Source organism: Salarias fasciatus, chromosome 6, assembly GCF_902148845.1.
Source record: "Salarias fasciatus chromosome 6, fSalaFa1.1, whole genome shotgun sequence".
Lineage (NCBI taxonomy): Eukaryota > Metazoa > Chordata > Actinopteri > Blenniiformes > Blenniidae > Salarias > Salarias fasciatus.
In genome coordinates this window covers 9,322,461-9,444,094 of record NC_043750.1, presented here as the reverse complement: position 1 = coordinate 9,444,094, position 121,634 = coordinate 9,322,461, and the positions used below count along the sequence as shown (strand labels likewise).

General features: G+C 52.0%; 9 protein-coding genes across 9 annotated transcripts in view; 2 read left to right on the top strand and 7 right to left on the bottom strand.

Moving 5' to 3' along the window:
- Window positions 1–3,173: 3,173 nt before the first annotated feature.
- lgsn (lengsin, lens protein with glutamine synthetase domain) lies at window positions 3,174–7,256 on the bottom strand. Its single transcript, XM_030092903.1, is given in 7 exon segments — window positions 3,174–3,659; window positions 3,662–4,369; window positions 4,920–5,089; window positions 6,400–6,744; window positions 6,747–6,908; window positions 6,959–7,112; window positions 7,233–7,256. Coding segments are annotated over 7 exon segments (2,049 nt in total).
- A 3,490-nt stretch (window positions 7,257–10,746) lies between these two features.
- Window positions 10,747–17,930, top strand: ptp4a1 (protein tyrosine phosphatase 4A1). The gene is given in 7 exon segments (XM_030094589.1): window positions 10,747–10,900; window positions 13,630–14,218; window positions 14,299–14,394; window positions 14,499–14,629; window positions 15,978–16,032; window positions 16,034–16,053; window positions 17,083–17,930. Coding segments are annotated over 6 exon segments (525 nt in total). The 5' UTR covers window positions 10,747–10,900; window positions 13,630–14,113; the 3' UTR covers window positions 17,201–17,930.
- A 6,973-nt stretch (window positions 17,931–24,903) lies between these two features.
- Window positions 24,904–43,034, bottom strand: LOC115390976 (collagen alpha-1(IX) chain). The gene is given in 33 exon segments (XM_075410421.1): window positions 24,904–25,112; window positions 25,340–25,417; window positions 25,506–25,694; window positions 28,285–28,339; window positions 28,412–28,444; window positions 28,446–28,558; window positions 29,135–29,171; window positions 29,630–29,674; window positions 29,752–29,802; window positions 30,075–30,149; window positions 31,250–31,303; window positions 31,397–31,450; window positions 31,582–31,635; window positions 31,708–31,752; window positions 31,826–31,879; window positions 31,961–32,014; window positions 32,958–33,011; window positions 33,103–33,156; window positions 33,222–33,275; window positions 35,360–35,413; window positions 35,501–35,554; window positions 35,638–35,691; window positions 35,764–35,820; window positions 35,945–35,977; window positions 36,067–36,123; window positions 36,195–36,248; window positions 37,077–37,100; window positions 37,199–37,234; window positions 37,334–37,387; window positions 41,833–41,895; window positions 41,969–42,007; window positions 42,408–42,482; window positions 42,876–43,034. Coding segments are annotated over 33 exon segments (2,091 nt in total). The 5' UTR covers window positions 42,951–43,034.
- A 1,367-nt stretch (window positions 43,035–44,401) lies between these two features.
- Window positions 44,402–52,665, top strand: hyls1 (HYLS1 centriolar and ciliogenesis associated). Its single transcript, XM_030095040.1, has 12 exons — window positions 44,402–44,566; window positions 45,526–45,646; window positions 45,965–46,063; window positions 46,145–46,197; window positions 46,289–46,488; window positions 46,944–46,999; window positions 49,684–49,829; window positions 49,930–49,975; window positions 50,055–50,106; window positions 50,199–50,280; window positions 50,396–50,422; window positions 52,451–52,665. Exons 2-12 carry the CDS (start codon window positions 45,547–45,549, stop codon window positions 52,583–52,585), a joined length of 996 nt encoding a protein of 331 aa, XP_029950900.1. The 5' UTR covers window positions 44,402–44,566; window positions 45,526–45,546; the 3' UTR covers window positions 52,586–52,665.
- On the bottom strand, window positions 52,607–55,697 carry mrpl4 (mitochondrial ribosomal protein L4). The gene is made up of 9 exons (XM_030095042.1): window positions 55,533–55,697; window positions 54,996–55,077; window positions 53,964–54,132; window positions 53,844–53,895; window positions 53,638–53,755; window positions 53,461–53,567; window positions 53,271–53,380; window positions 53,057–53,130; window positions 52,607–52,839 (listed from the first exon to the last, which is right to left on the bottom strand). Exons 1-9 carry the CDS (start codon window positions 55,578–55,580, stop codon window positions 52,694–52,696), a joined length of 906 nt encoding a protein of 301 aa, XP_029950902.1. The 5' UTR covers window positions 55,581–55,697; the 3' UTR covers window positions 52,607–52,693.
- Window positions 55,698–57,595: 1,898 nt separating this feature from the next.
- Window positions 57,596–69,066, bottom strand: LOC115390756 (neuroblast differentiation-associated protein AHNAK). The gene is made up of 4 exons (XM_030094755.1): window positions 68,989–69,066; window positions 63,888–64,005; window positions 63,405–63,574; window positions 57,596–63,167 (listed from the first exon to the last, which is right to left on the bottom strand). The coding sequence occupies exons 1-4, from the start codon at window positions 68,998–69,000 to the stop codon at window positions 58,005–58,007; spliced, it is 5,463 nt and encodes a 1,820-aa protein (XP_029950615.1). The 5' UTR covers window positions 69,001–69,066; the 3' UTR covers window positions 57,596–58,004.
- Window positions 69,067–75,263: 6,197 nt separating this feature from the next.
- On the bottom strand, window positions 75,264–87,492 carry abcc10 (ATP-binding cassette, sub-family C (CFTR/MRP), member 10). Its single transcript, XM_030092897.1, has 22 exons — window positions 87,287–87,492; window positions 86,783–87,000; window positions 85,677–86,702; window positions 84,692–84,919; window positions 84,426–84,582; window positions 84,226–84,341; window positions 83,814–83,893; window positions 82,428–82,599; window positions 82,159–82,257; window positions 81,685–81,874; window positions 81,524–81,601; window positions 80,673–80,918; window positions 80,444–80,585; window positions 79,509–79,701; window positions 79,016–79,359; window positions 78,773–78,942; window positions 78,141–78,301; window positions 77,797–78,050; window positions 77,572–77,717; window positions 77,364–77,461; window positions 76,332–76,444; window positions 75,264–76,215 (listed from the first exon to the last, which is right to left on the bottom strand). Exons 1-21 carry the CDS (start codon window positions 87,490–87,492, stop codon window positions 76,428–76,430), a joined length of 4,341 nt encoding a protein of 1,446 aa, XP_029948757.1. The 3' UTR covers window positions 75,264–76,215; window positions 76,332–76,427.
- A 4,704-nt stretch (window positions 87,493–92,196) lies between these two features.
- sp2 (sp2 transcription factor) lies at window positions 92,197–104,689 on the bottom strand. Its single transcript, XM_030093817.1, has 8 exons — window positions 104,616–104,689; window positions 98,671–98,747; window positions 96,058–96,810; window positions 95,705–95,923; window positions 95,257–95,554; window positions 94,945–95,125; window positions 94,651–94,844; window positions 92,197–93,202 (listed from the first exon to the last, which is right to left on the bottom strand). Exons 1-8 carry the CDS (start codon window positions 104,620–104,622, stop codon window positions 93,102–93,104), a joined length of 1,830 nt encoding a protein of 609 aa, XP_029949677.1. The 5' UTR covers window positions 104,623–104,689; the 3' UTR covers window positions 92,197–93,101.
- A 10,845-nt stretch (window positions 104,690–115,534) lies between these two features.
- socs7 (suppressor of cytokine signaling 7) overlaps window positions 115,535–121,634 on the bottom strand; it is an 18,283-nt gene continuing 12,183 nt past the window's right edge. The window contains exons 7-10 of the mRNA XM_030094766.1: window positions 117,357–117,485; window positions 116,632–116,767; window positions 115,731–115,874; window positions 115,535–115,545 (exon numbers count right to left, since the gene is read on the bottom strand). Of these exons, the coding sequence (XP_029950626.1) occupies window positions 115,754–115,874; window positions 116,632–116,767; window positions 117,357–117,485 (386 nt within the window). The 3' untranslated portion in view covers window positions 115,535–115,545; window positions 115,731–115,753. The remainder of the gene's footprint in view (window positions 115,546–115,730; window positions 115,875–116,631; window positions 116,768–117,356; window positions 117,486–121,634) is intronic.

Genomic DNA, 121,634 nt, shown 5'->3' with positions numbered 1-121,634 from the left:
CCCCCGCCAATGCGGAAGTGAACTAACCCCGCCCGCCACTGACGGTGTAGGCGAACAAAAAAAGCGCTTCCGTCGCCGCCCCTTGCCACCGGCCGCCACTGCATCACACCCCCGTTTGGAGTGTGCCTCGGGAGAATCTCTGTTTGGAGGGGTGACTGCCCCCCCCCCCCCCCCCCCCCCCCCCCCCCGTCATAATGACAATCGGGACACCCTACCCTCCAAGTGAACGCGCAAAACAGAGGGGTGGGGCCAGCGGGGGAGGGCTAAGGGGTGAAATGGGATTGGGCCTAACTCTATTCTGTCATGGGAGAGGTGCTTCCGTTATGGATGCTAAAAAACAGACTAAACGTGTGAGTTCTGTTTTGTACGTATACATGAATCTAATAAACCTTGGGCAGGACCTGCAGTGTGCCGTGTGCAAATCGCACCATGAAAGCATGAGACTACGGTGTGTGTGTGAGTGGATGAATGAACGCCAGCAACACGGGTGTGTGTGTGTGTGTGTGTGTGTGTGTGTGTGGGTGGGTGTGTGGGTGGATGTGTGTGTGTGTGTGTGTGTGTGTGTGAGAGAGAGATAAAGGAAACAGAAACTGCTCTTACTTCAGGCTACAGGTTATTATGGCTGCTGCTCCCTCTGCTGGCCAGAATCAAGAACAGCACGTCTGCTCCACGTCTGAAGAAGGAAATCATTCAGTTTGGGCAGAAATTTATTTGTGATATTTACATAACCGTGAAATTAATACAAAATGATATTTATTAAAAGACATGGATTAGATGGAAATGTGATGTAAATCCAATAAGTGTCTTCTTTAGTGCAACAGGTGGAAGCAGATTCAGCTTTAATGGAATTTGACTCTGGCGTTTTTCACTCTCTTCGTGAAGAAAAACAGAAACAAACAGCAACAGGATGGAAGAGAAGAGAGAGAAGTCCTGGAAATTCTATTAGCGAATGGAAATAAATATAAACATTCTGAAAAGCCAGTATGGACATTTAAAAAGAAATAAAAAGGAAAGAACAGAAGAGAAGAATCCAGTGGCGGACCGTGCATTTCACACTAAGGCCTTCAGAACAGATCCGCCTGAACCAATCCACCTCTCAATAACTATTTTGTCTACAAAATATTAGACAATATTATGCAGATATGCACATAAAGAGTTGTTGCACAGCAGATAGATACTTGTGCAGCGAGAATAAATGCCTTTGCTGAAGTGCACAAGTCTCCTACTACATCTGTGCACATACAATGAGCATCAACAACTTAATAAAACAGCAATATTATTTAGGAAAAGAGGAACATTTTACTCACCAAAATCCCGATTATTTGAAAACAAAATACATCCTCCTTTCCTTCCTCAAAAAGAGTTCAACTGCTCTGTCATATAGATTATCCGTGCGTTTCAGTTCCATAAAGCCAGGGCTGAAAGTCCAGCTTGCCCTGTGGTATTTCTGGCGTAAGTTTTATTTCTCTTCTTCTTCTTCTTCTTCTTCTTCTTCTTCTTCTTCTTCTTCTTCTTCTTCTTCTTCTTCTTCTTCTTCTTCTTCTTCTTCTTCTTCTTCTTCTTCTTCTTCTTCTTCTTCTTCTTCTTCTTCTTCTTCTCTTCTTCTTCTTCTTCTTCTTCTTCTTCTTCTTCTTCTTCTGTTCATCACTTCTTCTTCTTCTTCTTCTTCTTCTTCTTCTTCTTCTTCTTCTTCTTCTTCTTCTTCTTCTTCTTCTTCTTCTTCTTCTTCTTCTTCTTCTTCTTCTTCGGAATAATTGCGGTGGCGACCAACAACTTAGGTGCATACCGCCCCCTACTGTATCTCTTGGTGAATGTAAATCAGAGGGCCTGGATATGCGGTTGTTAGAAGCTAGAAGGCGCTGAGTCACCAACTCGAAATCTGATTGGTTGAAGCAACTGTTGATTGGTTGAAGCAACTGTCTGTTTGACGCTTCACTTTACTTCACTGCGCCATCGGGAACGGATAGGGAAGGCCTCGGGCAGATTTCTTTGACCCTAGCAACAGATGATGCCTGAAATCTGATTGGTTAAATTATTTAATATGAAAAAAACATGTCTGGAAGCAGCGCAACCATGGGAAAACTATGAAAGGAACTGGAGCATACCGTTTGGAATCATTTATTAATTATTTATGGACAAAATATAATTTACATCAGTCTGTAATTCAGATAATTTTTAGGCCAGCAGAGAAGGTTTTGCAGGCCCTGACGGCCCACCACTGGAAGAATCTATACAGAACATGTTGAACACAGCGGTGTCCAGACGGTTCCTGGGTTCTTCAGTGTTTGAAGTGTCGGTTCTCACGGTGGATCCTGAGACCCTGAGTTCATCAGCGAATGGAAGAAAACCCCGGATGTCTTAGTTCATATTTAATGAAATCCTCTGAAGAGAGCCTGTCCAAAACATGTCCCTTTGTCAAGCGCCAAAATCAACATGTTGAAGTGTAAGCTCAAGTTTTTATACTTGTGATGATCATCCTGTGGACCAGAATGAACTTCACTATGAGCCATGGAGCATGTTTCACGTTTCTGCACTAAAACCACCCAAATCATTCATTCAGTCAATATTTTACTCATGCATTTACACATTGATTAATAAATATTTTTTAAAGGTTTGATCTGTTTCAGAAATATCAGGATCAATTGATGTATTAAAATAAAAAGTGAAGATATCATTATTCTGAGCGCTGTTGGGTCTTTCCATTCAAACTATAAAATGGCTGAAAATAAAGAAATGTGTGTATCCAGGCTGATGCACTGATGACTGTCCAGCAGCACAAATCTGATCCCTGAACAGCCACATCTCGAAGCAGAACCTAACTTCACATTTAAACCTCAGATAGAGATGAAGTGGGTGAAATTCTGTCGTCAGGAGACAGAAGTTCTCCAGGGCTCCAGAATGTGAGCTGAATTTAAATCCTTCTTCAGAGTTCAGTGCACGTCAACGACACTCCGCTCTCTGTTAGCCTGGTTAGCCACACTGCTAAAGCGCTGACCGGGACCTGTGCTGTCAGGAAAGTGTGAACACAACAACAACAACAACAACAAGGTTCCACATTGGAGGGACTTGAGTCTTTATTTAAATGACTGAAAAACCAACAATCTGCATTCTAGTGAAGTATCAACAGTGTGTATAAAATAAAACCAGCGGTTCCCGTGTGTCTCCAGGCGGCTCTAGATGAAATACTCCAAGCACTTGTTCCGTTCGTCATCCAGTTCTTGGGTCTCGATCTCGAACTTCTTCATGGCGATGAAATACTGAACGAAGGGTTCTCCCAGGGCGCTGCGGATGACGTGGTCCTCCCCCAGCGCCTCCAGGGCGTCGTCCAGCTTGACGGGAATGGCGAAGTCCCTCTGCTGGCTGGGAGCGCGGTTCAGGCCGCTCTCCACGTTCAGGTTCCTGCGGATCCCGTCCAGCCCAGCGGCCACGGTGGCGGCCAGCACGACGTAGGGGTTGGCCATGGCGGAGCCCAGCTTGTTGTCGATGTGCGTCTCCCTGCCGCCGTGGCTCTTGATGTTGAAGGAGCTGCTGTTGTCGTTGCTGCCGCAGGTGGCGTACAGCAGCCGCTTGGGGTCTTTGACGGTCTTGGCGATGTGGCTGCGGCAGCCCAGACCGGGAGACATCAGGCAGCTGAGGGCGGCGGAGTGGAGTCAGGAGGCCGGGCCAGCCACTTCCTGCCGATCTCGGACATCTCGCCCGCCTTCTCGGCACTGTGGAAGAGGCTGCGGCGGCCGTTAGCGTCCCACAAGCTGTGAGACAGCACGCCGGCATTGTACAGGCCGTCGTCGGTGAAGAAGCTGGCGATGTAGCTGTGCTTCCGAGCCATTTCTTTAATGCCGGTGCGGAAAGTAAAGCGGTTGTCCGCAGCCGCTATCCCGAACTCCGGCCTCAGGTTGATCTCCATCTGGCCGGGCCCGCTGGCAGACGCCATGCTGTCTATGTCGGCGCCCATGCAGTACATGCTGTCCACCAGCTGCTGGAAGAACGGCAGGTCGTGGTTGCTGAGCAGGGTGGTGGCGGGGAACAGCAGGGTCTTGGGCCCGATGCGGTCCGGCGCCCCCAGGACGCAGCACTCGTAGGTGAAGGACGAGTGCAGGGAGAAGCCCAGGCTCTGCAGCTGCCCCAGCAGCTGCTTGGCGATGAGGCGCGGCGACGTGCGCAGAGGGCTGCCCGTCACCGTGCACGGGTCGCAGATCACCCGCGCCGTCTGCTCCGCCCACGGCAGCACCCGGAACGTGGACAGGTCGGGGATCAGCAGCACATCGCTGCTGAAGTTGGCGGCGTTGGCGTGGTCCACTTCATTGCTCTTCGGGCTCAAGGTCAACTCAAGGTAACTTCGTGGCATCGGAACTCCGTAGACGGCTTTCTCCTGGGAACACAGCGATCAGTGGTAATGAGTCTGATGGATGAAGGGAGGAGGCGTGGATGGATGATGGATGAATGGATGAATGGATGGATGAATGTATGGTGGATGAATGGATGGATGGATGATGGATGGATGGCTGGTGGATGGATGATGGATGGATGAACAATGTATGTATGGATGGATGGATGGTTAGTGGATGTATGGATGATGGATGGATGGATGATAGATGGACGGATGATGGATGTATTAATGGATGATGGATGGATGGATGGAAGATGGATGGATGGTGGGTGGATGATGGAGGATGGATGGATGGATGATGGATGGATGATGGATGAATGGATGGATGGATAGAGGATGGATGAGGATGGATGATGGATGGATGGATGGATGGATGGATGGATGGATGGATGGATGGATGATGGATGAATGATGGATGGATGATGGATGAATGGATGATGGATGAATGGATGATGGATGGATGGCAGGATGGATGGATGGATGGATGGATGATGGCTGGATGAGGGGCGGATGTCCGTGCGGGGTTCAGTACATGGAAGAAGCGGGACAGGGACAGGTCTTCGGCGCGCGGACACGCGTGCAGGTCGGTGGCTCGAAGCGGTACGAAGTTGATGTTCTCGCGGGCGATCTGCTGCTTGATCTGCTCCATGGCTGCGATGAACCGCTGGTTCCCTGAGATCTCCACCACTCCGTTCTCTCCTTCTGCCGAAACACAGAACAGCGACCGTGTAATTCAAAACTCAGCGGAGCTACGCTTCACTCAAAATGAGTTTGCCATCCATTCATCCATCCATCATCCATCCATCATCCATCCATCATCATCATTCAATCATTCATCCATTCATCCATCCACCATCCATCCATCCAACCATTCATCCATCCATCATCCATCCATCCAACCATTATTCCATTCATCCATCCATCCATCTATCTATCCATCATCCATCCATCCATCCATCATCATCATCATTCAATCATTCATCCATTCATCCTCCATCCATCCATCATCCATCCATCCAACATCTATCCATCATCCTTCCATCATCCATCCACTAGCCATCCATACATCCAAAAATCCATCCATCCATCCATCAATCATCCAGCCATCCATCCATCATTCATCCATCCATCCATCAGTCCATTCATCCATCCATCATCCATCCATCATCCATCCATCCATCATCATCCATCCATCATCTGTCTGGACTGCTTTCAGGTTGGTTGGTAGAGCGGTCGTTTCACAATCAGGGGGTTGTTGGTTCGATACTCCATCTTCCCCTGTCCACATGCCGACGTGTCCTTGAGCAAGACATACAACCTCTAACTGCTCCCAGTATATGGATTGAGCGGCTTGCGTGGCAGCCGCCTGCACCGGTGTGTGAATGGGTGAATGATGAATGTGAATGGATGAATGGGAGAATGGGTGAATGCGAGCTGCGGTGTGAGCAGCGCTGTGTTCACCGCTGCAGGGTCTGGAGCGAATCCCAGCTCCACCCTGGACCAGCGGAGTCAGCTGACCGTCCAAACTGACACACACACGTTCAGCTGGGTTCACCGCTGGGTATGGCCGTGTGTGTGTGTGTGTGTGTGTGTGTGTGTGTGTGTGTGTGTGTGTGTGTGTGTGTGTGTGTGTGTGTGTGTGGACTGCTGAGAGCCATGAAACAAACCATCATCGCCCCAGCAGAGTATCTCCTGTGGTCCGGCTGACTGAGGCTGTGCTGCGTTCCAGTATGAGGCACAGTTTCAATCAGAGTCGAATCCGTCAAACAGCCGTGAGGCGTTTCATCCGTTTCACTCAGCTGAATGCAAACACAACTAATCCAAAGAAAATATCCCTGTGGTGTGTGTTGGTGGCTGAATCCAGCCGAGTCATCCAAATCAAACGACTCCATCCAAAGCACTGCTAGCATCGCTTGACAAGCTGAATGCTAACTCACATTTGTTACAAACCCCGACACAAACAGCCAATCACATTTCTTCATGGACGGGAGGACGAGCAGCGGTGGACCCACCTGAATGAGAAGCTCCAGTCTGTCCCCAGGAGCCGGCGCTGGAATATGTGTGTGTCCTGCCTCCGGGTTGCCTATTTGTGTTAGCGCTAGCCCTGAAAGCGCTGGATGAATCCGCGGCGGGGGGCCCCTGAATGGACACGCTGGCTCTGGACTCAGGCCCCTGAATGGACGCAATGTCTCTGGACTCGGGCCCCTGAATGGACGCGCTGTCCCTGGACTCGGGGCCCCTTCTGGAAGCGTCCGCCTGAGGTTTGAAGGTGCTGAAGGCCCTGGGGGGGCTCCTGTCTGCTCTCCCGCCGCCGCCGTGGAGGTAGGAGTAGGGCCGTGCCGGCCCCCCGTCATCCCCCCCCGGACGCTCAGCAGGGGACTGTCCCTCAGGAGGCTCTTCAGCTCCTCCATGGTCTGCCTGGACACGCCGGCCTCGCCGCAGGACGGCCCGGCCGGGACGGGCCGCTCCGGGCCAGTCCCCCGACCCGGCCGGGTCCTCCGTCCGGAGGTCGTCCGCCGGCCTGGGGGGCAGGGGGCCGATGGAGATGACCGTGGGGGGGTCTTGGCACACCGGGGGCCCGGTTGGGGGGTGAAGGATGGCCGGCCCGCCGCTCCTGCTGCTCCAGTCCCCCGGGGGGGCCTGCTTCCCCGTCACCCGGACCCCCTTCCGGGCGGCCAGGCTCATGCCCGAGCCGTCGATCGGTCCGGCCTCCGGGAGTCCGGCCCTGGAAACACACCGCGGCGCCGTCACAGAAAACCACGAACGGCGGCGAGAAAGCAGAAAATACCCCAGAGACAAGTTTAACCACGTTTCCCCTGACAGGACTGAGAGAGGTGGGGCGTACCTGCAGGTCTCCGGAGTCCGCCATGTCTCAGTGTGGACTCGGGGCCGGGGACCTGGTCTGCTGGCCTCCTGTGAAGGCTCGGCCAAACTTGCACATTAATTCTTATAGACAGTTGGTACAATGGCGACGGATTAGAAAATTCTTTCTGCTCTCGACACCCGCCGGAGTCTGGCTGGAAACTGGCAGCGGCCGCCGCCGCCGGGCCCGGAGCGCCGCTGCCGTCAGCTCATTGGCTGCCGGTGGCGCCATTCAGCAAGGCCTTTGTGTCGCCGCTGACAGAAACCGCCGCGATCAGCAGCTTCCAGAAGAGAACCAGGCTGAAAGGCTGAGGGGACTGTGACAACAAATCTACTGCTGGTACTACTGCTAATACTACTACTGCTAATACTACTGCTGCTACTACTGCTACTGCTGCTACTGCTACCGCTGCTACTGCAGAATCAGACCTGGTACTGTCTGATCCAGGACAGTGGTACCCGTGTCTGATCCAGGACTGTGGTTCCAGGTCTCAGTGCGGCTCTTCCTGACCGGGCCGCTCTGCTCCGGTTCATGGATGCCATGATTTTCTCTGTTGTGATTCAGAGTCAACGTGATGAAAATGTTTGTTTTGGTCCAGATTGGTGCCTCTGGCAGGCCTGTTGTGGCACTCTGGCCTTATGTTGGACACCCCTGGTCTCGTGCATCATGGCTGCCCCCTTCAGGCCCTGTTTCTGCAGCATTTCCAGAGAAACTCTTCATTTCCACCTTTCTGTTGGTTTTGTTTTTACACTACAACTCTTTGAAAACGACGTCTGTTTCCATGGAAACAGCTGTTGAAAACCCTGTAGTGAGTTGGAAGTAATGGACGGGAGTCTGTATGAACTGAAAAGTATAATATATATATTATATATTTATAATAAATATAGCAGACACCGTGTTCCTGCCAGAGTGAAAACCCCTGAAACATCTGTGAAGATGTGTTGATGCAGCTGGGAGCCCGGATCATCACGGGTTGGAAAAGTCCCATTTGCCGGTTTCGCGTCCGGTTATGTGACAATAGTGAAGAAACAACATGGCCGCCTCCAGCAGAGCTGATTGGTTCAGAGAAGATTTGATGGAGGCTGTTGTGCTCAGCAGGGTTGCCGGCTAACAGGGCTTCTGCAGACAGACACCGAAACGGCAACGTTTTCTGATTTCAGCTGAAAACAGTCAGTCGAAAGAGGCCTGGGTCGCCAGACCCAACATGGAGACGGGGTCAGGGTCGGGTCGGGGTCGGGGTCAGGGTCACGGTCAGGGTCACGGTCAGGGTCGGGAGGATTGAATCTGCGGCGGGTTTCTCCCAGGAGAACGTCGTTCTTCTCGTGTTTCTCTTAAAGTTCTTATCGGTTGAAAAAAGGTCACTTCAGCTGTTCTCAATAAACTCATTTCTGGCTCACATTCAGGGCCGGGTCTAGCCAGGCATGAATGAGGGGGCAGCCACAAATGTTGAGGGGGGGACATTGTGCTCCAGCACCTTTTACCATGTCTAACTGACAAATTCACCCACTAGGATGTGGGTACACTGAGCAAGTACCTTGTAAGGTGTGTTGTCTCAAATGCTTGGCATTTGTTTTATTGTAGTTATTGTTGTAGACTAGGGCTGGGCGATATGGCTTCAAATCAATGTCACGATATACTGAGAACCTCACCTCGATAACGATAAATGGACGATAATTCCGATAATTCCCTATATTATTAGTACTATATTATTCATATTATTAGTTTTCAACTTGTGAAAAGTAGGAAATACCTGACATCTCTTTAAAAAAAAAACTTTGCATTGCAGTTTAAAAAAAACTGGCAAGTTCCATAAATTCCGAAATAAATAACTTACATCTAACCCTCTCCCATTCTTCATCAATACAGTGCAGTGTAAGGGTCCTTCATAATCAACGCAAAGGCATGCAAACACGAACGCACCACGTGTCAGCTTCCCCTGTTTTTTGTGCTATGCACTGTTCATATTCATAATTTAACAACATGTTAAATTATTATTTGCTTTAAAATGTAAATTACTTAGCAGAGGCGAGAAACATGACACGAGAAACAGCTTGATATATTTTATATTGAGGGGGCAAGCAAGACATTAAGACATTAAGAAGTGGAGCGGAGGAGAGAGGCAAAAGATAATAAAAATATATTAAATATAATATATTTTGGGGGAGTAGTTTGAGGGGGCACACATTTATTTGAGGGGGCCAGGCCCCCTCTTGCCCCTGCGTAGACCCGACCCTGCTCACATTTCTTCTTTTTGCATTTTTGAAGAGCAGCTTAGAACCTTCTGAAGATCCGACCGCTGGAGAACAAACGGCTGCAAGTGACATGAACGACAGTGAAAAGAGAGCAGCAGCCTGGAATCCTGCTCCTCGGTCTGGATTCGCCCCTCCTCCCAGATCCGTCCGGACCGGAGACCCTGAAGCAGACCGGAGCGCTCCGTCCACGTGACCTGCAGCCGGGAGATGTCTGGGCAGAACACCGCACAGCTTCAGGGTGGGGCTTCAGCGGCCCGGTCGAGGCGAAGGCAGAGACCCCCGCAGGAAGCGCTGAAGCTCCCAGACCGGACTTCAGAGTAGAAGAGCAGGAAGCCTCCGACGAGCAGCGCAAAAGAAATCAATCACACAACGGTCACTTACGATGAGTTTCACACTAAATCAAGGAATGTGATGTGAAAACATCCAGATTTAATCATCAGCCCTCACAGCGGTTTATTCCTGATAAAACTCACTTTTCTTCCACATGGACAGATTCTAAGTTGTTTTGTTGTTTATAACGTGACTCTGGTTTCAGTGCAGGTTTGTTCAAATTACCAGAAGTGAATTTCTATGATCGTTCAAGAAGATGATTCTGAACACCACTTAACAGGACCATGACGACAGGACAACCGTGTCACCATGGGACCGTGGTGATCCCTTTGGAGAAGGAAGGAAAGAATCAGGAAAAACCCACAGAATCGTAACGGGGACGGAAAGCAGCAACATGTCACAGCCGCAGTCTGAAAATGATCAGTGAAGAGGAACTGTGGCGACCTGGGTCAGACTGGCACAAGAATCACCAGATTAGCTCCAGATCGTTCTGCTCATTGCACTTTGTGAGTTCCTCCTCACACTGATGGGTTAAATAGGCACTACGCAAAACCAGCTGTTGATTTTCAGGTCTGAGCTAAATGTAGAGCAACTTGAAAGAAATCTGATGGAGGCTCACTAAAGGGATGTGGGAATTTCCTCAGTTGTTAATAAATGGTAGATTGAAAAAATTTCAGGACCATTAACAAGGTTGATTTCAAGAAAAGAAAGGAAGTTTTCTCTGGGGATGTAATATTAAATTAATTTAATTTAATTTAATTTAATTTAATTTAATTTAATTCAATTTAATTTAATTTAATTTAATTTAATTTAATTTAATTTAATTTAATTTAATTTAATTTAATTTAATGTTTCCAGTCGGTGTTTTAAACGCTGACAGGCAGAGCCGGATTGTGACGTCAGCCCGTCGCCTTCGCTCGGCTTCGGCCAGTTTCGTCGGGAGACTTCGGCTCCGCTCGGACAGACAGCGCCGGACTGTATGGTGCAGAACATTTCTTCTTCTCAGCTGTTTTTCTGGGGACCGGCTGTATGATTAAGCTACATCTTCAATGGAGTAAGCATATCCCAGTAAGTACCGGCTGCCGCCGTCCTCCCCGCGCTGCCATTTGTGTGCCGCTCAGTGCTTCGCCGCGTTAAATCAGTACGGCTGCTAGCCGCTGCTGTCCGGTCAAATCACGGCCTCCTCCGCCGCTCGGCGGCCGGAGCGGCTCCGTGATTCGCCTCCGGTCCATAAGGCGCTCCGGAGCACCGAGCAGGGTGGGTTTACCGCGGGTTTCTGGGGTTTCTGGGGTGTCCCGGGTCTCGGGGCCGGGTTTGGGGGAGGACGCGGCTGTCGGGACCGCTTCCAGCCGGTTCCTACAAGTTAGTCCCGGAAAGCGAGCCGCTAGCCGCATTAGCACGAGACGTCCGTCCGTAGGGGGGCTTTTTACCGAGAGGCCCAGGTACACGCCGCAGAAACGTCCCGGTGTGTGTGTGTTTGTGTGTGTGTGTGTGTGTGTGTGTGTGTGTGTGTTGCAGCCTGCAGGCCTCTAACGGGAGATGATGGCGGCCGGGCTGCTCTCCTCACACAAAGGACACTTCCAGCCTCTTAACGTGCTGCTGGAATCCTCCACCTCCTCCACCCTGCCGCCTCCTCCACCTCCTCCCGTTTCAACACATTTATTCCATCAATCACAGCCTGTCCTGCTATTTTGATGAATGCAGGTTTTTTTTTTCTTCCTTTTTTGCTCCAGTGAGAAAATAACGAAGCTCCACCACTTCCGGTCTAAACAAAACACTTTAATGACGTTAAAGCTGATTGTGTGTGTGGTGTGTGTGGTGTGGGGGGGGGGGGGGGGTGGGGGGGGGGGTGGGCTCAGCCCAGCCCCCTCAGATGTGACCTACATGTCAGTAATGAAACATCCTTTCTGTTGTCCATCGGCACTGTGGGGGGGCTGGAGGGGGGGTCTGGGGGTGAGGGGGGGTTAGGAGAGGACATCCTGCTTGCTGCAGAGGAGGAAACAGAAGGATCAGCTGCTGAGCGCCACCCACAGGTCTGGAGGAATCCTGAACCGGCCGGTTTGACGAGGGCCGATCGATTGTCGGTGTTTGTCGCAGAATGTTGACTGAACGCGACGCTCTGCTCAGGGGTGTCAAACATGGGGCCCGCGGGCCCAGCCCGACCGCCACCTGTGATAAAGTGGAGCTGCAGTACCTGGGTTTGGCCACCAGGGACTGAGCTGGAAGTGGTTTTCTGTGGATCTGTCCAGTTGTTCAGACTCTGGAGACGGAAGTGGTGGAACCAGAGCCGGTGGGATCTGCCGAGCTGGGACCGCATCTGTCTGAAACAGCAGGAAAGGTTGTGATTGGTTACTTATTCAGCTTCAGCACCGGACCATGTGAAAAAGTAGAACGATGATATCTACACACTGTTTCAGGAGAAAAAACACATCATGTCTGATTCTGGTTTCTTGACGGCACGTAAAGAAGCAGATAGTATAAAGATGTCCGTTTTCCTTCAGACCCATTCTTCTGCGGTTGTTGTTGGACGGGTTGGGAGACGTGGACTGTGTGTAGACACAGTCAGACTTCAGGGTGGAGGGTCGTGGTGATGGCTGTTCTCTGATTGGAGCTGCCGCTGGGCGCCCGTGTTCCACTGGCGTTCCTCTGGACTGGAGTCTGTCGTCAGTTCAAGCTTCAGTCCTGCTGGAGCTCCGATGACGTGGTGATCAGTGTGTGTGGAGCCCGATGACGTGGTGATCTTGTGTGTGTGTGTGTGTGTGTGTGTGTGTGTGTGTGTGTGTGTGGTGTGTGTGTGTGTGTGTGTGGTGTGTGTGTGTCCCTCGAACATCATGCTTGAGTCAGCAGGTTTTCTGTGATCAAACACGGATCTGACGTTGTACCATCAGTAGACCTTGAACACCCCCCACACACACACACACACACACACACATGCAGCTGCAAAATGAGCCTCTCACCTGAAGTGACTCTAAACTGGTGGAGGATTCAGGCCGGTCGCTTAGCTGTGTGTGTGTGTGTTGTAAAGCTAGGTTTGCACCTCGCACGACTTTTTTGCCACGATGTTGTCGTGGCAAGGCATGCCAAACTAGCAGGCTCCCGCACTGTTCACGAGTACTTCCACGAAATGCGCGGCCATCAATGTCACGAACTGGCACGATGCATTCACGCATAGTTCACGTGCTTCCCGCATTGGAACGGCGTGGTTGCGCAATTCTTCACGCAATATTCCCTTATTCAGACCCGCCCTCTTCTCTAGGGGCGGGACTTCCGCTTTGTGTTGGCACTTCCGCTTACCCGACAACTGCGGTGAAAACAAATGAGAAAATGAAAACAAAAACAAAAAACAAAAACCTCTCTTGAAAGCTCTAATGGAACAACTCTGCCTCATCCGAGCTTTTTAGCAGCGTGGGAGGACGACATGCGGAAGTGGTCTCCAGTCATGTCCGTCATATTTTTAATGACTTTGTGCTAGCGCTGGGTGTGGATGGTTCAGCCATGCAGCCAGCATCCTCCCGCATTGTCCCGATGAGTTCACGAGGCGTTCACGGACAGTGCATTGTTCCCGACGAGTTCACGAGGCGTTCATGGACAGTTGGCGCACAGTTCACGGCCCGGTCACGATATTTTGTCGTGACCAAAATTTTGAACATTTCAAAATTCATGGCACGCAGTCGCGACGGGTTTACGCACAGTTCACGCCACTTTACGAGTGGTTTGCGACTCCATTCGTGCCAATGCGTGCCACAGAATCATGCAAGTGTAAAACCTAGCTTAACCCTCTCTCTCTCTGTTCGCAGCAGTTTCTGTGGTGTTCTGGGTCACACATTTATGGAGTTTCTGAAGGGCAGTGGAGTACTATGCCAGGCTCAGCACGCCGCCGCCGCCGATGCCGACGAGTGAAGGGCCCGCCCCGCCGTCGACCCCGCGTACTCGAGCCTCAGGAGGGACCCCGGCACGTCGGCAGGACCGGGCCTGAGCGGGCCTGATGGGGTAACTCCGCCCGCTGCGCCCCCGCCCCGTCGGCCGCTGCCCGGCCCAGTCCAGGCGGAACCCCGCCTTGGTTTTTCTTCCCTCCCTGTTCTCGGCGGGGATCCTGAAGGCCCGGCCTCTCGGCGCCCTTCCTGACTGTCCGCCCCGTTTCTCCGCTACCAGCTCCCCAGATCCCTGTTTGGTTTTTCATTTCCTGGTATTTGCTGGAGGCTTTTTGTTTGTGGACATTTCGAGTTCGCTCGGATTCCCGTTAGCTTTCTGTAGTTCTCTATATTTTGTGGCGTCGTCACGATGGCTCGTATGAACAGACCGGCGCCGGTGGAGATCACCTACAAGAACATGCGCTTCCTCATCACCCACAATCCCACCAACGCCACGCTCAACAAGTTCATCGAGGTGAGCAGCGTCCGGGGGAGGAAGTGAAGCCGTGCCGTGACCGCTGACCCCTGACCCCTGACCCCGGTCTGTATTCACAGGAGCTGAAGAAGTATGGCGTCACCACCGTGGGTCCGAGTGTGGTGAGGCCACCTACGACGCCACCACTGGTGGTCAAAGAGGGAATCCAGGTCCTGGTGAGTACTTCCTGTTCCTGTTCCACACAGCCAGGCTCAGCAGGCAGCTTCATGACCGCCGCTCCATCTGCACCGCCCCCGCCCCCCTCCCCCCTCCCCCCCAGGATTGGCCCTTTGACGACGGGGCCCCTCCCTCCAACCAGATCGTGGACGATTGGCTGAATCTGCTGAAGCTGAAGTTCAGGGAGGAGCCGGGCTGCTGCATCGCTGTGCACTGTGTGGCGGGCCTGGGGAGGTGAGCGCAAACGCCACAACTACACCGAGACAACACATACGGCTACACCCCGACTACACCGTAACAACGCCATGGCGACACCCCAAATACACCGCGAATACACTGTGACAACACCACGGCTACACCTCGACTCCACCATGACAACACCACGGTTACACCTCGACTCCACCATGACAACACCACGGCTACACCCCGACTACACCGCAACAACACCACGGCTACACCCCGACTACACCGTAACAACACCACGGCTACACCCCGACTACACCGTAACAACACCACGGCTACACCCCGACTACACCGTAACAACACCACGGCTACACCCCGACTACACCGTAACAACGCCATGGCGACACCCGACTACACCGTGACAACACCACGGCTACAGCCCGACTACACTGTGACAACACCATGGCTACACCCAACTACACCGTGACTACACTGACAACACCGCGGCTACACCTCGAGTCCACCCCGACTACACCGTGACAACACCATGGCTACACCCCGACTACACCGTGACAACACCACGGCTACACCCCGACTACACTGACAACACCACGGCTACACCCCGACTACACTGACAACACCACGGCTACACCTCGACTCCACCCCGACTACACCGTGACAACACCACGGCTACACCCCGACTACACCGTGACAACACCACGGCTGCACCCCGACTACACCACGGCTGCACCCCGACTACACCACGGCTACACCCCGACCACACCGTGACTGCGCCCCGACCACACCGCGACTGCGCCCCGACCACACCGCGACTGCGCCCGACTACACCATGACCGCACCCCAACCACACTGCGACAAAGCCGCGACTAAACCCCAGCCGCGCCGCGACTACACCCTAACTACACCATAACTACCCTGCGATCGCGCCATGACTATACCCCAACTGTGCCCCTAATTCACCGCGACTACAGCCCGACTACACCCCAAGCGCACCGCGACTACACCACCCCAACTGCACTGTGACTACACTGAATTTTAATTGAATTTAAATAGAACGCTGCGTCTACACCCCGTACTACACCCACACGAACAGTCAGACCACACTGGTGTGTAGTCGGCCAGTTCTGTCTTGTTACTTTTGGTTCTGACCATTTCATGTCAGGCTCTGTGCGATTCTGTCTGTTCGGACTGGTTCTATCCGGTTCTGACCGGTTTCTATCCCATTCTAACCGGTTCTGTGTGGGTTTATGTGGTTGTTGACTGGTTCTGTGTGGCTCCATCCTATTCTGACCGGTTTTCTGACCGTTCTATCCGGTGAAATGCAGTCAGTGACCTCAGAAACACGCAGTGAGTTTTGACCCGTCCTCCTTGTCCACAGAGCTCCGGTTCTGGTGGCGCTGGCCCTGATCGAGTGTGGGATGAAATACGAAGACCGCTGTCCAGTTCATCCGACAGTAAGGTCCACCGCACCGCCAGTCCACTGCACCACAGCGCCGGCCCACCACTTCTCACGCTGTGGCTGAAAGACTCGGCGGAGCGATGAGTCAGGGCTGTAAATAGAAAGGAGGAGGAGGAGAGGGAGGGGTAGAGGACTAGCTAGCGTTAGCCATGGAGGCTGGATGGAAACACTGCTGGACTGAGGCTGAGTCCGGAAAAGCGAGTTTGTGACAGCAGATACCAGTTGCCATGGAAACACCCCAACAAGCTGGAGGGAGAGACACGGCTGCTAGCATCGATGCTACGCTAGCTAGCAACCTACCGCTAGCAGTTCACAAGTTAGCAATGAGGGATGTTAGATAATAGCAAGTCAAAGTAATGTGAAAAAAAACACAGAGTGAACTTCACTTATGAATGATACATTTATTTTGAGACAAGAAAAGTAACAAAGTAAATATATTAAGCAATACTTCATACCACATTCCATAAACAAAAACAAAATTTTACAGAAATGGTATATAAAAAATAAAAAAAGCCCAACAAATACAATTAGCTGAATATAGAATTTCATTTGTTGAATGTATCTTGAAAGGAGCAGGAAGAAGGCAACTTATTAACTCTCACCCTATAATGAATGAATGAAGTACATTAGTATATATATTCATATAACACCAGACCTACACCAATCAATACATCTTAAGTTACATATACAATATAATACCAGATATAAATATATCTATGTACACATACCACCTATCAGCTGAAACGGCTTCTCAGTCTGAGAGCTACTGGAACAGCTTTGATTTAACGGGATTATGAGGCAGTGCGTTTCAGTGGAGACGGAGCCCTCTAGTGGTCATGGAGCGCAACTGCAGTAGGGAGTTAGAAATCCAGGTTACACCTGCAGAGAACATTGTCAATGTTGACGCCTGACTCTGGGTTCTCTGGGTTCTGCGTCTGACTCTGGGTTCTCTGGGTTCAGTGGGTGTGACTCTGGGTTCTCTGGGTTCAGTGGGTCTGACTCTGGGTTCTCTGGTTCCCTGCAGGAAGCGTCGAGGAGCCTTCAACAGCAAGCAGCTCTTCTACCTGGAGAAGTATCGTCCAAAGATGCGCCTGCGCTTCAAAGATTCCAACGGCCATCGCAATAACTGCTGCATCCAGTAGAACGAACACACACACACACACACACACACACACACACACACACACACACACACACACACACACACACACACACACACAGAGGTTTGTACTTCTATAGTTGTGAGGACACTGATTGACATAATGCATTTCCTAGCCCCTCACCCTGACCCTGACCTGGACCCTAAACCTGACTGTGACCCTAAACCAGAAATCCAGTCTGAACCTCAAAAAGGCCAAAGGGGTCTGTGGAATAGTGAGGACCGGCAAAAATGTCCTGACTTCCCAAAATTGTCCTCACTTGTAAGGTTATAAACCCATGATGGTCCTCACAATGATAGCTGTACAAGTACACACACACACACACGCACACACACTGTCTTCAGGCTTCGTCCCCCCCCTCGTGGTGTCGCCTCTCCTGGACCCTCCAGCCTCAGTGATTCACTTTCCCCTGAAATCAGTGTCAAAATAAAAAGCAGAAGAATAAATAATGTGAGTTTCCTCTCCATGTGCCCCCCTCCCCTCCCCCTACCCCCCCGGCCGCCGTGCGGCGCCGTACCTTGTTGGATTAGCCGTTCAGAAGCATCCAAAGAGTCCGGTGGCCGGCAGGATGGATAGAAAGAGGTTTGCCTTCCGACCAATCAGAGCGCTCGTCCAGAAATGCCTTACTTACAACCCCAGTGGAACGAGGCAGAGGAGGCGGGACTCCACCCCCGCGGCGTTTGGAAAGCTCTTTCATTTTTCTACTCTGAACCCCAACAAAGCGTGGCCTTGGTCTGGCGCTGCCGCCCCTCAGTACCGGTTTTTAATATCGACGCTTCACTGTTGCGATATCCGTCAGTTTAAGTCCTGGAACTTGTTCTTGTTCTCGGTTCTGTTTCTTTACTCTTATGGAACCTTCTGTTTACTGATTAACTGCCATGTCCCAAATGTGATGATCTTCTTTTTATTTTTTATTTTCTTTCCTTTGGCTTCAAACTGGACTTCCAGCGTCTGCGATATTTTGTACGCCTTTTTATTTGATGTCGGTAACTTAAGACTTGGATACTTGATGATTTTCTGTATTTGGAACATGTACTGTTGTTAGGTTGGATATTTATACTCGGTGGACGTGTGGTTTCGTACCGTGAGCGACGACTTGTACCTGTTCACCGAACATTAAACGATACACTGAAAAACACGGTGGGTTCCGGAGCCTTCTTTCACCCTGAAGCATGATCCCCGTACCGAACCCGGACCCGGTCTCTCTGAGAGCACAGAACCGCAGAACTCCAGGTGTCAGGGGAACCTTCAATTCAACCTTATTGATACAGAAACCGTTACAGCACAGTCGGAGAACCCAGCAGATCCACAGGAGAACCCTGCAGAACCAGGCTCAGAGGAGGAGAACCCTGCAGAACCAGCTCAGAGGGGGAGAACCCTGCAGAACCAGGCTCAGAGGAGGAGAACCCTGCAGAACCAGGCTCAGAGGGGGAGAACCCTGCAGAACCAGGCTCAGAGGGGGAGAACCCTGCTGGGTTCACTGTTACGGCCCACTTTAACAGCATTACGCACAGGCGCAGCCAAACCAGCCCCTTTTGAGTTTGCGTGAAAAGTCCTGGATTTGTTTTTTAACAAAGGACAGTCGAACTGAAAGTGTCCGTGCCTCTGACAGTAGAGACATAAATGATTCCCTTCGGGCATCGGAGGCCCTTTGAACTCAGAGTGTTTGGCCCCACTAGGCCCCCACCTGGCTCTCCACCGAGGTTCAGGCCTGATTAAGCCGAAGCTATGACTTGACCCAACATTGTGCGAAAACTCTTTATGAGTGAGCACATACTCATCCTGCCAACGTAGCAGCATCCGACGCATTCAAAGCCTTTTGCTCATTGATATGTGGCAATTTTGTCCAGTAAACAGTTCCTGAACTCCTCCATCAAAATCAACTCCTGAAGCTGTTTGTAGTTTTTTTACATTTTGTGAGGCACACCAGCTGTGAAACAGTGCGACTTTCTCACGGCCAAACTCAACGTAACACTCTTTGTCTGTCTTTTTAAAGTTTTGCAATTTCTGGCGATAGGCCTCCGGCACCATTTCACACGCCCTTGAGCCACACTCTGAACTTTGTCATATCTTAAGCTTTCTTCTGGAGACAAACGCTGCATCAGCCTCCTGAGCCTCGCCTGTAGAGACAACACTGCAGAAGTAAAGGCCGCACATTCTCAGGCCAGGCTAAAGTTTTAGCCTCGAATAAAACAAAGAATTTATCAACATCCTTCTCAGTGAAAGGTGGGATGACACAAATGCATTTATTCACGTCAAACTCCGCTTGAGCCACCTGGTTTGAGTGAATTGAAGCTCTGAGCTGCGTCTGTCCTCTGCTTCAATTTCTAATTCACGAACCTCAAATTGCTGCTGAATTTCTTTCTCTCTAAGCTCCAAGCGACACATTTCCAGTTGCATCTCTAATTTACGCAACTCTGAATCAGAAGCCCCAGCCTTAAAGGTGCTGTCGGCAGGATTTTGCTAGTCAATGCTAATTTTTCTGTGTTTCTTTGGATTAAATGTTAGAGTATCCATTGATAATCCTTTAAGAGTGTAGCATAATTGCACTACCACGAGGGCGCAGCGTTTCCATCTGTCTCTGTTCTGAGCTGAAAAGGAATCTCAACAGTTCCAGGTATCTTTGACCAATCAGAAGAGCCCATGAGGCTCTAACCGTGATTGGTTGAGGGGCGTTCGTCGCACGTCTTGTGGAGGGGCTTAACTTGCGTGAGGGCGTGATGTCACAGAAAATAGGAAAGGATTGGCTGTGCTGGGTTTCAAATGGCCATCTTAGATGGGTCAAATCGCCATCTTGCTTAGGTAAACCTAAGCAAGATGGCGGAGATGCGGAATCCTGCCTACAGCACCTTAATCGGAGAAATAAGCTTATGCTTCTTCCTTCCCCGTCTACTGTCAAGTCTGCTAGAAGAACGTTACCTAACAGCAAGGTGTAAAATTAACAGTAAAAGACTGCAAATATACCTCTTCAGAAACAGGTGGAAATAAACAGTATAAACCCGTCATCTTCCCAACAGTTATTTCCTGTTGAGGTTTAAAATAACGGCTCGCCGTGGTATTTATAAAAACTGCAGGAAACTGTAAATTTCATCAAAACACTGTCAGCTTCACAGTGACTTCCTGAACCTGCTGCCAGCTGTTTACGGTGTTTAACGTAGCGGAGGCTCTCCATGGGGGTCAGGCCAGCCTGCTTCAGCTTCCGAGGAAGTCCAGTCTCTGTGGTGCCGCCCCCTCCTGGCAGGAGGTGTGAACAGGCCAGGTGAATCTGAAGCGCTGACCCTCTCTACCTCCTCTCCTGGTGCAGAGGGCGGGGTGCGCCGAGCGTTTGGTTTTGGTGCGCCGAGCGTTTGGTTTTGTTCAGGTCCAGATTGTTATTGTGACACCGCGGTACCAGAGGCTGGACCTCCCCCTGTAGGCCGTCCCGTCGTCGTCTGCGACGAGTCCTACGACGAGTCCTACGACGGTGGTGTTGGTGGAGTGGATGGGGAGGAGGGAGTACAGGAGGGGGCTGAGGACGCGTCCCTGCCTCAGAGCTGAGCAGGATCTCCACTGCAAAACCACATCATCAGCAGGGTCCAGCTGACCACCTCACCTCGGTCCAGACCAGCTCCCGGTCCCCGTGAGTGGAGAACCATCCACCGCCTGGTGAGTTCTGCTTCATACTGACAGGAAGAGCCACATCCCAGGATCAAGAAGCGATGTCGCTGTGAAAGCTTGGCCGCCACGAGCCGCTGTTCCGTCGAAACGGGAATGTCCCGCCATTCCGTCATCCCATGTGAAGCTGCATGGTACGGTGCTAACGCTAGCTTAGCGTCACGGCGCAGTACTAGACCAACGCACGTGTCAAACTTCTTAATGATTTAAGTGGATTTCTAGCTTTTCTTTCAAGAACATTACTGTGATATCATATATTTAATCAGTCTATGTTAGCAGTAAAACGGTTTAAAATATTGACATTAAAGGTCTAATACACGATTTTCTCAAAAAGACGAAGCCCCACGTCTGTTACTCACTTTTTGAACAACGCCATGCGGCCAGACCATCCGCCCGGCTCTCCTGCTTCTCCCCAGGAAACGCGGAAGTGTACGAGCGCGATCTCCTCTTCTCCGGCGTGCACGGCTCTGTTTACAGTTTCTGCGATCCGCCTCGCTCATGAATAAAGCTTTTTTTCCGAAACAGTTACAGTTTCATTATGTGAGACTCGCCATCGGTAAGTACTAGCTCAGAAGCTCACCGGCTACATAACACTCTGAATGCACACGTGCAAAAGGGAGAAACTTATTGGGCGCAAGCACGTAGAACCGCCTTACTAAGCAGCTCGTCAGAATGATTGACAAACGACCCACCAATTATTTAGGTGATCCACCCGGAAATCAAAATGTTGTATTACACCTTTAATATAAATCGCTCCGGCCATCAATTTGTGCCTCTTTTGGACACTTTTCCCTACTAAATAAATAAATAAATAAAATACAGCTGGATGTGGTGTTTTTTGTTGGTTATCGTCAGCATTTTATACCGTTTGCTGTTACGCAGGTGGAAAGGAGGGGTTCTGCAGACCTGTTTTAATGGGGAGTCAAAGGTCACTCCAGCTTCCTCTCAGTGTTACTGGAGGTTAAAGTAGAACCATCCAGGTTTTTATGTCTTTAAGAAAAACTTCTAGTTGGACCAGATGATCAGGATCATCTGTTCTAGATCAGTAGATCCGTGGATCATCTGCAGAACAGTGGAAGTTAACGGAGTTTCCTGATGATGTTCCTCCAGGAGGACTGCAGAATGTGAAGAGTAGAGGCTCTAGGACAGAACCCTGAGGAACTCCGTTTCACTTCGTCGTTGTTAACATGAGCCAATTGGAACCTGTCTGCTAAATATGAAGGAACCAGTTTAATGCAGAACCTTTAATGCCACAAGTATAGAGCTGGAAAGTGTGACATCACTGCTGAAAAGACTCATGGGAAGGCAGGCCGGCATTCACCGGTGGGATCTGAGTCTCAGGGATTAGAACCTTGTTGCGTTTTTTGGAATCGCTCTTTTCCCATCTCTCCGTCTGGGAACCGTCTTCTATTTACGTACCGAGACTCACCGGGACGGCGCTCCGGTATAGCTCTCCGGGACGGTGCTCTGGGACGGCGCTCTGAGACGGCGCTCTGGGACGGCGCTCTGAGACGGCGCTCTGGGACGGCGCTCCGGCGGCTGCCTTTGGTTTCGTGGTAAGATGAGAGAAAAACGACGGCTGTCCAGAGAACGGAGACTTCAGCTCCTTCGCCGTTCTCTCTGTCAGCTTGTTTCTCGTGGAACGTCAGTCTCACAGTTTTAATGAACGGTCCGAGAACGCCGTTCCACGTTTCCCTTCTCTGGAATCGCTAAGGCCGGGCTCACACTGGATGCCGCCCGGTCTGGTTCTGGTACGGAATCACCAAACCTCTGTCACTCACTGCCTCAGTGCTTCTGCTGTGCTGGCGGAGGTTGCCAGATCTGTCCCAAACAGGATGCTAAAACCATCCAACAACAGAAAGCAGCCGAAAACTCTAAGTTAAAGCTGCATTAAGGAGTTTGCACGTTTTATGTGAAACAGCAGCCCCTGCAGGCCTGGGCGTAATGCAGCTTAGTGAAACACTCGTGCCTGTGGCTTGCGTCCATGCAGGGCCGTTTCGGCTTCATGGGGGCCCTAGGCAAGATGTTTTTTGGGGCCCCTATTTTGTCAGACTGTAATGAAGAGATTGCTAACCCTTTAGATGGTCCACTAAGCCTAGGCTACAGTTAAAATCAAACGTCTGAAGAGTTGAGCCACTCACTTGAAAGTGCAGTGCGCGGTCCCCCGGAGGACCACAATTTTTTGGGGGAGAATGTGAGATGATGTGACGTAATGCGCTCCCGCTGGCCTGATTCCTTAGGTTTTGTTTTGTCCGCCATTACTCCGCCAGATGCTCAGCAGCAACAACTGAGCAGTATGAAGATGGAGCTTCCAGAAAGTAAGAACAGACCGCGCTTCTAGCACTGCCACAGCTCCAGCACGGACCCACCAGCCAAAAAAAACTTACATTTTACTCCAGCATTACTAAAAGAGCGAGGAAGGAGTTCCCCTCTTCCGTGCACATACATGGACGCAGGTGAATGCTAGGGCCCCCAAGCCACCAGGGGGGCCCCAAAGCTGCATGTTCAATCTCTTCTGAGGATAATTGAAATGTCCTGTTTTTTATCTGTAGCTAGCTCTGTTGTTTATTACACCTCTTATGTGCTTAAAAATAACTGTTGGATATAAATAAAATAAACTGCAATGATAAGCTGTGGCTGGTGCTTTTGTAGCATTATATTAGTCTGTTGGACCGCACTGTCACACAGCAAGTGACGTCACGTAGCGGCCCGCCGACAGGTATGATGGGAATGATTGACAGCTACCTGTCATTAGCCAGAGGCTTAACAAAACAAACCATAATGGCATCAAAAAGAAATTATCCCAACGGCACGGAAAAAACGGAAGAAAACGAAGACTGAGTTAGAAAACATTAGCGCTGTTAGCGGTAATTACAATGAATACGTCAGGGCACATTGTACACATCATTGAATATTTGTAACATATTGTATGGTGGAAAATAAGTATTTTTAAAGTTGAAAAAGTCATTAATGCACCTTTAAAGCTGTAAAAACCGGATTTGCATAAAAATAATAATAATAAAAAAATACGCCACAAGCACAGAACCTTTTCATCTACCCGCCCGTCGGGTTCAAAAGAACCTCAATTATGCAGAAACGACGCCTAATCTGGCAACACAGAGCTGCTCCGGTTTTGTGTCGTTTGACTTTCCTACAGTGAGTCAGAACATCGTTCATTCTTCTGATGCGTAGAATGATTAGATTGCGTTGTTTATTATATATTCTACCAGAAGAATTGAAAAAAAACATGTTAAGGTAAAACACAACTCAGATTTTATTTTGAAATCACTTATTTAGGAAGACGTGTCGACTTCCTGCAGCTGGCCTGCTTCTGGTCGGTCCGAGCCTTCGGAGGGTGAAACAACAGGATCCTCGCTGGAAGTCTCCGGACCACCGGACCGGCTCCGCAGCGCTCGCTGGAGAAGTTAGCGAAGCTTCACACGCATGGCGACACCCCAAGGGTCAGGAAGTGATCTGACGTCTGATTGGCCGACCTGCAGGTCAGTCACATGACCGACGTGACGGCCGGTCGTCCGTCCTGTTCAACGCCATGTTACCGACGAATCGGCGCCCCCGATAGCACAGGGACGGTCTGCGTTTGGCTCCTGGTCCTGGTCCTGGTTCTGCAGACCCAGTTCGGGTCCTGGTTCTGAAGTAAGTTCTGTTTGGGGCTCAAAGACGACGGCAGCAGCTTATCAAAAGGTTTATTTCCTCTGTACAGGCCGACGGCGTCTCCTGAACCTCGGTGTAATAAATAAGTCACTTCACAGAGGAACACACAAGCACACGCACACACACGCGCACACACACACACACACACACACACACACACACACACACACACGGACATATCCAGCAATGTGGCTTCATACAGACACGTTTCCATGGAGACGGTGAAGCGGAGGATTCAGGTTACTGGATAACGGCTACGGTACAGAGACGGCCAAGGAGGGCCCGGGAACCAGCCTGGTTCTGCTGTCCCCTTCAGTCTCTCACCCCCCCCCCCCCCCCCCCCCCATTGCCCCGCCCCCTCACATCTCCGTGGGGCCCTTCATGCCGGAGTCCTTGGCTGAGACCGGCGCCGCCGCTGCTGCCGGCAGGACGCACTGCGACGGCTCGCAGTATCCGTTCAGGCCCGGGGCTCCAGGAGATCCCGGGATGCCCGCAGCACCGGGGACGCCGCGAGGACCCCGCCCCCCATCACGGCCGTCCACGCCGTACGCCGGGCGGCCGGACTGACCTGAGGGGAGACGTACGGAAACACAATACTGTAGTACTACTGTGTACTGAGGCAGAGTACTGCAGTACTGCAGGATACTGTTATAGAGTACTGTAGTACTGTTCAGTACTGTGTGGTATACTCTAGAATAGATGGTGGATTGTACAGCAGGTATAGGGCAGTGTGGTTTAGTACAGGATAAGTAGTCCTTTGTGGACCAGGTCTCCAGTTTTCCTGTGGTCTTTTACCTGGCAGACCGGGCGCACCGGGCTCTCCTTTGGGTCCTCTGGTGGTGGGTCCCCGTTCTCCTCTGTCTCCCTGGTCACCTGCGAGCAGGAATGTGGCCCCAGGTCACTGAGTCCCTCTGGATCGGGTTCCTTCAACTGGTTCTCTCAGAACCCCTTCTGGACTCACCTTTCAGTCCTTTCCTTCCCATCAGCCCCGGCGGTCCCTTGAGTCCGGGCAGACCCCGGGACCCGGTGTGTCCGGGGAAGCCGTTCTCCTCCGGTGGGGCCCGGGGGCCCTGGCGGGCCCGCGGTCCAGGCAGGCCGGCGGCCCCCGAGTCGGGTCTGCTGAGGCTGGCGGCCAGCTGGGCCAGCTGCTCTGTGAGCAGGACAGCAGAGACCATCAGAGACCAGCAGAGAGAAAAAAAAAAAGAGACCATCAGAGACCAGCAGAGATCAGCAGAGAACCCCGGGAGAACCGCAGAACCCAGAGAACCACAGGCGGACCGGGGATCAAACATCAGGCCTGCTTATCAGGTGGGGTGTGGTGGAGGGGGCATCTAAGTGGCCCCTATCACTGCACCCTCCGGCGGCTCGCCTCTCAGTTTTAATTGCACTTAGTCATCTAACACGACCAAACAAATACAGACAACACACACATCTAGGGGTCTTGGCACCGTGTCGGGGGAGGGGGGGCTGTTCAGGTAGAGGGGACTGCTCAGTCAGCCTCACTCGCAGCACGGTGTGGTTACTGCCCCTCAATTTTAATCGCAAACAACATATACATCAACACTCATGAGAGGGGGAGGGGGGCAATGGGGTCTTCTGTGTTCCCGTCTCCGGGTCCCTTCTGGTGGTGGTGGTGGGGGGGCTGATGCCCTGGGTCTCGGGGTACGTGGCTGGGGATTACAGTCAGGTCAGTGCCAATCCAAGTTGGACAGGGCCGACTTGGATTGGTGCTGACCTGATCCAAGTCAGCCCTGTCCAACTCGGCACCACCCCGGGATACAGTCAAGTCGGCATTTAGCCAAGTCATGATGCCGGCTGCGGCACGACGATTTGCACAGTTTTTATCGTGCGCCAGCTTCTCCTCACGTAGCAGGCGGGAGGCTGGAGGATCGAGACCAGATCAAGTTCATCATGCAGCTTCAGTCTTCCTAGGTTTCCACTGATTGGGTAAAAATAAATTAATTGTACTGGCTGACCAAACTTCAGGGGTGGAGAACATTACAATACAATTATAATGCAGGCGACTGGTTTGATCAGGCAGCGTTCCGTGAATGCCGCCTGGTCACATGATCTGGTCACATGACCAGACAGCCGCTCGCACTGCGCGCTTGTAGCTAAGCTACTCGGTTCAACAGAACGTCAACATGGAGCTCCAGGTACAGGTTCCTGGTCTCTGCTGGAGCCATCCTCCCAGCTTGGGGGTTCCTGCTCCCAGTGTCCCGATCACTACTGGTATCACGGTTGCCTTCACGCCCCACACTCTCTCCATCTCTTCCCTCAGCCCTTGGTACTTCTCCAGCTTCTCTGCTCCTTTTTCCTGATGTTCCATCACTTGGGATTGCTACATCTATCACCACAGCTGTCTTCTGCTGTTTATCCACCACCACTATGTCAGGTTGATTGGCCATCACCTGCTGGCAGTCCTGGATCTGGAAGTCCCACAGGATCTTGGCTCGATTGTTCTGGACCACCTTTGGAGGTGTCTCCCATCTTGACCCTGGGACCTCCAGTCCATACTCGGTACATATCTTCCTGTACACGATGCCCGCTACCTGGTTGTGCCGGTTAATGTATGCCTTGCCTGCCAGCATCTGACCCCCTGCTGTGATGTGCTGTACTGTCTCTGGGGCTTCTTTGCACAGTCTGCACCTGGGTCTTGTGTGGTGTGGTAGATCCCGGCCTCTATTGATCTTGTGTTCAGGGCCTGTTCTTGCGCCGCCATGATTAGTGCCTCTGTGCTGTCCTTCAGTCCAGCCTTTCCAGCCACTGGATGTTTTTCCGATGTCAGCCACTTCTTCAATGTGTCGGTGGTCCATGCCATGCAGGGCTTTGTCTGTCCATGATAGCTCCTCTGGATCCTCGTTACTGGGCTTTTGATGTCTGAGGCAATTCACTTAGCAGATCATCACTGGGAGCCATCTTCTTGGTATACTCATGGAGGCTCTTGGTTTCCTCCTGGATAGTGGCTCTGACACTCACTAGTCCTCGGCCTCCCTCCTTTCTCTTGGTGTATAGCCTCAGTATGCTGGACTTAGGGTGGAACCCTCCGTGCATTGTAAGGAGCTTTCTTGTCTTGATATCAGTGGCTTGCATTTCTTCCAGTGGCCAGGATATTATGCCAGCAGGGTATCTGATTACTGGTAGGGCATAGGTGTTTATGGCCTGCATCTTATTTTTGCTATTCAGCTGGTTCTTCAGGACCTGTCTTACTCTCTGTAGGTATTTGGCTGTGGCTGACTTTCCAGCTGCCTCCTCATGGTTACCATTTTACCATTTACCTGTGGGATCCCCAGGTACTTGTAGCTGTCCTGCACATCTGTTATGTTTCCTTCAGGCACTTCAACTCCTTCAGTTGTGATCACCTTCCCTCTTCTAGATACCATTCGTCCACACTTATCTAGTCCGAATGACATCCCGATGTCATTGCTGTATATATATATATAATATATATATATATATATATATATATATATATATATATATAACACACACACACACACACATATATATATGTATGTTATGCTCCCACTAGTTTTACCCTACTGATGATGTTTTGTTGCAGTAATAAATGTCCTCCTGCTGCCAACAGTAAATCTGTTCGGACAGTAAAAGGCTCCAATCATAAAACATTGCACGCCCAGCTGTCGAACAGGGAAAGAAACAAACAGAAAAACCATCAGGCCTGCTTCTGGCCCGCGGGCCGGACGTTTGACCCCCTGGGAGGAGTCTTGGAGGGGTACCTTGCATGACCCTCATGCAGACGGTCTTGATGTGCGTGTCGCTGGGGGAACCTCCCTGTGGAGAACAGAGAACGTGAGGAACGGTTCTGTCCGCCGCTCAGCCGGGGCGGACAGAACCTGCTCTCACCGCGGGGCCCTGCGCTCCGGGCAGGCCCGGGACTTCCCGCGTCGCCCTGCATGCCTCGGGGTCCGGGCCGGCCCGCCTCGCCATCCTTGCCCGGCTGACCGCGGCCGCCATCGGATCCCTTGTTGCCGGCGTCTCGGGCGGACCCGCCTGAGGGAACACGGAGAACTCAGGTGCCAGATCTGAACGCTTTCCAGCACAAACCAGACGCTGGAGCCAGCGGCCCGCTGAACTGGCCCCGCCCACATCTGGACGGTGGAGCAGGGGGTCTGGGGGAGCAGGGACAGCAGGGGGCGTCGCCCACTCCGCTGACTGACTTCAGCCCATCAGAGCTTCAAAACAAACACGTCATCAATGCATAACTTGTCTGGTGGTTAGCTTTAGCTCTTCAGCTCTAGCTAGCTGTTCGGCTCTTAGCTCTGCTGTCCCTCCTGGCAGACCCTCCCCGGTCCAGACTGCTGCCGGCTGTAGTTCTTGCTGTTCTGGCTCTCAGACGGGGGTTACAGTCCGTCTCCGTGGCGACCGCTATGTCCGTCTGGAAGATGCTCCGCTGCGACAGCAGCACTTCCTGTTTCACCGCCGCTTTTTGACTCGGCTCTTTTGATTGGCTCGGCCGTCGCACTGCTCCGTCGCCTCGTCCCCAGCTCCACCCGGCTCCTGAACTCAGTGCTTGACCTCTGACCTCTGACCTCTGGACCGGTCGGAACCAGAACACGGATCAGGAACTTACTGATCCTTTCTCTCCGGGTTCTCCTTCGTCTCCCTGAAACAGAGGAAGAAGAGTCAGCTCTTCACCCAGACGTCCGTCCATCTGTCTCCCCTCCATCCATCATCTGTCCATCCGTCCCCCCTCCATCCATCATCTGTCCATCCGTCTCCCCTCCATCCATCATCTGTGCATCCGTCCCCACTCCATCCATCATCCGTCCATCCGTCCCCCCTCCATCCATCATTCGTCCATCCGTCCCCCCTCGTCCATCATCCGTCCATCCGTCCACCCTCTGTCCATCATCCGTCCATCCGTCCCCCATCCGTCCATCATCCGTCCATTGTCCCCCCTCGTCCATCATCCGTCCATCCCTCCCCCCTCCGTCCATCATCCGTCCATCCCTCCCCCCTCCGTCCATCATCCATCCATCCCTCCCCCCTCCGTCCATCATCCGTCCATCTGTCCCCCCCTCTGTCCATCATCCGGCCATCCACCCCCCCTCCGTCACTCACCACGTCTCCCCGCTGTCCCGGCGTCCCCTCGGCTCCAGCGGGTCCCTGAAACACAGACCAGACCAGGTCTTAGTGTGGCTCCGCCCCTTCGCCCGCCGCATGGCAGAATGCCTTCAGAGTACCTGTTCTCCCTTCGGACCATCAAGACCGACGAACCCTAAAAGACAAGAAGACTCCGGGTTAGAATCCCGTTAGGATCTAAGTATTGGGGACAGGAAATGTGTCCAGCCCAGACCCGGATGTGTCCCACTCAGGATCCACTCAGGATCCACTGATCACCCGAGATCATCCGGAACATCAAGACCAAAAAAAACTGTTTCTGCCGGACTGGGGTCCGACTGTCCCTGCTCTGGTCTCAGTCGTCCCCATTTGTCCGTAGACGTGCAGCTTTGAGGATGGGTGTCTTATTAGTGTGTCCCCCCCTCACTGGGGGTCTGGTTTTTACCCGGTCCCCCTTCTGACCCCGATAACCAGCCGGAGGCCGGGAAGTCCTGGGAGTCCCCGGGTCCCCTTTACCTCCCTGTGGAGACACAGAGACAGAGTGTTAACACACACACACACACATACACACACACACACACACACCACACCACACACACACACACACACACACACACACACACACACGAACACACACATTCGGCAGCAGCTGGCAGACACAAAGCCAAAATTTCTGCTGGAATTTTCTAGTAACTAATAATAATTCTATATTTCCGACAGTTTAGAACCATTTCCATGTTGTGAACGATCGATCCTTAGAACCAACATATAGAAGCTCCGACTGTGAGTCTTTACTAATGTCCTGACCAGACCTCTGATCGGAAAAGACGGACTGTGACTGTGGACCCTGAACGCCTCACAGCTGCAGCTTCACTCCTGAGAGCAACACCCTGACCCCTGACCCCTGAACAACAGGATGAAGAGAAAACAACAACAGGACAGTAAACAGCTGCACTACACCCAGAAACTAAACCTACCAGAACCATGTTTCCCTCGTTCTCTCCGAGCCGCCGCTATGCCGCTCAGATCCGTCCTCTCAGAACCGAACTGTCCTCAATAACAACCTGTCCGTCCTGTCCCAGACGCTCAGCGTTTAAATCTTATTTCCACCGCCTCAGGAATTGAGATGCGTCCCGTCGACTGATGTTGGAGCACGAAGGATCCTTCAAATCCAGCTAATTCATTGGTGGCTAACAGCTAAGCTAACAGCTGACTGAGACATGGCGGCATCTATCAGCAGCTACTTTTACGAAGTGTCCCTGAAGGCAGCAGGGATGCAGGTTGTTCTGTGGATCAGAGGGTTTCAGGTGTTTTCACAGGTGATGAAGGTTCAGGATCAGCTGGATCTTGACGGGTTCATGGACGGAGGTCCTGCCTCCACCCAGCAGCTTCCTCACATACATCGTGGCGGCCAGATGTTGTTGTATGTGGGTCAAAAGTGGCCTCCGGTGGGGGAGCACAGGCCCTTAGTGGGGGGGCAGGCCCCCGATGGCCCGCCCTGGGTGTGAGACGGGTTCTTCCAAGAGTCGGTCTGGCTCAGAGGCTCCAGACCAGACTTCCAGGACCAGGTCTGAACCGAAGCTGCTTTCAAGGTGGTCTCCACTTCCTGGGAGCTCTTACCCGTTCTCCTGGTGGGCCTGGAGGTCCGTCGTGTCCTCTCTCTCCTCGAGAGCCCTGAAGCAGAACGAGACCGGAACGTCAGGTCGAAGCCAGGCGAGAAAACCAGCGGGTGGACGGCCCCGGGTGGAGCGGGTATCCTGGACTCACCGGTCCTCCTCTGGCTCCGACCGGCCCCACCTCGCCCTGCTCGCCTCGTTCGCCCTGGAGGAGAGAGAGCAGACCCTTCATCCAGGTGGGTCTACGTCAGGTCCTCCACCCGGCAGCGGCCGCAGAGCGGGACGCTCAGAGGGACGGAAGACGTCCAACCTCCGCTCCGGTTCTTCTGAACTCACCTGTTTTCCTGGAGATCCCATCAGGCCCACGACTCCCGGGTCCCCCGCGGTACCCTGCTCAGACAGAGGGGGGCGCTTCAGTCTGGGTCAGGCTCTACATGTTCTACAACGTGTGGTTGTCGTCACCTTCACGCCGCCGTGTCCTTTCTGGCCGAAGGATCCCGGTAAACCCTGCAGGGACGAGACGCCGACACTCAGACCAGACGGAGCGCCACCCGGAACCAGCCGGACCGCCGTCTCTTACCGGAAGACCCTGAGGACCCGCGTCTCCCGGAGCCCCGGCTTTCCCTGGGAGACCCTAGAACCAGGAGAACCAGGAGAACTGGGTTTACAAAGAGAACCACTCTCGGTGACGTTGTTCCGCCGGCTGACGTCTCACCTTGGAGCCCGGCAGCCCGGGAATCCCCTCCCGACCGTCCGGACCCGCCAGGCCCTGACGAGACAAGAGGATCAGTGACAGGGGTTCACAACCTGCGGCTCCGGACCACATGGGGCCCGTCAGCACCCCTGGACCGGCCTTACCCCGAATCAACATCTGGTTGGATTCGGACTGATGTTCAGAGATCAGATCTCCTGGATCAACCGACCGACCGACCGACCGACCGACCAACCGACCATCCAACCAACCAACCAACAAACCAACCAACCAACAAACCAACCAGTCAGTCAACCGACCATCCAACCAACCATCCAACAACCAACCAACCAACCAACCAACCAACCAACCAACCAACCAACCAACCAGTCAATCAACCACCCAACCAACCAACCAACCAACCAACCAGTCAATCAACCAACCAACCAACCAACCAACCAACCCATCAACCAACCAGTCAACCAACCAACCAACCAACCAACCAACCAGTCAATCAACCAACCAACCATCCAACCAACCAACGAACCAACCAACCAACCAACCAACCAACCATCCAACCAACCAGTCAATCAACCAACCAACCAACCAGTCAATCAACCAACCAACCAACCAATCAACCAACCAACCAACCAAACAACCAACTAGTCAATCAACCAACCAACCAACCAACCAACCAACCAACCAACCAGCCTCATCCTGCTACAGAGACTAGAATCTACTATTGGAATTAAAGGTTCTGCATTAAACTGGTTACTTCATATTTAGCAGACAGGTTCCACTTGGTTCATGTTAACGACGACTCTTCAGCTCAGATCAGAGTTGATGGATGATGGATGGATGATGGATGTGTGATGGATGATGGATGGAGGATGGATGGATGGAGGATGGATGGATGGAGGATGGATGGAGGATGGATGGAGGATGGATGGATGCAGAGCAGAGTTTAACGTCTCGTTCTTTGTGAAGCTGAAGGAGTCTGACCTGCAGCCATGAGACTCACCGGTTCTCCTTTCGGTCCTGGAAGTCCTCTGAGTCCCTGTGGACCCCGTTCACCCTGGAGGACAGCACACACTGTCAACATACACTGTCAACACACACACTGTCCACACAGCTGTGATTCCAGGTTTTCTGGATGTGAGTCTCACCGGCGCTCCTGCAGGACCGCTCTCTCCGACGGCTCCTCGCTGTCCCGCGTCCCCCTGAAAAACAGCTGTTAGCGACAGGTTCGCTTCGATGGTGGCGGTGTGAGTGAGACTGGACTGACCGGCAGCTCCCTGGACTCCCTGAGTCCCAGGTCCTCCGGCTTCCCCCGTGGCCCCTGGTGGAGAACAGGACGTTGAGGACCTTCAGGAGAGGAGGGCGAGGAGAGGAGAGGAGAGGCAAGACGAGACGAGACAAGTAGACGAGACGAGAGATGAGGCGAGACGAGTCAAGACGAGGCGAAGCGAGGAGAGGAGAGGAGAGACAAGGCGAGGCGAGGCGAGACGAGGCGAAGCGAGACAAGAAGAGGCGAGAAGAGACGAGACGAGACGAGTCGAGACGAGGCGAGGCGAGACAAGAAGAGGCGAGAAGAGACGAGACAAGGAGACGAGACGAGAAGAGGCGAGACGAGGCGAGGCGAGACGAGGCGAGGCGAGACGAGGCGAGACGAATCAAGACCAGGCGAAGCAAGGAGAGGAGAGACGAGGCGAGACGAGACGAGACGAGTCAAGACGAGTCGAGGCGAGAAGAGACGAGACGAGTCAAGACGAGGCGAGGCGAGGCGAGACGAGAACAAGAGAGGCGAGAAGAGACGAGAAAATGAGACGAGACGAGAAGAGGCAAGGAGACGAGACGAGAAGAGGCGAGGGGAGGCGAGACGAGGCGAAGCGAGGCGAGACGAGATGAGACAAGGAGATGAGACGAAAAGCGAGGCAAGACGAGGCGAGACGAGGCGAGACGAGAAAGGCGAGACGAGTCAAGACGAGGTGAAGCGAGGCGAGACGAGACGAGAAGAGGCGAGGGGAGGCGAGACGAGGTGAGAAGAGACGAGACAAGGAGACAAGACGAGAAGCGAGGCGAGACGAGTCAAGACGAGGCGAAGCGAGGCGAAGTGAGACGAGACGAGAAGAGATGAGACGAGAGGCAAGACGAGGCGAGGCAAGGAGAGGAGAGGTGAGAAGAAACGAGACGAGAAGAGGCGAGAAGAGATGATACAAGGAGAGGAGACGAGAGGCAAGGCAAAGCGAGGTGAGATGAGACTAGACGAGAAGAGGCGAGACGAGACAAGAAGAGGCGAGAAGAGACGAGACAAGGAGAAGAGACGAGAGGCAAGGCGAGGCGAGATGAGACGAGAAGAGTAGTGACGAGGAGAGGCGAGGCGAGATGAGGCGAGGAGACGAGAGGCAAGGCGAGATGAGGCGATGCGAGGCGAGAAGAGACGAGGCGAGACGAGGCGAGAAGAGTACAGACGAGGAGAGGAGAAGAGAGGCGAGATGAGGCTAGGAGGGGCGAGTCGTCAGGGATGCTGTGGTGAAAGACAGCTAGCTAGCATTAGCCTCTAGCAATAGCCTCCCAGCCGGGTGAAACCAATTCTGACTGGACTTCATGTCTCTCTGGTGTCTCGTGGTAGCCTCGTAAACCAGACCCGCTCACTCCTCATCCACATTTGGACTTGGGCTTAATCTGGATAGGAGCCCATAGAAACTTCCTGCAGGGGGCGTCGGTTACTCCTTTGACTGACAGCGCACTTCAGCCAATCAGCGCTTCAAAACAAATACGTCATCAAAATGCGTTAGCTTCTCTAAGGGTTAGCATTAGCTCATTAGCTCTAGCTTCTCTACACACAAAGACACGTGAAAAGTCTTTTCCTGTTAGAACCTCACCAGACCAGACTCTTGCTCTTGCTTGATTGTTGTAATTCTTGGTATTTTGGCTGTAACTTTACTGATTGCAGCTTCCAGACGATGGTTAAAGTTAAACTCTGTCTTCTCCGCTACGCGCAGTGATAGCGTCATTTCCGGTTTAGCCACCGGAATTCGCCAAAAAAATTTGAAAACAAAAAACGGCAACGCTGATTGGCTCGGCCGTTTCAGACCGAGTGAAATCCCCTCTATGGGCTCCGACCCAGACTGAGACCAGCTCCAAAATCCAACGGATGAGTGGGCGGGGCTAGTTTACGAGGCTAGTCTCGTGGAGTCTGTCCTCGTTTCACTGATTGTTTGGTTTTGTAGAAATGTGGACATGTCCATCATGACGTCTCTGCTCCGACACGGAAAGCCTTTAAAGTTTCCGGTCAAAGGTCATTTGAAGGACACTGCTCGGGTCCCTGAATTCAAACGTCTTCAAGCCCGCAGGACGTAAACCTCAACTCGGACCCAGTCCGGGATGTTGAGGCTTTCCTGGACCGGATGCCGATCTTACCCGGTCCCCTTTGGCTCCGATGATCCCGGGGAGGCCTCGAGGTCCTCCGGGGCCCTAGAGTCACCCAGCAAAGCAGCGAGGTGTTAGTCTGTCACTTTCTACGTGGACGACGTCTTCCTGAGAGACCGGAGGGACGCTTACCGGCAGTCCCTGAGCTCCCACTTCACCGGGCGCTCCTTGGTCTCCTTCTTCACCCTGAAAGCAGAGGGGGATGTGATGTCCAGCAGGACCTCTAAGTCCATCTCACCGGTTCTCAGGAGTCTTCACGACGAGCTGACCTTGTGTCCTTGTAGTCCAGGCTCACCCGATTCACCTTTGACCCCTTTATGACCCTGAAGGGAAACGCTGCGTTAGGATTGGTCGGCGGGGACGCCTCAGCGTCTCGGTGTCTCGGCGGGACGTACCTTCATCCCGGGCAGTCCGGCGTAGCCGTGCAGACCCGACGGGCAGGCGTTCGGACACTGAAACACACCACAGCCACACACAGGTCACGCAGAAGCTCCGCCCCCCACAGCGACCTCTGACCCCAGAGCCGGAGGAGGAGAATCTAATCTGATCTGGTCTGATCCTCTAGCAGATCCTCACCAGGTCTTCGCCTTGGTAAACGGCCGGTGGTCCCTGCAGGAAGAACCGGGACGATCGTTAAACTCAGCACATCCCTTCACAGTGGAACCTGTTCTCCGGCGGCGGCAGCGGCGGCGGGGGACTCACCCGGGACCGGCGGTGCCGGGGAGACCCACCGGACCTCTTCGTCCTCTGGCGCCCTGCGGGAAACAAACGTTTCAGCGCTGAGGCGCTCGGTGGACGAGGACGATGTCTTTAACTGCCAACTCACCGGAGCGCCCACTTTCCCCAGCTCTCCGGGCAAACCGTCGGTTCCAGGAATCCCCTGAAAACACAGCAGAGCAGAACCGGACCGTCAGGGTTCTACAGGGTTCTACAGGGTTCTACACATCGAACCCATCTCACTCCTCATATTCTGAACAGCCAGCAGACGGCTGCTGCCGGCGCGAAGCTGTGTCGGCCTCAGAACGCCGCCTGCCGCTTCCTGAGGATCGTCCATGTTCCGCTGGGCAGAACTGGAACTTGTGTTCTAAAAGCGGGATCTACGCTTCAGTGGGTCCTGGTCCAGGTAGAACCGGAGTGTTTACCTACAGCTGACAGAAAACACCTCAGATTAAGCAAATGTACTGAAAACGGCGAGTTTTCTATCTTAAAGAAACGAGGTCAGGAAGTCCAGCGGACCAGAGGACGTATCGGTCCATCCTCGGATGGAACCGTCCCTTCCAGGACCACATAGACCGGTTTACGGACCGGAGCGATCGTCCTTCTCCTCGGTGTCAGCAGGATGTGGATCAAACCGCGAGCTGGAAACAGAACCTGGACCAGCTGGACCCTCAGAGGGCCTGGGTTCTGAGGGGGTCCCCAGCTGGTCTACTGACTGCAGAACATCCACCAGAACCCCAGAACCCCAGAAGCCCCACATCTAGACCACAATGTAAACCAGAACCCCAGAACCCCAGGGAAAATGAGAACCTGTCAGACTGTCCCGACCCGGAGTCCTGCTCTGATCAGCATCTGACCGGATGACCCCTGACCTCGGAGACATTCAGACAAATCCACGATCCACGACTGATGGACAGGGTCTCTGGGTTCAGCCGGTGAAGAGGTCTGAGACCGGACCTGTCTTGAGTGCTGGTCGACCAGAAGTACTCACATCCAGCCCGTCAGGTCCGACGCCCTGGAACCAGAGTGAAGACCAGCAGGTGAGACCGGGTCTCATCGGGGGTGGGGGCGGAGTGGGGGTGGGGGTGGGGGGGGGGGTGTATTTGCTCTTACCGGTTCTCCAGCGGGTCCACGAGCTCCAGGTTCTCCCTGGAAACAGAACAAAGCGTCGTCACGGCGACCGGTTCGTTTCTACATCAAGACTTCACAGGTTCATAGCCTGCTAGAGCGTAATGACAACAGATGTACCTTGGCCCCTGCAGGTCCTACAGGTCCAGCATCGCCGGGAGGTCCAACGGGTCCCTGCAGAGAAAGGAACCCGCGTTAGAACCCTGAAGATTTTAGTTCCTGCACCTGAAAACGTTCTCTTTCCTGTCAACGTGTTTTAGAAACAGAGATGTGGATTCAATGTGTGAGCGATCATAAAGCTGTCATGGAGCACCACAGGGCTCCGAGTCCGGACCGGTTCTGTTTATCCCTGATCATAAAGCCGTCATGGAGCGCCACAGGGCTCCGAGTCCGGACCGGTTCTGTTTCCTGTCCTCTGCTCTCGCAGGCAGCGCTGCAGGAAGAAGCTGTCATGTGATTGAAGATGCTCAGTTCTGTCTCTCGGTCCAGATTCTTCACCAGACTGCAAACACGTTGTCCACAGACGCGACTGAAGGAAAGCTGGACGACACTAAGGTCACAGTTTAAGGATCCTGAGGTCCTGAAACCAGAATGCCAGAGATACCAGAGCTGCTGCACTGAGACCCAGTTCACCAAGGGGGCCAGTAGTTTCTGCCAGAAGCAGAGGGTCAAACGAACAGGACAAATCAGAAACGGTTTTGTTTGTCTCTGAAGCCACTGGAGCCAGACCCAGTGAACCCTGGACCAAGACTGGGAACCACGTCCAAGAACCCCGACAAACTCACAACTGACTCATTATCGCGCTCAACAGACGCTCTCACAGGCAGGCTTCTGGACTGTGGAGGGAAACCAGGAGAATCTGGACTGGGACCAGGACCAGGACCAGGATCAGGACCAGGAGAATCTGGACCGGGACCGAGACCAGGACCAGGAGAATCTGGACCGGGATCGAGACCAGGACCAGGAGAATCTGGACCGGGCCTCTGCAGGAGAACATTGTTCTTATCGCTCATTCTTCATGTCCATGAGGGCTGAGTCGGAGCGTTTTGAGAAGTTTCACTGTTTTCAACAACTTGTTTTCAGAGACTGTTAGTTCACCTCTTTGCCCAGAATGCAGTGAAGGTCACACTGTGAAGGTCGCGGTGTGAAGGTCACACTGTGAAGGTCACACTGTGAAGGTCGCGCTGTGAAGGTCACACTGTGAAGGTCGGGGTGTAAAGGTCACACTGTGAAGGTCGGAGTGTGATGGTCACACTGTGAAGGTCGCAGTGTGAAGGTCACACTGTGAAGGTCACGGTGTGAAGGTCACACTGTGAAGGTCGGGGTGTGAAGGTCACACTGTGAAGGTCGCGGTGTGAAGGTCACACTGTGAAGATCACGGTGTGAAGGTCACACTGTGAAGGTCGCGGTGTGAAGGTCACACTGTAAAGGTCGGGGGGTGAGCAGCGCCTCAGACAGCGTTAGATACCTCTTTACTGAAGAGCAGCACTGAGAGTTTGACCCCGAGTCTGTCTCGGGTCCAGTCCATCTCAGGTCCAGTCCGTCTCAGGTCCAGGCTGTCTCAGGTCCAGTCCGTCTCGGGTCCAGTCCGTCTCGGGTTCAGTCCGTCTCAGGTCCAGTCTGTCTCAGGTCCAGTCTGTCTCTGGTCCAGTCCGTCTTGGGTCCAGTCCGTCTCGGGTCCATTCTGTCTCAGATCCAGTCTGTCTCAGGTCCAGTCCGTCTCGGGTCCATTCTGTCTCAGGTCCAGTCTGTCTCAGGTCCAGTCTGTCTCTGGTCCAGTCTGTCTTGGGTCCAGTCCGTCTCAGGTCCAGTCTGTCTCGGGTCCAGTCTGTCTCAGGTCCACTCTCCAGACCTCAGGAATCCTCCCTCCAGCCCCCGAGAGCCAGTCCAGCTCTGGCTGGACACTGGGACAGGCTCGGACCGTTCCGTCGGTCCTACGGTCTTGTCTTTCTGGTCTTGTCTTTCTGGTCTTTCGTGGTCCTTCAGAACAACCGCTTATCGACTGTCCGTCTGATGGCGGATGCCCACAGCGTCCAGGAGGAGAGGACGGATCCAGATGTTTTCAGGGTGAAGGGAACAGAACAGGCAGCACTGATCCAAGCAGTGATCCGGTTCTGCTGCTTCAGACTCAGCCCTGCTCAGGATCATTCTGGGCTCCTGAACCTTCATCCAGACCCGTGTGACAGGATTCAGGAAATCCTGCTGAGAGCTTCAGCCTCCGTCAGTCTGGACAGATCTGCATTCACAGAATCCCAGATTTTACTTCAAGAAGTTTAAGGCATTTACTGGCTTTGGGATTATGGTTTTAATTAAACGTGGACTTATTGAGAATATACCGATACCTCTTTGTACTGGAAGTCAGCGCAAATCGCAGTTTTGAAGATTAATGAGTTCATTTACCGCGGTGTTCCTGTCGGACCAAACTGAGATCAAACCAAGAGAAAGTGATTGGACGACCTGAGCTTCAGCTGCTCAAAGCGAAACGCTAAAAGCTAAAGGCTAAAAGCTAAAGGCTAAAAGCTAAAGGCTAAAAGCTAAAAGGTAAAAGCTATAAGCTATAAGCTAAATGCTAAAAGCTCAAAGCTTAATGATAAAAACTAAAAGCTAAAAGCTCAAAGCTTAATGCTAAAAGCTAAACTGTAAAAGCTAAATGCTAAGAATTTAAAGGTAAAAGCTCAAAGCTAAACACTAAATGCTAAAAGCTGCTGACAGCATCACACTGGAGCACGTAAATGAGATTATCTGGAATTATCTGGAAATGTCACGGCCCTCAAATGAACCTCAGTCTGATGAGGGAGCAGAACACACACACACACACACACACACACACACACACACACACACACACACACACACACACACACACACACACACACACACACACACACAAAACAGACAAGGGAACACTTTGAAAGCATGAACTCTGTCTGTGATCCTTTCCTCTCCTATCTAATAAGTCTCCTCTGAGCCTGGTTCTGCAGGGTTCTCCTCCTCTGAGCCTGGTTCTGCAGGATTCTCCTCTTCTGGATCTGGTTCTGCAGGATTCTTCTCCTCTGGATCTGGTTCTGCAGGGTTCTCCTCTGAGCCTGGTTCTGCAGGATTCTTCTCCTCTGAATCTGGTTCTGCAGGGTTCTCCTCTGAGCCTGGTTCTACAGGGTTCTCCTCCTCTGAGCTTGGTTCTGCAGGGTTCTGCCTGTTTTTTCCTCTCTTGAGATGACTGAGTTGTGTTTGGCACGATAGAAATAAAAATTAATTTCACTGAAGAGTGAATGCATGAATGTGTGAATGTGTGAATGTGACTGATCACGTTGTTCCGTTAAGCTGCTGAAGTGGATCGGTTCTCGCAGACCCTCTGAGCTCTGAGTCCTCTGGGATCCAGTTTCCGTCATGATTCTTTATCCTCACTGTGGAGTTTCCACCTTTCATTTGGCAGGGAGGAGTTTAATCAGCTGAGCAGACTCAGGATCTGGTCTCAGGGTTTAGCCTCGGGATCAGGTCCTGGGAGCTGGTCTCAGGGTTTAGTCCTGGGATCTGATCTCAGGATCTGGTATCAGGATCTGGCCTTAGGGTATGGTTTCGGGATCAAGTCTTAGGATGTGGTCTTAAGATCAGGTCTCACGATCAAGTCTTGGGATCAGGTCTTGGGATCTGGTGTCGGGATCAAGTCTTGGGATCTGGTCTTGGGCTCCGGTCTTAGGATCAGGTCTCGGGATCAAGTCTTGTGAACTGGTCTCAGGATTTAGTCACAGGATCATGTCTTGGGATCAGGTACCGGGGTCATGTCTTGGGATCTGGACTAAGGATCTGGTCCTGGGACCAGGTCTCGGGATCTGGTCTCAGGATCAAATACTAGGGTCAGGTCCCAGGATCAGGTACCGGGATCAGGTCTCGGGATCTGTCTTGGGATCACGTCCTGAGATCTGGTCTCAGGATTTAGTCTTGGGATCAGGTCCTACGATTAGGTTTAGGGATCTGGCCTCGGGATCAGGTCCCAGGGTGAGGTCTCAGAATCTGGCACCAGGGCCAGGTCTCGGAATCTAGTCTCGGGATCAAGTCTCAGGATCAGGTCTGGGGATGTGGTCTAAGGATCAGGTCCTAGGATCAGGTCTGGGGACCTGGCCCCCTTCGTCTGCTCGTTGAGTCCCTCAGACCTGCTGTCCCGGCCGGGGGATTCCGGCGGTTGCGGTCCACTGGAGGGTCTGAATCCGCCGCCTGTTCCCTGAGCGGCGAACACACTGCGGCCATTCTGCACCATCTTTCCCAGCATGCACCTCTCTCCCGACAGCACAAAAGGCTGCTGTTCAGGCAGGAAGCCCCCCCCCCGAACAGGAACACTCATTTATTCAGGTCTTTTTTTCTGCCTCAATATTTTTGCTCCTGGAGCCAAAACCAGCAGGTCCCCAGACCCAGACCCGGGCCGGGCCTCAGATCCCCCTGCACTCAGCACATCGGACTGGAGCCAAAACCAGCAGGTCCCCAGACCCAGACCCAGCCGGGCCTCAGATCCCCCTGCACTCGGCTCAGGCTGCTGTTGTCTCTCTAAACACCCGGTCCAGCAGAGGCCGGTCCGGCTGTGATCCTCGGCTTTCCTCTCAGCGGTGAAGACAACGTTTACTCACATCGGCTCCAGGAAGTCCCGCGGCCCCGGACAGTCCGTCCGTCCCCTTGTCTCCGTCGGGGCCCTGCGAGAACGGGACTGGTCAGAACGTCCTGGAAGCGGCTCCGGACGCCGGTGCTGATCCAGAACGGACTTACCGGGCCGCCGGTCACCGTGGAGTCTTCTCCTCTGTCCCCCTGAGGACAGGAGACAGCAGGGTTCAGAGGGGTCAGGACACGTCTCCTCAGCAGGTGGACAGAGACACGAGAACCTCACACTGAATCAGACTTCATCCTGGAGTCTTCATCATCTGACTCCATTTCTCTTATTTTCACTATTCTTAGCTTAGAACTTCCTGTTGGGTGATTTTATTTTTTCTTTCTTTTTTTTTTTCTTTTTTTAGTAAACATCTGATTAAATCTGTTCCTTGGCCTGAAACGCTGAGTTTCCTCTGGTTCCATCATCCCAGAGTCTGACTGACATCAATAAACCGCTAAGTCTCCCTGAGAACTGCTTCAGCTTTACTGGGAAAGTGTTTTCACTTCACGGCTCGCCTTCAGGAGCCACACACACACACACGCACACATGCAGACTCACGTCAATGCCGTCCACTCCGGGCACGCCGGCCACCCCCGGCGGCCCCGGGGGGCCTCTGGGACCGACGGGGCCCCTCTGGAAAACAAACACAGCAGAATCACTTCTTCTGGTCCGGGGGGGAACGGCTCACACAGGCCCCATTGTGCCGGAGACGAGAGGACAAAGGTCATGAAACCGAACCCGCCTCGCCTCCGGCAGCCCCGTTATCCGCTAAGTCGGAGCATGTGGTGCGATTACCGCAGCTCTGGACCGCCGAGCGCCGCCGCAGGACGAGCGCACGCCGGCGTCCACAAATCGGCACGGCAAAAACAACAGAACACCTTCACTCTGCTCGTCTTTATCTCGACAGACAGACTGAAACGGTCCATTAAAGACCCGCCGATGCTGGAGTGTCAGGATCAGAACCAATCCAGCAGCTCCGTCTCTGAGGAGGAGACAGAAGGACGAGGACGCAGCCCCGTCTCTCACCTGAGCCCAGCAGACCAGAACCACATGCAGTGAAAGCAGCAGCAGAGACTCCCGACAGAGTCCGGCCAGAGCCATGGTCCTCCGGGTCCAGGAAGACGCTCAGCTGTCCCTCTTCTCCTGGATCAGGACGAGACGCTCCACCTGTACCTGCTGGGAGACGATGATGTGAGGGAGTCCTGGACGAGTGCTGGGGCTGGGCGGAGGGCTGCAGGAGGAGGGGCTCTCCGGAGACCAGGGTGGGGTCTACGTCAGTCTGCTGGACAAGAGGAGGGGTTCTCTGCAGATCAGGGTGGGGTCTACGTCAGTCTGCCAGAGAAAGGAACCTGGCCCAGGATGGGTTTGGAGGTTTTTGGTGGTTCTGGTCCGTGAAAGAGAGGAAAACCACCATGTAGACTGAAAATCAAACACCAAACCAGGACATCTTGGTCCAGCCGGACACTGGTCCATCTGGATGACATGTTTCCAACAGTCATACATCCTTTATCTGACTGACGTCTCCTGAACAGGACATCAGTCCCTTACAGTCCCCTACAGTCTATTACAGTAAACTACAGTCAACTACAGTTAACTACAGATAACTACAGTCCCCTACAGTCCACGACGGTCCACTCCAGAGACAACACACAACACACGGTGTCCTTCAACATGTGTGACAGAGACATTTCAATGCCATCCTGATGTGAGGATAGCAGTGTGCTGACCGTCGGCTGTACAGAAGAAATACCAGATATAATTATACACCAGTTCCATTCTGCACTGTTCTGGTCCTCGGTGAAAACAGCAGCAAGTCTGTTTCCATGTGAAGCTGTGATTATCTTACGTCATTTCATGTCTTCAGCATTTATGCCGAGACCTGGACTCCTGGCTCTTCTGTGCAGTGGTGCAGTGGGGTGCAGTGGGGTGCAGTGGGGTGCAGTGGAGGTGCAGTGGCAGGGCAGTGGCGGGGCAGTGGTGGTGCGCTGGACCCAATCCCAGGTCTTTTTTTGAGAGGGCAGGAAACATCTGGACAGGTGTGAGGCTGATGAGTCCTTGAGAGCTGCTGTGTGAGTCAGATCCATTCACTTGGAAGTTTCCAGACTGTGTGACAAACTGGAGCATCTGCAGGAAACCCACACATGGGGAGAACATGCAAACAGTTTGAAATAATAATGATGATAGTAGTAATAATAATAATAATAATAATAATAATAATAATAATAATAATAATAATAATAATAATAATAATAATAATAATGTATGCTGGGAAAGTGACCCAGCATGATATGCATTATTGTTGTCACACTCAGGCTTGTTTCAGTTTGATAAAACATCTTTGCACAGTAATAATCTTTTAACTCTCATAGACATTTAGTTGTGAACATTCTCGTAGCATTTCCCGTGTTTTTAAATCCCTGACTGACGGGATCGATCCTTCATTCCCGCCTCTTACCGCCGCCCCGCTGCAGTGCAGTTCCGCCCCGGGCCGCAGGGGGCGCTGCAGGCGGAGTCTTCATGCGGCTGCTGGCAGAGGAAGAGCGGAGGCGTCATTTTCAAAGCTCGTTAACGGCGGTTGTCGTGGAGTCGCCTCCCTGAACACAACAACAACAACCATCACCACCACCTCCTCCTCCTCCTCCTCCTCCTCTCTGCCGCCAATAGGTAACATTTACCGGGGATGTCCGGACGGAGCGTCGGCCCGCTGGCGTTCGCAGGTAAAAGCGCCTCCGGGAGCCTCTCGCTGCGCTCTGAGCATGCTAACAGGTTAGCCGAGCTGGCGAGCGGGTGAACCGGGGTCCCTTTAAAATTCGAAGTTTTTTAAGTTTAGCGTTTGATTTCTCTAAAACATTCTTATTACAAACAGTCAGGCCACTTCCGGGGAAACGTTGACGGATTCGGCGTTTTAAAGGAGCGACCGCACGATGGGCTGACGGCGCGCTCGGTTCTTAAAGACAGACAGAGTCACTTTATTGATCCAAACTGGGAAGTTCTTGAGAACTTCCTCTGGTCTTAAACGTTCTTTAGTTTATCTGTTCTAGTTTATCCAGTGGAAATATAAACATTCAGTGGAATTCTTCATGAATCGACTGCTTTTTTTGGCAAAACTTCACATTCATTTAAGCTGTTTTTCTTTTCTGTTGAAGCTTTTCTGTCGGAGGTCTGATATTATTTGGACTCTATCAATTTCTCCAAAAATCAGAAACGTCCATATGTCAGAATGTATTTTTTCTGTGTGCTTTGTGTAATTCCTTCTTTTTGTAAGTATTGTCTCTGTGCAAATATAATTTTCAGTAAGATGTTCAGGCAGTTATTATATCTACATTATAATGTTAAAAGCATGGAGGATTTAAGGGCGTTGACCCGTTTGGGTTTGGTTTGTCTCCAGCAGTCGTCTTCAGTGGAGCGTTTGGATTCGTCATCATGCAGCCTGACTGGTTCGGTTCAGTGCTTCATTTCAAACCTGCAAATATAAATAAATAATCAAAGGAGAAAAAAAAACATCCAAATCTGTAGCAGTTCTTGTTTTGACAAAAGGAAGTAGGAAGAAGACGACGCTTGTTGAATTCTACCTCATTGCAGCTTTTTGTTGGAAAAACATGATTTCAGACATTGTGGTTGCGTGTGTGTGTGTGTTGTGTGTTTACGAGCTTCTGAGTGTGTTTTTTTCTGTCAGCGATCTGAAGCCAAGAGCCGGATGGATCCACTGGATTTCTCCGAGGAGGAGATCCAGCAGCAGCTGCTTCTCCTCGGCTACAAGAACGTCCCGAAGGCGAGGCTGCTGGAGCTGAAACGAGGTGAGGGACGGACGGCTGACAGACAAAATGAAGACCCAACGCTCAGAACAAGACGCTGCAAACACAGAGCAGTTCTGAAAATAAGAGAAAAGCCTGTTTTTAAGTCTCTGCAGTGGTGAAAAACCAGAGTTCAGGATTATCCACTGTTCTGCCAAAAGTATTTGGTCAGCTGTCCACCGCTCTGAGTCCAGTCGGTCAATCAGCTGAGAACCTTCTGCTGAGTCAGCAGCTTCAGGAAGAGACGGACGAGACGGCGTAACCGAGAGATGAGACGGACTGAATCCTGCATACACTGTACAAACTGTGTGTGTCTGTCAGATCTGGATGAGCTGATCCGGCATGGAGAGTGGAGGAGTGTGTCCCTGTCTCCTCAGACGTCCCCTGGGCCGAGCCCCCCCGCCTTCACCAAAGAGAAAGGTGAGAGCAGGACCCTGCACCACGCTGCAGGACCCTGCAGGACGCTGCAGGACCCTGAGCTGCTCTGTTCTGTCTCCACAGTCCGTCCCTCTGAGGCCTTCGTTCTTCATGCAGCGCCGTGCGGAGACGGACAGGTGGTCCAGGCCTTCCTTTACTGATCATCACTCCCTTCCTTCATCCTCCAGTCTGACCGTGTGTCTGTGTGTCTGTGTGTCTGTGTCACAGCCGCTCCTCACACACCCGTGCAGAGACGAGCGTCCTCCCGGTGACTCCTACGCCCGCCACTCGGTGGCGCCGGCGCAGCGGCTCGCCGCCGGAGCGCCGTGTCTCCTGACGGTGGAGGACGACCCCGACACCCTGTCCCACAGCCCCACAACGTCCCTGCACTCCCAGGAGAGACGCTTCATCAGGAGGAAGGTCATGAGGTACCGCGCACACACACACACACACACACACACACACACACACACACAGTCTCGTATTTCTATCCTTGTGGGGACCTTCCATTGACTCCCATTCATGTCTAGCCCCTAACCCTGACCCTTACCCTAACCCTAACCCACACCACAACAAAGCCTAACCCTAAAGAAATGTTTTTGCACTTTTACTTTTTTCAGTAACAACAACATGGTCAAGAAAACACTGTTTCTCCTACTTAGGACCGGAAAAAGGTCCCCACAAGGCACGTCGTTGCACGTTTTGCTATCCTTGTGGGGACATTTGGCCCCAACAAGGATAGAAATACGAGAACACACGCACACGCACACGCACACGCACACACACACACACACACACACACACACACACACACACACACACACACACTCTCTGCCCAGAGCCAGATGCTGAAAGCTGCACGCGTCTCCTGGTGTCTCCACAGGAAGCTGAAGGGACAGAGACACGTCTGTGATGAGTCCGTCTACAGTGAGGACTCAGGTGAGCGTCTTCACGAGGTTGGTCCTCTGGTTAACTAGTCAGTTTTAACTCTCTCTCTCACACACACACACAAGAGGAACCGTGCCTGACTGAGCCGGGACGCTGGAGGACATGAAAGACGGTCTGGATGAACGTATGAGTCCTGGAAGCCCTTGTCTTCCACTTCCTCCTCTCTCTGGACCGGCTCGGCAGCACTTCCCTCCGTCCCCAGCAGGGGGCGCCGCCGCCCAACAGGATGGGGGTTAATCCTCTTAGCTCCTTCCTCCTTAAGCCGTCCACAGGAACCAGGACCTCCACACACACCCTGCTCGCCTACCTGCAAGCATGTACAGGACGTCCGGCGCTCCGGAGGACGAAGACGAGGACCGGGACTCCCTCGGCTCCTCCTTCTGGTCTGACGGAGAGACACGGAGGAGACAAGGAGGAGGAGGTTCAGAGACGCCTCCTGGACAAACCTGGGACAGGAACCAAGGACGAGAACCAGGAGAACCGGAACACGGAGCAACTGGAGGAGGAAGAGGAAGGCAGGGGCTCCTCTGAGGAAGAGGAGGAAGATGAGGACGGACCTGAGAAGGAAGATGAGGGTGAAAAGCTGGAGGACAGCCGGAGGAGTCGCACTGGAGAGAGTTTGGAAGAGGAAGAGGAGGAGGATGAAGGCAGCTCTTTATTTTCTGATGAGGAGGAGGAGGAAGATGAGGATGAGGAAGATGCCGAACATGTCCGAGATGCAGAAGGTTCAATTCAGAAGAATTCAGAGGAGGAACCGTCTGAGCTGAGAGAGGAAGAGGAGGAAGAGGAAGGCAGGGGCTCCTCTGAGGAAGAGGAGGAAGAGGAAGGCAGGGGCTCCTCTGAGGAAGAGGAGGAGGAGGAAGGCAGGGGCTCCTCTGAGGAAGAGGAGGAAGAGGAAGGCAGGGGCTCCTCTGAGGAAGAGGAGGAAGAGGAAGGCAGGGGCTCCTCTGAGGAAAAGGAAGGCAGGGGCTCCTCTGAGGAAGAGGAAGGCAGGGGCTCCTCTGAGGAAGAGGAGGAAGAGGAAGGCAGGGGCTCCTCTGAGGAAGAGGAGGAAGATGAGGATGGACCTGAGGAGGAAGATGAGGGTGAAAAGCTGGATGACAGCTGGAGGAGTCGCACTGGAGAGAGTTTGGAAGAGGAGGAGGATGAAGGCAGCTCCTCTTTTTATTCTGATGAGGATGAGGAGGAGGAGGAAGATGCCAAACATGTCCGAGATGCAGAAGGTTCAATTCAGAAGAATTCAGAGGAGGAACCGTCTGAGCTGAGAGAGGAAGAGGAGGAGGAGGAAGGCAGGGGCTCCTCTGAGGAAGAGAAGGAAGAGGAAGGCAGGGGCTCCTCTGAGGAAGAGGAGGAGAAGGAAGGCAGGGGCTCCTCTGAGGAAGAGGAGGAGGAAGAGGAGCGGTTCGATGCCGGCCCGGACCAGGATGCAGACGGTTTGGTGCAGAAGACCGGAGAGAGTTTGGAGGAAGAGGAGGATGAAGACGATAGGAATTCCCTGGACTCGTCTTTTTGGTCGGATGGAGAGAAGCAGGATCCAGAGGAACGTCTGGAAGAACGTCTGGAGGAGAACCGGCAGGAGAACCTGATGGAGGAAGAGGAGCAGGAGGGAAGGAGGAGCAGCACCGCAGAGAGTCCGACTGTCAGCCTGACGTCCGGATACGGAACCTACCGGACCGAGGACTGCCGGGAGAACCGCAGCTCCACCGGGTTCTACCGGGAGACCAGAGACCAGGAGGACGAGGACCGGCGCTCGCCCTGCAGCTTCTCCAGCGAACACACACCCTGCGGCGGTGTGTCGGAGGAACACACACCCTGTGGCGGTTCTGCAGTGTGTGTGTGGGACGGGGCGTCTCGGGGACCCGGCCCGGCCGGCCGTCCAGAGGATCCGTGTTCGGAGACGGAAGAAGACCGGAGACACGAGGGGGACGATCCGGACCGGGTCTCCAGCAGCAACCAGGTCCAGTTCCTGGACTGCGGGGCGGAGTCCAGCTGGACGGCTTTGGACAGGACCCGTCTGGAGTGGGAGGGGAACCTCAGACCTCTGGGTAAAGAACCCGTCCCGCCGAGGGACGTTCCTCCTGCCGAGTCAGAACCCTGAGAGACTCGGATGAGTCCCGAATCCTCAGTCTTCAATGCAGAACCGGGACAGAACAGAGACTTTAACAACTAGAACCACAACAGAGACCTTCTCTACCAGAACCAGAACCACAACAGAGACATTCACGACTAGAACCAGAACCACAACAGAGACCTTCACGACTAGAACCAGAATCACAACAGAGACCTTCACGACTAGAACCAGAATCACAACAGAGACATTCACGACTAGAACCAGAACCACAACAGAGACCTTCACGACTAGAACCAGAATCACAACAGAGACATTCACGACTAGAACCAGAATCACAACAGAGACCTTCACGACTAGAACCAGAATCACAACAGAGACATTCACGACTAGAACCAGAATCACAACAGAGACCTTCACGACTAGAACCAGGATCACAACAGAGACATTCACGACTAGAACCAGAATCACAACAGAGACCTTCACGACTAGAACCAGAATCACAACAGAGACATTCACGACCAGAACCAGGACACAGACATCCAGACCCAGAGAACCGTACCGTTCCTGTGGCTCTGATCCTGGATGTCCTCGTCCCTCCTTTCAGACGGGCTGAGCTGTCTGGAGCAGCGTCTGGCCCAGATCCAGGTCTCTCCATCAGAACCGGACCGGGAGACGGACGGCGGCGCCGACTCAGATGGCGGCTCTGACAGAACCGCATCCAGCGCCGCCGAGTCCTGTCTGAGCAGCCTGGTGAGTCTGAGATCCCCCAGAGTCCTCGTGTAGGGCCAGGTCCCCCAGAGTCCCAGTGGCGGACCAGATCCGTTGAAATCCTCCTCCCCTCTGCCTCCAGACTGGAACCGGGACTGACGGCGACCTTCGACCCCAACCTAAGTCCTGTAAGTGAAGGTGAACCCGCGGAGCTGGTCCCAGATCAGATCCTGAACCGCCTCCTGATCACATGACTTCCTGTTCCAGTCATCCGGCCGGCGGTCGGGCCCCCAGTGAGGAAGAGCGACCCGGTGGCCAGGTGAGCCAGGAATCTGGTCCCCAGGACCGGGACCGGTGTGTGTCTGCTGCCTCAGAGCTCGGAGTGTGTGTTGAGGTGTGTGTCCTCTGCAGGTATTTCCAGTACAAGCAGATCTGGGACATGTTCAAGTGTCCAGGAGAGGTGGACCGGCGGGCGCTGCGCTGGGAGATCAAGGTGGGGTCCTCCAGAGACCTGGTTCCACGTTCAGGACCCGTTCCTTCAGAACGCAGGTCCAGGTCCAGCAGTGTGTCCTCGGGGTCTCACTCCTTTCCACTTGTCTGGTTTGCAGGAGCGTCTGGCGTACCAGCCCCCCCCGGTGAGCAGAGACCAGAACCCTGACCGTGGACCGGTGCTTTAGCTCCGGAACCGCAGAGCCGCTGATCGGTTCTGACCCGTCTGTAGCGAAACTGACCGAGACGGAGAACCGAGAGACTTCCAAAGAGAACAGGCTTTAGTTTCAGCTGGAATCCTGACAGGAACCGGATCCACTGGATCAAAGGGATCCACTGGATCCACGTCCTGGAGGTCTGGAGAAAACCAACAACCAGCCCCGAGAAACGCTGTGACCATACATCACTGCTAAACAGAGCTACAGCGTGTAGAGCTTCAGCATATAGAGCTACAGAGGAAAGTTTCAGGAAGTGGCGTCTCCAGTGTCTCTGAGCTCCGTTGTTGTAAAGTTTCCTGTTTTCACCTGAAAACATGTGAATGGAGCCGAATGAGGAAAACTGGCTCACTGAGGTTGTTTAGTTCCCGCTGTCAGTTTGAACGACTGTATAATGAAACGTGTTTCAGAGAGAAGCCTGTAGATCTAGTGACACAGATCACTGCTGCTCACGTTTCCTCTTCAGGTCGTTATGGAAACGATCCTAATGCGTCTTTGTCTGATTTTCTCCGCTGCAGTCTTTTAACGCCGGGTTCACGCTGGAGGCGTTCCGGCTGCGGAACACACACCGCCGCCTGTAGTAGTCATTAAATCAAAGCTGTGGTTCACACCGGCCGCGGTCCGGCTCCTGCTCCGGCCCAGCCGCGGTCCGGCTCCGGTCTGGCTGCGGTCCGGCTCCGGAATCTTTCTGCTAGCATCCTATTTCTCCGCATGCCGGATCTCTACCGCGTCAATCCAGAAGCAAGTCAGGTGCCAGAAGGAAACTCGATACTTGTTCCAAAATAAGTGATTTCAAAATAAAATCTGTCGTGTTTTTGCCTTAATATTTTTTTTTTCCACTTCTTCTGGTAGAAAACACAACAGTGATGTAGTCATTATACGCTTTAGAAGAATGAACGGTTTGTTCTTCTACTGCAGGGAAGTCAAACGACACCAAACAGCTCTCTGACAGGGGCAGCTGTGGGTTGCCTGATTGGGCGAGTTTCTGCCAAATCAAGCTTCTTTGTTGAACACGTCTGACAGGTTGATGAAATGATTGTGTTTATGACGAGTTTTTTTATTATACAAATACGCTTTTAACATGCATTTTCAACAGAGATGGCGGTTTGGGCTGCTTTAAACGGGTTTCATATTGTTTGTGGGGGATAGCAACAGATCTGGCAACCTCCTCCAGCAGACTGCAGAGACACCAGGCGGTGTGAATCACAGTGCTGCGGTGATTTCGGAACGCAGTCGGACCACATCCAGTGTGCATCAGGCCTCACACCGCCTCCGATGCAGCTGCAGTCCGCTGGAGGAGGTTGCCAGATCTGTCACTATCCCCCCACAAACAACATGAAACCCGTTTAACTCAATAGAAAGCAGCCCAAACCGCCATCTTGGTTGAAAATGCACATTAAAACCATATGTGTATAATAGAGAACTCATCATAAACACAATCATTTCGTCAACCTGACAAATGTGTTAAAAAAAGAAGCTTGATTTGGCAGAAACCTGCCCAATCTGGCAACCCAGAGCCGCTCCGGTCAGTAAGCTGTTTGGTGTCGTTTGACTTTCCTGCAGTGATGAAGAACAAACCGTTCATTCTTCTAAAGCGTATGACTACATCACGCCGTTTGTTCTGTTTTCTACCAGAAGAAGTAAAAAACAAACAAAAAAAAGAATATTAAGGCAAAAACACGACACGGATGTTATTTTGAAGCATGCATCGAGTTTCCTTCCAGCACCCGACTTGCATCTGTCTGAATTGACGCGGTAGGGCTGCTGCATGCGGAGAAATACGATGCTAGCGGAAAGTTACCAGAGCTCTGCTACTGGACCGGAGCCGGACCGCGGCCGGACCGGAGCCGGATCAAACCACAGCTTTGATTTAATGACTACGGATTAGCGGCGGTGTCGTTCTGCAGCCGGAACGCATCTACTGTGAACCCGGCGTAAAACTGCTTCCTGTGTTTCCAGCCCCGACCCCGCAGAGTCTACGTGCCCAACACGTACGTGGTGCCGACGGAGAAGAAGCGCTCAGCGCTGCGCTGGGCGGTCCGGACCGAGCTGGCCGCCGCGCCGCAGCCCTGCAGGGCCAGCGGACGCTTCTAGAAACACGCCGGGGGATTTTATACACAACGCTTTTATTAATGTACAACTGAGTGAACAAATAAAGACTTCAGAAAACTTCGTGGAGGAGTGGTGGTGTGAGGGGCGGGGCTAGGGGAGGTCCCGGTAGGGCAGTCTATACGGGTACAGGGGGGCGTAGCGCTCGTCGTGCCACAGCAGCTTCTCCTCCAGGAAGCCGACGGTGCTCAGGGTGAGGACGACGGCTTGGTGCTTCAGCAGGCTGTGGACGTTCAGACCTGACGGAGACAGAAGCAACACCGCCCATCAACCCCCGCCCTACTGCGGGCCGCCCAACATGAGGCCCGCGGCCCACAAGAGGCCCCACATGGCCAAACCAGCAGAAATGGAAAGGTTGTTTTGGCACATGATGAAACGGGCCCCAGTAGAACAAGACCCCCCCACAGCAGTCTTCCTGCCCCCCCAGCGAACCCCCCCCCCGGTTCACACACTCACCGACGGCTGGGATCAGGTTCACGGTCTTCAGCGCGGCGGCGGCTTCAGCGGCGTTCTGTGGAAACTCTTCATCCCTTCAAACGACACAAACAGCTGATGGGGCGGAGCTTCAGCCTCCAGACCAGCGGGCGGCGCCGCTGCGGTGCTTAGTTACTCAGTTACTCGGGTGCTCAGTTACTCAGGCATTCAGTTACTCAGGTATTCAGTTACTCACACGTGCACAACGAGTGCCGACTCGCCCCAGTGCCGGCGCCGGAGCAGCTCCAGCAGGTACTGCGGGTCCGGCGTGGGGACGTCCAGGGAGTCCACCACGTGGAGACAGTCCTGCACACAGGGTCAGAGGTCAGCCGTCCGTCCTCCCGCCAGCAGGGGGCGCCCTGCCCCGGGGGTCAGAGGTCAGGTACCTGAGCCAGCTTGGAGCTGAGTGCCACCTTCAGGCCCTGGACCCGGACCTTCATGGGCAGCATGTAGTAGTAGCTGGTGGGGCCCCGGGGCCCGTGGGCCACGCCCCCTGAGGAGACACAGCGCTGTGAGGGGGTGTGTCCGGAGCCGGGCCCGGTTCTGGTTCCGGTTCCGCTCACCTCCTCTCCACAGCGGCGAACGGATGCTGCCGTGGCGAGCTCGGCCGCTCCCCTTCTGGTTCCAGGGCTTCTTGCCGCCGCCCCTGACCTCTGACCTCACCTTGGTGTGGGCGTAGCTCTGCGGGGCCACAGAACAGATGGAGATCAGGTGACTGTTAGCGGGCAACCAAATATGGTCGTGTTCCCGAACGCGGTCTGGAACTCACGATCCTCTTGAAGTTCCGCTGCCACTTCTCCACGTCGTGCAGGATGTCGAGCCTGGAAACAAATTACGGCGTCAGGGTCCCGGGCTCTCCAGGCAGCCCCGGGGGTCCCGCGGTCTTTACCTGGGGGGCACGGCGAAGACGTCGGGGTGCAGCTCCGCCAGGCCCAGAGGCTCCGCCTCCGGCTCCCGCAGCGTCTCCACCCAAGTCTGCAGGGGGCCAAGGTGGCGGGGCGTGGGGGGGCAGGACCGGAGCAGGGGCAGGGGGCAGCCTGACGCCGGGGGTCGGCGCTCTGTGGGGGGGACAGGCGCCGGGCTCTTTAGTCTGAGACGACCTGGGTTCTGCTCTGATCTAGTTCTGCTGGGTTCTCCTCTGGTTCTGCTCTGATCTGGTTCTGCTGGGTTCTCTCCGTTAGTGTCTGCAGAGGACTGTGTTGTCATCGGTGCTTTATAAATAAAGCTGGATTGAAGTAAATCCAGTCCAATCTCAGCAGAACCAGGACTATGTGCCGACGAGGCGACTTCTTTCTGCCCGCTCAGACCCGTCGTGATGGCGCAATATTCCAAGATGGCGGACGGCGGGCCTGTTTAATTATGAGCATCTGTGTTTTAATTGTTCCCCAGTCAGCATATTCTGGTGTGAAGTTCATGACTGGCTGTCCCTGAAAATGGAAAACATGCCTCCATTGACTTAGAACCGCACTGAACCAGTCAGAGCAGGAAGGCTTCATGTTCTGTGAGCCCTGCTGCGGTCCTGAAGACGACCTTTAACCCTCCCGTTGTGCTCCGGGTCAAACTGACCCCTTTAGAGTCTGAAGATGTTGGAAAAGTTTTTAAAACTATTTTTTCAGGATGAAACTTTTTGTTTCGTGCGTTGGTCTTTCAGAAGTAATGAAGTGGTGAAACAATTCAAAGATGTCTGAACTTGTACATTTTTAGAAAAACGGAGTGAATTCTCCTGATTGAAAGTTACTGTGGAGGTGAAGAACCCGCTGCTCTGATACTGACGGAACGTCAGTAAAGGCGGGAGTTTTGGGTTCTGGACATTTTGGACAGAAAAACTGACCCAGAACCCGGGACAGCGCCGGTCCTGACAGAGGAACATAACAGCAGGGAGAACAAGAGAGAACGGCTGACAGCAGAACGTCAGACTCACTCTTTCGGGCCGGGTCCACCAGGTTGGACGGCAGCTGCAGGTTTGGAGGCAGAACGTCTGAACCGGCGACGGACGAGAAGAACTGAAGAACAGAGAGAGAGAGAGAGAGAGAGAGAGAGAGAGAGAGAGAGAGAGAGAGAGAGAGAGAGAGAGAGAGAGAGAGAGAGAGAGAGAGAGAGAGAGAGAAGAGAGAGAGAGAGAGAGAGAGAGAGAGAGAGAGAGAGAGAGAGAGAGAGAGAGAGAGAGAGAGAGAGAGAGAGAGAGAGAGAGAGAGAGAGAGAGAGAGAGAACCGAGGAACAGTCAGAACATCCTCCATAAGACTGAAACCAGCCCCCCTCCCAGGACCAGGATCCTCTTTCTCTCTCTCGCTCCTCTGTCTGTCCCTCTCCACCTGTCCTCTCTCTCCCTTTCTCCCCCCCTTCCTCCCTCCCTCTCTCTCTGTCAGTCTCTCCTCTCTCTCTCTGTCTCTCCCTCAGTCTCTCCTCTCTCTCCCTCTCCCCTCTCCTCTCCTCTCTCTCTCTCCCTCCCTCTCTCACCCTTCTGGCGGCTCCTCTGCAGTTCTCCACCACAGTCAGTCTGAACATGTCGCCGCTCTTCTTCTTCTTCTTCTTCTTCTTTTCTCTTATAAAACTTGATAAATCATCTCCGATCAGACTGAAACTAGCTGGAAGGTCGAGGACGCTGCTTCCCGACGCGTGTTGACGTCGCGTTTTGATGACGTAAGGACCCAGCGCCGAGGTGGTTATTTCCACAGTGGCGCCCTCTGGCGGCGGGAGGTCAGTAAAGACGCTTTATTGAAGGAAACGTAGAGCCTCAATATTTATCATCCGCTCCCAAAAACAGAAGAAAATAAACTGTTGGTTGATTTTCAGATTAACCACAGAAAAAAAAACTTTAATTGACAGTTCGATGTTTCCATAGAATCAAATCAAATCTACTCAAACTTTATTTTTAAAACGCTTTTCGTATTAAAAACCAACACAAAACAAACAAAAATCAGTATATGATGAAAAATGAAACAGCCACACCCTTACCATAATCACTCTCTCTCTCTCTCTCTCACACACACACACACACACACACACACACACACACACACACACACACACACGCTCAGTCTTGTATTTCTATCCTTGTGGGGACCGTCCATTGACTCCCATTCATGTCTAGCCCATAACCCTGACCCTTACCCTAACCCTAACCCACACCACAATAAAGCCTAACCCTAAAGAAATGTTTTTGCACTTTTACTTTTTTCAGTAACAACAACATGGTCAAGAAAACACTGTTTCTCCTACTTAGGACCGGAAAAAGGTCCCCACAAGGCACGTCGTTCCACGTTTTGCTATCCTTGTGGGGACATTTGGCCCCGACAAGGACAGAAATACAAGAACACACACACACACACACACACACACACACACACACACACACACACACACACACACACACACACTCCCAATTTCATCTCTTACATTTGGGAGATGAGGTGCTGAGCATCATGGGAAACTCCACCACTGGGACCGTCCACACTGAGAGGTCATAGGTCAGGACTGCCGGGGCATCACGGAGGACTGAGGGACGCTGCTCAGGACGGAGTCCATCTTGGACGACGCCCTCCCCCCCCTCCACCAGCTGTTGGTGTCTCCACCCTCAGACTGATGTCCCAGCATGCAGCAGCAGAGAGGACGGCGTGGGTGTACACAGACGACAGACTGACCCTGACCTCTGACCTCTGACCCTCAGCCGCCTGCACACAGCATGGCTGTTGGTCCATCTCCTGGAAAAGTTTATCGATGTTGTCATTAACTGTAACTTTATTAATTATATATATTTATCTAAAAAACTGAGAGGAACATGGAAGAAATCCATCAGAGCAGGAAAAAAGCACCTTCAGAAAGTTTCTACTAAAGTAAGAAAATACTAAAGAAAAAACTGAGAGGAAGAGAGAATTGATGCTGTTGAGTTCGGGGACATGAGGACACTTTCTGCTTCTTGCTCCTCCTCAGTGTTTCTAAATTTTAAAGATTGAAACATCATTTTAAATTCCAGCAGAGTTTCAATGTGGACTGAAGCTGCATTAGCGCCTCCTGCTGGCCTGAGAGAGAAACTCTGGCTGTATTCTCAAGATGATAAAAAACAATCGTGGTTATATTTTTCAGATAAGACTGCTCTGTTCCACCGCGTTCTCGTGCTTGTTTGGAATTGTTGTCAAAGTGACGACTGTGTGGTGGTTGGGGATCTTAATAAAATTGGGTTGGATTTATTTGGATTTAATTGTACTTCTTTGTACAGAATAACATTTCTCAGAAAAAGGCAGCTGTTTCCATTGATTCTACCATTCTTTAATTTAAATGTTGTATTTGTCGTCCTAACATTTGGGATAAAAGTCATTCTTAGAGATGCATGGATTTTTCTGTAAAAGCTACTGCAGCGGCGCTCTGGTCAAAGCCTCCATGACTTATGTCGATAAAAAAATCAGCTGAGGCTAAATAATTGCAGCTATTTAATGAACACAAACATTTAATCCTCTTTGATTATGAAACAGATGCTGTCTAAAAACGATCTTTTTTTTTTAATTCAGTTGATAATGACAGAGCCACTTTTATCCTTTATTTACACAGATGGACCCCAAAAATATAAAATGTACACATTCTGTTTTTTTCCTATCAGTAGTTTGTTTGTAATTTGTTGCTGCCACTGCAAAATATCTTATTTTCAAGAAAATATTATACAATACTTACATTGATTAAAAAAAAAAAAAAATCCATATCAGTATATAAAACAAGTGCAAGAATGCTGCAAAGTAACCACACTTTGAATCTTTGCTCGTCTCCAGGAACGGAGGGCATATTAAAAAAAAAAAAAAAAAAAAAAAAAAAACAGCCCTGAATGAAGCAGCGGGTAACAAACACATGCAGTAAAAATCCACATTCCACAACAAAGCAATAAACACAATAAATAATCCCAGTGCAAAAGGCAGAGTAAAGACTGCGGTGCTTTGAAAACTACACCAGGTTGGCGAAGAAGGACCCTTTGACATCGTTCTGATTGGGAACTTCCAGATCGAGGTTTCCTGGATCGAAGTCGAACCCTCCCAGCGTGTTGTATTTATGGTTGGCCTGATTTTGAGATTTGTTAAAAGCAGTGACCAGGTATTCGTCCGGCCTGTTCGGCACTCGGACTCGTGAATCCTGACCGAAATGTGGCAGAAGTTCGGAGCCAGCAGCCGGGATTCTCCTGGAGATTCTCGGCTCCCTCGCGTTGATGTTGAGTCCTGAATGAGGCAGTTCCGGTGCCTGCAGGTCCAGGGTAGACCCCCTGGCTCGGAGCACATGGTCTTTCCCTGTGAAATCGTCAATATTGAGATCGGGCCGATGGAAATCAACGCGTTGACCAAAAGACCCGCCGAAGGCAGCGTCCTTGGCCCTCGGCTTTGGTACGGGTGTCTTCCTTTCAGACGGATAGAGTCTGTAATTTCCATCCACATCTAAATCAGGCACTCTCATATTTGTACTGAAGTCGTGTGCTCTGAGATCGTCATATGAAGACCTGAAACTCAGGGAAGGATCGTCAACATTCAGATCTGGAGCTCTAAGATGCATGGCAGGTTTATAGGAGCTGAGGTCCATGTTTGGGGCACTAAGCCTTGGGGTTCTGACGTTCCCCGTCAACTCAACAGGTTTCATGTTCATCCTGGCGTTTGGAGGTGAAACATCAAAGTTTGGTAAACTGGGAAGGTTCAGATCAGGTCGTCCTATGCTGCCATCGATTCCCAGATCAGGACGTTTGGCATTCAGGTCCAGCTTGGGAGCCCTGAGACTGGCATTAGGCCCAAAAAGATTCATGTCTGGCATTTTTGCATTTGGCCCTGAGAAACTGAGGTCTGGAGTGTTCATACTTGGCATCTTTAACTTTCCTTTTGGACCACTGAAGTCTAAATCTGGCATGTTCACGTCAGGTCCTTGTAGGTTGCCACCAATGTCAAAGTTTGGGCCATTGGGTAAATTTATTTTGGGCTTTTTGAGCTTTGCGTCAGGTAAGCCAATATTGAAATCTGGAGTGTTCATGTCCAGCTTGGGAGCATTGAGGTCCATCTTTGGAAAACCAAGTCTGGGTGTGTCCAATCCACCTTTTATCTTTGGAGCCTTTACATTTAAATCTGGGGTTTTCACATCGGGATTCAGTCTCAAATTTGGACCTTTCGGTATTTTGGCATTAAGATTTGGTGTCCCAATGTCGATGTCTGGACCATCTAACTCTGGTTTAGAAAATCCCACATCGGGCATTTTTAGATGTGGCATTCTAAACTTGCCCGATGAACTGCTTAAACCAACATCTGGGATTTCAAAGCCAGGTTTTGCACCTTTGAGGTTGAGGTTCGGTGCGTTGATGTCAAAATCTGGACCATTAAATTTTCCGTCAATCTCAGGTCCTTTAACATTTGGTAGATTCACTTTAGGCATTTTCATTTTAGGCATTTTCATCTTCGCTTTGGGTGAGCCAAGATTTACATCTGGAACATTCATGTCCAACTTTGGTGTTTTCAAGTCCATTTTAGGTAAGCTGAGGTCAGGGGGGTCAATACCTCCATTTAGCTCTGGTGCTTTCAGTTTGCCTGATGGTAAGTTCAGCTTTGGAACGTTTAAGTCCAATTTGGGGGATTTGAGATTCATTTTAGGCATGTTAAGGTCTGGTGTTTTTAACCCACCACTGAGACTGGGCCCAGACAGATCCAAGTCAGTGGATTTGAAATCCAGATTAGGTCCATCTAATGTTGGGCCTGAAAACCCAAAATCAGGGAGATTCATGTTTGGTTTCTTGAACTTAGCATCTACATCCAGGTCAGCTTTGGGGCCTTCGAAGTTAAGATTTGGTGCATCAACGTCTATGTCAGGGCCATTGAAGTTTCCATCAATTTCAGGCGCTTTGAGGCTTGGTCGGCCAAATTTGGGCATTTTTAATTTGGGAAATTTCATCTTTGCTTTGGGTGAGCCGATGTTGACATCTGGAGTGTTCATGTCAAACTTTGGTGCTTTGAGATTCATATCTGGTAAGTCTACGTCTGGGGAATCAATATCAATCCCTCCCTTGAGCTTTGGTGCTTTCAGATTAAAATCTGGTGATTTTAAGTCCATCTTTGGTCCTCTTGGCAAAGTACCTGAAAAATTCAGTTTTGGCATTTTCATTTTGCCAGAAGGGGCCTTAAGGTCCCAGTCTGGAGAGGGAAGCTCTGGGGTTTCAAGTTTCCCGGATGGCATGTCCAAGTTTAGTTTTGGTTTATTGAGGTCCAGTTTAGGGCTTTTGAGATTAAACTTTGGCATGTTAAGGTCTGGTGTTTTCAAGCCACCACTTAGATTGGCACCCGAAAGGTCTAGATCTGGTGGAGTCAGGTCCAGGTTAGGGCCATCTAACTTTGGACCTGAGAGCCCAAAATCAGGAACGTCCCAGTTGGGCTTTTTGAATTTTCCGGATGGTCCATCAAAGTCTACATCCAGGTCACCTTTTGGGGCTTTGAGGTTTAGATTTGGTGCATCAACGTCTATGTCAGGGCCATTGAAGTTGCCATCAATTTCAGGCGCTTTGAGGCTTGGTCGACCAAATTTGGGCATTTTTAATTTGGGAAATTTCATCTTTGCTTTGGGTGAGCCGATGTTGACATCTGGGGCATTCACATCTAACTTTGGTGTTTTGAGATTCATATCTGGTAAGTCTACGTCTGGGGAATCAATCCCTCCCTTGAGCTTTGGTGCTTTCAGATTAAAATCTGGTGATTTTAAGTCCATCTTTGGTCCTCTTGGCAAAGTACCTGAAAAATTCAGTTTTGGCATTTTCATTTTGCCAGAAGGGGCCTTAAGGTCCCAGTCTGGAGAGGGAAGCTCTGGGGTTTCAAGTTTCCCGGATGGCATGTCCAAGTTTAGTTTTGGTTTATTGAGGTCCAGTTTAGGGCTTTTGAGATTAAACTTTGGCATGTTAAGGTCTGGTGTTTTCAAGCCACCACTTAGATTGGCACCCGAAAGGTCTAGATCTGGTGGAGTCAGGTCCAGGTTAGGGCCATCTAACTTTGGACCTGAGAGCCCAAAATCAGGAACGTCCCAGTTGGGCTTTTTGAATTTCCCATCAAAGTCTACATCAAGGTCAGCTTTAGGGGCCTTGAGGTTAACATTGGGAGCATTGACATCTATGTCTGGACCATTGAAGTTGCCATCAATGTCAGGTCCTTTGAGGCTTGGGAGACCAAAATTTGGTTTTTTTATTTTGGGAAATTTCAGCTTTGCTTTGGGTGAGCCAATGTTGACATCTGGGGCATTCACGTCTAACTTTGGAGCTTTGAGATTCATATCTGGTAAGTCTATGTCTGGGCCATCAATCCCTCCCTTAAGCGTTGGTGTTTTCACATCAAAATCTGGTGACTTCAGATCCATCTTTGGTCCTCTTGGCAAAGTACCTGAAAAATTAAATTTAGGCATTTTCATTTTGCCAGAAGGGGCCTTAAGGTCCCAGTCTGGAGAAGGAAGTTCGGGCATTTTCAGCTTTCCGGATGGCATGTTGAGCTTTGTTGCTTTGAGGTCCAGTTTGGGGGCTTTGAGATCAGCTTTAGGCAGGTTTAGGTCTGGTGAGTTTATTCCACCACTGAAATTGGGACCAGAATAGTCCAGATGTGGAGAATTGATGTCTAGGTCAGGACCATCTAATTTTGGACCAGAGAGTCCCAGACTTGGCATGTTCAAGTTTGGTTTCTTGAACTTTCCTGCAATGTCAAAATCTGGCATGTTTACATCCGTTTTAGGACCTTTAAGATCGATGTTGGGTCCTTCTAACTTTGGGGTTTTAATGCTCATGTTGGGTAAATCCATATCAGGGGCATCAAACCCACCCTTCAACTTTGGGGTTTTAAGATTTAGACCTGGTGATTTCAGATTTGTGTTCATGTCCAAGTTGGGCCCATTTGGTAATGTTCCAGAAAGGTTCATCTTGGGCATTTTCATTTTACCAGAGGGAGCATCAATATCCCAGTCGGGAGCATTTATGTTAGGCTTACGAAATTTCATGTCTGGTAAATCCAGATCCGGGGAGCTGGCAGACAGGTCAAAATCTGGAGTCTTTAGTTCATGACCAAGTTTTGGACCTGATAACCCTGGCATCTTAAATTTCCCAGATAGAGTTCCAAGGTTTGACTTTGGGCCTTTCAGGTTGAGAGAAGGTGTTTCAATGTCAAAATCTGGTTTGGGCAAATTTACATCAAGATCAGCTGATGGCAACTCTGGAACTTCAATGTCTGGCAAATCAAACTTGGGCATTGTAAACTTTGGAGCCTTGTATTTGGCAGATGGACCTTTCATGTCAGCTGATGGCATTTTAGTGCTCAGTTTGGGTCCTTTCAGATCAGCTTTGGGTAGACTTAAATTCGGTGCAGAAATGTCACCATTAATATCTGACATTTGCAAGTCCAAGTCAGGCGACTTTCCAGACAGCCGCAGATTGGGTGAATCTACATAACCAGAGAGGTCGTCCACATCCAGATCTGGGCTTTTCAGTCCTTTGAAACTGAGTTTACCAGAGGGAACTTCTGGTGTGTTGACCTCAAATTCTGGTCCACTGAGAGAAGATCCAGAGAGGTCCAGGTCTGGTGTTTTAAATTTTGGCATTTTGAATTCTTGGCTTGGCCCTTCAAAATTCATTCTGGGAACCCCAGCATCTAGAGATGGACCAGTCAACTTTCCTCTAGGAAGGTTCGCACCTATATCGGGACCAGTAAATTCTGGACCTGTTAAGTCCACATCCATTTCTGGAGCTTCATAGGTTTGGCTGCCCTGTGGCGAAGTCCCAGACAGACGTAAGCCTGGAGCATTTAGGTGCGGACTTTGAGCATCTACTTTAAATCCTGGCATGGTGGAGCCGACACCCAGAGGGGGAAGGTTCAGGTTGCTGCCGTACGTTAATTCTCCCAAATCAGATTGTAAATCATCTGTGCTCAGAGTCTTGGATTTTGAAAGTCCAAAGTCGACTCCGAGGCGCGGCAACTTTTTGTTGGCCTTGATTGTGCCGGTTAAGTTTGCCCCGAGAGAAGCGTCTCCATTCACGTAACCTCCCTCGGCACCAGGTGAGTCGGCCCTCATGTACTTCTTGATTTTGGAATTGTAGAGTTTGTTGTATGAATCCTGCAGCATCTGGAAACACAAACCACAACATGGTGTTCATAATGTCAGAGCTGCTGTTCTCCAGCTGTAGAAGTGGGTTTACTGTAATCCCCGCACAAAACGTATCATCATGATGCTGTGAATTTACATTAAGAAAGAAAAAAACAAACACATTTTCTGCTTTTTGTAATTGTAATATTCCAGATTGTTAGATTTGGCGGAGTAGCAGAGAGTAAGTGGGATTGATAGTGTCTGTGTTCTGCTTACGGCCTCGGGGGTCTTCGCTGTCTGGTCCAGGTCTTGAAGGCTCTTGCTTCGGTTGTTGCGAGTGAGCACTTTGATCTTGTCATCATACGGCTCCATGATCTTCAGCACCTGAATCACTTCCTCTTTTGAAAGGTGATCAAAGTTGATTGTTGCGCCCAAAATTTGATCTCCTGCAACAACAATAAAGAAAGGTCAGGGATTTGCCGTGATCTCTTGATTCAGGGAGTTTCCACAGTTTCAAAACCCTTAAAGTGGCTCTAGCTCTGCCAACAAAAGGCCCAACAGGAAACAGCAAAGCAAACCTCCCAAACGAGTTTTTAACACTCAAGGATCTATGTTTGAGTCTCAGGAAAATCAACTAGAGGTTTGCGTCACTGTGATTGAATCGAAGGTGTGTCCTTGTGGTAAACAAATATTCAAAATACAAAAGCTCAGAAGCTCCGAACAGTGGAAAGAATTACAAAAGGAAAGTTCATTCTGTACCTTCCTTCAGTGTCTGGTTGGTTATAGTGTCCTCGATACTGGAGATGACCACTCCCCCCTCCCCGGTTTGCTCCAGGGTCAGGGCCTCAGAGAGGCTCCGCCCCCTGCGGTGTTTCATCTGCAAAGAAAACACAACACGAAACTGAGAGAACAAACCAACGGCGGATTGATGTGAAGACGAGCTCAGATTGGACCGTGACTGGCCGGCCGTCAACTTTACAGATCTTCAGTTTGTGGTGTTGTTCTGCCTCTGTCTGAATTTTAACTCTGGATGTTCCTGCAGCTGGAACAGCCGAAGACCTCACAGTCCAGCTCAGAGTGAGGTGTGCAGATGTTGGATATATACTTTAATTACCACTACTGCCATGAAACAGCTGTATCAACTGCACATCTGGTCATTGTGACACTTGATCCTGAGACAACTGCACCAAGTTTATAAGACGTCCTGCTAAAGTGTAAACATACCGCCGTGTTCCATCGTTGTGTTTTAATTTCAGAAAAGTTTTGCGTTACCCAGAAATATCTTGAAAACAACGTCTGTTTACACAACAACGGCAGAAACGCTGAAAGCCCTGCAGCCGCTGCTGGCTGTTTTTGTAATGGAACCAAAGTCAGAGAGCGTCGATGGGAGTACAGCCACATTTGTATGAAGGGTTTGGTTAACCCTGACCTTGACCCTGACCCTGACCCTGACCCTGACCCTGACCCTGACCCTGACCCTGACCCTGAGCCTGAAGAGTCCAGTGGTTTCTGGACTATAGTTGTATTTTGTGAGTTAACAAGCAACTTGTATCTCAAAATCAATCACTTCACACCATCTGTGATCATTAAATGTCTCCGTAAAGCAACAGACAGTGGAACATTGAAGACCTTCATGAAGGGGCGAACCTGCTGAGAGACAGATGTGTCGTACCAAGTGAAGAGACAAAATACAGAAAAAGAGTCGTGTATGGACGTGTGACGATGGAAAAGGAATATTCAGCATCCGTAAATCAATGTCAGAGTTTTGATCTGTAAATGGAGTGAGGAGGGAGTCCGTCTGCCTCTCAGGTGGTTAGCGTTATGATACTGCGGGAATTAAAGGTCATTTTAATGTCAGGAGTTTATTGGTGCAGCCGTCTGACGATCCCACCGCCTCGCGTTGAAACTCTGCCCCCCTTTAAGAGTCTGACAGAGAGCTGTCTGCTCCCTGATTGGACAGTTTGACTTGTCACTATCTAATCAGATCGAGGAGTCAAGACTGTGCCAAAATTCACAGCCGCCATTTCAGAGGCCTGCAGGCAGTTTTCACGCTTCGCTTCTCTCTTCCTCTGCTTGTTTTCACAGATGCAAACCTTTTCCGCTCGTTCACTAAGCTGGATTTTTCATGCAGATTTCTTTTTTTTATACAGCAGGAAAAAACTTGATGTACAAATAAAAACTCTGAAATTAGGTGCAGACATTCATGCAGAAATATTTCTGGGGTTGCAGTGAGTCCACAGAGCTGCTCCATCAGAGGGCGGAGTCTCCCTGCAGATTCCAGTTCCTTCATTAACCCGCCTGAATAAAAGCAGCTGGTATTAAAGAGCGACTCATCTCAGTGATCGACATGTTCCAGCAGCAGTTCCCTCCGAGGCCGGAGCCTCCTGGGCGGAGAAAACCTGTTTAATGAGGATTCAGCCAGACGCTTAACGCGCCTCTTTGTCTCACCTGAGAACTGAATGCAAAACATCCGAACACGCCCGACACTGAAACCAGGCTCACCGCTGGAGGAACAGCTGGGTCTGAAGGAGCCAGCAGGTTCTGGACGTTCCGCTTCCTTCCTGGGTTCTTCCAGTTTTTATCTCTGTTCTTCACCTCGGATTCATTCGGTCTGATTTTCCTTCACCTGCAGACGAACTCTGTCCTCCGTCATATTTATCACTTCATTCTCTTCTGTCGTCTCATTCTTCTTTTCAGAGACATAAAAATGAACTTTCACTGAACTACTTGTGAAGAAAGACGTCAAACAAACACGCTTCTCACCAGTGATTTACCCCGTTTCCACGACAACGCTCTCAGACGAAAACACAAAAGTTTGGTAGAATTTAAAGAAGCGGACGTGTAATTTGATCAGTTAGGGTTGGAGTTCAGGTAACCCTGACCCTGACCCCGAACCTGACCCCGACCTTCACCCTGACCCTGGCCCTGAAAGCAGCGAGCCTGAAAGCAGAAAACCTCCTGAGTGTTTCGGTCTGTTTCCATGACAACGCTGCTCAGAGTCAAGGCCCGTTCACACCGCCAAACGATTTCTGCGTTTTTGCGTCCAAATATAATTGAACAACAACGGGGAACGCGCATTAACCGGCGGCGAAAATCCCGGCGGCGCGTCAGACGCGTCTTCGCGGCACGTCGAGGCGTTCTGGCGTCGGCATCACGTTTTTGCGGCCGACGCTGCAGATGAGAAATCTGAACTTTTGACGCGGCGTTTTTGCGGCAAACCAATCAGAGAGCGTCTCCATGGTGACGCAGGTCAGGGGGTGGGACCGGGGAAAGCCACACTCATCCTGGCGCAGCTCCTGGAGCAAAAGGTGAAACTCACCAAACTCCGACCGTCCGTGGATCCCATGGTGCACCAGGCACGGCGTGCTGTCCACCGACGGCGCCGCTGTCTGGATTTATTAAGCCACTTGCTCAACAGGGTTAGCCATGACGCTAAGCTAACACAGGAAATACGGCCGGAAGCCCCGCCTTCCCACCACAGACCGGACGTGTCAGCTCGGTGTCGTTGTTCAGCGTCGGAACTCAAAATTGACCTGCGTTCAACTTTTCATGTTTTTGACACAAAAACGCTTCGCTGTGAACGCAGCTTCACTGAAAACACAACTCTCTGAAAACAACTGCATCTGCTGGAAACGGAACGAAACAGCAGCGTGAACGACAGAGAGAACACTTCTGCACACGCTCACTAGAGCGACGACAACGACAACAACAACAACAACAGCAACATGTTTAGAGTGTTCTGGTCGCCATGTTCTCCTGTTGTCAATGTTTAGAGTGTTTTGTTCTGGAGGTTCTGGAGGTTCTAGTTGTTACAGGTTATCATACATTCTTCTGAGTGGATCTGTTCTCTAAACACTCTGCTTCTCATCTCAGTACATTGGGAGCAGGGAGCAGGGCACACACACACACACACACACACACACACACACACACACTCTCTCTCTCTCTCTCTCTCTCTCTCTCTCACTCTCGCTCTCTCTCACTCTCTCTCAGGTATTCCAGCTATGACCTCGGATCGTCACACAGAAACTGGAACCGGTTTCTCCACAGCTCCTTTATTTTTAAATAGTGTTCTGTGTGTGTGTGTGTGTGTGTGTGTGTGTGTGTGTGTGTGTGTGGAGCAGACCGTCAGACCCTCAGCTGACCGCCGGCCTCCTTCCCTCCCGTTCTGCCGCCCTGTGGTTTAAGGCTGAGACCGGGTTCTGAGCAGAACGTGGAACGTCGGCCTCAGTCCGGTGGTTCTACTGAAGAACCGTCTCTTCCTTCTGCTTCCTGTCACTCAGAGCAGGTCGGCTGAGGACCCAAGAACCCAGAACATGAAAACCTCCAGAACCGAAACTCAACAAGTTTCTCATTTCGCCTGAAAGAAAATGTTTAAGAATGTTTAAGAAGTGGAAGAAAAGGAAAACATTGGCGGGAAGAACGTCTGGAGAACGCAGATAAACCAGGGGTCATGTGATCAGTGACGGCGCTCCACTGTTTAAATGGAAAGAAACCCCGAAGAGAAGAAACGAGGTGAAAGGAACCCGAACCGGATCCGGTCGGTTCTGATGGATCACTAGATTCATTTCATACAGTGTCGAGTCGAACCGTCCTCAGCTGATCGGTCGATTCTTAGATCAACAATCATCAGATCATTTCATGGATTTAAAGGAGAAAGAATCAAACAAGCTGAAGAAGAAGAGATCAGCCATGAAGACTGAACGTGATCAGTGACGGGGATCAGGGGGATCTCCTCTGACCGGCGACTGAACGACTGAATGATTTTCCTTTCGCGCCCTCAGACAGACTCAGACAGGCTCAGACAGACTCGGACTGACTCGGTCGGACTCGGTGGGACTCGGTGGGACTCGGTGGGACTCGGTGGGACTCGGTGGGACTCGGTGGGACTCGGTGGGACTCGGTGGGACTCGGTCGGACTGGGCAGAACGGAACTCCTCTTCCTCCTTTATCGATTCCCTTTGTCAAGCAGACGACTGCTCCTCCGTTCGTGGTCTGACCTCTGACCTTTCAGCCGAGTTCACCGAGGATCTGGTGGGATCCGGATCGACTGGATCCACTCCGACAACGTCAACCTTCGACTTTCACTGAAGAATTTTTACAGCGAGGCGTTCAGGAGCAAACGGCTCAAAAAGTTTCTCTGCAGGTTGATTGAAGACAGCAGTGACTGAAACCCTCGTTTCTCCATGAAACAACAAATCAAATTCATCTGCAGATGAAATCTCAAAGTTAATAAAGAGAATATCTGCTGTTCGGAAACAACATGAAGAATTTGTAATGACTGAACTCTTCCTTTGCTTTTAGATCGACGTTTGCAGACTTTAGTTTCCGTCCGTTCGATCCGGTCTGGAGGGAAAACTGATCCCACTGAGGAACAAACGGATCTGAAGCAGCAGCAGCAGCCTGAGGCTGGAGCTCTGAGGCGACGAGGCGGACTGACCCCAGGCCATGTTCTGCTCCTCGAGCCACAGGTTCCAGGTGTTCTCCCCTTTCAGTCGGTTCCGGTCGGTTCCGGTCGGTTCCGGTGACTCCGGCTCCACGGAACGTTCCGCCTTGCCTCGTGAAAAGTGTCCTGAAGTTGTTTTCTGCTCTGGCTGTTATGTAATCCCCTGAACCGGAGCGGCTCCACGGCTACTGATTAACTCTCCACAGGGGTCAAAGTTCACGGGGCGATAGCAGGGCGGGGTCGTGACCCCCGGCTAAAGATCACAGATCCATACACGTTCAGGAGTAGAACCGGAACCGGGTTTCAGTTTAACAAGAACATCAGCCCTCCGGAATGAGACTCAGAGAAGACCCTGGTGGTCTCCAGCCCCCGACCCCCGACCCCCCCACACCCAGAACCCCGGTCCAGACTGACCTTACGCTCCATCCGGCGGCGGCGGGAACATCCAGCCACTCAGCTGAGCTTCAGACGGCGACTCAGAGCGACGGCAGCTGAGGGAGGAGGAGGGGGGGGGGGGGGGGGGGGGGGGGGGGGGGGGGGGGGGTGGAACAACAGGTTCCACCTGAGAACAGCCGGCCTCCTCTTTACAGTCAACACACACCCTGAACACACCCTGACTACACACACACACACACACACACACTCAGGCGCTGGAAAACACACAAACACAAACAGCAGAGGGAACCCGACCCGGTCCACCAGGCGTCAGGTCCCGACGGAGGCCTGGTCCCAAGGACCTCAGAGGTCCTGGTCCTGAGGGAGACCTGGTCCCAAGGACCTCAGAGGTCCTGGTCCTGAGGGAGGCCTGGTCCCAAGGACCTCAGAGGTCCTGGTCCTGAGGGAGACCTGGTCCCAAGGACCTCAGAGGTCCTGGTCCTGAGGGAGACCTGGTCCCGAGGACCTCAGAGGTCCTGGTCCTGAGGGAGACCTGGTCCCGAGGACCTCAGAGGTCCTGGTCCTGAGGGAGACCTGGTCCTGAGGACCTCAGAGGACCTGGTCCTGAGGGAGACCTGGTCCTGAGGACCTCAGAGGACCTGCACAGCAAATTTTCCAGTGTTGAATTAACTCTGAAAGTGTTAAGAGTGGTCTCATATATACACTGTTGTAGTGTTAAATGTAGGTGTTAAAATATACACTTTAAAGTGTTGATTCTAAGAATTAACACTGTATAGAGTTAAACAGGAACACTGGTCAACAGAGAGGAATGTTAATATAACTCTACAGAGTATCAGCATGAGAACATTAACACTGGTCAGTGTTGAGATTTTAACACTACAAAGTGTATATATGAGACCACTCTTTAACACTTTCAGAGTTAATTCAACACTGGAAAATGTGCTGTGTGAGCTGGATAAGTGTGAGGTTCCAGCTCTGACACCAGAAACACACACACACACACACACGCAGGAAAACCTGATAAATGTGGGAACATGAGATAAAATGCTGAGCCGAGGGAGCGGCAGGCGTTCACCTGCGTGACTCACCTGTCCGTCACAAAGCACATGTGTGTGTGTGTGTGTGTGTGTGTGTGTGTGTGTGTGTGTGTGTGTGTGTGTTTGGGCCTGTCGACTGGGTGGTTCTCACTGTCTGATCTTATAAGTGACTAATGACAGTTTTATAATCAGAATGTATTTTAATAAGGTGTGTGTACGTGCGTGCGTGTTTGTGTGTGTGTGTGTGCGTATATACACTTGTTTTTTGTAAACACACCTGTTTCTGGTGTCTGAGCTGAACTTCTACTGCTGTTTGTGAAAATGTCCTTTCTCCAGAGGGAAGAGGTTCAATTCCATTCAATTCAGCTTTATTTATGAAGAGCCAGTTACAACATGGTGGTTTCAGACACTTCACAGAGAAACCCAACAGATCCACATGAGCAAGAACCCTGCAGAACCAGGCTCAGAGGAGAACCCTGCAGAACCAGGCTCAGAGGTGGAGAACCCTGCAGAACCAGGCTCAGAGGTGGAGAACCCTGCAGAACCAGGCTCAGAGGAGAACCCTGCAGAACCAGGCTCAGAGGAGAACCCTGCAGAACCAGGCTCAGAGGAGAACCCTGCAGAACCAGGCTCAGAGGTGGAGAACCCTGCAGAACCAGGCTCAGAGGTGGAGAACCCTGCAGAACCAGGCTCAGAGGTGGAGAACCCTGCAGAACCAGGCTCAGAGGAGAACCCAACAGAACCAGGCTCAGAGGAGAACCCTGCAGAACCAGGCTCAGAGGAGAACCCTGCAGAACCAGGCTCAGAGGTGGAGAACCCTGCAGAACCAGGCTCAGAGGTGGAGAACCCTGCAGAACCAGGCTCAGAGGTGGAGAACCCTGCAGAACCAGGCTCAGAGGAGAACCCTGCAGAACCAGGCTCAGAGGAGAACCCTGCAGAACCAGGCTCAGAGGAGAACCCTGCAGAACCAGGCTCAGAGGTGGAGAACCCTGCAGAACCAGGCTCAGAGGTGGAGAACCCTGCAGAACCAGGCTCAGAGGAGAACCCTGCAGAACCAGGCTCAGAGGAGAACCCTGCAGAACCAGGCTCAGAGGAGAACCCTGCAGAACCAGGCTCAGAGGTGGAGAACCCTGCAGAACCAGGCTCAGAGGTGGAGAACCCTGCAGAACCAGGCTCAGAGGTGGAGAACCCTGCAGAACCAGGCTCAGAGGAGAACCCTGCAGAACCAGGCTCAGAGGAGAACCCTGCAGAACCAGGCTCAGAGGTGGTCTTCCTGCTGTCCCGGTTGGGGTGAGGGGACAGAGAGAGAAGGAGACAGGACAGACAGGTTCTTGTATCTACATACAGTTCATATATAAACACAGGGTACAGAGGCTACAAGAGGAACAATCATCAGTGACAAGTAGCAATACAATGAGATTACAGTAGTACAATGAGATTACATTGAAACGAGAGAAGGAGCAGAGCTGGGAGCCGGTTCCACGTGGTAGAACCCGGGGTTCAGTAAACCTTCCACCCACTGGGTCCGGGTTCCTCCATTAATCAGTGGAGCAGCTGTTTTGTTTGATGCCCGTTGGATCCAGGCTGTCTGAATGGATCAGCTGATTGATGTTCTGTCCGTGATCCCTCAAGCACGGCTCTAGTCCACCTCAGAGACAGCCTCTTGGTCCAGGGTTCTGGTGTTCTGACTATTGGTCTCCCACAGTGGGGGGGGGGGGGGGGGGGAAGAGAGAGAGAGAGAGAGAGAGAGAGAGAGAGAGAGAGAGAGAGAGAGAGAGAGAGAGAGAGAGAGAGAGAGAGAGAGAGAGAGAGAGAGAGAGAGAGAGAGAAAGCAGGCGCGACCCCGAGCTGTAAGCTTTATTGAACAGAAAGGTCTTCATCCTGGTCTTACAGCAGAGACTGAGTCAGCCTCCCTTCCAGACTCTGGGAGCTGGTTCCACAGAACAGGAGCCTGATAGCTAAAGGCTCTACCTCCTGTTCTACTTTTAGAGAACCAGGAACCTCCAGCAGACCAGCACTCTGAGAAGGAAGCGTTCTCCTGGGACAGTCTGGGACTAACAGCTGTTTAGGATCTGATGGTTCCTGGTTGTTCAGGGCTTTATAGGTTAAGAGGAGGATTTTGAATTCTATTCTAGATTTAACAGGAAGCAGTGAAGGGAAGCTGATATTGGGCTGATATGATCTCTCCTACTGGTTCTTGTGAGAACTCTTGCTGCAGCGTTTTGAACCAGTTGGAGACTTTTTAGGCAGTTCTTGGTTCCTGATAACAGGAGTTCCAGTAGTCTGCTCTGGAGGAACAGATGATGGATTCATTTCTCAGCTTGGCTTTGAGTCTGCATGTTCCTGATTTTAGAAATATTAACAGGTGAAAGAAGGAGGTCCTGCAGACCTGTTTAATGTGGGAGTTAAAGGTCAAAGGTCACTCCCAGGTTCCTCACAGTGTTACTAGGAGTTAAAGCAACACTGTCTAGGGTCAGTATTTGATTAGATAATTTTTCTCTCAGGTGTTTTGGGCCAAATAAAATGAATTCTGTTTTATCTGAATTTAGGAGGAGAAAATTGACTCATCCAGGTTTTTATGTCATTAAGACAAGCTTCTAATTTGACCAGCTGATTGGTGTCATCTGGTTTCAGGGAGAGGTAGATCTGTGGATCATCTGCATAACAGTGGAAGTTAATGGAGTGTTTCCTGATGATGTTCCTACAGGAAGCATGTACAATGTGAAGAGTGTAGGTCCTAAAACAGAACCCTGTGGAACTCCATATTTAACTTTGCTGCAGCTAGTCTCCTGAGGGTTAATGATATTAACTTCAGGGGAGCAGCTGAGTCCAGTGTGGAGCAGAGTGAAGCTGCCACTTCATCTACAACTAAATCACCCTGAGTGGGGCTGATACTGCTGATAATGCTAATGCTAATGCTAATACTGCTGTCCATTGGGCCAACAGATGAAGTGAAGTTAATATTGATGGATCATCTCCTTGAATTTGGTCACATTATCCTCTGACAGACATCTTCTAAGTTTAAGTTTTCTCCCAGGTACTTTAAAACCAGCTAATGTAAACTCAAGTGATAACAGGAAGTGATCAGACAGTACAGGGTTGTTAATTGGTCCATGTCAATACCGTCGGTGAGAACAAGGTGGAGGGTGAGATTAAAGTGATGAGTAGGTTTATTCACCTTCTGAGAAAAACCAGTTGTATGAAGCAGTGAAGTGAAAGCAGTGTTCAGGCTGTCAGTGTCGACATCGACATGAAGATTAAAGTCTAAACTACAATGATTTGATCTGAGCTTCAGACTAAACTGGAGAGAAAGTCTGAACCTCCAGAGTCTGGGGGGGGGGGGGGGGAATACACTCCAGCCAGCAGGACTGGCTTCTGTGTTTTCCAGCTGGAGTTAGTGAGATTCAGAGTGAGACTCTAGAAGGTTTTATGCTTAGTTTCAGTTCCAGGACTGATTAGAAGTTTAGAGTTCTAGATGGACGCTGCTCCACCGCCTCGGCCAGATTCTGGGGAATATGATAGTTGACATGTTGCTTCATTTAAACTGAGATGTTCATCCTTCCTTAGCCAGGTTTCAGTGAGGTTTAATAAATCTAAATGATGATCAGTTATTAGGTCACCAGTCAGCAGGATCTGGAGGAGAGGGATCGGATATTTAACAGTCCACATTTGACTCTTGCGGGTTTTTGTTCTGCTGCAGGTTTTGTTTTAATTTTGATGAGGTTTTTCAGATGAACTCCTCTCCTCTGGTGAAGGTGCTGCCTGCTGGAGATAACAGAGAGAGGGGTGTGAAGAGTGGGCGGGGCTTACCGTTAGTCAGCTGGACTGACAGCTGGAGACGTCTGGACTGCTGGATGTTACCTGACAGGTTCTACTTCGAAAAGAAGACGAGAACGTCCTGCATGTTCAAGCTGCGGTCCTGGGCCCCGTTGGGGGCCAGAGGCTCTGGTTCCTTTCAGGCCAGCGTTCTGTTTCCTTCTTGCTTCCATTTTCAGGACAGTTTTCAACAAGCTGGAGGAATCTGAATAAAGCCTCCGTCCTGAGCGGCGCGGTGGATCAGTGGTTCGCCTCTGACTTTTCACAGGGCGTGTGGAGACTTCCTGTTCTCCCTGTGCATGCTGGCCTTCATTGCTCCACAAGTCTGGTAGCGAACAACCTGCGACCTCAAACCAGGAAACAGGAGGAGAACCCCGCTTCCATGACGACGACGGGAAACAGGCTCCAAGGTGGAAACTTTGGAAAACAAAGGAAAACACAACTTTTCTGTATGGATTACTGAAGGTAACTACGGTAATCACTTTGAGTAATTTACTCAATTCTGAATTTGAGTTAATTGTCATTTTCTACCGATTTTTCTGCAGATTGTTGACGGCGAGTCGCCGATACGATCAGCTCCGGGGAAACAGACTCAAACTGAAACGCTGAAGTCGATCGTCCAAAATCTACCAGTTGGAACAAACCAATGCTCCAGAAACTGTTTTAGAAAACGGTGAGAAACTGAGAAGAAGTAAAGTAAGTAAAGTAAAATTTACTCATTTCGCGCTTTTCACAGACGTCGCTCACAAAGTGCTTCACAGAGTAAAAATCACAAAAAACGATTCACAGCACATCAGAACTTATCATATAAACCCCGCCCCGGCCTGCCGAGACGGCACTGACCCGGGTCCAGAACGCCTTCTGAAACAAATATGTCTTCAAGAGTTTCTTGAAGGCCTCCACCGAGTCCAGGGACCAGGTCCAGAGGCAGCTCATTCCCGAGGCGGGGCAGTGGGCGTGAACCAGCGCTCACCCCTGGTTTTAAAACGAGTGCGGGGGACTCTGAGAAGGTTCTGCTCAGAGGACCTCAGGCTCCGGGCCGAGCTGCAGGGTGTGATGAGGCTTCTGGTGTACATGGGGGCCTGGCCATGTGGAGCTTGGAAGGTCAGCACTAAGATTTTAAACTGGAAACGGAGCACAGCAGGGGGCCAGCGGAGGGATTTGAACACAGGTGTGATGTGGGACCTCCTGCTGGTGCTGGGCAGCAGCCTGGCAGCTGAGTTTTGAACATACTGGAGGCGGGCAGCTCCTTCTTGTTAAGACAGTGAACAGACTGTTACAGTCGTCCAGCCGCGAGGACATGAAGGCATGAATGATCATTTCCTGCTGGTTCTCAGACACCCTGGGTCTGAGCTGAAGGTTCTAACCAGCTGCCTCGAGCGGCGGTCCAGTGTCCAGGTCCAGTGTCCAGTGTCCAGTGTCCAGGTCCAGTGTCCAGGTCCAGTGTCCAGGTCCAGTGTCCAGGTCCAGTGTCCAGTGTCCAGTGTCCAGGTCCAGTGTCCAGGTCCAGTGTCCAGTGTCCAGTGTCCAGTGTCCAGGTCCAGTGTCCAGGTCCAGTGTCCAGTGTCCAGTGTCCAGGTCCAGTGGCAAGAAACGCTTCATTCCTTCAGTCCCACATGAGCGGTTCTCATCAGAACCAGATTACAGCAAAACACACAGACAGGAAGTGACGCCAGTATGTAGAAAAATATCCCTTTCAAATTAAAAGCAAAGATAAAAAGACTCAAATTCACAGAAGAGAAAACTCCAGCAAATCCAGCTGTTTTCAACATCTGGAGAAAAACATTCAGACTTCGGATGAAAATAACAATAAAGAACTGTCAAGAACAGGAACCCTGAGCATCCCTGGAACCGGGAGAACCGTACAAAAACATAAAGCGGCAGATCGTCGGCGAAGAGGGAGACAAACCGCCGGTCTGGTTCTCCACCTGGAACCACAACATTTAAAGTCCCACATCTCAGGATCCCCCACACGGAACCCGGTCCCAGAACCGAAGGTCAAAGAGGAACCAGGACGACGCACGAGACAAAACCAGACCATCAGCTGGTTCCTCCTCGGTCCGTCTGCAGGTTCTCTGGGTTCTCCTCTGCGTCCTCCAGGGTTCTCCAGAGATCTCACTCGGTGTTCCATGTTGATTTAAATGAGAGCTGCTGGGAACCAATGAGAGTCCAGAGTCCAGAACCGGGCCAGAGGGACCGGGTCCGTCAGCCGGGTCCCTCTGTGGGTCCCTCTGTGGGTTCCGTCCCTCCGTTCTCTCTGTCGGTTCCGTCGCCCAGCAGCCGCTGGAAGATGGAGCCGTCGGAGCGGCAGAGAGCGGCGGGGGAATCGAACTCCACCACCTTCCCAGCATGCATCACCAGAACCCGCTCACAGTCCAGGATGGTGTTGATCCTGAAAGACAGTTCGGAGCAGCTGAGGACAGAGAGACAGAGTCCTGCAGAGGACAGCCGGCGTCTCGTGGTCAAACCAGCAGAACGATGGAGAACGGCGCCTGGAGGCACCGGTACCTGTGAGCGATGGTGAGCACGGTGCGGTCGTGGAACTCGTCCCGGATGGTCCGCTGCAGCAGCTGGTCGGTCCTCTGGTCCACGCTGGCCGTGGCTTCATCGATACACAGAACCTGAGGAACCAACCGGAGCGGCGGAACTCGCCTCGCTTCAGGAACTCCAGGTCCAAAACACACACAGGCAGGAACACACACAGGAACCCGGCCAGAAAGACTCTCCAAAATAAAAGCTCCCGTTGATCAGCGTCGCTCCTTTTTCACAGAAATGAGCAGAACGGATCTGAGAGAACCCGAGAGAACCCAGGAAACTGCTTCCAGCTGCGGCTCCATCTGAGCCGACTGTGCAGAGCGTGACGTTCTGCGGCGGCTTTCAGGAAGGTTCTCCCGGAACCGGCAGGACGTTCTGCAGCAGTCTGAAGAACCACAGCAGGGGGAATGACTCTGGTAGAAAAACTGGATCTTTTGATGCATTTTTAAAGTTTCAACAGCAGCTCGTGGTGGAGAACGTTTTCTGATATTCTGCTGGGTTTTTCCACCTGATTCTAACAGTTTTGTTTCTCTTTTCAAGCATCTCTTGAAGATAATTCAGGATTTTTAGTGGTTTTATCCATTTTACCTCTTTTTATGAAGATTTGCATAAATTTTATTCTTTTAAAAATTCTGAACATTTCTGTTTTTTTAATCTTTCTATGAAATTTCCCCCATTTCTTGCGCTTTCAGCTATTTTTCAAAATTTTTGTTGTACCTTTTTTTTCTTTAATCCCTTTTGAACCAAGAGTGAGGAATGTTTGGTAAAGTTGTTGTGAAGGCTTCATGGAGCCACAGGTTGAGCACCCCTGGTCTGGAGGACCTGCTGAAGCGTCTCACTCTGAGGAGGAACTTTTGAAAATCCCCCTGAAGGCTCTTCTGACTGACTCCTGGTTCACTGAAGTCTCAATGAGAGGATGAACCAGCTGGCCAGTTAACCAGCTGACCGGTTAACCAGCTGACCAGTTAACCAGCTGACCGGTTAACCAGCTGACCGGTTACCCACCTTGGCGTCGGTCAGCAGGGCTCTGGCCAGACACAGCAGCTGTCTCTGTCCCGCAGAGAAGGACTGTCCCCTGTCCCCCACCTCGGCGTCCAGCCCCCCTGAAGGACACAGAGACATCAGAGACCCCCTGGACTCCACAGAGCCAGGCCTCAACACACCCCCTGCTGGCGGCAGCCGGAATAACGGCTTCACTCGGGGGGTTCCTCACCCATCCTGCTGACCGCCGAGCTCAGGTGACACTGGTCCAGAACCTCCAGCAGCCGGCGGTCCGCCTGCAGCCCGCAGGGGTCCAGGTTCTCCCTGACGGTCCCGCTGAACAGGAAGGGGTCCTGAGGGATGATGGCCAGCCGCGACCTTCAGAGGTCGTAATAACACCTGTTACTACAATGCCGGCACAGGACCGGGGTTCGGTCCGGGCCCCCCCCCCCCCTACCGGAGCTGGTCCAGGCCCACAGTGCTGATGTCCAGCTGGTCCAGGAGGATCTGGCCCCGGTTCAGCTCCACCATGCGGAACAGAGCCAGGAACATGGTGGACTTCCCGGAGCCCGTGCGTCCCACGATGCCCACCTTCTCGCCGGGCCGGACCACCAGGCTCACCCCGTCCAGGGCGTTGGGGAGCCCCTCCCTGTAGGCCAGGACCACGTCCCGGAACTCCAGCCGGCCCTGCTGGGGCCAGGCGGGGGGCAGCTGTGGAGACCGGCGCAGCCGCAGGGGTTAAATGGGGGGGGGGGGGGGGGGGGGGGGGGGCCGGACCGGAGGGGGGCCGGGGGGTCTGACCTGCGGGTGGCGCTGCTGCGGCTCGCTGGGCAGGCTGGTGGAGTACTCCTCCGTCCGCTCCACACTCACCAGCTGCATCTCCGTCTGTGTGAAGCTGAAGATGATGCCCGACAGCAGGGAGGTGATGGAGAGGGCGTACGAGAGGGCGAGCCCCACCAGGCCTGAGAGAGAGAGAGAGAGAGGGGGGGGAGGGAGAGGGAGAGAGAGAGGGAGAGAAAGAGAGGGGGGAGAGAGAGAGGGAGAGGAGAGGGAGTAGAGGGAGAGAGAGAGAGAGGGAGAGAGAGAGGGGGAGAGAGAGAGAGAAAGAAAGAGAGGGAGAGAGAGAGAGAGGAGAGAGAGGGAGAGGAGAGGGAGAGAGAGAGGAGAGAGAGAGAGAGGGGAGAGAGAGAGAAAGAGAGGGAGAGAGAGAGAGAAAGAAAGAGAGGGAGAGAGAGAGAGGGGGGGAGAGAGGGAGAGGGAGAGAGAGAGGGAGGAGAGGGAGAGAGAGAGAAAGAGAGAGAAAGAAAGAGAGGGAGAGAGAGAGAGGGAGAGGGGGAGAGAGAGAGAGAGACAGAGAGAGAGAGAGACACACACACATACACACAGTCAGCCGCCACACGGCGCCTCGCCTCCCCCCGTCGGCCGCCGCTCACCCGGATCCACCGCGTTGAACTGATGCTGCACCACGGCGATGGTGCCGAGGCCCGTCACCACGGCGACGCCGATCAGCTGCAGGCGGATGTCCAGCCACTGCATGGCGGCGGTGCTGAGGAACAGGCAGCGCTGGTTCTGCTCCAGGCGGCGGGCGCTCTCCTCCTCGAACCTGAGAGGGCGGCACCAGGTGAACCCGACGGAGCTCTGGCTCCGCCCCCCCCCCCCGGGCTCCGCCCCCTCACCTGGCGGCGCTGCCGCTGGCCCGCACGGTGGCCAGCCCGGTCAGCGTCTCGGAGAAGTGCGAGTAGACGGGCGACAGCGTGAGGCTGCAGAGGCGCTTGAGCTCGCGGGACGTGTGGCGGTAGAAGCGCTGCGTGCGGTGGTACGCCAGCGCCAGCGGCGCCAGCGGCAGCAGCACCCAGGGCAGCCCCCAGCCCATCACCGCCAGCGCGCCCAGCAGGCTGGCGCCGTTGGCCAGCAGGATGTTGAGGATGAACGGCAGGCTGTCGTCGATGCCGTACAGGTCGGAGGAGAAGCGGTTCAGCACGCGGCCCACCGGCGTGGTGTCGAAGAAGCCCAGCGTGGCCTGGAGCACAGGGAGCGGAGGTCAGGGGCGGGTCAGGGGTCAGGGGTCAGGGTCAGTGCTTCACAGGACGTCTGCTGCCAGGATCAAGAGTCCGCCTGGAGATTCCCCTCGGCTCGTTCAGACTCGCTTCCTGACTCGCCGGGACTCACCTTCAGGACCCGGTCCAGCAGGCGGGTGTGGATGGCGGCGGCGGCGGCGACGACGCCGTAGGCGAAGAGGAAGGCTCGCAGGGCGGTGAAGACGGAGTTGGCCGCTCCCAGGCAGCCGTACACCGTCAGGTAGAACGTGACGTCCGGGTCGGAGCGGTTGGAGAGGAACGCCTGCAGGGGGCGCACCGAAGACCTGGAACAGACCCGGAGGGGAGGACCAGAGCAGACCGGCATGGCTCAGCGTTTAGGGTTCGATAACGCCGCCGCCGTGCAGCAGGTGGCAGCACTGAGTCACCGCAGCGGTTTGAGTAACAAACTGAAAACCTGGATTTTAAAGACGCTGGACCGAAGACGAGTCCAGACCGGGACGTCCGGACTGAAAGAGACGCTTCATGGAGCTGCTTGACCACTGAGGTGAGCTATATATGAAAACGTAGCGCTGCATACCACCTGTGGACCACTAGATGTCGCCACAGAAAATCCTGAAAACTGCTGAAGTGGAACAGGAAACCCTCCATTAATGTTGTGATTCACTGACAGAGAGACACAGCCGTCCTCAAAAAAGACTAAACCGCTAAATCTAAAGTCAAAATGAAGACGTGTGATTCGGAAAACCCGAGCCGAGCAGACCAGACGCTGGAGAGCAGCCGGTTAGCTTTAGCCTCTGAGCTTCAGCAGGGAGCAGACGGACCCGGAACCAGGTCACTTGATATCATCTGCTGCAGGTCTGGAACTGAAGTGTCATATTCTGTACTCTGAAAAACTGGCTTCATGATTTTACTGATGAGTTAAAATCACCTGAAACTTATTAACCTCTAACTGTTCAACGCCACAGAGGAGACGAGCCGGTTTAGTGGATCGATGCAGTAAAAGCTGAAGTGACGTGAGTTTAGACGCGCTCCTCTTTTATTTTGGCGGGGTGCGGCTGGACGTACAGGAGGCCGCCGGTGGAGGAGAGCAGCAGGCGAGGAGAGCTGAACGCCGCCGCCGCCGCCGACTGGTTGGCGTGTGTGACGAGTCGTTCTTTTCAGCGCCGAGATCAGTGAGACAGCCACCAGTCCGACACGTTCTTCGAGGCTGGAACCGAGAACAGGAGGGTGAGGCTGAGGGAGACCGGCAGGGGACCCCCCCCCGGATCCGCCCCGCTGGAGAGAAGGTGCAAACCTTGCATGAGCAGCAGAGCGGTGAGGATGGCGGAGGCCAGGACCCCCCCCACGGCCCCCCAGTAGGTCCGGTACACGCTCCAGGCCAGCGCCCCCGCCTGCTTCTGCTCCTCCCCCGCTCCGTCGGGCCGGCCGTCCTCCGGGCCCAGGCCGGGGATCGAACCGGGCTCCTGCTCCTCGTGCTCCGCTGCACCTGGAGGACGAGTCGGTTTTTACTCCACAGCATGTGGAGAACCGGCGAAACCAGCTGCACACAGAACACGGAGAACAATACTCCCAAACATGAAGGACCAGGACCAGGACCAGGACCAGGAGAACCTGTACTGGTTCTGATGGTTCCTCTACTGAGCATGTACAGAGGAACGTTTACTCCAGCTGTAGTGCTCATGAGCAGGAGCAGCATTTCAGAAAAGCTGCGGTTTCCCTCATTTCCACAGAGACCGAGTCGAAGCGTGACCAAAAAGTTCCACCGAGGGAGCCATTTTGAAAAGTTGCTGTGAGCACTGTTGTCATGGAAACGGAGTCCCAAACATACCAAACGTTTTGTGTTTCCCTGGAGAGCATCAGCGTGAGCTCAGCCTCGTTCTGACTGTTTTAAACGCTGTAGATTTAATATGGACTCTCAGAGCAGGCAGATCCTGGGACGCCTCCCTGTGGCCTCTGAAGGGACCCCAGACCTCATGTTGAGGACCTCTGGCCTGTCACAGTCTGCCTGCTGAGAGGTTTTCAAAGTTTTGGAGGATGAAACACTTCTCAGGAGACGCCGTATCAGTTTCCATGGTTACGCTGATGACACTCAGCTGTTCGTCAGTTTCCATGGTTACGCTCACGGCGGTGATGAGGAGGACGTACCTTCCTCCTTCCTGTGGTTCTCGTTCTTGGACTTCTTGGGCGCCGCCTCCACCAGAGGAAGGATTTCCGCCGGCGAACCTGCAGGAGACGACCCAGTTGGAACCTGAACCCGTCCGGTTCTGACGGGGTGACCGGGCGCAGGGCGGCTCCCCTCTCCTCACCGGTCCTGACGATGGTTCCGTCGTCGACCAGGACCACCATGTCGGCGCGGTGCGCCAGCTCGATGCGGTGGGTGCAGAGGATGCGGGTCTTCCCCCGCAGCAGGTCCAGGATGCAGCGCCGCATCAGGTGCTCGGCCACGTCCGAGTCCACGGCCGCCAGCGGGTCGTCCAGCAGGTACAGCGGCTTGTCCTGCGGTCCGGAGACAGAGAGGACACCGTTTCTGTCTCGGCCTGAAGGACGTTCCACACCTGGCTCCGTGCCAGAAGGACTGAGGGTTCTAAAAGAAACAGCTGGGCTCCAGATTCATCTCCCGCTGGTGTGACAACGGAACCGAGCCGTGGACCGAGCCGTGGACCGAGCAGAGAAGAAGTGGACCGGACGGTGGACCAAGTGGTGGACTGAGCAGAGAACCGAGCGGTGGACAAGCGGTGGACCGAGCAGAGAATCGAGCGGTGGACGAGCGGTGGGCTGACCATGTACGCGGCTCTGGCCAGCGCCAGCCGGGCCTTCTGTCCTCCACTCAGCGTCACTCCGTTCTCCCCCACCTCCGTCCGGTCGCCGTCCGGCAGAACCTGCAGGCAGAGGACGTGCAGAGGGAGGGGTTTATTCAGGAAGGTGTGTGTTGTGACGGAACATGCGTGTGTGTGTGTGTGTGTGTGTGTGTTCTTACAACACGTACGTGTGTGTGTGTGTGTGTGTGTGTGTGTGTGTGTGTGTGTGTTCTGGTGGAACGTGTTCCTACGCTGAGGTCGTCTGCGAGCGCGCAGGCCTGGATCACGGCCTGGTAGAACGCGGCGTCGTACTCCCTCCCGAACAGGATGTTCTCTCGGACGGAGGCGTGCTGGATCCAGGGTTCCTGGGAGGCCAGGCCGACGCCCCGGTCCCGGTCCGCCACGTAGAGAACGCCGCTGGTCCTGAGGAGCAGACGGAACCGTGATCTGCGTTCTGCTGGGAATCAGCCCAAGAACATCGGATCGCTCTGACTGGAAACTGATCTGCCTTCAGAGACGTTCTGCGTGAGGCTGATTCTCAAACCGTGGTTGGTGTTCCCACCGGGGGTCCATGAGAACCCTCTGGTGGCCAGAAATACCTTCTGGTTCTGAACACAAATTTGACTGAAACCAGGAGAGAACTCACAGCTGGTCTGATAGATTTGGGTTTTAAGAGATGGGTAAATGACGGTGTTAGTAAACGACATCATCTGATTGAAAACGGTACTTCGAAATCCTTTGAGCAACTTAGAGGAGTTTCATCTTCCCACCTGCGACTTTTTTCAGGAATCTCCAATTAAGGAACTTTTTAACGAAGTATAAAGATTAAGAAAAGGTTTCTCATCCTTAGAGGAGCTATCCATTAAAATTCAACAAGGATTTAGACTTCCTAAAGCAATCAGCCAGTTCTATAAATTGTTGTTAAGTTTTAATTCTAATAATACAACACATAATAAGAGGAGGCAGGAGGATGAAACCCACACTGTAAATCTGTTCGGAGGCACATTCTGTGACCTGTTCCAGTTTGTGGAGAGAGTACAGACGGAAAATTATCAGAACTTTCAAGGCCCCTGAAATTCCTGCCTAAAAAAATCTGGGAAATCCTGACACCTGCTGGCAAAGCTGTGGTACTGACAAAGACACTCACACCCACATCTTCTGGACATGTCCAAATCTGAAACTGTTTTGGGACGATGTTTTCTCCGCCATCGGCGTGGTTCCTGAACGGACGTTCTCTAAGGCCTTCGTCTCGCAGTCTGGGAGCAAAAGCCAAACGACTTTGACGGGAACAGTAGGAAATATCTTCTGCTAATTCTACTGACTGCTGCTCTGAGGCGCCCCCCCACTGTGAGGTTAGAAGTGGACCCGCCCAGCTCCTCCATGTGGCTTGACGGAGTTACAGAAGTCTACAGGATGGAGGAAATGACTTCCTCGTTGAGAATATGAGACCTGTTAATGAAGACACGGAGTCTATACATGCCCTGTTATTTCAGAACTTAATGTATGTGAATATTTAATGATTATTTTGTTTCCATATTAACACTGAAGTCCCTGTAAGAGCATTAGCAAAGTTAAAACAAAATCAAAATTAAGTTCTAAAAAAAAAACACAGCGGAGAACCGGAGGCGCTGAGTTACCTGCTGAGTTCTCCTGTGATGGCGGCCAGCAAGGAGCTCTTCCCAGAACCCACCTTCCCCACCAGAACCACCAGAGAGCCCTGGAACCCAGACACTGTTACTGCTCTGACCCCCCCCAGGCCCAACACCCCCCCGCCCACACCCCAACACCACCACCACCACCCCCCAAAACCACCCAGAACCACCCCCCCTCCTCCACACCCAGAACCACCAGAGAGCCCTGGAACCCAGACACTGTTACTGCTCTGACCCCACCCTGGTTATTCCCAGAGGGAGGGGCTATGAGAGGGAGGGGCTATTCCCCCTCATGACATCACAGAGGGAAACTGGCGGAGCCCCCACTGCAGTGAGAACAACCCCACCACGACCTTTGACCTTCCGTGCCGTGGCTGACCTGAGTGTGAGGCGTTACCTTGGCAACGTGCAGATTGACGCCGTGCAGCAGCAGAGCCCCCCCTCCGCCGGGCCCCTCCCGGGAGAAGGACGCCTGGCTCAACAGCACGGCGGTGCGCTCGTCCCCCGGAGGCCCTGAGGGAGGGAACGCAGAGCGTTAACGCGTTACCGGCACGCGGGCCGCGGTCCGACTCCCCGCCGGTCCCACCCGGGTCCTACCCGGGCCGTAGTGGGCCTGCAGGTCCCGGCTGGGGAGGCTGAAGAAGCGCTGGATCCGCTCCAGAGACACCTTGGCCTCCAGGACGCCGTTCAGGACCCAGGGGAAGCTGTTGAGGGGGATGATCAGCATCCCCACCAGGGCCAGGGTGGTGAAGACCTGCACACACACAGACAGACACACACACACTCTGAGTCATTCAGTGACCGCTGGAGCAGAGCCGTGAGGCGGCGGCGCATGCTGCCCTCTCCTCGGGGCGGAGCCGTACCTTGGCGGCGGTCAGCTGGTGTCCCAGCAGGACGTACGTGACGAAGGTGAGGATGCAGATGAGCACGGGCAGCGCGGCCCAGGTGTACACGCACAGGGCGTCCAGGTACTTGACGGCCTTGAGGTGGGAAAGCTCCCGGCGCCGGCACTCCGCCACCTTGCGGGCGAAGTGAGCCTCCCAGCTGTAGAACTTGATGACTCGGATCCCGAAGAGGATTTCTGTCATCAGCTGGAAAACACCAGATTACAGCAACGTCTGAGCCCGTCCAGGCGGCGGCGCCAGGCCAGTGGGACCAGGCAGCAGCGCCAGGCCAGCGGCGCCAGGCAGCGGCGCTAGGCCAGCGGCGCCAGGCAGCGGCGCCAGGCAGCGGCGCCATGCCAGGGGCGCCAGGCTGTGGCGCCAGACCAGTGGCGGCAGGTGGCGGCGCCAGGCGGGGGCAAACGGCAGGACATTAATGTTCTTCATAGTGGCACCTGTCGAGGGGCGGGACCAGTCAGGTAGCTGCTGAACGGTGGGTCAGGGTGAACCCTAACGGGTCAAGGTGAACCCCAATGGGTCAGTGTTATGTTGAACCCTAACCGGTCAGGGTCAGGGACAACAGTAACTGGTCAGGGTGAACCCTAACAGGTCGGGGTCAATCCTAACGGTGCAGGGTCAGGGTGAACCCTAACAGGTCGGGGTCAATCCTAACGGGGCAGGGCCAGGATGAACCCTAATGGGTCGGGGTCAGAGGTCGAGTAAACCCTGATCCGAACTACAGGACAACCAGTGGTGGGACAAGGGTCCTTAGGGGCTCCAAGCAAGAAAGTCATCGGGCCCCCATCTATCCGTGCACACCGAAAAATAGTTTTCTTTGCACACAGTTTGGACCTCGCGGCGCCCCCTAAAAGCCGGGCCCAGGAAAATGCCTGGTTAGCCTGCTGGCACGCCGCGCCTCTGAGGACGACCCTGTGAACAAAGCGCCCGGAGACACCGTCCCTCTCACCTTGACGCGGCTGTCCTTGCAGCGCAGCATGTGCTTGTTGTTGCTGACGATTCGAGAAGCCAGGAACTTGTTGAACGGCACCAGGAGCAGCGCCACGGCCAGCCCGCCCAGGAAGGCCACGCCCACCTGCAGGTACAGCAGGTACAGCGTGACGGCGAAGCGGAAGGGCAGGCTCCACAGCTCGTGGAAGCTGTTGAAGAAGTTGACCACGCGGTCGGTGTCGGCGCTCATCAGGTTGACCGCCTCGCCCAGCGAGCAGCCGGCCAGGCCGCCGCCGCCGCCGCCGCCGCGCAGCCGCAGCGCCTTGCCGTAGATGGCCGACACCAGGGCGGCGCGCGCCGACAGCGCCACCTTGGACACCTCGAAGACGAAGACGTTCCTGAGGACGGAGCAGAGCAGCGTGGAGGCGAAGAGCCCCAGGGCGCAGCAGACCCCCCTGCTGGCGGGCGCCGCCCCCTCCTCCATGTAGCTCACCAGGCCGTTGAGCAGCAGCGGCCCGGCGAAGCTGGACAGGTTGACGGTGGCCTTCAGCGCTCCCAGGACGTAGTACCGCCGGCCGAACGCCGTGTGGAGCACCCGCAGCAGCCCCACCTCCCCGTCCGGCTCCGTGGCCCCGCCCACCTCCGGGGACCCGGGGCTCCGCCCCCCGCAGGCCTCCCAGCACTGCTCGAAGTACGAGCGCACGGCGGCGGTGCGGAGCTTGCGCGGCAGGTGGTACACCTGGTCCGGCCGGTCCAGCTCGCCACGCCGGCCGCGGCGCAGCAGCGGCGACAGCCACAGGTAGAAGAGGCGCGACGCGCAGCCGCTGCCGTCCTCCGCCACCACCTCCCCCGTGTCGGGGGCGGAGCTCCAGGGCAGCGGCGGCGGCGAGTCGTCCGCGGCGTTGATGTGCAGCGTGTAACCGGCGTCGCCGACGCAGGGAAACGCAAACGCCAGGAGGTAGAGGAGGAGGAGCGGCGCCCGCGCCGCGGCCAGCACGAAGCGCGCCAGGCTCAGAGGCTCGGCGGGATTCAAACACGGCTCCGTCTCACAGTGAAGCATCAGGGTGACGACCAGGTGCGGTGCGGACAGCAGCACCAGCAGGGGCAGTGGGGGCGGGCCCCGGCCCCACCGCCACGCCGTCCTCCGCAGTGCCGCCACGGCGCCGGCGTGCAGCAGCCAGGCCAGCACGCCGGCGCCGTCGCACAGCAGCAGCAGGAACACGTCGGGCCGCCGCAGGACGCCCGCCAGCGCCACGTCCGCCGCCAGCAGGGCGGCGAGCAGCAGGGCCGACAGCAGCCGGAGGGTCCAGGAGCAAGGGGGCGGAGCCTGCTGGGGGCCGCACCTGACGGGGGAGGACACACACACACACACACACACACACACACACACACACACACACACACACACACACACACACACACACACACACACACAGTGAGCCTTGTTTTCAGCGTTTCTGTTTCCATGGAAACACAGACGTTTTCTAAATCTCGCCTTATCGATGTAAAACTTTACTGAGTTGAAAACAAAAACGATGAGATCAGACTTTAGAGCCAGACGTGTTCAACGAACACACTGTGGTTTAAATGGGGTCCAGGTCTGACCCCGGTCTGACCCCGGTGGCGTACCTGGCCATGCCCAGGTAGCAGGCGCTGCAGACCGCCATGGCGGCGTGCGGCAGAGCTCCGAGGACCAGCTGGTTGAAGCAGGGGCTGAAGTTTCCGTCCTGCCACAGAGGAAGAGGACGGTCCTGGTCTGTGTGACAGAGACCTGCCAGCAGCGCCGCCGGCCCAGAGCCCCCCGTCCCCGTCCCCGCCCCGACCCCGGACGCCATGCTGGACGGGATCTGAGGACCAGAGACGCCAGGGAGATCAGGAGGCGCCCAGCGTTTCCTGGAGTGGAGGAGGAACATTCACACACAGCAGGGACATCAGACTCCCACGGTCCGGACCGGTCCAGTCCAGTCCGGTCCAGTCGGGTCCGGTCCGGTCCAGTCCAGTCGGGTCCGGTCGGGTCCGGTCCAGTCCAGTCCGGTCCAGTCCAGTCGGGTCCGGGCTGAGCTGAACTGAGACAGTTCTGTTGCCACTACAGGTTGAAACGTTCCATCAGGTTCCTGTGTTAAAAACAAACATCTATATTCCTCCCAAGCTGAACAATGAGCAGTGATCTCAACATGAAGCAGATCTTAATCATGAAAAATGCAGCAAGAAGGTTCAAAACCTGGAAAACTGGTGTTTTCACAAAGTCATGCTGACATCCCGGCTTCAGGCCTCATGTTTACCCAGCAGGGACAAGAGGATCGATTCTCCAGAAAAATAAACAGGATTGTTGGAGCCGAGGACGTCCGTCCGGCCGACTCCGCCCGGTTCTTTGATTCTGTGCTTGATATGAAAAATTCCAAAATGCCTGACTTCAGATTGTTACCATTTATTTAAGTATAGCCTGATGTAATGCTCAGCTGGACCTTACAGGGAAAAACACGCAGTATTTCACCCTGAAAGGATCCTGATGGTTCATGAAACAGAGCTTTTATTCCATGTTCTTCTGGGCGGGGCCTGCACCGACAGAGAGGCTGGACTTTGTTCGCTATTGGACAGTTTGGTGTTGATGTGAGCTGAGAACCAAGAGCTGACATCCTGATCCAAGATGTTTGAGATACTATGTGTGAGTGTTGGTGTCTCCGGAACATGTGGGTGTGTTTACACTTTAGCAGAACATCTGAGAAACTGTGGTGTACTTGTCTCAGGATCAAGTGATGTGCTGTTAATACAGCTGTTAATACAGCTGTTCCCTTTACTTCATCATGGCAGCGGTGCTAATTGAAATATATAACCAACAGGATAAAAGAAAGACTTTCAGTGTCTGAAATGTATCATCGAAAAACACGCACACGCACGCGCGCACACGAATCCCCCCCCCACCACCACCACCACCACCACCACCACCACCACCACCACACACAAACACACACACACACACACACACTTTATTAAAACTAGAGCTCTTTGGAGCCTGGTGCCTGAACACACACTGACACATGTAAACAAACGTCGCTAACCTGCTGCTTCTCCACACAAACGGCGGGCACTTCACCTGTTTTTATTGGTCACGGCGTGGAGGACATGTGCACGAGCTGAACGAAGCACCGGAGGGTTACGGCCGCCTTTAAAACGCCGTTAAGGTCGAGAATACCACATAAAAAAAGGACGAGAAAGCCTCAGATGTTGCCGGCTTCTAGACAGCAGCAGCAGTCGCGGAGTGATGACGTGGCAAATCAGACCGCCTTACTGTCCACAGACGTCATTGACGCTGCTGTGTGCCTGCTGGCGGCCATCTTGGAGGGGGACCTCGCCTCCACAGCACTTTGAGGAATGATAAGTTTCACCACAGAAGTGATCATAAATCCATCAGTGCTCAACTTCTGTTCTAGTTTATCATAAATATCAGATATAGAGGACATGCAGACATAAACGGAGTGAAATGAATTCATAAACTGTTCAAGCTGATTGAGATTTTTATTGAGAGAATTGGTGTTAGGATATTGTAGTTGATTGTTATTGATATTATGATTGTATGATTCTGATCATCATTGTTACATTACATTGTTATATCTATTATTATCACAATTATTATAATTAAAATTGTTCTTATATTTAAATTTTATAATCACTATTATGATTATCTTTTCTATCATTATCTTTTAATTGTCACAGTATTGCTGTTGCCATATTAATTATTATACTAGATTTTATTTTGATTCTTACTGAGTTTCAGCATGATAAATACCATAAACAGTAAAGCCTTGGACGCAACATCTGTCTCATTAAAACCATATCTACAAACTGCTACAAAATATTAGAACCATAAAATACTGGTTTATTGATGAATTGATGCTGGCCATGTTGTCCAGCATCCAGATGTTAAACAGAACAAAGTGTTGTTACACTGCTCTCCACGTGCACACCTGCTCTCCATGTGCACTCCAGTGAGAACCTGGCAGTCTGTACTCTCCTTCCAACTCACTTTCTCAGCTCTGCACGTCTTTAAATTCCCTCTGCAGCAGTAAAATAAGACCGTGAAGCTGATATCTGTAGAATTCTGACCAGTTTAAAGGTAAAATCAGGATAATTTCCAATAGACTGTTTGAAGCACTTTACCAATCATTTCAAAAGTTAAATGGTATTGGTTGGTCATCATCTGATAGATGTAGCATAAAAAAAAATCTAAGAACAAAGTGGAACCTATCACATAAATATGGCTGCAACTAACAGCAACTTTTACTGTTATATTACAATTTGGCTTTAAGGCTTTGAAAATACATAAAATTTTATATTATTAAATGCAATACCCCAAAAGCTAAAGTTACTCTCTGTATGTAACTTTATTCTATTGGAAGAAGAAAAGAAAACACTTTGTGAAAGTCAGTTCTTAAAGGTTGGGGACACGGAGGAGAGCCGTCACTGAGGGTTGACCGATTTATTGAGGATCTCTACTGTAGAAAAGCAGCAAACTGTGATGAAGCACCTTCATACAAAACGAAGTGCTGGTTGTTTCAGTTCTCCAGATGGACACACACACACGGGAACCGGCTGGCGAACGTGTGACTGCAGGAGAACCCTCTTTCCTTCGGGAACTCTGGACCCGGGCGTTCAGTCGGTGCTCATGACGTTAGCAGGAACATCAGTTGAAAAGCATCTTCTGTTTTAACAAATCCTCTTACCTGCAACTCGACGTGGAAAACATCTGGAAGTACTGGAGCAGCTCTGCAGCTCGTAAACAAAGCAGGAATGACGCCATTCAGTGTCCCATTCAGTTTTATTCCTTTCACGCTGTACAAAGTCTGTTTCCTCCCAGGCCGACAGCGGAGCGGCACAGCCGATCTGCTTCCTGTGTGCAGCGTCTGACGGTTACTGTCTGGACGACACACACACACACCGTGTGGTGCGTCCGACGGTTACTGTCTGGACGACACACACACCGTGTGCAGCGTCCGACGGTTACTGTCTGGACGACACACACACCGTGTGGAGCGTCCGACGGTTACTGTCTGGACGACACACACACACCGTGTGGAGCGTCCGACGGTTACTGTCTGGACGACACACACACACCGTGTGGAGCGTCCGACGGTTACTGTCTGGACGACACACACACACCGTGTGGAGCGTCCGACGGTTACTGTCTGGACGACACACACACCGTGTGCAGCGTCCGACGGTTACTGTCTGGACGACACACACACCGTGTGGAGCGTCCGACGGTTACTGTCTGGACGACACACACACACCGTGTGGAGCGTCCGACGGTTACTGTCTGGACGACACACACACACCGTGTGGAGCGTCCGACGGTTACTGTCTGGACGACACACACACACCGTGTGGAGCGTCCGACGGTTACTGTCTGGACGACACACACTGAATTTACCGACAGAAACAGTGATGTGAGGCGATCCGTCTGCCGTCACTCTTTAACAAGAAAACAGCAACCCGGGGACTCAGTCATCGGTCAGGGACTCGTCAGGGACTCAAGTCCTCAGTTTGGGACTGGGTCAGGGACTCAGTCGGGAACTTTGGTCAGGGGTCAAGGACGAGGTTGGTAGGCGACTAGGTCGTCATTGGTCGGGGACTCGTCAGGGACTCAAATCATTGATCAGGAACTCAGTCAGGAACTCAAGTCATCAGTTGGGGACTCGGTCAGACACTTGGTCGGTCAGGGACTCCTCCAAGGACTCGGCCGGGGACTTGGTCAGGGGCCAAGGTCGAGGTTGTTAGGAGACTAGGTCAGGGACTCAGTCATCGGTCGGGGACTCATCAGGGACTCAAGTCATCAGTTTGGGACTTGGTCAGCGGCCAAGGACGAGGTTGGTAGGTGACTGGGTCAGGGACTCAGTCAGGAACTCAAGTCATCAGTTGGGGACTCGGCCAGGCACTTGGTCGGGCAGGGACTCCTCCAAGGACTCAGCCGGGGACTTGGTCAGAGGCCAAGAACAACGTTGGCAGGAGACTTGGTCAGGGACTCGGTCATTGGTCGAGGACTTGTCAGGGACTCAAGTCATCGGTTGGGGACTCTGTCAGGCACTCGGTCAGTCAGGGACTCGGTTGGTAGGGGACTGGGTCCAGTCTGTAAAGCAATTTGAAGAACTCTTCTCAAAGTGCTTAAAAATGAGTCGGACTCGGTTTATCTGGTTAATAAAACACAGTTTGTGAAAACGGGACGTCTGACGGTTTGATTCACTCCACAACGTCTCGTTGAGTTTTTCTGAGCAACTCCAACAAACCAGACTAGTGGAGAAGCTCCAGACGTGGACCAGGAGATCCATGTGATGGTTTCCAGTGATGAACCCAGTCCAGAGGAGTTCAGTCGGCTCAAGGACCGGATCAAGTCTCTGAACGATCCTCTTCCTACATCTCCAGATGTGATTGTCGAATCAAACCCTGGCGTTCGGTGGTTCTTCTGGACATGTTTTTAAAAAGCGCCCCCCCCCCCCCCCCCCCCCCCCCAGACAGCCAGACCCGCCCCGATCACTGCCACACCTGTTCCCAGTCCAGAAACACTGAACCGACAAACGTGGAAGAAAAGAAGGAAACAGGAAGGAGGGAAACACCAGCGCTAACCTGACAGCAAGGTAGCTAGCTAGCTAGCTGTCATCGTACCTGCAGCAGCTCGCTAACGTCTGAACCAGCCCACTGAGGACAAACCATCCTGCGGCCTGTGGTGTTCCACAAGGCTCCGTTCTTGGTCCTCCTGGTTCTCTGGCCCCCGATGCCTTTTCTTTAGAATCTGACGTTAAGGCACAGTGACGTTTGGTCCTGTATCCCCCCCCCCCGCCCCATGGCCCGCCTGGCGGACGTACCGGTAACGCTGGGGTTTCCTGGCAAATATTCTGTGACAATTTTATGTAAAAAATGTTATAAAGACTTTATTTATATTACATAATTTAGTAGCGCACTTTAAAAAGGTTTTTGTAAACTTTGAAAGGTCTTTAAAAGAATTCGCCGAGGGCCTTTAGGGGGAAACAGGGTTTAAACTTCAATTAGAGAGAAAAAAGGATGAGTAGCAGACGTCCTGGAGTCTCAACGATTTGGCGTATTTTCCTCCTCAGGAGAAGTTCATAAATAAAGAAGCGCGCGCGTGTGTGTGTGTGTGTGTGTGTGTGTGTGTGTGTGTGTGTGTGTGTGTGTGTGTGTGTGTAGTCTGGCCGAGTTGCTGGTTCTCACTTTCAGACCAGCAGAACAGAACAGGAACTATTATTACTGAGTTGAGTCCAGCAGGGAGCGCTCCGCCGTGCGCCACAGCCCGCGGCGTCCGGCCGAGTGGGCAGGGCCTCTGCCGAGTGGGCGGGGCCTCCGCTCCCGGCGCCCCCCGGTACTGTCTGGGTTCCTCCGGTTCCACGGTTCTCCTGGGAGAGTCTGTGTGTATGGAACGCGGCCGGACGGCGGCTCACAGGTTCTTGGTGTTGATGTGAGTCTTGTAGTGCTTGGTCAGGTGGTCGCTGCGCATGAAGCGCTTCTGACACTGGCTGCACTCGAAGCGCTTGTCTCCTGGGGGGTGAGGGGGTGGGGTGGGGGGGGGGGCAGAGAGATGAGAGGCTGAAACAAGGCTTAACAGATAAACACATGGCAGTGACACCACAAACGCTGAGAGCCACGTCCTCCCTGCAGCACCTCAACAAAATCTTAACAAACTTTAAAGCCCAATAAAATAAAGACTAAACAGGAAACCCGATCAGTCCGGTCGCGGGCCCAAGGGGTGCTTGCGCTGGAATCACAGACCTCCTTAATACAATGGATAGACGTCTCGTGACGCCACCCATAGCGCGACGAAATCCCGTTCTGAAGAGTCCAGCAGGACGTCTTCATGTTGAACATTTGAAACCGGATGTAAATGTGATTGGTCCAGCCCGTCACGTGACCGCATCACCGCTGTGATAGGGCGATTTATGCAAAACTTTAACTCGTAATATAAAATCAACAGACCGGTTATGTGAAAACCAGTCTGGTGAAGCAGCACGGCTGTAGAAACTACTGACAGGGACCAAAAGATGTTCTGGAACTGGGCGCGTTATGTTTATTTTCAATCTGAAAATCTTCATTTTCGAATGTGTTCCAATGAGACTTTGCCTCGTAAACCAGCCCCGCCCACTCCTCATCCAGTTCGGATTTTGGAGCTGGGCTCAGTCTGGGTTGGAGCCCATAGAAAAGGATTTGATTCGGTCGTGAAACGGCCGAGCCAATCAGCGTTTTCGCTTTTTGTTTTAAAATTTTTTAGGCGAATTCTGGTGGCTAAACCGAGACTGGGGCTCTTTTTGAAACCAGCATCATCGCCCCCTGCAGGAATTTCACCGGAACTACAGGTTTTTTGCACTTCCTGCATTATCTTCATGTTTCATGAACGGAGCTTGGCCCTGGGTTGAAATTCAGTCACGGACCAGACTGGACGGTTCGGCGGGCTGGATTCGGCCCACGGGCCGCCAGTTGATGATCACTGCTGTAGATTCTGTCTGTGCCTAGTCCATATGTTGTGTATTTGATGCATTCATTTTTCAGTTCAATAAAATCAATCCAAGTCAACGGAAGTCACGAGACGTCACCAAAATCACACGTTCCCCTGAAAAACTTGCAGAAAATGTTACTTTATCAAATCGTATCGAATCGTATTGGATCATATCATTGGCCAAAAATCGTGATATATATCGTATCGTCAGCTGAATATTGCGTATCGTATCATATCGGCAAATACGTAAGTGTATCGCCTACAACAGAGTGAGGACATTTCAGCCGGTCCTCACTTTTCTCCAGACCTTTTTGAGGGTTAAGACTTGATTTTTGGGTTGAGGTTAGAATCAGGCTTCGGTCGGGTTTATGGTCTGGGTTAAGGTCAGGGCAAGGGGGTGGGAAATGCTTTATGTCAATGAGTGTCCTGACAACCATGGAAGTACAAACGTGTGTGTGTGTGTGTGTGTGTGTGTGTGTGTGTGCACGTGCTGCACCTGTGTGTGTGCGTGCGTGCCGCTGCAGCTCGTCGCTGCGTGTGAACCTCTTGCCGCAGAAGACCCAGTTGCAGACGAAGGGCCGCTCGCCGGTGTGCAGCCGGACGTGAGCCCGGAGCAGAGACGTCTTCCGGAAGGTCTTCTCACAGCCGGGGACGTGGCAGATGTGTTTCCTCTTCCCCACCTCGCCGGGCCTGAGCGCACGCACACGCACACACACACACACACACACACGTGCACAGAGTGAGCCTCCTGTGCCTGAGGAGGCGTGGCCTCGAGGAGGCGTGGCCCCACCTCTTGTCGGTGTCCTTGCAGTTGGGGCACGTGCACGCCATGCGGCGCTTCTTCTCTGCCCCCGGCTGGCCGGGCAGCTCCAGGGTCAGCGTGTGGTCCACGTGGAGGGAGGGGGGGCCCTGCGCCGAGGCCAGCTGGAGGCCCCCGCCCTGCATCGTCTGCACCGTCAGGTGCTGCTGGCCTGACACACACACACACACAATGTGACAAAGCAGCGCGATCACAGAACCTTCCGTAGCGTTCACTCTGTGTGCCGCAGCTCTGCGCTGACACACGGACACGTCAGTGGTTTCACATCGGGAAGCGGCTCACCTCCGGCGTTGGTGATGGTCACCGGGACGCCCTGGACCTGGACGCCGTTGATGCTGATGGTCTGCACCGCCTGCGTCGCCGAGGACAGCGGCGACGTGTTCAGCGCGATCATCCCCCCCGCCGGGGCGATTTTGGCCAGGGTTCGCTCCTTCCTGCCGCCCGCCGGCGGCTTCTTGGCGGCGAGCGGAGACGGCGCGGCGGGCGAGGCGACGGACGCCACCGAGGTGACGGGCGTGGCGGCGGCGGAGTCCTGGATCTGGACCGTCTGCCACTCGCCGGACGCCGTTTTAAAGAGGAGCTGCAGAGAGGAGACGAGAACGGCAAATCAGGCTGGAGGTCAAAGGTCACACAGAGTTGAGCTTCACCTCCATGAGGCTTTAGCAGAAAGTCTGCGCCGACGGGCCAGGAGGGGGCGCTGCAGCTGAGTCTTCCTGGTGGGAGGGTTTACCTGTGTGGGGGACGCCTCTGTGGACGTGACCTGCAGGCCGGAGGACGCCGGCGGTCTCTGTGGGACGGGCGGCAGCGTGGCCGAGGCGGCCTGCACCACCTTCAGGGCCTGCTGAGGGATCTGGACCACCTGGGGGTCCGGCTTGGACTGGACCAGCTGGACCTGCTGCACCACGGCGGGCTGGCCCGGACTCTGCACGATCAGCAGGTTGTTCCCCGCCTGCAGACACACACACGCACACACACAGGAAGTGAGTTTACTCAGAGTACCTTTAGGTACAGATCCAGACGGACGACTGAAGGCTGGAGAGAAAAGCTCCGGTCTGAACATGTTTCTACCTGGATGATGTTTACCTGGATGATGTTGTCTCCGGTCTCGATCAGGAAGGTCTCCATCTGTTCCGGCGGTGGAGAAGCCGCCTGCGCAGGCGGCGGCGGTTGAGGCTCCGCGGCCAGCACCACCCTCTTCTTCCTTCCCCGTCGGCTCTTCCCGGGAGTGGGCGGGGCGGCGGCGGTTTCCGTGACGATCTGAGCGCCGCCCACCTCGCCGGTGGCCACGTTGAGGGGCAGCGTGAGCCCCCCTGGCAGCTGCACCACGTTGGCGGCGGCGCTGCTGGCCTTGTGCATCTTGAGCGAGGGCTTGATGGCCACCGTCTTCTGCGGGGTGATGGGAGCGGCGGCCGCCGTCGGCGCCGGCACGGTCATGGGAGCGGTGATGATGGCCTGGTTGGTTCCGGGTATGAGCTGGATCTGCCCCCCCTGGGGCATCACCTGGATGGTCTGGGCGCCCTGGATCTGCGGGACCACCTGGTACTGGAAGTTGGGCGGGGCGGCGCCGCCGCGGGCGGGGCTCTGCTGGATGGTGAGGACGATGGGGCTGCCGGGCGCCGCGGAGCCCAGGCCGGCCGGGAGCTGGATCACATTGCCCTTGGCCGACAGGAAGCCCAGGTTCTTGGGGGGGGCGGGAGCGATGGGGGCCGGCTTGATGGGGAGGAGCCGGCGGGGCTGCGGCTGAGCCGGCGGGGAGGCGGCCGGAGCCTGGGCCGCCGGAGGACCGATCTTACTGCAGGTGGCGGCCAGGAGGGCCAGGGGGGAAGGCTGAGTGTCCTGGAGGGAGAACCCAGCGTCAGAGAACCAGGAGAGGAACAGGAGAGAACCAGGAGAGAACCAGGAGAGGAACAGGAGAGAACCAGGAGAGAACCAGGAGAGGAACAGGAGAGAACCAGGAGAGAACCAGGAGAGGAACAGGAGAGAACCAGGAGAGAACCAGGAGAGACCCAGGAGAGAACCAGGAGAGAACCAGGAGAGACCCAGGAGAGAACCAGGAGAGAACCAGGAGAGGAACAGGAGAGGAACAGGAGAGAACCAGGAGAGAACCAGGAGAGGAACAGGAGAGAACCAGGAGAGAACCAGGAGAGGAACAGGAGAGAACCAGGAGAGAACCAGGAGAGACCCAGGAGAGGAACAGGAGAGAACCAGGAGAGAACCAGGAGAGAACCAGGAGAGGAACAGGAGAGAACCAGGAGAGAACCAGGAGAGAACCAGGAGAGGAACAGGAGAGGAACAGGAGAGAACCAGGAGAGGAACAGGAGAGGAACAGGAGAGGAACAGGAGAGAACCAGGAGAGAACCAGGAGAGAACCAGAAGAGGAACAGGAGAGAACCAGGAGAGAACCAGGAGAGAACCAGGAGAGGAACAGGAGAGAACCAGGAGAGAACCAGGAGAGAACCAGGAGAGAACCAGGAGAGAGGGGAACCAGGAAAGTCTGACAGCGTAATGTGTTTGTTGTTTTTGTTCTTTTAATGTTAACTTTGCTGGCAGTGAAATAGTGTGACGGCATTGAGCCCAACTCCAGTTTAAGACGGAGCTGGAACCCTGAGCAGTGAGAACAGAGAGAACACTGGCCACGTTTACACGAACCCAAAAATCCTCCCTATCATCGGACTGGAGGGAAGCGGACTGTAAATTTGCGCGTCACTCGGACTGGATTTCGGATCTGATTGTTCGAAGTCGTCTACGCCGAACAATAATCCGCTCTGTGTCTCATATAAACAGCGGAGCGAATTAAACGTTGGATTATTGGTTTCGCGCATGCGTTCCCTCGTATGTAGTGACGTGATGACGTGACAGGACACAGCAAACAGGAAGTAGGAAGTAGGAAACAGGAAAGTCAAAAGCAAGCAGAAGAACTCAGCAGTGGTTGAGAAGCACTTTTTAAAATAATAATCCAGAGAGAACAAACACGGGAGAGGAGAGATGGAGGCAGCTGTTGAAAGACCTCAGTGGTAGACTACCAGCGGACCGCTGCCCGGTGTTATGGATTAACTGGTTCCCATGGTAACGAGTGATGGATTCCTGTAAACTCATGCTGGAAACAGCAGATGTTAAAAAACGACTCACAAAAGACTCTAAACTGATAAATTCACTGAAACCGTAGAAAATTGACGTTCGCTAGAAACACTACAGGTTTCAGTTGGTCTTTCAACATCTGCTGGTCACCAGTTAACAAGGACACCAGTTAATCTGAAACACCAGCGGGCGGAGAGGAGCCCCGAGACAACGGGACGTTGCGCTCGGCGGGGGGGGGGGGGCTCCGGCTGGGGGAGGAGCTCTCTGAGCAGCGTCTCAGGGAGACGCTGGAACTTTATTGATCAGAGATCCAGCAGATTAAAACACTGCTCAGCGCTGAGGACCGCTGGCTGCAGAGCTAAAGACCTTCACCAGGTCGCTTCACCAGGACCCGGGGGCACCAGGACCCTGGAGAACCAGGACTGATGGTGGATCTTTGTCTGCCGTCCATGGACACAAATACTTTTAATACGACTGTTTTCAATCGGATTGAAAAAACACCATGTAAACTGGGCGGGTGTGAACAGTGTGATCTGATCGGTGTGGGCAGTGTGTGAGCAGTGTGAACGGTGTGAGCGGTGTGTGTTGGTCCTCCAGAGCTGGCAGGCTGTCACTCACTTGAGCAGAGGCGGTGGAGGGCTGGAGGTATTCACTGGGACTGACAGCAACAGTGGTAGCCATACTGTCCTGTTGTTCTGCAGGAACACAAAGCACAGTCAGACAGACTGACACAGTTCCAGTCAGTCAGTCAGTCAGTCAGTCAGTCAGTCAGTCAGTCATACCCCTTTCCAACTGAAACTAGCGGGTCGACCCTCTAACAATTGGCAACCACCTCTTTTCCCACCGCCTGCAGACCCGGGTCTAACCGCCTGCAGGCAAGCTGCATGGCTGTGTTTTCCCGCGTTGATGGTGTCCCACGTTGATGACACCATCAGCGCGATGGAGCACAGCAAGGTAAACAGCAGTCGGCGAATCTCCTCTTCCCTACGGATCAGGAGAAGCTCTCTGATCTCGCCAATGCTGAAAATCTCACGCTATGTGTAAAAACAACTAGCATGCTAACGTAGCCACGATACAGCGACGTCATCACAGAAATGACCACGCTGACCCGGGTCTGCCTTTCATGCTGAAGCCAATCGGAGGCAAGTCGATTTAAACCCGGGTCGAAATGCCGATGAAACCCTTTCCCACTGCATTGAGGAGTCGGGTACCAGCAGGTTTAAACAGGTTTTTTGGCCAGTGGGAAACGGGTATCAGTCAGTAACAATCAGACACTTTGTTAGTCGGTCGGTCAGTCGATGGATGTGTCGGCAGGCGCATCGCTCTTCCAGGCGTGGACTCGGACTCGGCTGTCGCCGCCGTATGATGATTGGATCCTGACGGTGATCCAGGAGGAGCTATTCACAGCCCTGACTAATCAACGGGAGAAGAATCAGTTCTACGCAGGCGGATTTGTTTTCTGGTGGTTTATTAGTGCGACTGATGTTTGCTGAAGAAATCCCAGTTCTTTGAAGGGAAACATTTACTCCTGTCAGTATTTCAACAAAAGAAGGAGGAGAGGGTTAGGACAGCTGACAGTAACCGGGAGGGAACGGTGAAACCCGTCGAATCAGACAGCTGGCCGGACGGGTCACAGAGAGTCACAAAGACCCTGAAATCTAAACTCACAGCGTCTGAGTCGACGTGGAGGAACACACATGACGAAAATACCTACGTCTTCACGTCCGTGAACAGTCAGGACAGAAAACGGGGGTGAGTGTGTGAGCGGGGGTCTCCTCCCACTGATGACCCTCCTCAAAATGGAATCAGACAATCAGTGCAACAAGCATTCCCCATAATGCCTCGGGGCGTTTTCTACAGTCAGCTGATCGGCCTTGCTGTTTGGTCCTGGGAAAGAATCAGAACAAACACTGACCGCCAAACGTCGAGCTGCTGGCGAACGTCCAGGAGCTCCAAGGGCAGAAACAACGAAACGGAAAGAGGAAGCTCTGCTTCAGTGAGGACCGCCGGTCCCAGTCTGCTCAGGACGCCGCCGCCACCACCTAACATCGCCGCCACGCCACGCTAACGGCTAACACCACTCAAGATGTCGCCGACAGCTAACTAGGGATGGAAGTCGAGAACCGATTCTTTAGTGGACCCGATTCCCAGTGACTCGAATCCAAGGAATTGTTCACCTGTCTCCTTGACGATTCCGCTGTGTGCGTGATGACGTAACGTGCGTGAGCGTAACGCCGGGCTCAGCCGGGCTCAGCCGGGCTCAGCCAGGCTCAGGCCGGCCCCGGTGCGGCTGTGGTCCGGAGCCACCAGGGAGCCCGTCCGGTGGTCTGGAAACTTTAAAGCTCGTGTCCGGAGTTTCCGTTTGTTTCCAACGTATGTATCATTTTTCAACAGAGCTTAAATGTGTCAGTCTGGTTCGATACTTTACTATAATATTAGCATAAAGCAATATAAAAATTTATCTATGAGCCCCGCCTTCGCCTCATAGACCCCCATGTTATCCGAAAAAGCGCCGGTCAGCGTGAGCCAATAGAATGCGAGCTTCCGCATTCTCGTGCTGTCAGTCAACATGTGCACGCAGCCAGAGAGCGCGGCCGCTCGCCCAGGCAGAGGTGAGTTAGCTCCGCAGCAGCCGCCACGCTTACCTCGGAAATATCCACTGTCTGCTGAACATCCACCGTAAACAGCTCAACATGTAGGATGCTGTAGGACTCAGAGGCTCTCATTTTCACCCGACAGATAATTCGCGTGCATGATTAAAGGGGCGTGGCTTGGTCGCTCATGAAAGCAGAGGGAGGGCGGAAAAAACCTCTCTCTTTCAAAACTCCGGACACGAGCTTTAAGCAAGGATCCTATTTTTCCGCACGCTGGAGCCCTGCTGCCCAATCTCAGAAGGAAAGTAGATACGTGTTCCAAAATAAGAGATTTCAAATTTAGGGTGCTTTCACACCTACAGCATTTGGTCCGCTTGAAGCGGACTAGAGTCCCCAACTCCTGCAGGTTCGGTTCGTATGCGCTGGTGTGAAAGCGGACCAGTTAGTTTTGGTCCGGAACAAAGAACCGTACCGAGACCTCCTCGAGGAGGCGGTCTCGGTGCGGTCCGCTTCTGGTGTGAACGTTGACCGGCCTCGGTCCTGTCCGCTCTGTTGTGGAGAAGGCTTTTTGGTCGGCGGAGGCTTCCGCCGTAGCAAGCCGCGTGGTGCATCACGTCACACATGCTGGCCAATCAGGGTTCACTTCCGTCTCCCAAAACACACTATTGAGTGAACAGCGCCACCAAGGGGCAAGAGGGTCATAGTGGATAGTTCATCTGCAAAAACAAGTGGTGTGAATGCGAATCGAACTAGTTGACAGCTGCTACGTTTATTAATAATTTATGTCCAAACCGAACCACTCTAGCGGACTAGTAGGTGTGAAAGCACCCTAAAATCTGTGACAATGAACGATATTCCAAAAAGGTTCATATGGTCTTCCAAGTGTAATCCAAATGTAAGGTTCTTTTTCACAGACCGGTGTGTTTGTTTTTCTACCTTTACTGACGGTTTCGACAGCTGTCAGCCATCTTCCTCAGAGCGTTGTCACTGATGTGTTGTGTTGTGTGTTTAAATCAGCTGACAAGATACGTCACAACATCAGTGACAACACTCTGAGGAAGATGGCTGACAGCTGTCGAAACCATCAGTAAAGGTCAACAAACAAACACACCGGTCTGTGAAAAAGAACCTTCGATTTGGAAGAATGAACGATGCTGTACTGAGTCACTGCAGGAAAGTCAAACGACACTAAACAGCTCCATGACCGGAGCGGCTGTGTGTTGCCAGATTGGGCGTCGTTTCTGCACAATCGGGGTTCTTTAGAGCACGGTGGGTGGGTTGATGAAATGGTTCTGTGTTCGTGACGTTTTTTATTATGCAAATCCATTTTTTACGATTTTAAGCCGTATTTTCTACAGAGATGGAGGTTTGGGCTGCTTTCTGTTGATGGACGGTTTTAACATTATGTTTTGGGCTGAAAGAGCAACGGATCTGGCAACCTTCTCAGGCGGACCACAGACGCACCAGAGGCGGTGTACTGACAGTGCTGCGGTAATTCCGTCCCGGAGTCGGACCGGATACACGCAGGCATCCAGTGTGAGCCCGGCGTTTTCCAACCTGGCGTCAGGAAGAAGCTCAGAGTTCGGCTGTATTTCACACCAAAAGATGAAACCGGGGCGACTGGCTACACTTTTCATCGTCACATGGGACATTTTTTCCTTCTGTTTAGGATGAAGATATTAAAGAGCTAATGCATTGTTTAATTTCTCCCTCAATGAGAATTGAAAAGAGAATCGTATTGATAAGCAGCGATTCCCGTCCCTACAGCCAACACCGCTGACACCACAACAGACGCATGGAGCTCACACTGAAGCCATACAGATGCATCGTCTAAAACAGCTGTTTTCATCTGGACTGGAGGCGTTCAGCAGCAAAACGCACTCCTCCAGGAGGACGGAGCCGTCAGAACCGCAGGAGACGCAGACGTCCAGAGAGGAAACGCTGGCCGGGACAGGCCGGGACAGGAATCACACGCTACTGAAGAATTCATCTGTCACACCAACGGCATCGACTCCGCTTCCATTCAGCTTCCAATGAGAAACAGGAGTCAGAAAGGCACCGAGACGACCCCACACCGAGCGTCCACAGCCAGACCGTCCCACACAGCTGTCCTCCTCACCGGGACGTGGACGGGCTCCCGGAACCCGGAGCCTTCAGACGGCTGGAGAGGAGAGAACCAGCCCAGCTCCGCCCCGTTTCCATGACGAACGGCAGGCTCAGAGCAGCTGAAACACAACTCTCTGAAAACGGCTCCACCGGTGCAACTTTTTGAAAATGCTCCATCGCCATGGAAACAGAGGATTTTCACTGGAAATGTTGTCGTATAAACTGGACCTTTGTCCCAGAAAAGCTTCACACAGAGAGGCTGCGACTGCACGCCACGCCACATCACGACCTTTGACCGCGACCATCGTGCACGCTGTCTCCAGGTCTCAGGGAGACGCTGTGTCTTCTCAGCAGCAGACAGCTGATCCACATGCAGGCCAGGCCGGACGGGTAAATGAGTGCTATAGAAACCATTGGAGATCTTTGCTCCGGTGCAGAGCAGGTCTGCTGAAAATGCTCATCGAAACCAAAGAATTAGTGCAGAAAACGACCACGAGCCTAACATAACCTCATCTTTAACGAAACCTTCTGGGCAGCTTCTTTTACAGCTGCTGCATTAACCTCACGCCGGCAGCGTCGAGGCCGCCATCTTTCCTGGCAGCATCGCTGAAATCTCAGCTCAGGCGGCACTGTTGTGCCGTTTCCACTACTCTGAGATTTCTTCCAAAAGAAAGAAAAAAATTTATGTTTTCTTTGAATTTTTTAAACCTGCCTGCCAGATTGGAGGCTCTTGCGAACCGGTTCTGGCCCCGGGAGCTCATGTTTTCCGCGGTATCTTATGGGGTTGTACGTCTGACGCTCCTGATTTTTGAGTTGAGACATTTTGACAGTTAAAAAGTTTCACAGACACGCCTCTTCCTCAAACTGAGCCCGGTGTGACTGAAAGCTCTGGAGCCCTGAAGCAGAGGGGATGAGGGGGAATCTGGGGGAAGAAGGCCTGAGAGCCGGCATGTCAACAGTAGAGGGCTGTCACCTGTCCACACACACACACACACACACACACACACACACAGACACACACACACACACACACACACACACACTCTGACACTTCACATGACCCGCACCACTCGTGTCAGGGTCCCTTTAAGCTCCAACTTAAACACAAATAGTAAAAAGAGTGCGGCCTCAAAATAGCGCGGCCATCAAGCAGACTGGGTTAGCTGGACCAGCAGCTAGCCTGAACATGCTAACTAGCCGGTGTTTCGGACGGAGTGGTTTCCTTGTTAACTGGTGACCGGTTCCTTTCGCGTCCCTTGTTGCTGCTAGTAACAGGACAACGGAAGCGCCAAGCAGCCCCCGGGAAGGCCGCCGAACCACATTTGTAATGAGGTTTGGAGGTGCCGCATTTTCTGTTAGTCTTAATTTAACCGCTGCTGTTGCTGACAGTGACAAACGACGTGCGCCGCAGAAAGTCGGCCACCAGTTATCAGGGAAGCCAGTTAATCCGAAACACGGGGGCAGCCCGCTGAAGCTGGCCGCTGTGCAGCTGCTTCTAACGCACAGAGAGGAGACGCTGACACGGGTCTTTTGTCTTGTGGGGGGCTGCTGGAGGTGGGAATGCACGGGAGGAATGCGGGGTGAACTGGTGGAGGAGCAGCAGCCCCGGAGCGGCCACTGCCTCCTCCTCCGCCTCCTCCTCCTCCGCAGCAGCTAGCCTCTCAAACTCTCTTTGATAACAGAAAAAAAGGCAGCCCCTTCTCCGGAAGTGCGCCGCTTATTCCGCTCCGCACCGCACGCGCAGTCTCCCCTGGGAAAACTTATTGGCGCCGCATCGCGTGCTGCACTCCCGACTTCAATGCAAACAAAAGGTTTTAGCGAGCAGATTGAAATATAAACACCAATGTTTTAATTCCTACCCACCGCTCATGACGACATTCGCTCTCCGCGAGCCTTGAAGACCGAGCCCATGAACGAGTCCGCCCGCACCGCTGCGCCAATCCACACACAATGGGCACGTGACCGGCAGCCCGGCCGACCAATCGGCTCCGGCTGTCCGGGTGATTGAAATTTAACTCAACCAATGATATTTCAGTATTCCTCAACGTCACACGATGGATGAGGACTCGACCAATAAGGTGTCGATACTCTGCTCCCTAGGGCGGTTCCCGAAGGCGTGACCTTGAGCAAGCGCCGGGCCAATAAGAGCGCGCACGCGGTTTCAGTGACGTCCCCGACGGCCAATGGGAAGCTCGAGGGGCGGTGCCGCGGAAATGTGACTGACAGACGCGCTGGCCAATGGGCTTGCTGACCTGTTTAAACCGAGACGTGAGGAGCAGACCGTTATGCGGGATGGAACAGACTCACTAAGCCACACTAACCGGATTATCCGCGCGTGCTGAAGCCGCCAGCAGACCGCGAGCTGCGAGCGGCGCCGCGCGGGCCTCCAGTCTCCCGGTTCATCCACACGCTGATCGTTCCTGACAGGACGCCCAGCGGGCTGCTCTGCGGGAGCAGCGGATCACATGTTTTCCACATGGGGTCGCGGCGGCACCAGGCAGAGAAGATGAAGCAGACATCCGGTCCGGGCTGAGCAGTCTCACCTCTCCGCCAGGTGTCGGGCCGCAGCCTCCACCCTTTGGGGCGGACCTGTTGCACCTCTGATCGCCTGGATCACCTGGATCCTCAGGCTATGGGTCTGGAGGTCTGATTCCAGAGCCCTGTTAACTCAAGAACCATCAGATGGAAACATGTGACGTCCAGATGTTCTGATGATTTATTTACTGAATACACTGAAAACCTGGTTTCCCAGTCAGGCCAGTTGGGAATGCTGTGGGGGGGGGGGGGGGGTTTCTTAACAAAATATGAATAGATCAAACTGAACAACACGTTTCCTCTCTTGTTCGTGAAAATATTTTTTTTGAGGTATCATTCCATTAAAGGTGCATTAAGGAGTTTGCACGTTTTATGTGAAACAGCGCCCCCTGCAGGCTTTGGGCGTAATGCAGCTTAGTGAAACACTCGTGCCTGTGGCTCGCGTGCACGGAAGAGGGGAACTCCTTCCTCGCTCTTTTAGTAGCGCTCGAGTAAAATGTAAGTTTCTTTTCCCTGGTGGAGTCTGTGCTGGAGCTGTGGCAGTGCTAGAAGCCAGTCTGTTCTTACTTTCTGGAAGATCCTGCTCAGTTGTTGCTCACTGAGCATCTGGCGGAGTAATGGCAGACAAAACAAAACTTAACTCCATCAGGCCAGCCGGAGCGCGCATTACGTCATTCCTTTCAAATCCTCCCCAAAAAAATTATGGTGCCAGACCAAGTGACAAATTAGCGCTGTTAGCAGTACTTACAATGAATATGTCAGGGCACATTGTACACATCATTAAAAATGTGTAACATATTTATGGTGGAAAATAAGTATTTTTAAAGTTGAAAAACTCCTTAATGCACCTTTAAAAGCTTACATTTTACAATAATATGGGGCGACAGTAGCTCAGTTGGTAGAGCAGGTCTTATAACTGGAAGGTTGGCGGTTCAATCCCCGCTCCTGCAGGCGTAAAACTGTTGTTGTGTCCTTGGGCTAGACACTTCACTCACCTTGCCTAGCATGAAAGTTGTGAGAGTGAATGGTTGGTGGTGGTGGGAGGGGCCGATGGCACAGATTGGCAGCCTCGCTTCCGTCAGTCTGCCCCAGGGCAGCTGTGGCTACAGCAGTAGCTTTCCACCACCCAGTATGGAGAGAACGAAGAATGCAATGTAAAGCGTCTTTGAGTGTCCTGAAAAGCGCTATATAAAACCAATGCATTATTATTAATATTCTGATTATAAAACATTGTCCTCAGTCATCCTCCTTCACTGCATGTTGATCTCCAGACTTCTCAAAGGTCTCCAGATGTTTTCAAACGCGTCCTTCTTTCTCTCCAGTGGCAAACATCTGTTTAATCCTTTGATTCTCGGGTCCACAGTCTCTTACCTTTTAGTGCTGTTAATGACTTTGTTTGCAAACACCCAAGTCAATAAATAACCGTTCACTTTGTATGTTTAACTTTTTCAGGGAATAATCCCAGAATGAGGAAACCTGGATCCTTCACAGCCTCTTTCCAGATTATTTCCTTTATAGTTTGTGTTCCTGCGTTCCAAAAGGCTGCGATCTTTCTACGTTCCCTCACACAATGCCACAGCGTGCCTTTGGTTTCTTCACATTTAGTACATGTGTCTGGGATATTTGAGTCTGCAGTTTTTCAGTTTTACAGGCATAATATATATTCACATTAACCATTTGTTGTGCAGCAGCCTAAATCTTGAGTTCAGTGTTTGTGAGCTTTTGTTCAGACCGACTCCCATTCCTCAGCTGAGTTTTCTTTTTCAGCTCACTTTTCCTGCATTTGGCATGACGCTCCCTGAGGATTATGACTTTATTCATTTGTATATTTCTGACATTGTCTTTTTGAACAATTTAGAATCTGGTGGTTTGTTGAGATTATTATTTTGTTTTGCTCCAATCTTCTTCTAAATTGAAATCCTGATTTCTCCAAATCAGTGTAAATTGTGATCGGACAACAGGTTCCTTCAAATATCATTGAACCTCTTTCCATACTTTAACCATGTTCTTTATAAAGGTTTTTTGTTCTTTTCAATCATATTAATTTCTATATCAGAAAAAAAGATATGAAGGCTCAAGGTTCAAGGTTTTACTTTCCATTTCTGTCCACTAGGGGCGTCTTGTGCATGACCAGAAACACCACTCTGCATTTGGACACTTCGGGCCTCCTTTGTTAAACAGTAGATGAAGCAATGACAATCTCAACCTGGATCTTTTGTTCTTCTTCTTGAAAATAAGAATGAGCTTTTTCAGCTTCTTAAACCAACCAGCAGGAGGCGGCAGAGGGATATTCTGATAACCAGAGTATCTTTGGCAGTATATTCAGCAAACTCCTCAATCGATCCAAGCAAAGCAGGGACAGGCTTATGTAGACAGACTTTGAAAGATATAAAATCATGTCATCTGCATGTAAGAAGATTCTATGTTCTACTTATTCCACGATAGTTCCTGTCAAAGCTAAGCGTGATCGTACAGCAATAGCAAAGGGTTCCATAGCCACTTTAAACAGCAGTGGACCTATGGTTGCACCCTGTGGACCCCCCCATTTCACCGTTATTGGCTCAGACACGTTTTTATTTCAGCAGTTGGATTTAAGTGCAGTAAATGCATGAATCTGCAGAATGTTTCTACATAACCATAAAACATCAAACAGGAAGGTCCACCCTGTCGGAGCTGCCTGGGTTCTCTCGTCCTCTTCTGCTCTGTGCAGACCCTGCTGTCCTGAAACAGAACCGTTCTGGTCCCGGTGTTTCGCTGACGGGCAGGGATCCTGCAGTCCAGTTGCCAATATTTTTCCCAACACCTTCAAATCAGAATTAAGTGAACTTATTGGTCTCATATTCTCATATTTATTATTAGGCTTTCCTGGCTTAGGCAGTAAAATAATCAGTGCGTCTATCATAGAATTCAGACGGCTGCCACTTTTAACCGACTCCTGATGGATTTCCAGTCGTGGTTTTAAAGGAATACTCCACCCAAAAAACGATTTGGCCTCATTTTCTACTCACCCTCATGCTGAGAAACACTCTGGAGCACTTTTTTGACGTTTCAAATGCAGTTGGAGATGTTTGGGGATTTTCGTTGTCAACAAACAGGGACCGACAGAGCCCGACAGAAAAAATGGTCCATAAAATCCACAAAACGTTCCCATTTTCCTTCATACTGCTCGTCCGCTGTAATCCAAGTGTCCTGGGCGCGTAAAGTCCATAATTAATTCTTAACGAGGTCATTTAGTACATTTTAAGAGCCCAAACAGGGCACTCTCATACAGCTCCATTGCATGTCTGCGCGCGCACCCTGAACTACGGAAGCCGCGGCAGACCAAGCCAGACGCTTGCGCGCTTTCAGCGACTACTTTTCTAAATTGCAAGCGTAGAAGAAGAAGTTCCGCTGTTTATATTCTGCTGTGAGTGACCGAGCTGTGGATAATCACAAAAGTGATTGGCTACTGTTTTAAAGCTTTGAATTCAGTGTCCTGCTGAAAGGGCACAAGCGTGTTGCTTGGTCTGCCGCGGCTTCCGTAGTTCAGGGTGCGCGCGCAGACATGCAATGGAGCTGTATGAGAGCGCCCTGTTTGGGCTCTTAAAATGTACTAAATGACCTCGTTAAGAATTAATTATGGACGTTACGCGCTCAGGACACTTGGATTACAGCGGACGAGCAGTATGAAGGAAAATGGGAACGTTTTGTGGATTTTATGGACCATTTTTTCTGTCGGGCTCTGTCGGTCCCTGTTTGTTGACCACGAAAATCCCCAAACATCTCCAACTGCATTTGAATCGTCAAAAAAGTGCTCCAGAGTGTTTCTCAGCATGAGGGTGAGTAGAAAATGAGGCCAAATCGTTTTTTGGGTGGAGTATTCCTTTAATAATTTTCCATTAATTTTTTTTGTAAAAGTTGATTGAAAATGCATCAGGTCGGGCGTTTTACCATCTTGCTCTGCTTGTCTCTTCAGAAATCCCAGCATCTAAATGTTGTTTCTCTTCATCAATATTTAACCTGTCTAGAAACGTATACCTGGAGTTTTGATCTGAACAATTCTGAGATTCATAAAGCTTTTCAGGATTGTTTCTAAACTTTGTATCAATTGGATCCACCATTGTTTTTCCTTCACTGGTAAAAATTGATGCTATTATTGTTTTGTGTGCTTCCAGATGTTTAATTTTCTGACATCTTTCCAGGTTTTTCTTCTTGTTCATAGAAAAATTGATTTAATCATTAAATGTTAGCAGCCTCTCTGTCTGCCGATTCTTTATTGTGTTGTGTTTTTAATAGTAATAATGCATTGGTTTTATATAGCGCTTTTCAGGACACTCAAAGACGCTTTACAAAGATTGCATTCTTCATTCTCTCCATACCGGGTGGTGGTAAGCTACCGCTGTAGCCACAGCTGCCCTGGGGCAGACGGACGGAAGCGAGGCTGCCAATCTGCGCCATCGGCCCCTCCCACCACCAACCATTCACTCTCACAACTTTCATGCTAGGCAACGTGGGTGAAGTGCCTTGCCTAAGGACACCACAACAGTTCTACACCTGCGGGAGCGGGGATCGAACCACCAACCTTCCGGTTATAAGACGACCCGCTCTACCAACTGAGCTACTGTCACCCCTAGTCAGTTTTTCTCTATTAATAAGTTTCTATTATCAAACTCTTCTTCCTTCAGCTTCTTCATTTTTCCTCCAAATTCTGTCTTGTTTTTTATTTTTCTTTAGAGTAGAGTAGCACTTTATTGTCAAAGCCAAACCCGTGCACATATATAGCAATGACACATAACAGTTTAGCTTTTGATGATGTTCGATGCTTTTTTGATTCCACGTAAACAGAATCCTGATATTCTCCCCTCTGCTACCAGCAGCTGTTTGTGCGGTTTTATTCTGAAATACTCATCTATTTATTTTTCAGGGTTCACTCGTCTTTCGTCGGTCTCTCTGAATCTGATATCACAGGAGGAATGATCCCAAATTAATACCCTGTTTTGATGTTAGACAGAAGGTCCACTGAAATGAGAAGATCATCAGTCTTTCAGTTTGTATTTAATGTTTTTGAGCAGCATGAGTAAGTTTATCTCACAGGGTTTAAATGTGGCCAGATGTCTATCATACTGAACTCCTCGGAGAAATCTGGAGCAGTCTTTTCACTCTGCAGGTGAGTTCGGTCTGACGGTCTGTCCCCGCGGTTCTGTCTTTGGTTGGATCCAGGACACAGTTCCAGAGCTGCATTTGGTCTCGGGGTTTCGCTGCTAGCAGGGCTGTTCACAACTACCGTCGTCTCGTTAGCTTCGCAAGTGTTAGCTTAGCTGCTAATTAGCAACAACTCCGTTTGCATTGCTTTGTCCTCGTCCTTTTCCATGTCCAGGCGTCCTGGGCTGACACCGAGCTCGGGTTCCGTACTTTGGAGTTCTTTGTAGAAAATATGCAGGGATTTATCAGAGTCATGTGACGGAGCAGACCTGAGTTCAGCCGCTGTCCCGGTGACGTCCCCGGTGATGTCCCACCAATGTCCCAAAGTCGTCCCCGGTGATACTGTTCTTTTAAACAACCATGACAATAATGTTTACCCTCAGACTGTCAGGACTCTCAGTCCAGATTCTCCCGGTCCTGGTCCTGGTCCTGGTCCCACTCTCAGTCCATACTCTCCTGGACTTGGTAGTTTTGAAGCTGACAGCAGTGTCCTCCCAGCTTGGTGGTCTGTTCAAACAAAACAGTGCCAAGTCCAACATGCTACGTACTACATGCTACATGCTACATTGTTTTCAGCATTTCTGTGGAAACAGACATCGTTTCCAAAACATTGCTGTGTAAAGGCAACACTTCTCTGAAATGAAAAGGTCAAATTGATGCATTTTCACTTGAAGCCTCGTGGAAAAGGAGCCTAAGATGCTGATTCAGATCTTAACTACTTGACACTGCGCTTAGAAAAACTTATTCCTGATCTGCTAATCAATAATCAGAGCAGACAGCCTCAGAAAGGAACTGGATATCTGACGTTTGTTCTCCTCGGAATGGGCTTCTGGAGCGAGCCGGGCGTCAGCTGCAGAGTTTTCAGCCTCGAACTCTTCAAAGGGAATATCTGAAGTTAAGAATGGAGCAGGGAAACATCTGGATGGTGGCAAAGCAGAGAGAGTGGAGATCAGCAGGCGAGCTGCGTTTCTTCATCCAGGAAAAGAAGCTTCTGACTGGAGAAACATGAGCAGCTCACTGCCCTGGAGTTATTTAACACCCAGACAAACAAATGGAAAAGTGTGAAGCAGCTGACTGAGCGAAGACATTTGATCTCATTATGTTCATATTCAAATGAGCCAAAAGCATAAAGAACAAAACAAAGTTGTGGAATCCATCTGCAGCAGCAAAAGGTGCCTGGAGTAGATAACGATTAAGGAGCAGGTGGCAGAGAGGTTACAGGCAGGCCGCCCCCAGGTGAATGCAATCAGCAATCAGCAGGACCCAGGGAGTCTGAGACTGCCCGCTGCCTGCCTGAACAGAATCCTGACAGAACTGGAACTGGACCGGGGATCGTCCCACAGTGAGGCAAGAGAACTAACCACTGTAGAACAACCTCCAAAAGCCCAGAAATAAAGCTCCTTTTAACGAGAACCTGACCTGCTTTTCAGCTGACAACACTGTAAAACTGAAGGATTTCTGGTAAAAAAAAAAGACAAAAACAGAAGAGTTGAGGACAACTGTTCAGCAGCAGCAGTCAGGTCTTCCTTCTTGATTTCCAGCTGTTGACTGTTCCAGCTGTTGCCAGCCCACAGATCATCACAAACATGTGATTCCAGGGTCCAAACTCTGGAACACTCCAGAGTCGAGAACATTCCCGTTGGTCCGTCTTCAGGACGACGTCCTGGACGCTGGTCTGAACGGATCCGTCTCATTCCGTCTTAGGACTGACCGGATCTCTGCCTCTTCTTCTTCCTTCAGTTTGTATTTTCACCGATGTAATGTTGATTGTTTGAATGTTTATTGATGAGCCTCTGTTACCTGATCTCAGGTGGACACGCCCACTCTCCCCAAAGGCAGGGCCTTTCAAAATAAGAGAGTGCTCCTGGAAAGTGTCTGGATATGTTGGTGCTGATCAGATCTGGAGGGACGGAGGCGCCGAAGCGTCGGCGCTCAGAGGGAACCTGGGGACATTCAGCACGCTGTAGCAGCTGTCAATTATTCACAACAGCAAATCTCATCATTTACTCAATAATTCTGTTATTAACAACCCGATTCTTCAAATAAGAACAACTCGTCTCAACAGCTCTGGAAGCTGGATCATGTTTGAACTTTAAGAACACGGTGGTGAAGAATCTCTTCCAGCGGGATGAAATTTCACTTTTAAAAAAGAAAAACATGCAAGAGAAAGCTGACGAATCACCAGGACGCTTCTTTTCCAATAGATTTACTATAAATCTGAACAGAAAATGTTGGATTTACAAAAGAAGTCGAACACCAGTGTTAATTTTTCCTCTTTTTTTTTTTTCTGAAAACCAGTCGGAGGGTTCTGAAACACACCGGGAATTGGGACAGAGGAACGAGACAGGAGGGAGACGCACACACTGAGAGCAGGGCATCATGGGAAACCTTTTCTTTGGTGTGACGTTAAGCTTCCTGCAGATGAACTCAGCTGTTTGCTTCTTCAGTTTAACTCCATCAGCTCACCGTCATCATTTCTCCAACAGAAGAATCTGAGGAGATCTCACCGGAATCTCAGATGAAGGTTCAAATCCAGCTGGAAGCGGCAGACGCAGAGGGAGATGTGGAAACTGGGACGTTCTGCTGAATTACAACACAAATCCAAGTTTTCAAGAGCCTAAAAAGCTGAACCAAAATCAGATGGAGGTGTTATTCTGGAGTTTCTCACTCATTCATCACTGCAGTGAGGAGAACGGCTGTTCAGCTTTAACTTGCATAAAGGAACCAAGTCAAAGGTTTGAGGAAGCGTCAATCGGAACTGAGCTAAACCAGCGGCTCCAGCCGGAATCACCGAGCCGAACGGAAATTAACATTTTGATTTTTCATTTTATTTCAACTTCCAGGCTGAAAAAAGCTCAGGAGGGTAAACCAGCTGAAGAGCCAGAACAGCTGGAACTGATTAAAAAAAAAAAAACAACGATAAAATGACTAAAAACGGCGTCTTCCTCAAGTTTTTTTCCTTCAAAATGAGTTTCAGAAGGAACAGCTTCAGTGGGCGGGGCTAGAGCGTCACACTTCCTGGTTCCAGAGCCAATCATATGCGAGTTTCTGAGGTTAAAAAAACAAAGCTGCAGCGTTCCTGCCGAGGACCGCCGGCGTGACTTCAGTCACGAGCCGTCTAAACACACGTAAAGGGGGCGGGGCTTACATGACGTAATGCCACTTATTGCACCTTTAAAGCGATACTTCAACATTTTGGCAAATTGGCCCATCTAGGGCAATTCGGTAGTCATTTAGAACAGCATACTTACTTTTTTTGTGAGGGCGAGCTGTTGTTTATTCAGCGGTTCGTCTGAGGAGAGCTTCACGGCGGACATAATGGAAGTGGACGGTACAGTTGCTTCCCTCGTCAAACTCATCAAATACACAATCCAACAACCCCAAAACACTTTGGTGGACACGTTATAATCCGCACATTCACTACGCTGTGAAACACCAACAAATAATATTGTAGCGTTACGACATTGAAGCAAATACTGGGAACTACTTTTTCTTTTGAAATCACTACGCCCAGACACCATGTTTAGTAAGTAGTTCCGTCTTAGCAATCTTCGCAAAAAACGCTCAATCTCGTAATTTTGCATTAATATTTCACAGCGTAGTGAATGTGCGGATTATAAAGTGTCCGCCAAAGTGTGTTTTGGGGTTGTTGGATTGTGTATTTGATGAGTTTGACGAGGGAGGCAACTGTACCGTCCACTTCCATTATGTCCGCCGTGAAGCTCTCCTCAGACGCACCGCTGAATAAACAACAGCTCGCCCTCACAAAAAAAGTAAGTATGCTGTTCTAAATGACTACCGAATTGCCCTAGATGGGCCAATTTGCCAAAATGTTGAAGTATCGCTTTAAGGAAAAGAAAGAAGTGAAAAATGCGGTGAAAGAAACAAGGTTAAAGAGAGAAAAGACTAAATAAAAAGACAAAAGAAGAAAACAAATGAGAAAAAAGAAGGAAGGAAAGCTAATAAAGCAAAAACTGCTGGAGTCATGAGGAAGGAGAGAACAGCTAAAAATAGAGCAGCTAAAAATCAAGCTGCTAAAACAGCCAGAAGACTGCGAATAAAAAGAAAAATAATCTTTAGATACTGCATTGAATACTGACAATCTAATAAGAAAAAACAAACAAACAAACAAACTGATGAATTTAGCCTCAGTTTGCGATGGAAAGTAATTTTTTTTCTTCATTTCACATAATCAACAAATAAAACCCTGAAAACGTCTGAAAAGGTTTTAAACTCGTACGGTTCTGATTCCAGCTGAATCAAATTCTGCGTCTCGGTGCAGCTCCTGGGTCGGTCCAGGTTCTCGTCTTCTCGAGACGAGCTGCTCGGAGCAGACGAGCCGAACGCAAACTCCTCCGTTTCCACAGCGACCGTCGTCTTTGTGCCGCTTCCAGTCCTGAATCCCGTTTTACTGTTTTAATGAATGCTGCGCAGAGCAGCGGTTCGAGCCCTAAATACTGGTCCAACCAAAGACTGGCTGGGACTCGAGCAGCAGCCTGCCGCCTCAAACCACTACCCCACCGATGACGGCGTGGGAGAATGTAGAGTCCGGGATTTCACAGGACGGCAGGCTGACGGCAGGATTCAGGCGGTCAGGGTAAAACGCCTTCACCAACAAATACCACCTTCACGGAACCGGACAGCTTCGTCTCACACTGCGGGACGGTTCTCTGCTACCCTGCCCCAGTGTGTGCGTCTGTCCCCCCACCCCGGGACGTCTTCCAGCCCAGATCCTCATCTGGACACAATGACAAGGGGGAAAACGAGGGAACGGCAGCGAACGACAGTTGTACAAATTGACCAGTGCATTGTGTTCTCAGAGTCCAGAGAGCTGGAGGGAACCGGGTCTGGGTCTGCCGGCCCGGGTTCGGGCTCGGGTTCGGGTCTCCGGGTCTTCACGCGGTCTCTGCAGTCCTTCCTCAGTGGCGACTGAGTCCTCTGCAGCCGCTCAGCCCCACAAGGCCTTTCTAAAGCCAACAGCCGTCCCTCCGTCAGGAGTCCAGGTCAGCAGGGGGGGGGCCGGACCTCCGGGGACTCTGATTGGCAGACCAGGACGGATCAGTCCGTCAAGACAAACCTGCAGGACAGCAGTGGACACACCAGCGAGACTCTGATTACTGATCAATAAGTTTCTGTTCCTGCAGAAACGCTGAAAACCAGGCAGTCTTCACGCTGGTCCACCAGTCGGCGCTGCTTTTCAGTTCGATGTGGAAATGGCTGCTTTTCAGAGTGTTGGAGGACGAGCGGGGAGAAGACACTCACATGAGACGAGGGGACGTCCGCTGCTACGTCTGTGACTCCGCCTCCTGCTCCGCCCCCACCACCCTCCGGATGCTCCTGATGGACAGGTACGTCTCTTCCTCCGGGTCGTAGTAATAAAACTTACTCAGGTAGGAGATCAGCGGTCTGCAGAGGACACACACACACACACACACACACACACACACACACACACGATACATAAGAATAATATCTTGCTGATGTTTTGCTCATTCATGAAAGTGATTTACAAGGAGTTGGTCTCCACACACACACACCTGTATGTGTGTGCTGTTGAAGTCAAATATATATTATTATTATTATATAAACATAATTTGAATCCATTTTAGTTGAAGTGAAAAAGATTGACAGTAAAATGAAGATTATTTTTTTTTAAAAAGGAAATTGCAAATTTCAGAATTAAACCTAAAGTACAGTTTTTAAATGAAATATGAAAAAAGAAAAATAATTTATTTTTTAATAATTTATTAAATAATTCTTTCAAAATGCTGTGAACAATTATTCTGAGGGATTTTTTTTGTCTCTTAATTTCAAATTTCTCTACTTGAAGATTTTTTTATAATGATGAAAAAAAAGCAGGAAAAGATTTTCTTTACATGTCCTCATTTTGATAAACAAGCAAAAACAATCGTACAGGCGTGGAGGAGTGAGGGTGGAGGAGTGAGGGTGGAGGAGTGAGAGTGGAGGAGTGAGGGTGGAGTGAGGGTGGAGGAGTGAGGGTGGAGGAGTGAGGATGGAGGTATGAGGGTGGAGGAGTGAGGATGGAGGAGTGAGGGTGGAGGAGTGAGAGTGGAGGAGTGAGGGTGGAGGAGTGAGAGTGGAGGAGTGAGAGTGGAGGAGTGAGGGTGGAGGAGTGAGGGTGGAGGAGTGAGGGTGGAGGTACCTGGGCAGTGGAAGCTCTTGGATGTGGTCGATTCGGACGATCTGCCGGATGCAGAAGCGACAGAGATGCTGCAGCGACTTGACGTTACTGAAGCGAGAAACGGGATACAGCAGCTGGACCGGCGTGGGAGGAAGCCCTGCAACACACAGCCTCCGTCAGCTCCTCCGTCACCGCAGCCTCACCCAGCCTCCGTCAGTGACCTGATGCTGCTAAACGTCGCCTCCAGCGACGCGCTGTGGTCATAATGTTGTGGCTGACTATTGATCAGTTCCTGCAAACAATCTGGTCGAGGTTTTCAGCTTCGTTATGAAGACGAGACCGAAGCGTGACGGACAAACGTCTCTCTGTCCTCTCAGACCTGAGTTCTCTCCTCCTGTGTGTGTGTGTGTGTGTGTGTGTGTGTGTGTGTGTGCGTTCTCGTATTTCTATCCTTGTTGGGGCCAAATGTCCCCACAAGGATAGCAAATGAAACGACGTGCCTTGTGGGGACCTTTTTCCGGTCCTAAGTAGGAGAAACAGTGTTTTCTTGACCATGTTGTTGTTACTGAAAAAAGTAAAAGTGCAAAAACATTTCTTTAGGGTTAGGCTTTATTGTGGTGTGGGTTAGGGTTAGGGTAAGGGTCAGGGTTAGGGGCTAGACATGAATGGGAGTCAATGGAAGGTCCGCACAAGGATAGAAATACGAGACTGTGCGTGTGTGTGTGTGTGTGTGTGTGCCTCCCTACCTGGGACTCTGGAGCGCAGGAAGTAGAGGAATTTGCCGTTCTTGGAGTGCATGATGGCTCTCTCGATGAACTCCACCACCGAGTGGCAGCGGTCCTCGAACTTGGGGTGGCACCACAGGCTGAAGGTCCCTGAGGGCCGAGAGGGGGGAGGAGGGGGGAGTCAGCACCACGGCGCCACCCACAGGCACGTTCTCCACACAACGCCGGACTCTGATTGGCTAAAACCCAGGACTGACTTGGTTTGCAGCAGCGGTTACAGTGATCCCAGCAGACGAAACATGGAGCAAAACATTCAGCAGAGAATCTACAAACCACCGAGAAACTGCAAGTCTTCGTTATTCCCGCAGAGTTAAACCTGCCTCTCCTTTCAGGATATTCCTGCAGATGGCCGAAGATGGCCGACTTCCTGTATCCCGCTCGGCGGTTGTTTATCTGGACGGGTGTCTGACTCCATCCGGCCTCGCAGCCTCGAACGCACATGATGTGAATGAGTTGTGTCAATCCTGAATACCCAGAGCGTTCCAGGCTCTCTGGCGGGGACTCATGATCTGGAGACCTGGTTCTGGACCTGGTTCCACAAGACGCCTGATTTCACAGCAGCTCGTTGTCAGTCCAGCTCTGGATCCACGAAGACCTGAGACCTGAGTCTAATCCGAGTTCCTGTTTCTCTTCTTCTCTGTATCCAGAAATATGTCACAATATGGATGGATGGATGGATGGATGGATGGATGATCAATGGATGGATGGATGGATGGATGGATGGATGGATGGATGGATGATGGATGGATGGATGGATGGATGCTTCCATCCTGAATGACTGATTCTGTTCTGCTCTTTTCACACGACAACGTTTTCACGAACGTCAGCGGAGTTCAGAGAAACTGAAAACTCCGACGGTCACCGTGGAAACAAGCAGCTGTAATGAAAACCCGCCGCTGCGCTCCACGGCGGTCGACGCTTCTGCACGCGCTCAGTCGATGGACATGAGAAGAATGGCGGCCTGCAGAGCGCCATGCCTCCGCCATGAGGGCCATGAGTCTTTTGTGCCACACTCAGTCTTTCAGAGCGTGCTGAGGGGAGGAATGGGGACTTTTCGGATCTCCTCAGAGCAGGGTTCCTCGTCTCTTCGCCTCATCCCTGCCTCTCAGGTTTTCATGCGATCCTGACTCCGCCGCTTCCCCCAGCAGAACGAGTGTTCTGGTGAGACGGTAACGCCGTCAGTCGCCTCGGAGCAGAGCTACTCGTCCCAGCAGGACGTCCACGTTTCCAGCAGCCATTACCAAAAGACATTGGTTCCAGGCCGTTGGGTTTTCCAGCAGCGACTCCGGGACGCTCCCATTGGCTGCGGCGCTGCACGTGTCGGCGTGCTGCTCTGCACGCCGCCGGTCTGAGGCCATGAGGTGCTCCAGCGTTCCAAACAAACAGCCACGTCTGGTTCTGTTTTTCAGAGCGACTCTCGCCTCGCAACTGCAGGGGGAACTGTGACCAATCAGGTGAAACATGCTCAGCATCCTGGCCTCGGTCAGCGCTGATGAAGGAACAAGAGGAAGTCTCACAGGAGTTTTATTTCATCACAAGAACACTTTCACTCCCTTTTTAGAGCTGTTTGAAGCACTTTCTGTTTACTCTGAGGAGGGATGCTCCCACCTGGCGACCTGAAACAGAATGGGATACTTTTGTAAACCATTTTATTTTAGGATTCAATTCTGGACCAAGGCTCAGTCTATCAGGAGACAGAGCTGAATGGAGAGGAACCACTTCCTGGTTCCTGGTGGCAATGTCTAAAAGGGGCGAAGTACTGTTTATGGTGTTCCTCAAGGTTTAGTCCTAGGCCCGTTCTCAAGCAACGTGATGGATGGATGGATGGATGGATGAGTGGATGGTTGGACGGACAGATGGATGTTTGGATGGACAGATGGACACTAGTTCAAAGGTTCAGAACCATCTTTTTCTTCCATGCTTTTCATTTATTTCTTTTTTTTCAGGCAGAATTTACTTCCGTTCTATAATAACTGTGATTAAACTCTGATGGTTAATAAATCGTATGAAGTCATTTCTTCGCTCCTGCTTCTTCCCCTCCAGTGACGAAGTGAATTAAGAGACCAGTATGACTGCTGGAGCAGTGAGTGCTGCCCTCTACAGGTGACTGCTGTCAGCCCGGCTCCTTCTCCTCTCACTGCTCTATCTGTTCCCACGTTTCCAAACCCTTAAAAGCAAAACTTCCTACAGCAACGCTATTTATAAAAGATCTTAATCCTTCTGTTTGTGTTAATTTGAAATGATTCTCTTTTTAATCCATTGTCTAAGGTTTATGGTGTTTGTCGAGTCTTTTTACTGCGACGTTCTGGTTTATGCTCCCGGTTCTGACTCCCTCCTGCACGCCACACTTTGTAAACGTCGCCATGTGAAGGCGTTAACTGCCGTTTGACGGCCGCCATGTTTGTTTGGCCGTTACGGTTATGGGCGGCAGTAATTCTGGGAGCAGATAAAATCCCTGGAGGGGCGATAAATATGATTTGATGTGGAATCATCCACATGCTGCTGCGCGTTAAATGTCTGAAGCGCTCGGCGGCTCCTGTCTTTATGAGAGGAGCACCACCAGATCCGTCATCTTCACAGGTCCAAAACACTGACTGCTAACAGCTAAAGCTAGCTGTTAGCCATGAGGTAGCTAGCTTCCACTGGCGGCGCCGCAGACGGGGTCTCAGTGTTCTGGTCTGTCCGCCGCTCTTCAAGCTGCAGACGCTCCTGAAGCTCTGCGGTTCAATTCGGTCAGATCTTCTTTCTGTGGCAGAACTACAGCGCCACCTACAGTCCTGAAGCGAACAGGTTGGTCCTATATGGCTCAGATTCAGGTGGACATCCTGTTCTGTCACATTCTCAGCTGATCATAACTCTGGAAACTTCTTGACCCAGGTGAACATGAATCGTTTGTCAGAAGACGTTCCGCCTCACAGGTCTGAGGAATTTGGACCTCTGTTGCTGTTGCTGAGAAATTAGGTCAGCATAGATGTTATGTATCCTCATCTTGAGAAAGCTAAAGAAATTTCATAAAGCTGACCTCAGATCATGGGAAAAATAACCATATGAATGTTAGCTGCACCACCGGTGCCACCTGGTGCTCAAAATGAACTGTTACAACTGTAGCTACACCAGCAGACAATGGATGGATGGTTGCAGTGATGGAGAGATGGAGGGATGGAGGGATGGGTGGAGGGATGGAGGGATGGGTGGAGAGATGGAGGGATGGAGGGATGGAGGGATGGGTGGAGAGATGGAGGGATGGAGGGATGGGTGGAGGGATGGATGGGTGGGGTGGCAGCATTCCAAACTGTCATTAAATAAGTTGATAAAGGACCCAGACCATGTTTCCAGGATTAACAGAACTCAGTCCCATGAAAGCAGAATAAGCTCCGCCCCTCCGTCCGATGGAGCGGCGCGACAGAGACCTCCACCCGGCTCAGGCCCTCCAGCTTCCTGCGCGTTGAGCATGGCGGCGCAGGGAAAAACACGGTGATGTGTTTCACCACGTTCTACCAGGCTGGAGTCAATAGTCTCTCCCTCCTCTGTTTGCTTTCACTGAAATGTTCCCCAGTTGGGAGCGTGGCGTTCTCCAGCAGTTCTGGGTCGGCTGAAGCAATAAAAAGTCACTTCAGTGGAAGCAAGGGGCGGAGCCCAGTCCCTGAAAAACAGCCCCAAACCATAAAGCCCCCCTCAATCACACTTCACAGCCGGCACAATGAGGCCCAACAAGTCTGGTCTCCAGGCAACCGGCGGACCCGGACTGGACTGAAGAGACCAGCTCCCGGCTCCGGATCCTGAGGCAAAGTCAGCTGACAGGGAGTCCACGCTGTGGGTTTCCCACTGTGCAGCTCAGTTTCAGATGAATGTTCTGTAGAATGTTCTTAGACGGGTCGGCCCGGTCTTTCACAAACAATAGCTGGAAAAGAAGCTGTGTGTTGGTCTGTCTGCTTATCTGAAACACCCGGAGTCCTGTTTCTGCCAACAGATTAATGTACAGCACAGAATTTGATTTACAACCTGGAGAAGAGGCTTGTCTTTGTTTTTAACACATTCAGTCAGGTGGAAATCAGCTGGGATGCATTTTCTCAGCTGGCTCCAAATGACTTGTATTGGCGACTTTCTGTCTTTGGTCTGGCGACCAGCGATTGTAAATAAAGATGGTTGGAACCCACGCAGCGTCCCCCATAGCGTTCTAAAATCCTGTTTGAGGATTTGAGCAGGACGTCTCCATGTTGAACATTTGAAACCGGATGT

Excerpts from the sequence above, each read along its gene's own strand:
- mrpl4 (XM_030095042.1), bottom strand. The coding sequence starts at position 55,580 with ATGTTCAGACTGACTGTGGTGGAGAACTGCAGAGGAGCCGCCAGAAGG. Across the intron at positions 53,896-53,963 it reads GTCTTCGCCGTGCCCCCCAG|GCTCGACATCCTGCACGACG; the intron begins GTAAAGACCGCG and ends ATTTGTTTCCAG. Across the intron at positions 53,131-53,270 it reads TCGGCACTCGTTGTGCACGT|GGATGAAGAGTTTCCACAGA; the intron begins GTGAGTAACTGA and ends TGTCGTTTGAAG.
- sp2 (XM_030093817.1), bottom strand. Across the intron at positions 95,126-95,256 it reads GACCATCACCAACGCCGGAG|GCCAGCAGCACCTGACGGTG; the intron begins GTGAGCCGCTTC and ends TGTGTGTGTCAG. Across the intron at positions 94,845-94,944 it reads TGCAAGGACACCGACAAGAG|GCCCGGCGAGGTGGGGAAGA; the intron begins GTGGGGCCACGC and ends GCGTGCGCTCAG.
- abcc10 (XM_030092897.1), bottom strand. The coding sequence starts at position 87,492 with ATGGCGTCCGGGGTCGGGGCGGGGACGGGGACGGGGGGCTCTGGGCCG. Across the intron at positions 77,718-77,796 it reads GTGGGCCTGGACCAGCTCCG|GTCGCGGCTGGCCATCATCC; the intron begins GTAGGGGGGGGG and ends CGACCTCTGAAG. Across the intron at positions 77,462-77,571 it reads CTCGGCGGTCAGCAGGATGG|GGGGGCTGGACGCCGAGGTG; the intron begins GTGAGGAACCCC and ends TGTGTCCTTCAG.
- LOC115390756 (XM_030094755.1), bottom strand. Across the intron at positions 63,575-63,887 it reads CAACCAGACACTGAAGGAAG|GAGATCAAATTTTGGGCGCA; the intron begins GTACAGAATGAA and ends TTGTTGTTGCAG. Across the intron at positions 63,168-63,404 it reads CAGCGAAGACCCCCGAGGCC|ATGCTGCAGGATTCATACAA; the intron begins GTAAGCAGAACA and ends TTGTGTTTCCAG.
- hyls1 (XM_030095040.1), top strand. The coding sequence starts at position 45,547 with ATGGATCCACTGGATTTCTCCGAGGAGGAGATCCAGCAGCAGCTGCTT. Across the intron at positions 49,976-50,054 it reads TCGACCCCAACCTAAGTCCT|TCATCCGGCCGGCGGTCGGG; the intron begins GTAAGTGAAGGT and ends TTCCTGTTCCAG. Across the intron at positions 50,423-52,450 it reads TGGCGTACCAGCCCCCCCCG|CCCCGACCCCGCAGAGTCTA; the intron begins GTGAGCAGAGAC and ends CTGTGTTTCCAG.